At 41.4% G+C, this 103105-nt stretch overlaps 3 protein-coding genes across 8 annotated transcripts; all 3 read left to right on the forward strand.

The window, feature by feature from the left end:
• The first annotated feature begins 12978 nt into the window (after positions 1-12978).
• On the forward strand, positions 12979-16423 carry LOC139583625 (zinc finger CCHC domain-containing protein 10-like). Its single transcript, XM_071414909.1, has 4 exons — positions 12979-13452; positions 14676-14837; positions 15229-15273; positions 15491-16423. Exons 1-4 carry the CDS (start codon positions 13262-13264, stop codon positions 15708-15710), a joined length of 618 nt encoding a protein of 205 aa, XP_071271010.1. The 5' UTR covers positions 12979-13261; the 3' UTR covers positions 15711-16423.
• Positions 16424-18812: 2389 nt separating this feature from the next.
• Positions 18813-57812, forward strand: LOC139583651 (AF4/FMR2 family member 4-like). Of its 4 annotated transcripts, none has more exons than XM_071414956.1 (20): positions 18813-19089; positions 40221-40347; positions 42637-43383; positions 43555-43599; positions 43719-43805; positions 45479-45512; positions 45632-45698; positions 45903-46001; positions 46205-46358; positions 46534-47406; positions 50627-50712; positions 50809-51061; positions 51416-51513; positions 51803-51866; positions 52928-53064; positions 53470-53541; positions 53661-53754; positions 53897-53940; positions 54126-54337; positions 54616-57812. In XM_071414956.1, exons 2-20 carry the CDS (start codon positions 40225-40227, stop codon positions 54741-54743), a joined length of 3417 nt encoding a protein of 1138 aa, XP_071271057.1. In that variant the 5' UTR covers positions 18813-19089; positions 40221-40224; the 3' UTR covers positions 54744-57812. The 4 variants fall into 4 exon arrangements, with proteins under 4 accessions (XP_071271057.1, XP_071271066.1, XP_071271046.1 ...); XM_071414945.1 differs by lacking the exon at positions 18813-19089 and adding an exon at positions 25824-26024; XM_071414965.1 differs by lacking the exon at positions 40221-40347.
• A 1046-nt stretch (positions 57813-58858) lies between these two features.
• LOC139583633 (protein Shroom1-like) lies at positions 58859-96389 on the forward strand. Of its 3 annotated transcripts, none has more exons than XM_071414917.1 (8): positions 58859-59047; positions 83824-86621; positions 86797-86849; positions 90572-91195; positions 91340-91915; positions 92182-92287; positions 92581-92853; positions 93641-96389. In XM_071414917.1, exons 2-8 carry the CDS (start codon positions 83967-83969, stop codon positions 93971-93973), a joined length of 4620 nt encoding a protein of 1539 aa, XP_071271018.1. In that variant the 5' UTR covers positions 58859-59047; positions 83824-83966; the 3' UTR covers positions 93974-96389. The 3 variants fall into 3 exon arrangements, with proteins under 3 accessions (XP_071271018.1, XP_071271034.1, XP_071271026.1); XM_071414933.1 differs by having other exon boundaries at positions 91343-91915; XM_071414925.1 differs by lacking the exon at positions 58859-59047 and adding an exon at positions 80234-80474.
• Positions 96390-103105: the final 6716 nt, after the last annotated feature.

The following is a 103105-nucleotide window of genomic DNA, read 5'->3' on the forward strand; positions in this document are numbered from 1 at the left end:
AAGGCTTTTGCACTCTTGAAAGCAGATCTCTATGTGGCAGCAGCCTTAACAGCACCTGACTAAAAAAACAAGTTCCATCTGGATGTTTCTGAAAAAGAATCCATCCTTTTCCAGAACCAAGAGGGGGAGAGTAGAGTGTTGATGTATCACTCCTCCAAACTGGACCACATTGAAGTAGGACAAACCACATGCTCCAGGTATGTGGCTGCAGTGGCAAAAGCTATTGGAAAAAACAGCTCATCTGGTAATGTGCCATCCATTGGAAATCCACACCCACCATGGAGTTGCAGCATATCTGATGTGCAAAGAATTCACGTTCAGCACTGTTTAAAAAAAAAAATAAAAATAATAATAATAATAATAAAAAAAAAAAAATAACCTTTTGGTAATGGTAGACAGGTTTTCCAAATGGGTCGAGGCAATACCAACAGCACGTGAGGATGCCAGGTCAGTCATTAAGTGGCTGCAGACTGAACTCATACCAAGGTATGGAGTTCCAAGGCAAATCCGATCCGACAAACGGGTCCCATTTCAGTAACCAACACCTGAGACAGGTGGAGGAAAGATTGGGTATTGTGCACAAGTTTGGGTTAGTGTACAGGCCACAATCTCAAAAGCCTCGTGAAACGCGCCAATCAAATGTATGTGCAGGTTTGAAGTTGATTTGGGTTGAAGCCCTGCCCCTGGCATTGATGGCCATGAGAGCCTCGCCAGGTGCAGGCACCCAGCTCTCTCCTCATGGGATAATGACTGGTAGAGTCATGCTTGGTCCACCAAGGGAGGGAGGTCATATGCCCGCCCTTGATGTACAACAAATTGTAATGTCTGATAATTGACGGAACTTTCTGCAGCTCTCTCCAAACAGATTCACAAGGTCCAAGAAAGGGAGCTGACGAGAGATCCGGCACCACGGAAGGTAAAAATTGGTGACTGGGTGGGGTTAAAGTCCACAAGAGAAAGTGGCTAGAACCCAGGTGGACTGGACCGTACGAAGTGAGGGAGGTTACTTCACACTCAGTCCAGGTCAAAGGTAAATCAGGCGCACCTTGGCACCACCTCACACATTGCACTCCAGCCCCAATCCCTTCTAGAACACTGACAGAAGTCAGAGCTGATTTAAACAGCTTAAATTCGATTCCAAATGAAGACATTCCTGACTCAGGGGATGCGGCATCAAACTCCGCCTCCCCTGAAAAAGGAACCTCGCCCAGTTAGAGGGACATTTCTCCCTCCCTGGGCAAGGCTAGGGATATCTGGCCCCTTATTTGTGATATTCCTACTGATATTTGGGGTGTCCCTGGGCACTTTCACATGGTTAATAGAATAATTATAACCGGATCCCCATGGATGTATGTCACGGACACTCTAGTCTAACTAGGTAATAACAGATTAAAAAAATCAAAAAAATCAAAAATTATAAAACAACAGTTAAAATAAGAAACTAATATGGCTCAAATTGAGAAGGTTGAATAAGAGTGGGTGGAGAGCTGTGCAGAGAATGGACAGAAGATGGCAGTATTGCAGCACTCAACGGTCTCCCAGCCGACGGGGAGCCTGGTTGAGTGCTGGTGACATAATTTTGTTTTTGTAGTAAACATTTAGGTTAAGGGTTTCCGTGTTCCCAGAGATAAGATATCTTAAAGGAGTACACTTATATATATATATTAGGAGGATTATTTTCTGAGTTTTATTTAGACAAGGGATTTTTTAAGATAAAGGGTTCTTTTAGTATGTCTGGATATAGTATGAAAAACGAATGTAAGGAGGTGATGTAACCTCTTGACCTGTCTGCATTGCATTTTCATGTGGTTTGATCACCCACAGGGGAATGTAGTGAGGATAATGAAATCGTGGTCATTTGGAATACTAATTTTGAGGTAAATTGATTATAATAGAGTTTATAACTCTTGACCATAATTGCAATTAACCACAGAGGAGTCAGGTTTCTGTTTTTAAACATTGGCTATGACGGTTTTGAATGGGCTGTTATTCCTTTTGCTAATCTTACCTAAGTCATTATTAAGAGTAGGTAAGGTTGATACCTGGCCAGAGCCAGGTATCAAACGGGAGAGGGGTACATTGTGGTCTAGGATAGGATTGGGGCCTATTGGATAATAAACTAATTAAAAATTAAAAATTACAAGTTACTGGCTAACAAATGGGTATAGAAGTTAAATATATAATCAGATAGAACAAATGAGAAACTGTTTGTTAGCCAAGCCTGTATGTCCAGGATTCTATGCGTTGCAGGTGAATTAAAGGAGAAGGTGAATCATTCAACCTGGGGGCATATCGCACTTGGAGGGTGAGACACACTGACACTGCCGAATGATCACAGAGTTAAGGAGAAGAACCGTTGCTAATAGAGCTCGGGGATCAACTCCTTAACGAAGAATCCCTGACCCCGACCTCTCAACACTGTGTACGTTCATAGAAGTGAAAGTGTTGTTTGACCTCTGGCTGATGATGTGTTCTCTGGGAGAGGGTGGGGTTTTACAGGACTGCTTGTAGTCCTGAGCTGTCTGATTAGGATACGATGGGGATGTTACCATCACAGTGCTGCCAGAACCACCACCAGTTCCAACGGACCAGGGTTCAGCCGGCCTCCTCCACCACTTCAAGACCAAGTCCCACGCCATCACCTAAGCTCTCCAATCTGGTACAGATAATAAATATAAAAGACATATCAGATAGTGAACAATTGGGGACTGAAACTGGTTATGAGGAAAGGGAGAATATGTGGTTGGCCTACAAAACACTTAATAGAAAGGACTGTGTCGTATGTGGACATGCCAGACCTATTCTGGCTGCTCACCCATTTGCCCTAAGTAATGGGGAAGGTTGGATGTGTATATTGGAAAGTTTAAGCCAAATTCAACCTTGTGTAAAACTCTGAGTTTTGTGTTCCCAGAAGTCCCTCCCCAGAAGGTACCGTGGGGAGTTAAGGCATATGGAGGATATTACAGCTGTATCACTGGTACAAGTAGGGGTATAGACTATGGGAGGCTCCCTACTACTACCTGCATCACTAATGCCACTATTAACTAGAGGTGTTGCTGATGTATGGTGGATGTGTGGACCTCCCAGGCGGTTGACCCCATTTTGAAATTGTCGTTGCACATGTGTTTTGGCCAGTCTGATACCACCATTGCCTATTATTGAGGTTATAGCTAACCAACTTCTGGGAGCTGCACATGACACAGAGACTCGGTACCAACCCAGGAGACGGCAGAACCGTGACGCTCCTTGGTCCGAGGGTACAGATAACATGCACACCAACCTGTTGGGGTCCCAATAGGGGTCCCCCACGAATACCAGACATCAAACAGGAATGATGGCCTGTGGCATCTATTGCCCAGTTTGGCCCAGCTATTGTTGATGCTAAACAGAATGCCTGGATCAATTATATCTACTATAATCAACAATGATTTGTTAACTACACCCACACAGTACTTACGGGGATGGCTGAACGATTGGATGCTACCTCTCAAACCAGTAGACAAAATAGACTAGAACTGGACATGATTCTGGCCAACCAGGGAGGTGTATGTAAAATGATTGGAGAACAGTGTTGCACGTTTGATCCTAACAATACTAGTCCGGATGGGAGCATTTCAAAAGCTCTGAGTGGGTTGGCAAGGTTATCAGTGGAGATGAAGGGTCTTGCAGGTGTGGAGGAGAGTGGACTGTTCTCTGGCTGGGTGGTTGGTTTGGTAAGTACACTACAATGATGGTTACTGGATTTCTGACTCTAGTTGTTGTTTTTCTTATGCTCATGTGCTGTGCTGCCTGTATCATACCTTGTTTGAAGAAGTCTGTTACAGATGTGGCAAGGAGGCTGATACGGAATCAAGCTTTCGCAGGAGTGGGCCTGACAGAGGAGGACCCTTGGTTTGCTGTAGTGGAGGTTGTCGAATGAATAAAAAGTGATGTTTGTCCTCCCTGTTGTGAAGGTTTGAAGTTCCCGGGTGGCGACGAGCCCACCTGGTACAGGTTGTATAGAGGGATGGACCTGAGGGTTTAACATTTTCTCATTTTTTGGTTAATAATGTGGGATTTTGGACTCAACAAGGCTTTGAGGCGGTCCATGGACAATTGGCAGCTACATCCCTGATGGCATTTCAAAATAGAATCGCGGTTGATATGTTATTGGCAGAACGGGGGGGGGGGTCTGTGCCATGTTTGGGGAACAGTGTTGTACTTTCATTCCCAACAACACAGCTACGGATGGGAGTCTGACTGTAGCATTGGAGGGACTTCGTACCCTTAATGGTAAGATGAAACAGCATTCTGGAGTGGACACTTCTATGTGGGACTCATGGATGGATGCTTTTGGTAAATATAAGACGCTGGTTTCCTCTATCCTAGTATCTATTTCCGTTTTTGCAGGCATTCTTGTACTTTGTGGATGCTGTTGCATTCCATGTGCGCGGACGCTTGCTAGCCGTGTTATCACTGCCGCCATAGACCCTAATCAGGAAAGGGCCCAAATGTTCCCATTGCTTGATGATGGGGAAGCTGGACCTGTCTATCTATTTGAGGACTAAGAAACTTTTATGTCACGTCTCTTGTGAGACGTGAAGAGGGGGAATCAAAAATGTGTCTTCTGACAAATTTTATCCCATAGCTTTGTCCTTTTTACTTTTATGTCACGTCTCTTGTGAGACGTGAAGAGGGGGAATCAAAAATTTGTCTTCTGACAAATTTTATCCCATAGCTTTGTCCTTTTTACTTTTATGTCACGTCTCTTGTGAGACGTGAAGAGGGGGAATCAAAAATTTGTCTTCTGACAAATTTTAACTAGTTTATTCACGTCTATAAGACGTGAAGAGGGGGATTTGTAAGAAATTGTATTAGATACTGGTAACTTGTTTTAACCACTTCTCAGCACAAGCTATACTTGACACAACATGCACCCATCCCCACTACTTTGTCAGACCCACACACACACTCCCCTCCCCCATGAATAGGGCCCTGTGAAAACAAACGCACATGCAGGATGCCTTTGGATGAGACTAGGACAAAGAACTGTGTGAAAAGCCAATGGAATGTCGACATCAGGCCCGGACAGGACTACCCACGACCCAGATCGACCAATCGGAAGGCCAGACTACAAGATCAACCTACTTTGCTTGTTGCCTATATAATCTGTATGAACTGTTTAGAGGTCTCTCTTCCGACGATTCCATACGAGTCAGACAGAAGGAGCCGTGCTGCACGATTTACTAAGATATCTTTACATGTGAATAAACGGCCTTATTATATAATTATCCACCTCGTCCTATGTCTCCACTTGATCTCCTGTCTCCAGTAAACGTTTTACTAACACTACCTTCAAACTCAGTGCATCTTTGCTTGACATCATGGGAAAATCTAAAGAAATCAGCCAAGACCACAGAAAATAAATGTGTAGACCTCCACAAGTCTAGTTCATCCTTGGGAGACATTTCCAAACGCCTGAAGGTACAGCGTTCATCTGTACAAACAATAGTACAAAAGTATAAACATCATGGGACCACGCAGCTGTCATACCGCTCAGGAAGGAGACGCGTTCTGTCTCCTAGAGATGAACATACTTTGGTAAGAAAAGTGCAAATCAATCCCAGAACAACAGCAAAGGATCTTGTGAAGATGCTGGAGGAAACAGGTACACAAGTATCTATATCCACAGTAAAACGAGTCCTATATCGACATAACCTGAAAGGCTGCTCAACAAGGAAGAAGCCACTGCTCCAAAACCGCCATTAAAAAAATCCAGACTACGGTTTGCAACTGCACATGGGGACAAAGATCGTACTTTTTGGAGAAATGTCCTCTGGTCTGATGAAACAAAAATAGAACTGTTTGGCCATAATGACCATCGTTTTGTTTGGAGGAAAAAGGGGGAGGCTTGCAAGCCGAAGAACAACATCCCAACCGTGAAGCACAGGGGTGGTAGCATCATGTTGTGGGGGTGCTTTGCTGCAGGAGGGACTGGTGCACTTCACAAAATAGATGGCCTCATGAGGCAGGAAAATTATGTGGATATAATGAAGCAACATCTGAAGACATCAGTCAGGAAGTTAAAGCTTGGTTCCAAATGGGTCTTCCAAATGGACAATGACCCCAAGCATACTTCCAAAGTTGTGGCAAAATGGCTTAAGTACAACAAAGTCAAGGTATTGGAGTGGTTATCACAAAGCCCTGACCTCAATCCTATAGAAAACTTGTTGGCAGAACTGAAAAAGTGTGTACTCCATGTCCTTTCAGAACACCAACAATCTCCAATCTCTTAACACTTTAGCATTGACAACTTCCCCAACCAACTCTTTTATCACAGCCGTCAACCTTATCGGACTCATAGCCCCAACTCCCCCTCCCCCTTCCTCCCTAAACTTCAGAATCACTTTATCCTCCTCCTCACCTCCATGCTCCCCTTGCGACTTATCTTGCCCTCTCTACCTCCAAACAGCCTCTAGCGTTGGAAACTATTTGCTCTCCTCAAACTTCTTTTTCGGCCTCCATAGACATCTCGCTCGCCTTCAAACCCCTACTCCTTTTCTTTTCTCTTTCTTACTCGCCCCTTTATTTCTACCACTATGCTCCATACCTGCTTCACTTTCTTCTCCATAACTATCTCTCACCCAGTCACAGCACAGCCGAACCGCCGACACACCGAGTGAAGTTTGATTGTTTGTTTATCAACAACTGATCGCTAGCCACAGCTTTCAGCCTCTCCCTCACTTCTGTCCTTTTTCGCAGATTGTGGTTTATTTTTGTGTATATATTTATTTATACATCAGCTCCACTCAGACACACAAGCACTAAAAAACACTTTATATTGGATTTGTCTTGAGATGGCTATGCATATTCATGATTTGAGGCAAGTTGCATAGCATCACTCTCCAGTGAATACTGAAAGTTGACGTCAACAACCGCCATTGAATATTCAAAAAGAATTACAACAATAAGATGTATCCACCAATCTAAAGAAAGGATAGGAGGGAGCTAGACAGCCTGCGGTGCCGCTTTGTGGATGACTCCCATTGTTAGGGTGGAGAGACATGTACGTCTTGTTAGTATATCCATAATCTTTGTTATAGATGACGTCCCACACGCCATCTTGTCACTTTTCAAAGTGTGTTGCATTATTATATAAAAATTGTCTGACTTGCGTCTACATAAAGTTTGATCAAAGGTCATGGAGTTTTGACTGCAAGTTTCTGCAGTTGCTCTTCACCAACTTCATCCTGCAGCCATCACCTGCATTGTGGGAGGCTCTATTGTCAACCAATCATGGTGTTTTTGTTTGACCCACAAGAACGTGACCAAAGAAGTGCCTGAAACAGGAACCAACTTTGACGCAGTTCTACAATGGATATGTACAACGTAAAGTGATATGAGTCTCTCTCTCACCAATTGATTGTACAATATTGTACATATTTCAGTGTGTGATATGGGGGTTGGAGACATGTTTATTTCTACATAATAAAGACAAACTTATAAACAATGGCAACACTGCTATTTTGCACTGAGCCTTGTTGTTGGAAAACCCCACCAGTGTCCGGCTGTCGTAGAAGCACCTCCCCTAATTTCACTCCTCGACTTTTGTCTTGTCTGTTGTTTTCGCCTTACCACGCAAACGATCCCAATACCAAACCAATCAGGTGGTTGTTCGATGAAACGAATCTTCGGACGTCAATGATCACGTGCTTCTGATAAAGCGATACAGGCATCTGCACACTGCTTTGAAGTAAACTGCTGAGCGATTTCGACGAAAGCATCGGAGGTCAGTTATCAAACGTAACGTCACTAGAAAATAGGTGTTGTGGTAGGAGCCATTGACGTCACCAGACCGTGGCTTTCGCGAATGATTTTGTCTCAGCCACGAATGATTTTGTCTCTCAGCCCCGAGTCTTTTGCCCTGCTGAGATGATGCAAAACAAACTAGGCTAAACTGCATTGCACTGACTACTCCAATCATGAGCCCTGTTCTTCCTGGCCTTTTTAGTGCTGCCTAAAACCAGCATGTATGTGCACAGTGGCACTTTAGGAGACGGAGTCAAAGTGGTTTTCCAAAGTCATTTTTGATTCGTCCAAAGAAATTATATTTCGGCGCACACTGGCGACTATTCAATCTCTGAGGGATAGAGCGCTTTACCGTTTGATGAGTTCATGTGTACATTTCAGGTTAATATTACTCAGAGAGAATATATGAAGGTTTGCAAAGCAATTCCACTTCATTTACTTGGATTTATTAAGAACACTGTGTTATATTATGAGGTTATTCCCTCTTTTCCAAATGTACAAATTAATGACTTGAATCTTGAATAAAAAATTCAACAATAAGTGGATACGATTGGTGATTATAATTCTATATATTGCTATGGAAGTGACCAACCCATGCTATGGTCAAACACGACTACCTTTTACCTTAATTGTCCAGTTATCCCTAAAGTTAAAGAAACACATTTTAAAATATTTTCTTCCATCTACCCTGTTAATGATTTATTGCACAAAAGATTCAATTTTGACAAAATACCTTGTGTTTTTTCTTTTGTGCAATAAATCCAATTTTGACAAAATACCTTGTGTTTTTTCTTCCTCTGATTCAGAATCTATAGAGCATATATTTTTTTAATGCTGCCATTCTAGTAAACTATGGATTGAAATTCATGGATGGTTGTTTATAAAATCTCCAGAATTACCTATGTTTACCTCTGATGATGTTAAATGGCATCATGCTTATCGTTGTAATTCCAATCCTAACTATTTTATGAACATTATTATTCTCTTGGCCAGATATTATATTAACAAATGTAAATGGGGTGGAAAAAGTCTTCTTTTTTTTTCATTTAACTGTTTCAATTTTATAAATCCCTCAAACTTGTGACACTTAAATTGTCAGATTCGAGTAACTTACATTTCAACATGTTGACTCAAGAACTGCACTGACAGATGACGTTAAACTAACTAACGTTAGGGACGAACGTTACCCAGTTTAGCTAGGAGTGCTGTTAACATTAGCTACCTAGTACATATTATGAGCAGGCTTATGACAATAATTTATAAGCTATCTAGACACTGAACTCTGTTCTCCATCCACAAGTATCACTAACTAACCAATTACTGTCTAATCAAGTAACGTCACTGTCCAAATATGTTAGAGTAAGTTAATAGATTTTGTGTGTGTGTTTACAATACAATTATTTAGCATCTAGCTACATATATGGGTTGGCTGACAACATCACGAAAATGATGTGCGCGCTTCCATGGGGCAGAAGTCAGCCTGTTGTGATTCTGGATTGCCAGGTTGCTAGCAAGAATGATTAACTGCCATGTGAGGAATCTTAAATAGCTTTTTTCAGCATGTTTCATCGTTATTGATACCATGTCTTGTTTTGACTGATTTCATGTCAATGTAAATATGGCTCAAATGTGCTAGCTAACCAACAACTGTAATTATGTATTTGAGACAAGTGGTCATTGTGCAAATGTATTTGTTTGCAATAAACATAGGAGATGAAATATAGTTACATGTTGTCAACTATCTAAACCAACCTCATCTGTTTTGCCCCATGGTTGAACGCATGTAGATTTTGTTGCTAAAGCGACAGAGAGAACATGGGTATTGTTGTTAGTGAAGGGTAAAACAGTTTAGTGTTAATCAGGCGTAATATTGAGTGAACTGCTAATATCATTAAGTACAGGGCCTGTTTGGGGGTATCGTCGGACGGGGCCACAGTGTCTTCCGACCCCTCCTGTTTCAGCCTCCAGTATTTATGCTGCAGTAGTTTATGTGTTGGGGGGCTAGGGTCAGTCTGTTATATCTGGAGTATTTCTCCTGTCTTATCTGATGTCCTGTGTGAATTTAATTATGCTCTCTCTAATTATCTTTATCTAATCCCTCTTTCTTTCTTTCTCTCTTTCTTTCTTGCTTTCTCTCTCTCGGAGGACCTGAGCCCTAGGATCATGCCTCAGGACTACCTGGCCTGATGACTCCTTGCTGTCCCCAGTCCACCTGGCCGTGCTGCTGCTCCAGTTTCAACAGTTCTGCCTGCGGCTATGGAACCCTGACCTGTTCACCGGAAGTGCTACCTGTCCCAGACCTGCTGTTTTCAACTCTCTAGAGACAGCAGGAGTGGTAGAGATACTCTGAATGATCGGCTATGAAAAGCCAACTGACATTTACTCCTGTGGTGCTGACCTGTTGCACCCTCGACAACCACTGTGATTACTATTATTTGACCCTGCTGGTCATCTATGAACATTTGAACATCTTGGCCATGTTCTGTTATAATCTCCACCCGGCACAGCTAGAAGAGGACTGGCCACCCCTCATAGCCTGGTTCCTGTCTAGGTTTCTTCCTAGGTTCTGGCCTTTCTAGTTTTTCCTAGCCACCGTGCTTCTACACCTGCATTGCTTGCTGTTTGGGGTTTTAGGCTGGGTTTCTGTACAGCACTTTGTAACATCAGCTGATGTAAGAAGGGCTTAATAAATACATTTGATTTGATTTGATTAAGGAACAGAAATTATCCCAGATTTGACGTTTAGCTCAATTCAGGTAAACATTATTTGCCTGTTGCTCAAATCAAATTTTATTAGTCACATGTGCCGAATAAAGTGAATGCAATTTAAAAAATACAGATAATAATAAGAAATAAAAGTAACAAGTAATTAAAGAGCAGCTATAAAATAACAATAGCGAGACTATATACAGGGGGGTACCGGTTAGTTGAGGCAATATGTACATGTTGCGTGTGTGTGTACGCGCATATTGCTTCTGTGTGTTTTTGTCTGTTCAGAATACTCCATATTGCTACGGCACTGATACTATGCCATCTCTAGGAGATCCAGGAAAGCAGAACTTCAGACAGCAAAGAAGAGAGAGGAGCAGACAGGACAGAGAGAACACAGGCGAGGGGAGGCCCACACAAGACAAACATGTCATATTCCTCTCCAGCCAGAAGAAGTAGTTCTTGCTAAACATTACCTCTCAAAAAAAGAAAGATGCCACTTCTGACATGTCCTGTGTGTATAAACGGTTAGACCCTGATATGTTTCTGTCACTGTCCCTCCCCTAACCCGAACGACGCTGGCCCAATTGTGCGCCACCTAATGGGACTCCCGCCTAATGAGACTCCCGATCGTGGCTGGTTGTGATACAGCCTGTGATCGAACCAGGGTCTGTAGTGACGCCTCTAGCACTGCGATGCAGTGCCTTAGACCGCTGCGCCACTCGGGAGCCTTCAATCCTAGTACTGTGTAATATAACTCGCAAACATTGTTACTATTTAGTTGGAGAAAGGATTGTGTGCTGGTATGTACATGTGTAAAATTGTGAAGTGTTGTTACTACAGGGGGGTTGGAGGAGGTGTTTTTGTGTAATTAAATAGGTAGAATTATTGTCCTGTATCTAATTGACCTTGGAATCTGTTATTTATTACCACAAATATAATAAAATCATTATTTCCAAGTGCGTTTGGTGCCTGCGTTTGTACATATCTGCGAAAATGATCTTCCCCCTACAGTTATAATACAAGCCTACTGCTAATGTGAGTTTATGCAGTTCCAACATAATCCAAAAAACGGCAACCTAAAATCCCAATCCTGCTATATTGCAGGTAACTAGAACATTGTTTCATGCGAAACATTAATTTGTGGTCTAGGCTGCCACCCTTTGGATTGTTTTGGAACTGCACAGGGCACGCAGCATGACTAGCTCACATTAATTAGCAGTAATGTGATCAACATGAGGCTTATTTAAAATTGTCAATCAAATATTGAACATGGTTTATGAAAACATTGCAATCAAAGAATGATACAAATACTTTTTCCAACAAGTTTTCTTAATGGAAAATTACAATATAGTTATGCACTTGTAATTTGTACTTCATAATATATGTTTTATTAATATTATTAACACGTGCTTTGCTTTTCAACTAGCTAAAAGCTTTTTAAAATGTATATTTATTAATCTTATTTTTTATTTAATTATTTTTTTTACCCCTTTTTCTCCCCAATTTTGTAGTATCCAATTGGTAGTTACAGTCTTCCGTTTGTACCACCACACAATACAGCAACGCATAAATTGAAAATATTGAGCGCATGCGGTAGGTACACAGAACGCACCACAGCCTTTCAAAAAACAAAAGGTTAAATTGATAGACACCTTCATATCACAAGGCAGTTAACCCACTGTTCCTAAGCTGTCATTGAAAATAAGAACTTGTTCTTAACTGACTTGCCTAGTTAAATAAAAGGTCAAATATTTTTTTTTAAAACAACAAAATAATTTCACAAATGTAAAATTCACACTTACTGTACGGTGTTTTAACACAGTTGCAGCCACAGTATTTTTCAGTGACAAGACGTTTGTGGCGTCTATCTTCCATTTCCACACAGGTGTTTGGAGACATAGATAGCTAATTAGCACAGGTAGTCCACTCTGTCTTCAAGAAAACAAGAGCTGTAACAGGAAATATGCCCTGTGAAAGTAGAGGAATATGATACTTTTTTATGTGATATGAAAGTAGAGGGATTTAAAACCGTACCGCAATTGAGAATAAATTCACGTTTAGATGTAGTATTTGGCTGTTTTGGCTTCCAGTGCCAATTCACCCTTTGAACAGAACATTTAAGGTCCTTGGACTAACGAGTAAGGTTAGGCTCCTTTAGTCCAATATTGGGCTACATCCTCCTAGGCCGTTGGCCTGGTGTAAGATTAGATAGGGTCAAATAGTAGAATGGGGTGGTGGGTTTGTGATGACAGTAGGATTAGATGACAAGGTATATTTTTGTTTTGCTTTTCCCCTTTTTGTATCAAAAAGTATCATGATTTATACTCCAGTCCAGTTGGTGGCGGTAATGCAACGTTAATATTGGATGCCAACCACTGTTAAACCCCACTGAAGAAGATGAAGTAGCTCAGCCACTGATATAACAATGAGCCAGATTTTTTACCGGATGTATAAATCTGAAGCATCCGGTTGGCATTTCCACTCACCGACAAATATGGTGATAAAAGGAAGCCCAGTGGGAGAAGATGGAGCGAGATAGATTTTGGTCGACATTCTTCACATTTTCTCATTGATGAAACATTTGATCTCAATACAGTTTTCTTTCCCCAAAACTATAATCGTGTTACGAACAGAGTGGACTAAGTTTTGTAGACATTACCCTTTGCCAAAGTTGCGTTGTTTAGGAGCGCAAGGTCGAATTTAGTTATTGCACACGCGCACTTCACAGAATAGGCGTTCGCTACTGGAAATATGCAAATACATGCTAGAGCGGGCCAATAGGATCTCGCTAGCTCGTGCTTGCCTCTGCCCTTCAAACTTGCTTGTTCTGCCCACTATGATTAATTTGCTCCCATTGGAAACGACAGGCTGTGGTCTATCTTGGGTTAGTTATCTTTGGATAAATTGCAATATGGCGACGCCCATGCACAGAGTTATTGCTCGTCGGCAAGCGTAAGTTTGGTTATTGCTAACATGCTTAGGTCTTTTGGTATACTTACTTGATTCAGCGTATTTAGTGATCACCATGTTAAGACTGAGTTCCGAATAGCTAGCTAACAATACTGGCCTTACTTAACGCTATCTAGCTAACGTTACTTGGCTACAAAATGTTTCATTTGTTTGAGATTATGTAGGCAATAATGATGTACCAAGTTAACAAAATAGTTACATTTCATATAGTATACATTTATTTGTCTAACAAGCATGTATTTCCTCCTGTCTGCATGTTTTATAGCCCCTACATAAGTTAGCTGTTAGCTAGCTAACTTAACGTTACGACTGAAGTGCAACACCGTGTCTGGGGAACAGGCACAGTGCTTGAGTCAGTAACGACTAGTACCACATTGGTCTCAATATTTCTTAACAGGCCGTAGACACTCAGATCCAGTCAGGGAGGTTACTCTATTCCGAAAAAGTATCATGTGCACTTACCCCAATATGACCACGGTAACCATTTGCCCAAGAAACAGCTGGCATTATCCAGCATTGATAACTTCTACTTATGTCAATGTCTTTTCCCCCGTTCAATTTATTTATTTATTTAACCTTTTAACCAGGAAAAGCCCATTGAGACCCAGAGTCTCTTTTTCTAGGGAGACCTGGCCAAGAAGGCAGCAACAATCAATACATTTACAGAGTTAAATCAAACAACATGATCCAGCCTAAAAAAAAAACCATTTACACTCTGTAAGAGTCTCCCATCAATATTTTAAATGAATTCAGTGGCACTAACATTTCCTGCAATTCTATCCATTTTGCCATGGGGTTCTGTACTGTGTATTTAAATAATGTATTCTCAACATAGTTCTTTCTAATATTTCTACTACTGTGCATTGCATTTTAGTGACTCTGTTTATGCGCACCACATATTTATATACTGGATTCTTGACATAGCTCACTAACATATCTACTGTTGTACATATTCTTAGTATATCTTGTGTACATTCAACCGGCGTAAAACGTATAGATTGAATTTAGATTACTGTTACAGTGCTATTTAATTATTATTTTTTTTTTTATGGATTCGTTCTGACATTTCTTGTTTTCTTATTTAAATTGTTTGATTATTGTGTACTGTTTGACATTTTACTGCATTGTTAGGAGTGAGTAAAAAAGCAATTCGCTGCACCTGGTACAACATCTGCTAAACTGTACGAAATTTGATTTTCATACAGGGAGGCAAATAAACAACATGTTCGGTGTCAGAAATGTTTGGAGTTTGGACACTGGACATATGAGTGCATTGGTAAACGAAAATACCTTCACAGGCCATCAAGGACAACAGAAATGAAAAAGAAACTGAAAGAAAATGAAAATAAACAGGTCAATACCACAGGGTAAGTCAACCATAAAGTATTTATTTGTTTTGGATGAGTGCTGTATAGCGAAGTCAGCTTGACAGTGGATCACTTTTTTTTGTTCTGAAGATGTTTTAAACACTGGAAAGTCACCTGGGTTGTGTCCAATAGAGGGAGGTGTGGAGGATGATGATGATGATGATGTTGCTGGGGGGGGGGGGTACCATGTACTGTAATCCAACCTCATAATTGTCTAGCACTGCCATCAAGAGGTGTTACAGTAGAACTCGTCAATCGGAGGCCATATCCTCTGTAAAGTGATATTAATGTGTTGCCCAGTTCCTTTTCACTTTTATTTCCCCTGGTTGGTTTTGAATAATCTTTGGAATTTTCTCAGCCATGACATGTTACTATTTTCATCTGTATTCAGACCAGGAAAGGAGGACTCCAGTGAGAGAAAAATTAAGAAGAAACGGTAACTGTCACAGGTTACTTTTCAGCTCTAACCCCATAAAATGGCTCTAAAATTGATGTTTGCTGATATAACTTAAATGGGTAGCGCAAAGTACTTTTTATTATTATATGCAATAGAGATCTAGGCTGTGCCTGACATTGCCTGCACTATGCCTTCTGCAATGTACTCACTATTCTGCTTATGCAATGGTTTTGTATGTTGTGCTACTTGCTTTCAGGTCAAAGGATTCAAGTGGTGGTAGTAGCAGCAGTGATTCTGACAGCTCTTCCAGTGACTCATCGTCTGACAGTAGTGACTCCTCAAGCTCTTCGTCGGACGACAGTGATGACAGTTCTAGCTCCTCTTCCTCTAGCAGCTCAAGCAGCTCGGGTTCCGATTCATCTAAAGGCAGTGACTTGGATCAAGGTCCTCCCAAGAAGAAAAAGAAGAAGAAATGAGGAAGACTGAGCTGTATTGTGTTCCACCATGACATTAACCTGAGCTAAACTCTGACCCTGTAGCTGTTAAGGAGCTGTCTTAAAAAACGATATGGTGTAAAATGTCATCAACAAGCAGTGAGGCATTTTGTATTTAGCATTTGTCAGAATGTGTTCTCTCCCCTACATTAACCCCCCTGTAAAGTCAGTGGAAAGGTGTGGTCATATCTCAACTTGGTCTCATAACAAGTTAGGAAAATTGAGAAATGTATGTGCTTTTTACATGCTGTAGTTCCTCACTTTCTACTAACGTTTTTGAGTGACTCCATACATGTACAACTATGTGTCTACTGTTATAACTTTTGCTACTGAAAGATATGTAACAAATATTTTTTTGGGGGGGGCTGCTGCGGTCACATTTACCCATTTTAGTTTTTTTCATATTCTTTCCAGTACGATTCCAGAAACATTACCAGCCCAGTATAGCTTGGCTTTGGTTGTATTGTGACGCGTGTTATTGATTTGGTCATTCATAAGTTGTTATTGACTGTTGATAAACTGCCATTTTAAGGACATTTGTATGGTCTCTGTTTTGTTAGGCACAGCCCAAGTGTGATCATGCCAATGTATCCGCCTGCCCACCCGTAAATTGGTCATGCTTTAAACTTTTTTTTTTTTTAACCTAGTGTCACAGCATTGAATAATTTAAGAATAAAAAGTCAGTTGCAAGTGTATTTACCTGTTGGTGTTTTTCTTATTTTCTTTCTGTCCAGATGGAACAAAGTCAACCATTATAGCGCTACAGTACCTTGAAAGTGTAGCAAATTGTATGCATTGGTGTTAAGTGGGGTGGAACTACTGTGAGGCCTTCAAAGGTGTGCCTGGGCGTGGTGCTTGAGATAGAGAAGTGTTTTAGGGGTGTGCTTCCCGATGGAAGGGCCAGGTAGCGTATAGGGTAGAAAATGGATCTCTTGGCGTAACGGCTAAGGTGTTGGGTTGATACTCGATGGACCTGAGTTCAAGTCCCAGTTGAAGCTACCCCCCCCCCCCCCAAATTCGCTACAATACAGTGCATTCGGAAAGTATTCAGACCCTTTTACTCTCTCCACATTTTGTTACGTTACAGCCTTATTCTAAAATTGATGAAATAATTGTTTTTCCTCATCAATCTACACACAATAACCCAGAATTACAAAATTGAGCTCAGGTGCATCCTGTTTCCATTGATCATCCTTGAGCTGTTTCTACAACTTGATTGGAGTCCACCTGTGGTAAACTCAATTGATTGGACATGATTTGGAAAGGCACACACCTGTCTATATAAGGTCCCACAGTTGACAGTGCATGTCAGAGCAAATTCCAAGCCATGGGGTTGAAGCAATTCAAATCAAACTTTATTTGGAACATACGCCGAATACAACAAGTGTAGACCTTAACGTGAAATGCTTACTTACAAGCCCTTAACCAACAGTGCAGTTCAAGAAGAGTTAAGGAAATATTTACCAAATAACTAGAAGATGTTATGGAGCTTTTCGGTCCTAGACTTGTCCGTAGAGCTCCGAGACAGGATTGTGTCGAGGCACAGATCTGGGGAAGGGTGCCAAAGCAATTCTGCAGAATTAATGGTCCCAATGAAAACAGTACCTCAATTATTCTTAAATGGAAACATTTTGGAACCACCAAGACTGCTTAGAGTTGGCCGCCTGGCCAAACTGAGCAATTGGGGGACAAGGTCCTTGGTCAGGGAGGTGACCAAGAACCCGATGGTCACTCTGACAGAGATCCGCTGTGGCGATGGGAGAACCTTCCAGAAGGACAACCATCTCTGCAACACCACCAATCAGGCCTTTTTGGTAGAATGGCCAGACGGAAGCCACTCCACAGTAAAAAGCACATGACTGCCCGCTTGGAGTTTTCCCAAAGGCACCTAAAGGACTCAGACCATGCGAAACAAGATTGAACTCTTTGGCCTGAATGCAAAGCATCACGTCTGGAGGAAACCTGGCACCATCCTTATGGTGAAGCACGGTGGTGGCAGCATCATGCTGTGAGAATATTTTTCAGCGGCAGGGACTGGGAGACTAGTCAGGATCAAGGGAAAGATGAATGGAGCAATGTACAGAGAAATCCTTGATGAAAACCTGCTCAGGACCTCAGACTGGGGTGAAGGTTGACCTTACAACAGGACAACGACCCTAAGCACACAGCCAAGACAACTTAGGAGTGGCTTTGGGGAAAGTCCCTGAATGTCCTTGAGTGGCCCAGCCAGAGCCTGGACTTGAACCAGATAGAACATCTCTGGAGAGATGTTCCCCATCCAACCTGACAGAGCTTGAGAGGATCTGTAGAAAACAGGGAGAAACTCCCAAATACAGGTGTGCCAAGCTTGTAGCATCGTACTCAAGAAGACTCGAGGCTGTAATCGCTGTCAAAGGGAATTCAACAAAGTACTGAGTAAAGGGTCTGAATACCTAGGTAAATGTTTTATATATATTTCTAAAAACCTGTTTCTTTAATTTTTTTAAATTTTATTTGTCATTATGGGTTATTGTGTGTAGATTGATAATAAGGCTGTAACATAACAATGTGGAGAAAGTCAAGGGGTCTGAATACTTTCCGACTGCACTGTATATTGCAGCCTTAGCACAATACCTTGCAACCTTTTTCAAGGGGGTCGGACCTCAATAAAATGGTTACAGTGCTATAAGGTGTCGGTCGCAGGGACCTGGGCAAAACTACTTAATCTGTGTCCTGTGTTTGAGTCCTGATCGTGCCATCCCGGGCCCAGTTTTCCAAAGGTTATCTATCTGGATTTTGCCTATTGGAGAGGATTAAATGAATAGGAATAGAACCAGAGTCCCAAGTCAATTTATCAGCAGTGGGGGCCAAAAGGTCAGAAAAACAGGCTTCAACATAATGACGTTTATGACCTGGGTGAAATTATGAAATTCCTTGAATGCATTCAGAATAACTTCCTTTTAACATTTGTATTGCAAAACGTCTAATTACTGTATTTAAATACACAACAAAATATTACTTTCCAAGATACTGTTGGATTCATGATCGGAACCTTAAGAATACGCCGTGATCACGTGATCAAGTTTAGGGAACCGAAGTCATCACAGCTGCTTTCTTGCATGCATCCACTCATCTCTGCCTAGCTAGCCACCTTGCTAGCTTTGTTGTAAAAATGGATAGAGAAAATAATGACGAATAATTTTCTGCTGTCACAGCTATACTTGATAGAGAGGATGTAGTCTTTTCATGTTTATAGTATTTTAACTATTATTGTAACATTTTTGTCGGGTCCATTTTTTTTTTTAAACTGGAAAGTGGAAAAGACAAAGAGAAAGGGCTTTCCAATAGCTAGAATGGTTTGGGCCTAAAAAGAAGAGAAGAGGTAAGTGGATTAAACAAAATGTTAACTAACATCTTTATTGTTATGTAGCTACTAGTTAGCGGTTATGGTAACAATTCCTGTGCATTGTAATTTGGCTATTTATCGTGTGTATATTAAAGATAGATGGTCAGTAATATCGAGCAAGTGGTAGTTAGACTAGTTGGCAACGGAATAACTAGTTAACATTGTACGTTAGGCAATGCTAGCTAACTAGCTAGCTATCCATGGTGACACCACATTGAAAGTTTCCGTATCGTCGACAATTTGTCATTAAATTAACGTTAGTTGACAAAATTAAGTCGTTTGCCGACCTTGGCTTAGTGGAAAAGTTAGCTGATAGGTCAGTTAGCATGGAAGCTTGGGTGGCTAACTAGCTGGCTACCTGTATCATGAGTAGTCTCAGACATCAGCCAAAATCTCTGGTCATACTGAGCACTATCACAGGTGCTTATTTGGAAGTCGTAGAACATGTGATTTTTTTACAAAAAAACAAGTTTGACAGCAATGTATCCGAAATACATGGGTACTGTAGCAAGCTAGCTAGCGTCTTACATTTCTTGGGGGGACTGTTTACAACAGGGGGTTTCAAACTGGGTCCGCGGCCCCCTATGGGTCCATGGAGGTCCCTGAATTATATATTATTATTTTTTTTGGGGGGGGGGGGTGAAAAATGTATTTTAATAATTATTCTATACCTTCGTGGATACCATTTTTGTGTTGCAGTGTCCAGTTTGACGGAAGTTGTTGGTAGTTTCACGAGCGAATGCTAACTAGCGTTAGCACAATGACTGGAAGTCTTCGGGAACAGTTAGCATGCTAGCTGTTCCTGTTCATCCGACTGGGGAATTAGATAAAGGGTTTCATTGTCACACTAACTATCCCTTTTAATATGGAGGAAATTAGTCATTGGAGATTAAAAAAAAAAAAAAAGAAATCTGTAATAAATTCTTAGGCGGGCCATCTGTCTTATTTTATTTTAATTAACCCTTATTTAACTAGGCAAGTCAGTTAAGAACAAATTCTTATTTACAATGACGGCCTACCAAAAGGCCTCCTGCGGGGCTGGGATTAAAAATATAGGACAAAACACACATCACAACGAGAGACCTAAGACAACAATAGCATGGCAGCATGGAAGAACAATTTGTCAACTTAAACGACCAAAACCAGATGAAAAGCAAGCAGAAAAGATATTGAACTATATATATTTTTTAATAATACCATTTTTGAGAACTAACAATCAAATAAAAGCTAGTCATTCCGGGAGAATAGAAAATTCCGAAAACTGGGCGTTCAGGACACATGCCCATTTTTATGTTTGAGCAGAGGAATACAGTATTAGCCATGGAAAGGTACATAGAATTGCAGGACATTTTGAAACCCTCAATTCTCTCAGCTCCATGCTAAACTGTGACATTTCTGGAAATTAGCTTAAATTATACCACCAAGATGCCTTTCTAGCTACTAGACTGTTATAATCTACACTTCCTCTTCCAATGAACTGTGGGGTGGTCAAACTAATGAAACTGTCTACCAAATATATTTGTTTTAAAATGTTGATTACTTATTTGCCATTACCATTCACCTTTGTTGCTAAAATATGATGTGGGTCCCGGAGTCACCGGTTTGCCTGGGCAGGGTTCTCTGGGCAAGAAAAGTTTGAAACCCCTGGTTTGCAACATCTAGTGACGCCAATGCTTTGACTCGGTCGTTGTAACCTAGGCACAGAAAACCTAGCACTCATCATTAGCCTACTTATTTTGGCCTGTAAAAGAAGAACCGCAGCCAGAAGGAAAACTAAAATCTGAAATTGCCCAGGTTCAGAACCCTCTGCCTTAATTAACCTCTGGGTGTTGATACACACTAATTGTCTTTGAGGGTATTTTTCTCATTTTATATCAAACCAGACCAATGTATGCATCCCATGCATCCCATAGCATCCCATAGTAGTCAAGTGTTTATTTATTTATACTGAACAGATTTTACTGAGTTACATTTCATAGAAGGAAATCAGTCAATTTGAAATAAATAAATGAGGCCCTAATCTATGGGTTTCACATGACTGGGCAGGGGCCCATCCACTTGGGAACCAGGCCCAGACAATCAGAATGAGGTTTTTACCCACAAAAGGGCTTTATTACAGATATAAATACTCAGCAGAACATTTAATTCTCTGGCTTCAGCTCTGTTGGACAGTCCCGAAGTCAGCATGCCAGTTGCATTCTCTGTCAACTTGAGGCATCTATGGCACTGTGTTGTGTGACACAACTGCACATTTTAGAGTGGTATTTTATTGTCCCCAGCACAAGGTGCACCTGTGTAATGACCATCCTGTTTATTCAGCTTCTTGATATACCACACCTGTCAGGTGGGTAGATTATCTTGGCAAAGAAGAAATGCTCACTAACAGGGATGTAAACACATTTATGAGCAAAATAATATTTTTGTGCATATGGAAAAATTCTGGCATATTTTATTTCAGCTCATGGAACATTGGAACAACACTTTACATGTTTTTATTTTTATTCGGTATAGGTAGCCCTAGTAGTATTTTTTGATAGCGTTAAGTTGGTGCCCTTTACATGAGCACTACTGTAACAATAAGCATGTTAGAATTTCTTCAGTGTGAACACCATTGTCTTCCCTTATGTCCCATTTATAAAAAATATATATATATACAAATCAGAGCTAAATAGCTGTATTTTTCTCCATCCACAGTTGACTTGCTGGGTCTAGGACTCCATTTTAGGTTCTACAGTGAGGAAGGGGCAGCTCAAGTCTTGGTAGTTGCTACATAATTACCAATTTCTCTGAGGCATGGCCTCTGCTGGCAAGCATAATAAGTGCTACAGTACAGACATATGCTTCTGTGTGAAGTCTTCCCAACTTCCTGTTTAGGTTGCTCTATGGCTTCAGCTAGCCTAACTGTTTCCTCCAAGGCCAACTGCTCAAGGCCAACTGCTCAAGAATGTGGTTTTACAGCCGAGTTATGACAGGAATATTTAAGCTATTGTTTCATCTGGTGGTGATGCAAGGATTATGCAATCTTAGTACAGTTTTTGTTTTTACAAATGTTCAAGCAATGAATGTAGCTTAAATGTGGTTATTTGCGTCTTGCAAGACAATGCGGTGGACAATTTATTCATCCAAGATGGCAAAAACTAGTCTACCATAAATTTACCATAAAAACTAGTCTACCAAAAAAAAAAAAAAAAATGCTGTAAATGGTGGGTTTCAGATTGGAAATAAGCTATTGCAAACAAGGATTAATGAAACCCCCGTCTCTAAAGCAGTCCGACTAGACTAGTAGTTAAACACTTGTTTTTGAAAACTAGTTGTTCCTGCCAAAACCAGCACCTGGACGCACTGCTGTGCACACGGTTTATTTTTTGTCAGACTAGATCTCTGTAAGATTTCGCTAACACAATCTAGCCTGGTCAATAGGTTTTATACTGTATCAAATGTATTTATATAGCCCTTCTTACATCAGCTGATATCTCAAAGTGCTGTACAGAAACCCAGCCTAAAACCCCAAACAGCAAGCAATGCAGGTGTAGAAGCACGGTGGCTAGGAAAAACTCCCTAGAAAGGCCAGAACCTAGGAAGAAACCTAGAGAGGAACCAGGCTATGAGGGGTGGCCAGTCCTCTTCTGGCCGTGCCGGGTGGAGATTATAACAGAACATGGCCAAGATGTTCAAATGTTCATAGATGACCAGCAGGGTCGAATAATAATAATCACAGTAGTTGTCGAGGGTGCAGCAAGTCAGCACCTCAGGAGTAAATGTCAGTTGGCTTTTCATAGCCGATCATTCAGAGTATCTCTACCACTCCTGCTGTCTCTAGAGAGTTGAAAACAGCAGGTCTGGGACAGGTAGCACTTCCGGTGGACATGTCAGGGTTCCATAGCCGCAGGCAGAACAGTTGAAACTGGAGCAGCAGCACGGCCAGGTGGACTGGGGACAGCAAGGAGTCATCATGCCAGGTAGTCCTGAGGCATGGTCCTAGGGCTCAGGTCCTCCGAGAGAAACAAAGCGAGAATTAGAGAGAGAATACTTAAATTCACACAGGACACCGGATAAAACAGGAGAAGTACTCCAGATATAACAAACTGACCCTAGCCCCCCGACACAAACTACTGCAGCATAAATACTGGAGGCTGAGACAGGAGGGGTCAGGAGACACTGTGGCCCCATCCGATGATACCCCCGGACAGGGCCAAACAGGAAGGATATAACCCCACCCACTTTGCCAACGCACAGCCCCCACACCACTAGAGGGATATCTTCAACCACCAACTTACTGTAGTCATAGGAGGGTAGTTTAAGGCCCTTACATCGCCTATGGTAAGCCCTTGGTGAAACTAATAAGCCATCAGCTGCTTCCTCGGCTCTTGTGTCAAAGCAAAAATATATGCTGCGCACCAGCCCATGTTGCAGCATTTGTTCCTTTTTTGACTCTGGATACAATTATCTTGTATGACAGCATATCATGCAGGATATTTTATTGAACGCATAGCCTTCTACAACATGGGTCTCCAACCCTCTTCCTGGAGAGCTATCCTCTAGGTTTTCGCTTCAAACCCAGTTGTAACTAACCTGGTTCAGTTTTATCAACCAGTTAGTTATTAGAATCAGGTGTGCCAGATTAGGGTTGGAGTGAACCTACAGGACGGTAGCTCGCCAGGAACAAGGTTAGTAGGCCTACAACTTTGTTCTAATGTGACACTGTCCAATTGTTTTTATTTGGCAAAACAATAAATTTGATGTTTATAGGCTGACAGAGGAGTGAAAGTGTCTGTTTTAATGTTGTCTAAATACCATAGACGTACAGTACTAGGCTTGGTAAGCCTTATTTAGGTTTCTATTTGTAGTTCAAGTCCAATAGATATGCAAGTGTTCCAAATATAGCCTCTTCAACTGGTTGGTGAGTAAGTAGTCTGTCTGATGGGACAGGGAAACCGCCTACTGAATAATACAGGAATTTCCATGTTGTCTCTGGCTCGATAAGGCTTGTTTGAGATGTTGGTTCTTGTCATTTCACTAAACAATAAAACACAGGTTATGTAAAGACTCCTGCCTAGTTTGTTCATCCAATAACATGTTTGGTGTTAAGCCTGTAATTTTTTCAAAACCTATTTTAAAAGAGAAAATGGGTACATTAGCCCAACTTATCCTTGCCTTAGGCCTAATACTAAAACAAATTACTATTATGATTTAATTCTAGGAAGTTACAGCTAAATTGAGACTGCATTATACATATTTGACTGAACTAGGCTAGCCTTTATCATTATGTTAGTGAGAAGGAGCTTGACCATGTGACACATAGGCAAGGGGTTATTTGAAGGGTTAAAAAGTTAGCTAGCTTTTGTTCCCCTAACTGTTATTTGATATAGACTAGGCCTAATTTTAATCATTGAATGTAAAGGCCAATTGACTCCCCAAACTCCTGATGGTCCACCTTCATTTTCATATATTTAAAGCATCTGAAATAATATTTCCCAAGCTGTCTTAATGGATTTGCTCATGTCATAAATGTCCATTTAGGGCTAGTGTTTCCATATGGAGAGTGGCACACATCCTGCTGTTCACAGCTGTTGTCATCACTAACGTCACTAACAAAATGCAGTTCCAGGAATTTTATTTTTATGGGGCCTTGACTTGACGATGAGCAATGGAGTTGGCAAGAGCACAAACAGATCTGGGATCAGGCTAAAGTGGACTAGTTGTAGGCTATAGGCCTAAACTCATTGCATTCAATTAGCTTACTGCTCTATTGACAATTCTTTGAATCTTGTATGGTAGACTACTCATTCAGTGGTGTTCAATTCAGCTATTTAGTTAGGTTATGGTTTCTGACGCTACCATTCAAGTAGTTGGGCTATACCACTTCTGGGCAATAGGCTATGTCATCATATTGCTGATGAAAAATATCTGTCTGGGAAATGCCTTTAGTGACTTGAGTAGGGCTTCCCCTGTTTCCATCTCAAGTAGAAAACAGGCGCTGTCCCTTTAAAGAAATTGCTGCTAGTTTACCCAGTGCTCCAGGGCATAGTGGGGGAGGGAGGTTGTTGACGGGGAGACAGGCTCTGGTTGGCTCTGGCGTCCTCAGAGTGGCTCATGACATCACAAGGAGGAGAGGCTCAGTGGCATAAAATAACATCTCCTTTTATGGAACTAGGTGGACTATTCCATTTTCCGGAAGAGGTTGCTATTTTCTTTATTGTAGACACTTTCCTTATTTTTCTTCTCTAAAGTGTGAGACATCAAGTTTATTGTTCCACTATTTTAGGCCCAGGCCTGTTTTTCTCCTGCCTATTCATATTCCTTCTATTCATATTCCTTTTATTATCTTTTCACTGTACTGATCTTGTTTAGATTCATTTGTTTAGAGAAGGCTTTGTGATGTAAAGGGAACTTGCCCTAGCACAGTGATAGAATATAATGTATCTTGTTCACTTTGAAAATGATGTCCTAATTACCACTGTTCCAAAGATCCTTAAGCTCCTGTCAGTACTATTTTGCCTTGCGGCAGTACAACGGGTTTGTTCCAATTATAATATCTCAAACACCTCCAAGAGTGTATGACACATTGTGCACTCATGTGTGCAACCCCCCATCACACACACAAAGAGCCTCCTCTCAACTTCACCTATTGTCCCCTGCCTTTAGCACACCCGCTGTTCGGCAGAGTGGTATCTCCCGTGAACGAACAGTAACCTCCCCTCCCTGAGTCAAATGTATCTCTACTCCAAGGAAATACTGTAATGTCGATGCTGTAGATCAGGAAACCCAGTTTTGACAACGCCTGTCATCATTAAAGGAGTACTACCAGAGAGCAGGCCGGCTGAGTATGACAACACTTCTGAATCCCATGGAGTTTCACTGAATCCCCTTTCCAATGTTTAAGTGCTTTGGGCCATGGCCTCTCTGTCAGGGTAAGCAACACAACTACTTGGTTTCTCTTGTTGGTGTTCTGGCTACATTTCCTGTGAATAGCGTTAGCCTAACTGTTGTACTAGTCAGACCAAACAGTCACCAAACTTAATTGACAAATCGTGATAGGGTTATGATGGAAGTGTGGAAATGTATTTTTCTCAAAGAAGCAAGGTCCTACTTTCATGGTGTTCAGACACTTATATCTACCTCTTGAGTTTTTTTCTTAGTCTTTTCTTAGTCTATCTGTTTGTCATATAGAAGTGAGGTCAGGGAGCCTTAATTACCAGTTCAGTATGCCCCCCCCCCCCCAGTTAACATTTCAACTCCCTAGACTCAGACTTTGCACTCTTTAATAATAGAGAGCAATAGTAATGGTGGATTTTTGTAAGCACTAACTCCACCATGGCTCGTCGGCCAAAGCCTTTGGGGAAATTCATGTTTTTTGGGATAAACACCGAAAAGAATCTCCGTGGTAAAGACAGGCTTAGGAGATCTTATATGTTTTGTTCTGAGATGATCTTCATCAGCTCAAGTAATTTTTAAAACTTTGAAGCATTTATGTAATCAAAACAAGCACATAACCTTTATGAACTATGAAGCCTTTATGTTAACTGACTGTTATCTTATAGCAGAAAACGTATAAGATCTCCTAAGCCTGTGTTAACCTCAGACTTTATTTTTGGTGCTTATCCCAAAACCCCATTTCCTCCATAGGAATGGCTGAATGAACTTGAGGTAACTAATTTCCGTTTTTTAGGACTACAAGCTGGCGATCTCTATTTGCACAGTTAGGTACTAAGGTTGGTATGAAAACGCATTGCTTGACTGGTAGCCTTGCCCACAACTATTCTTTTCTCCAAATCTGTTTGGGAGTACAGTTTATCTTTGTACCAGTGCTAAAATGTGAGTAAAAGTGACCCTTTCAAGATATAACACAATTGGACAGGTATGGTGTTTTATATTTCATAGTTGGGTGATTCTCACGAAACTGGCGCTATACCAAAAAATGTATCTTGGATCACTTGCCATAATTCCTCATGGATCACTAAGATTAGGAACTGTTAAAAAACTGTACTAAGCTCTATTAGAGATTCAGTAACCAAATGCATCAAACTGTCGTTTGTTAATCACAAAATACCCCTTATTTTAGTATAAGTACTGTAATTATGTGAATGCATTTAAGTCAAACGTGGATTTATTGGAAAATTCCTCCCAAAAACTATCTTTTGGTATTTGTTTCACCAAATACCAAAATAGTTTTTAGGTGCAGTCTTCCATCCGATTTGGACCAAACTTTTTTCTAAAAATGAGTAAGGCATGAGGAATCCAAAGAAGTGGTCAAAAGCCACCCTAACCCCACGCCAATCCCACACCAATATCGAGTATATAGTATCAGTTCTCTACGTTCGACAAGTAGTATGGAGCTGCGGCTTTGAGTATTGTTTCTTTATCTTATGTAAGGTATTCTCTGTGAATTTTGTGACTTTTTTTCTCTCTCCCCAGTTCAGAGAAATTAGTAATTGTAGTTGTTGGGTTTTTGTCCCATCCTGATATTTACAAGTTCTGACCACTAGATGGCGCTATTCCTGCTATTATGATACTTTAAGAACCCCCCAATTGTTAACCAATATTTAATTTGGGTGAACTATCCCTTTAGCAATGTGGGGAGGATTCTTTATAAAATAATCCCCTAATAGCAGGAACAGCACCATCTAGTGGTCAGCACCTGGTAATATCAGAATGTAGGATGGGACATTAATCCAACAACTTCAATGACTAATTTCTCTGAAATGGTGGGGGGAAAATTATATGAGAATACATTACATAGGATGAAGAAACAGTACTCTGAGTCGCAGCTCCATGCTAATTGTCAAACATAGAACACTAATACTATATAGGGTAAGCAAACCCTTTAAGCCCACTTCCATCTTTTGATTCAAATGAAAAACTACACTGAACAAAAATATAAATGAAACATGCAACAATTTCAAAGATACAGTTCATGTAAGAAAATAAGTAAATTGTGATCTGGTGTGATCACCATTTGCCTCGTGACGCACTGCATATCTCCTTTGATTGTGGCCTGTGGAATTGTCCCACTCCTCTTCAATAGCGGTGCGAAGTTGCTGGATATTGGTGGGAACTGGAATACGATGTCGTACATGTCGATCCAGAGCTTCCCAAACATGCTCAATGTCTGGTGAGTATGCAGGCCATGGAAGAACTGGGACATTTTCAGCTTCCAAGAATTTTGTACAGATCCTTGCGACATGGAGCCGTGCATTATCATGCTGAAACATGAGGTAATGGCGGCAGTTGAATGGCACAATGGGACTCGTCACGGTATCTCTGTGCCTTCAAATTGCCATCGGAAAATGCAATTGTTCGTTGTCCATAGCTTATGCCTGCCCATACCATAACCCCACCGCCACCATGGGGCACTCTGTTCACAAAGTTCACATCAGCAAACCGCTCGCCCACACAACACCACAGACGCTGTCTGCTATCTGCTCGGGTTTCATCTGTGAAGAGCACACTTCTCCAGCGTGCCAGTCCATCAAAGGTGAGTTTTTGCCGATTGAAGTTGGTTACGATGACAAACTGTATCAAGACCCCGGTGAGGATGACGAGCATGCAGATGAGCTTCCCTGAGATGGTTTCTAACAGTTTGTGCAGAAATGTTGGTTGTGCAAACCCAAAGTTTCGTCAGTTGTCCGGGTCGCTGGTGTGACGATCCCGCAGGTGAAGAAGCCGGATGTGGAGGTCCTGGGTTAAACGTGGTCTGCGGTTGTGAGGCCGGTTGGACGTACTGCCAAATTCTCTAAAATGACGTTGGAGGCGGCTTATGTTAGAGATGAACATTCAATTATCGGGCAACAGCTCTGGTGGACATTCCTGCAGTCAGCATGCCCATTGCATGCTCCCTCAACTTGAGACATCTGTGGCATTGTGTTGTGTGACAAAACTGCACATTTTTGTGTCCATTTATTGTTCCCAGCACAAGGTGCAACTGTGTAACAATCATGCTGTTTAATCAGCTTCTTGATATGCCACACCTGTCAGGTGGATGGATTACCTTGGCAGAGGAGGAATGCTCATTAACAGGGATGTGAACAAATGTGTGCACAAAATGTAAGAGAAATAAGGTTTTTGTGCGCAAGGAAAATTGTTGATCTTTTTATTTCAGCTCATGAAACATGGGGCGTTGCATTTTATTTTTGTTCAGTATAGATATAGACTAAACTTTTTCTGTTAATCAGATTTTGTATTACGTTCTTGACAATTTTGTGTAAGTGCCCACTAATGGCCAATTTTCAAAGCTGCAAAACAAATTGGTGTTGAGGCTACCCTACACATTTTCCAGATATTTTTTTTGTACCTTTTCAGGTAAGTGATCAAACTTAATCTAAAATGAAGAGATGAATGTGCTGATATGTGCACATGATAGCATATTTCATGAGCTTTCATTACTATTTCTTGCCAATTGAAAATATGGAGTTTTCATGCCAGCAGTTATGCCTGCATGTCAGTCTCACAGTAACAACAACTTGGTGAACTATAACCAGATAATAGATTTCAGACATTCACAGATTACATTTTTGAATAGATTCTTATTTTACTGTTAAATTAACCTTGCATTGCTATACATGCCATTTTTGTAAATTTGAATGTCTCAGGTAGGCTTAAAGGGTACAGTGTCACAAAAGCACTCCCTCTACAGAATGTAAATGACAAAAAGCAATGTTGTTCAATATGATCCGTACTATCTTGTAGTCTATAGTGTATATTCATACCCTAAACCATTGGTTTCCAAATATTTTACAAGTAGACTTTTCTATTCTCTTTTTCACTTTAAATCCCTGTTCCAATTAAGCCCAGTATGCTCCTATTAAGCCCGGTTTGTGTTGAAACACATGGGGATAGTATGTTGAGATCCCTAATATTCAATGAACATGAGCATGAATGCTATTGTTCTTCAGATTTTAAGTTGATTAAAACACACAAACTACAGTTATGCATATTGTGCATCTAGCCATGGTGGCTTTACCAACATTAGGAACAGTTAGAAACCTCTGTATTCCAAGACGTTTGGAGTGGACAGGTAGTCGTTGATGCAGAGAGAGAAAAATAAGGTCCAGGATGGAAGACCTACAAGTGGTGGATAAAAATGGAAATCAATGAGGGACAAGAAGATGACAATTGGGTGACTACTCATGCACTTTTGTGTGGGGGCATTGTCATGTTGTCTTTCAATCATCCAGGTGATTCTGTTTGTTGGTCTACCACCTGTACATTTTTAATACACAGTGCAGGGGGAGATTTGAAACTGTCTTCAGATAGGCTTAAAGGAAGACTAGTTGAATTAACAAAAATAGCAGTGCAGCAAATGTGAATAATCTTTCAGATAATTCATTGAATCTCTGTGTGTTATGGTCTTTGTTGCATGGCTTCTTATCCCCAGAGGGCCGTTGTGTTCGAACCAAGCAATAACACACCTGATTCAACTAATCATGTCTTGATTGAAGTCTGATTTAGTTGAATCAGGTGTGTACTGGTCGGCAAGAACAAAAGCCTAAATCCACATTGATCTCTGGGCATATAATTGGACACCCCTTTGTTGTAATATAATTTTAAGAAATGTCAATTTTGAACATATTGGAAATTAAATTATAATTGATTATTTAAGAGGTGGGCTTATTTGGAACACCATGGGCTTAAAGGGTACACCCTGTACCCATTATGTCCAGTCCGGACTTTTATTTGATCAAATCTTTTTTTCTTATTAAAACACAGGTAAAGTCATTACTTCACATGAGATTAATCTATAATTTTATATACACTTTTCTTACAAAAATTAGGACAGTATGTGTTCGAAATGTTTAAACTTTGGTGGGCTTAATAGGTACACCCTACTCATTGTTAGGGTGGGATTGGCGTGGGAGGTTCAGTGGGTGGCTTTTAACCATTTCTTTGGATTCCTTGTGTCTAACTCATTGTTAGAAAAAAAGTCTGGTCCAAATCAGATGTTAGTTACTATACTTATTCAATATTATATGAATCCTCTAAATAAAAATGGCCAATGTGGGTGCACTCAATTATCTCAAATTATATTTAAACAAAATGAATGCTGCAGGAATGCTAATCTTAAGTGTTTTTCCGAGATGGTGGGTGTTGAATCCTCTTTCTTGTGTTTTTGAGGTGGAACGACCCAAAAGGGACGTTCTTATAAAAATATATTTTTCCCAAGGTCTTTACAGGTAGTATTGGGATGTGGATATGTGTGGTTCTAAAGTATTTAAGATATATTTATAAATTGAATGGGATCCAATGGGCAAATGGCATAACATGATTTGCCTATAAAGTATCTAAATGTGTAGGATATGGACCAAAAACTGTCTTGGGATATCAAACAGTATAGGTAAGTGCTAAAACATGTCAAAATGGGGATTATCCTTATTTTTAAGTGGTGGAAAACACAAACTCCAGATTGTGGATTTAAGTAAATGAAATGGGGTTTGTACACCCTGTATTTCTTGACAAACCCTACTTAATAAAATTAACAGATCTTTTTTTTTAAACATCTATGCAGTGGGTGTAAGCAGTGGTCCTAGTGAATAATTTGAGTCACCAGAGCAGCACACCCATTGACTATACGTTAGAATTATCTTATCATTACTGAAACGGACCTAACAATATGGTAATGATACGTGTGAATAGGTAATAAGGCCCGTAGCTCAATCTGTAGACTGCCATTATGAGTTAGCAAACAATTGACCACATCTACAAAGCCCATTCATGCCTCCGTGTTGGTAAATTAATGGTTCTCTGGGTTTTTCCTAATTTGAGCTTTTTAGTCATTATAGTAATGAGAAGGTCAAGTGTGGTAAAGGGGGTATTTTGAGAGAAAAATATCCTGATTCAGGCGGCATGTAAGTGATGAAATTAAATGAACTTGTGGTCATCTAAGGATTACTCCTCTAGATGATGCATCATGCATGGCTGAATAACTCTGTTTAAAAAAATTATTGGAGATGTTACAGGAACTTGAAAGTGTTACGTGATGAGAAACATGTCCACATGGTTTTTACGTAATAAATAATATAGTTTAATGTGAACTTCAACTAGTATTAGGATTAAGCGATGTCAATCTTTGTCTTATCGTGATTATGTACCCATAAAACATTGATTGACGATGCTATCGGGCGACGCTATTGGCCAATCATTTCTTTGTAAAAAAAATTTGTGGAAAAAGTAACAAACTCTGCTAAAACGGCACTTAGGCTATAGTGCGAAATCGAATGTAACTGGACGAATCATAACGAATGATAGTGTTAGTGTTGCAGGCAAATCTTTTCCAATATTCCTTTCTGGCCGAGGAGCTTCAGCATGGAGCAGGTTGGTGTCTATGTGGCTCGCTGTGATGGAGCAGTGACAGTTTTATGAGGAACGGGCTGTCTTACCGTAGTGACATGATGGGCTAGATAGAAGCAGTCTATCGTCTTCAGAACGGGATACTTTTTTTATTTTTTTTGCCTTATGTAATATAAAAATAAATAATATTGTTTGTTTTGTCTATCATTAAGCTGTGATTGAAAATAGCCTATACCTAGGCTTATGCTATAGACTTTAATTCTTGTTATTTTTGAAAGCCTCAACTTTAGAACAACACTTTCATAGGCTAGAATATTTGGGAAATAAGCTACTTTTCATTACTTTAACTAATCTTAAAGGTCCAATGCATCTGTTTCTCAATATCAAATCCTTTCTCGGTACCATACTGTACAGTACCATACTGTGATTTGTTTTCAATTAAAATTGTCGAAAAGATATTGACGCAAAGGGCAATATCTCAAGCAAGAATATTACTAGGCCTGTCGGAGTGGTCTAAGTGGGGAGGGGAAAACTAGCTGTTATTGGCAGAGAGGTTTGGAATGCTCTTTCTTATTGGTTTATTAACTAATTTACCTCACGGTGATGTCACCATGGAAGGCCAATACTCCATCCCATGAAAATGGGCCTACATTTCAGGCGGTATTTTCAAACCGCTCTTACACTTAAAGGGCGTTATCATTTTCACAATACTATTCCAACATCATAGTTTCATAGAGAAAATAATTGAAAACCAAAATGACCCTAAAAAGCTTTGGAAATCATTTAACGAACTAGGCTGTAGTAGTACTACCAAAAACAAACTAAACAGTATTGGACCGAACATCAAAGGGGAGATGGTATATGAAAAAGCAGAGGTTGCCAATGAATTAAACTATTTTTTTTTTTTACTTCTGTTGCCAGCAAGCTGGTTAGCAAGCTTCCCACCAGTTCTAGTTTGTATGGAAGCAACCAAGTCAAGAAGTATTATGTAGAGTTGGGGGTTCAGCCAAACTCTTTTTCTTTTGCAAAGGTAGCAACAGCCAAAATAGTTAGTATGCTGGCAGAGCTTAAATGCTCCAAAGCCACAGGCCTGGATAATATTCCTGCTAGTTTCTAATAGATTCTGCTGAGCAAATTGGCCCTTGTATTACGCATATTGTTAATCTCTCTCTTGAACAAGGCACCTTTCCCAGGGACATGAAACAAGCTAAAGTTATACCTCCGTATAAGAAGGGGATAAAGTCTGACCCTGAGAATTATAGGCTTGTATCTATCCTCTGTGTAACATCAAAGATCCTGGAGAGAATTGTACATGAACAAATGTATGAATATGTTAACAAACAGGGTCTAATGTATGATTTTCAGTCGGGTTTTAGAAAAACATACTCCACTGATTCATGTCTACTTTACTTGACTGACTTCATCGGGAAAGGGATTGATGAGGGAAATCTCTGTGGAATGGTACTGCTTGACCTACAGAAGGACTTTGATACAGTTAACCACTGTCTCATAATCTCCAAACTGGAGGCACTGGGGTTAAGCAGTATCCCTCTAGGCTGGGTAAAGTCCTATTTATCAGGAAGGGAGCAAGTAGTAGAGGTTAATGGTTCACTGTCTCAGGCAAAGCCAATGAGTTGTGGCGTTCCGCAGGGGAGCGTGCTTAGGCCTCTGCTGTGTTTATTGTATATTAATGATATGAAAGATGCTTGTTCTTGCCGTCTTTTTCTTTATGCGGATGACTCTACACTTCTGGTGTCTCACAAAAGTAAAACTATGTTGGAGAGCATACTTAGCACAGAGCTTACTAACATTAGCAAATGGCTTGGAGATAATAAGCTATCTCTGCACTTAGGAAAAACTGAAGCAATTATTTTGGGATCCAGACGTAAATTGTGTTGGTTGTCTGAAATCAGGGTCGAGTTAGGTGGTGAGGTGCTGACTACTAAAACCTCTGTTAGCTACTTGGGATGTATCCTTGATGGAAGCTTGGGAGGTGTGAGCATGGCCAATAAGGTGCTAGGGAAGGTTAATGCCAGGACTAAGTTTTTGGCTAGAAAGTCCAAGCTGTTTGATAAGCACTCTATGAAAGTGCTAGCTACTGCCCTCATTCAATGCCATTTTGACTATGCTAGTACTTCCTGGTTTGGGGGCTTATCTAAACTTATGAAGGGGAAGCTCCAGATAGCCCAGAATAAGTTGATCAGGGTAGTATTGAAGGTGAGTCCACGTACTCACATAGGCAGGAGCTGCTTTCAGGAACTAAACTGGCTGCCTGTTGAGGCTAGGGTGTCCCATATTAGACTAGGTTTGGTTTACAGGAGTATTTATGGTCCTGCGCCCAGATATTTAAGTGATTACTTTCCTCGTGTTAGGGATGCACACTATCATAGCACCAGATCAGGTGTTGCTGATGTGTGCTTATACAGGTTCAGGATTAATGCTGGGAAAGGTACTTTCTTGTATACTGGAGCCTCAGAATGGAATGAGTTGCCTCTGCCTATAAAAACAACATCCTCTCTGGACAGCTTTAAAAAATAAAGTAAAAATATGTTTGATGTCCTCTGTGCCCATATGAATAACCCCTATGATGTAACTGGAATGATGAGATAATTTTCTTCTTTTATGTTTTTGTTTTATTATTTCACTGCCATACTGTGTTCGATCTTGTATAGCCATCTTGTCTCAAGAAGACCACAATGGAAATAAGTCCCAGACTTTATTGTGTGTTATCCTCGATGATTTTATTCATATGCATGTATGGCTTTTAAGTTTTATGTGTGCTTGTTTTTTTTAAATGGGTGAATTAATAAACTAAACTAAATAGTGTGGAAATATATGTAAAACGGGAAAATCAGGTTGTTGACCGCACTGACAGCTTTTATGGTAGGTGTGAGGGGTGTTCTGGAATGGGGGCCGAGTGAAAAAGTTTGTCCCCCACTGGGCTAAACCATCATCTGCCCTAGATTTGTATGCTTTATGGACAAACTACAGCAACGTATTTTGTCTTATTCAAATAAGTGAGTTTTTATTTGAAGTATAATTGTATAAAATAACCCGAGAATATAATCTGGACGCATTTCGGTAATGAGAATATGGGGATGGAAATGTTAAATTATTTAAAATAAGACACTTTGGCATAATGTAGCAACAAAATGATACTGGATTGTTGCAGATGCACCATGGCTTTCTAACTAAATTTCTACTGCCGTGGTTAAAACTTGTTTCATGAGAATCACCCAGTTGTTTGGTATCATTGTCTTCAGCTTTAGTAATGTAGATCAGAGCCAGCTGGTAGGGCATATGGCTACAGTGCCTTGTTCACAGCATAGTCTCAGTTTCAATTTATGCATGGTTGAGTCAAAGTAATTGCTAGGCCTCATTCTAGTTTGACATATTTTGTTAAATTGGCTCGGTAGTGGTGCGTAGTCTACTGTTCACATTTGACTACCGGTATGTATGCACAGGTGCCATTGACACTCATAATAGAGTTGTTGATGCTCTTCCGATTTTCTCTAAAGGCGTCCGCATGCTTCCTATCTGAAACAGTTCGGAATAGTTTGCACATCTTATAACGATATATTGTGACCTGTTTTTTTTAAACATTTTTGTATTCAAGTTTTTGGGGGGCTGTTCGTGCGCACACCTTTTTCTTGAGGCAAGCCAAAGTTGGGAGCAGAATAATACGGCCCTTCGTCAGTGATTGGTCAATAGTAAGGATTATTCTATAAAGTCTTTGTTGTCATTAAACGAGACAACTTGTTTTCAAGCAATATTTTTCATTGAGAAATACTGCAACAAACATCTTAGATGGAAAATTGTGCGACTAAGATCTTCTCAGCAAAAATGTCAATTAATGACAGATTTCTTGAGTGATCTTAAATTAATTCTGACTATTTTGAGGAAGTATATACTTGTTACGGCATCTCAAAATGCTTTGTCCCCCCTCATTTTTCAAGCGTAGCTCTTTTAAGGGAGTATGCGAGCACACCCATTCGGTTCGCCTAGCCGCCAGTCGAACTGAAGTATGCTGACGCCTTAAGCCCCCACTTGCCTCATAATGCACAGCGATGATTAGAATTGATTAATGATTAATGGTGAGGGGAGCGTTTAGAGGGCCAGGACATAAACAAAGCCGAGTGATCAAAGGTATTGACTAAACAGCCCATTCACACATTTACTTAAGGCCCATCCCAAATGGAGTCATTTGCATCTACAAATTCAAATGACAGCCCTCCCTCACCATCAGTTTCTGAACTATTTTAGTTAGGTTTGCCTACTCCTTATGTGAAGGTCTTTGGTAGGATTTCTTGTTTTCCTACAATTTGCCAATCTCCTGTTTCTCACTATTCAGACCGTATGCTGAAAGGCCACGTGATGGGGTAGAATGTGTTAATAAGAGTGAGCGGTGTAAATGGAGTTGTAATGGTGGCTATATTAAAAATAAATAAAAAACAGTTAAATGACCGTATCATACCAGTTGTGACTGGCATTTCCTGTTCCTGGTTAATAGAAGGTAGAAAACCATCTGCTTTCAGTGATGACTCAACCCTGTAGCTTATAGTGTATTGAGCAGTCAGGGAATTGCCATATGCCCTATATAGCCTAGTCTAATCAGGAAACAGTTAAACAGCACACATGTGCTGTGCCCTGTGTTTTGAGGGAAGGTGGGGGGACAGGCCAGGTTAATCTTACTCTTTCAACACTCCTTAACTTGTTGTTATACCCTTAAAAGCGACAGAGAGGGGTAGGCCTGTATGTCAAAGTGCTGGCTTATTTTTGAGGAACTACCAACTAACCTTTCGCTTCATGGAGATCTCCATTAATAGAACCCACTTTTCAGGTGATGCCTGACCTCTTATGACATTGAGCACATTTCCCTCTTAGTACATATGCCTAGTTTTGTTTAAAAAATCATCTTGTTGACAGTTCACTGTGAACAGTAGTTAGACTTATTCTGAATCCCTGTTCACTCTACAACATGGATGCCAATCACTAGAGATGGAATACAAGGGCAATGGCTTTGTTTCTGAAGCCACAATAGTAGAACTCATGATTAGAAGGACACACGGTACCAGTCAAAAGTGTGGACACACCTAATCAATCCAGGGTTTTTCTTTTCTTTTTACTACATTGTAGAATAATAGTTAAGACATCAACTATGAAATAACACATATGGAATCATGTAGTAACCAAATAAGTTAAACATCTATATTTTATATTTAAGATTCTTCAAAGTAGCCACCCTTTGCCTTGATGACCGCTTTGCACACTCTTGGCATTCTCTCAACCAGCTTCATGAGGTAGTCACCTGGAATACATTTCAATGAACAGATGTGCCTTAAGTTAATTTGTGGAATTTCTTTCCTTCTTAATGCTTTTGAGCCAATCAGTTGTGTTGTGACAAGGTAGGGGTGGTATACAGAAGACAGCCCTATTTGGTAAAATACCATGTCCATATTATGGCAAGAACAACTCAAATAAGGAAAGACAATGACAGTCCATTATTTAAGACCTGAAGGTCAGTCAATACGGAAAATTTCAATAACCTTTAAAGTTTCTTCAAGTGCAGTTGCTAAAACCATCAAGCGCTATGATGAAAATGGCTTTCATGAGGACCACCACAGGAAAGGAAGACCCAGAGTTATCTCTGCTGCAGAGGATAAGTTAATTAGTTAAATGCACCTCAGATTGCAGCCCAAATAAATGCTTCACAGAGTTCAAGTAACAGACACATCTCAACATCAACTGTTCAGAGGAGACTGCGTGAATCAGGCCTTCATGGTCGAATTTCTGCAAAGAAACACCTACTAAAGGACACCCCTAAAGAAGAAGAGACTTGCTTAGGCCAAGAAACACGAGCAATAGACATTAGACCGGTGGAAATCTGTCCTTTGGTCTGATGAGTCCAAATTTGAGATTTTTGGTTTCAACCTCCCCGTGTCTTTGTGAGACGCAGAGTAGGTGAATGGATGATCTCAGCATGTGTGGTTCCCAACGTGAAGCATGAAGGTGACGGTGTGGTGGTGCTTTGCTGTTGACACTGATTTATTTAGAATTGAAGGCACACTTAACCAGCATGGCTGCCACAGCATTCTGCAGCGATACGCCATCCCATCTGGTTTGTGCTTTGTGGGCCTATCATTTGTTTTTCAAACAGGAAAATGATCCAAAACACACCTCCAGGCTGGCTAATGACTATTTAACCAAGGAGACTGATGGAGTGCTGCTTCAAATGACCTGGCCTCCACAATCACCTGACCTCAACCCAATTGAGATGGTTTAGGATGAGTTGGACCTTTTAGAATGAAGGAAAAGCAGCCAGCAAGTGCTCAGCATATGTGGGAACTACTTCAAGACTGTTGGAAAAGCATTCCTCATGAAGCTGGCTGAGAGGATGCCAAGAGTGTGTAAAGCTGTCAAGGCAAAGGGTGGCTACTACTAAAAATGATTTATCAAAATAGTTTAACCTGTTTTTCTGTAATCACTGTTCTGGCTTTCCAAGTTTTTCTATAAAAATAGATTTTTCGTTATAAATTTAACCAGAACCATGCTTAATGCGACAAACTGAGCATACATTTAACAGAATCAATGTTAGTTGATAATCCTGTTTTAGGAGTGTCTGCTTTGTAGGCAATTTGAGTAGTTGAGACATTAAAAGGCTATTGTTATAAAGATTAACTTATCTTTTACAATAAAATGTCTCATTGTGTTTCGGTGTCCATATGACCGATTCTGTTGGACCAAAACTCAAATGCTAATAGTGAGTTGGAACCGCTTGTCAGGGAAGAAGTGATCTCTCATCTTTGTGTGAGTGGCACGGGGAGGTGCGCGGGGGTGTGTAAACTGAGAGGAAGATGCGATGTGAGAGGTTTTGATGTGTTTCAATGGGCTTATTTTTGACCTAAGCTTGTCGCCTGCCTTCCCTCCTTTGGGACAATAACTCCCATCTGTTAGAGCTGAGACATGAGCATCTCATCATTATATACAGATCTCTGTTGTAAATGGGAAGGCGTACACAGCATAGGAGCATCAAAGGAGACAAGACCAAAAAGACAACACGAGAACAAGCAGACATGAACACTCATAAAAACGAAGAAAAAAAAGAGAAAAAAAACATTTTGTTACGTGATTCTTGGTATACAAGCATTTGGTATCTCGTGCAAAAACGTACATTTGAATTAATATAAATCATTCTATATATCGCCCAGCCCTACTTGCAGTGATTATTTAGAAGCAGTTAGTAGAAAATATGTTGATGGTCCTGTTGGCAGATTGCCTCCGGGCCACATAGCGCCTAAAAGCTTGTCACATGCCATCAGAAATATTAGCGACTATATTACAATAAATGACACACTGTATTCATGAGATGGAGAAAAAACAAACATGAAATTACGATTTGTGGTCCTGTTATTGGCTTGATAATTTTGAGGGTGGGATATGTACTGTAGAAAAGGGGGTAGTTAGAAGGCAGTGAATAGGCCTACCTATTACTAGATAGCCTAGCTGTTCATATGCTAATTTCATTTATTCCATTGATTTAACTGTGCTATCTCTGTCCCACAGTTTTTCCAACACATAGGCCTACAATCAGTAGCTTTTGATCACCCATTCATTATAACGCTTTAGACTTGCGGGGGGGGGGGGTGTAGATGTTCTTGTCCCTCCCCTTTTAAGCCATTGAAAAATGCCCTCTCCCTAAGTTGTTTTTATATATTTTTTTGTGTACTCTGCAGTATCACTTGGTGTTTTTTAATGTAGACCGAAGTATTTGGAAGCTGCTATTTTCTCTTCTCCACGCTTAGTGACTGTGTCTCTGTTGTTAGCAACATGAACCGTGAAGACCGGAATGTGCTCCGTATGAAAGAAAGAGAAAGGCGAAATCAAGAAATCCAGCAGGGAGGAGAGGCCTTTCCAGCTCACTCCCCTCTCTTTCCTGAACCTTATAAAGTTGTAAGTTTATTTTGTTATTCATTTTGTTTTGCTTCTGTCATTTAGTTACCTCTTAGAGTTTATACTTGCTTCTCCTATAAGTATTCCCATTAAGCTATGATTGATTTGCAGGATTCATTGATAACTATTTTTAAACCCAGAGAACTGCTTACGTGTTTTTATATCTGAACAGTGGCAGGGAGAGTTGGAGGTAAGTGCACTGTTTAGAGGAATTGCATTAGCTGCAGTTAATGTGGGCTCAGGTCTGTTGCTGGCTGCTCAGGAGGATTTTAGGGCCCGGGCCTCGCTAGCTGAGGTTTCATGTCCACCCTGTCCTTGCTGCAGATTCAGTCTCCTCTGTCCCTTTATCTTATCTGGTCCTTCCTTAGTCCTTCTCACAATGAGCCTGAGGTAAGTGCATAACCGCTAGTACTTTTGTCCCATCGAATTGCTATATCATTGTGGGCAGTAAACAGCCCACAGCTAAAGGGGACCTGCATTCATATGCAGTCTTGACAACTTTAGGATGCTTGTATGGCACTGTCCCCTATCATAGATAGCGGTTGAGTAATAGACCTAACCCTTATTGATGTTGATGCTTACCAGGCCTCTGTAGTCAACTAAACAACAGAAAGTAGTTGGTTTAGGGGTGCACATTTTCTATGAGCACTGATGTGGGCCAGAGCCAGATCTCCCATCCCACCAACTCGATTATAAGGATTTCAGCCCTTGGCTCAGTCTAATCTTTGCCACTAACCAGATATAAGCAGAGGTAAGTGGCTCCTCTCTTAGCTAGAGGACCAATCAACAGATGATTTTGAACGTGTCCAGACATGTAGCGAATGGTGAGGGGTGAGTTCTATATGGAAAGCCAAGTTGTCTCTTGCCCCCACAGAGTGAAAGGGAATCAGGGGGCTTTGATGAAGAATAGGACCCAGGGAAGTTGCCCTCCCACCACCAGCCATGGCAGCCATGTTGTGTTCCGCAGCTCTGAGAGCCCTGAGTCCACTGTGTGTTTTTAGAGAAGCCACCGCTTGTTTACTCATGCAGTTACAAAATGGGTCATGTAATGTAGAAATGTGAAACATCAACTGGATAACTAAAACTCAATCTTCTCATGTAGGCAGTAGAATGCCTCTTTGTGATTAGTTTCCAGAGAGTTATGTAACATCAGTCCTGACCAATAGTATTCATAGTCCAGTAACATTTGTTTACTATGTCTTCCTGTAAATTCCACGGCTGTTTATTTAAAAGAGCCACTAAACAAAGCTGCCACTGAACGTTTACAATTATAGCAGCGTGGTAACATTTGTACACGGGTTGCACAGATGCAGTTCATCTTTCCCCAGGCAGAAAAATGCTAATCTTAAATGGCTTTTGTAGTGATATGACTCCAATATTCACTTCAGATGTATTTTTGTCAAGGCCTATGGCTTTTCCATTTTTTTAGTATTGCTCTCCACTTTACTGTGTATTATATCATTTTGAGGTTTTCCCCTGATAACATTGTAAATGTAGTTTTTAAAACTGGTGCATGAATTGTGAAAGATGAGGTTAGGTGTTACCTTATTTGCTCTGTTTGCTACCGAGAGCCCTTCTATCAAAGTGTAGGCCTTGCATGGCGGCACACTTATGCATTGTCCACATACACACACAACACAACATATTGCAAGGCAAACCCAATTAATAGAGTGAATGGGCTCTGATGGATTTTCTCTGCTTTCCATCCAGACCAGCAAAGCTTTGTGTAGCACATATTCTACATTTCCTGCTACAGATAACAGATGGTTCCCCACCCCACACGGGTATCTGTCAGAATCGGTTTGGGGGCCCCCATGTGAAATTGGATAGGCTACACACACTGTGGTTTACCTCTTGTCATCTGTAGCAGGAGCCCCTCCGAGTGAATGATTTAACTTCTTTAGTGGAGCCACGGAAGGCCCTTATCACCCCATGCAGATGGCCTCCTTGGTCAGGAGGGGAGTTTTAAATAAGCCAATCGTCTCTCTTGTGTGATTAGTTGAGGGCCGCCCTCTCCTCAATATTGTTTCAACTTTAAGCTTCATATCAGAGGGCTAATAGTATAATTTTCCTAACAAAAATACATTGTCAATGTTTCTTTAATGTTATAAGAAACATTCAAGTCTCTTCTTTTTTATATTTCAGAAGTTTTCACCAGAATAAATGCAAAGTTTGGGTAGCATATTTAATTAATATATTAGACTAAAAGCAATTAATTCAAGTGCTTAACTGCTGTCCTGAAGGTGACCCTCTGTTTCTTTCTTTCTCACTCTCTCTTTGTCTGTGCAGTCCAGCAAAGAAGATAAACTGTCCAGTCGTATCCAGAGTATGCTTGGAAACTACGACGAGATGAAGGAACCTATCGGAGACACAATTCCAAAACTCGGTGGCAAACCCTCAGGCTCGTCGTCCTCCGAGGAGAAGTCTGGCCCGTCTCTGTTTGGGGACCAGCGTGGCGGTGGCAGTGGCCAGAACAGTAAATGGACTCCAGTAGGCCCAGCGGCCAGCACCTCGTCCTCCCAGTCCTCTAAGAGATCCAGCCTCCAGGGCAGCCACAGCGGTAGCAGGAGTAGCGGTAGCAGCGGCAGTAGCCAAAGACACGAGCGGGAACACAAGAAGTCCAGCAAGCATGGCTCAGAACACTCCAAGTCCCACACGTCTAGCCCAGCCAAGGGTTCCCTGAGCTCCAGTCACTCCCGGTCACTGGGTGCTGAGCACCACGGCAAGGAGCGCTACCGTTCCAAGTCCCCACGTGAGCGAGAGGCCAACTGGGACTCCCCGTCGCGTGTGCACACATCTTTCACCAGCGGCCCGCATTCCAGCCAGGCCTTCCCCCCTTCGCTCATGTCCAAGCCCAGCTCCATGCTACAGAAGCCTACAGCCTACGTGCGCCCCATGGATGGCCAGGAGACGGTGGAGCCCAAGACCTCGTCAGCGATGTACAGTGGCCAGTCCCACAGCAGCACCATGGGGGAGATGAAGTCCAACGGCAAGGCGTCGCTCTCCAAGCTCAAGATGCCCTCGCAGCCTGTTGAGGTAAAACCACAGAACTAGAATGAGTTCAACGGAATCTCAATTCTAGAGATTCTATAGAATAAAACTTAGTGACTTAGTCACTAACAAGATGAAATATGACACACTAACGTTTGTTGTTTATGAGCCTTTTTTAAATTCTTCTAACAATGGTACAATCGTTGATGTTTGTAGGGTCCCATGACTGGGGATGCAAATTGTGTTGATGAGATTTTAAAGGTAAGATTTTTTTTTTTTTTTCAGATGATATCATGTACTGTAAGCTGAGTAAGAAATGTATTTTTTCTTCCAGTCATTGAGGTCCTACTCAACTTCACTTTTTCCATTTTTCCCTCCAGGAAATGACTCAGTCCTGGCCCCCTCCGTTGACAGCCATTCACACCCCCTGCAAAACAGAGCCTTCAAAGTTTCCATTCCCCTCCAAGGTCAGACAGCAGAGCATGCCTTAGTGACGTACAGAGGCTGAGCATAGAAATGGTCATATTTTACTATCTCTTGCAAAGTAATCTATTCAGCCGGCACAATTTTTAGACGACTCATTGGTACAATAAGATACCATTTTTTTTCTTGAATGGATGTCTGAATAGCCTTTGTTAGCCCTACATAAACAGTACCAGTCAAAAGTTTGGACACACCTACTCATTCCAGGGTTTTTCTTTATTCTTATTATTTTCTACGTTGTAGAATAATAGTGAAGACATAACTATGAAATAACACATATGGAATCATGTAGTAACCAAAAAAGTGTTAAACAAATCAAAACATATTTATTCTTTAGTCACCCTTTGCCTTGATGAGCCAATCAGTTGTGTTGTGACAAGGTAGTGGTGGTATACAGAAGATAGCCCTATTTGGTAAAAGACCAAGTCCATATTATGGCAAGAACACCTCAAATAAGCAAAGAGAAACAACAGTCCATCATTATTTAAGACAGGATGGTCAGTCAATCTGGCATCTCAACATCAACTGTTCAGAGGAGACTGTGTGAATCAGGCCTTCATGGTCGAATTGCTGCAAAGAAACCACTACTAAAGGACACCAATAAGAAGAAGAGACTTGCTTGGGCCAAGACACATGAGCAATGGACATTAGACCGGTGGAAATATGTCCTTTGAATTTGAGATGTTTTGGTTCCAACCACTGTGTCTTTGTGAGACGCAGAGTAGGTAAAAGGATGATCTCTGCATGTGTGGTTCCCACTGTGAAGTATGGAGGAGGAGGTGTGGGGGTACTTTGCTGGTGACCCTGTCTATGACTTATTTAGAATTGAAGGCACACTTAACCAGCATGGCTGCCACAGCATTCTGCAGTGATATGCCATCCCATCTGGTTTGTGCATAGTGGGACTATCATTTGTTTTTCAAACAGGAAAATGGCCCAAAACACACCTCCAGGCTGGCTAAGGGCTATTTAACCAAGGAGAGTGATGGAGTGCTGCATCAGATGACCTGGCCTCCACAATCACCTGAATTCAACCCATTTGAGATGGTTTAGGACGAGTTAGACCTTTTAGAATGAAGGAAAAACAGCCAACAAGTGCTCAGCATATGTGGGAACTCCTTCAAGACTGTTGACAAAGCATTCCTCATGAAGCTGGTTGAGAGAATGCGAAGCGTGTTCAAAGCTGTCATCAAGGCAAACGGTGGCTACTTTGAAGAATTACTACTTTCTTGGTTACTACATGATTCCATATGTGTTACTTCATAGTTTTGATGTCTTCACTATTATTCTACAATGTAGAAAATAGTAAGAATAAGGAAAATCCCTGGAATGAGTAGGTGTGTCCAAACGTTTGACTGGTACTGTTTTGTAGGCCTAACAAATGCTATTCAGACATCCATTACAAAAAAAAAGTATCTTATTGTACCAATGACTAGTCAAAACATTTTGCCGGCTGAATAGATGACTTTGCAAGAGAGAGTGTGAAAAGTACAACAAAGCAATATGTATTTTCAGTGAAATATATAGAAAATGCCATATAGTTAAACACTACCATAATCAAAAATGTGCTGTTTTGTAATAATGAGCAGTGTGGTTGAACTTATAAGGGCATGTAATGTCTCTGTTTAAACAAAAAATATCTTGACCATGTTTTTAGGACACTCAGCACGCAAGTTTTCCTGGTGCACACAGTAAGTATTTCCCAGCACTTTACATTCAAGTCTCACACATTTTGAACCTCTGGATGCAGGTTGATTTCACCATTGTCATAATGGTAATGAGTTCTCTTCTCACCCTTCCTCACCTCCAGAGAGACCAACCAAGACGTCGAGCAGTCACCAGTCCAAGGCAGCGCCATGCGATGGAGATCAGGCCAAGTGAGTGTCCCTTCACCCTGTAAATCTCTTAAGAACATTATGGCTAGCTGCTTAATGATCGTGACACAGTTGACAGAGTATCCACAAACATTGAGGGACACAGGATAGGAGCCATATTGCTTAGTTCTCACTGTAGTTGTTTGTGTGGTAATGAAGCCATATGTGTTGTTAATGTGTAACTTCCACGGCCTTGTAATGTTCCAGTAATGTTTTGCTGGAAGATGACCTGAAGCTCAGCAGTGATGAGGACAGTGATGGAGAACAGGACTCGGCCAAAAACGCCTCCAGAAACGCATCAGCAAGGTAGTGGCCTTACTGGTCTCTCAGACTGCAATTCATTGGAGCTCAAGTTCTTGATACGATTTACCCCCCTCAGAACTGAAAATAAATACTATAAGAATAGCTAGCTATTTCCGTGTGTAACTACTAACTGAGGATGCCTTCACATGAACGGCCCTGGCCTACTGTCCACTAACTAACTGCGTATCCCTGTCTCTTTCCCACAGTAACAACAGTAATAACAGCGAGGGAGCGGTGCACTCGCGGGACGACTCCAGCAGTCACAGTGGCTCAGAGAGCAGTTCGGGGTCGGACAGCGAGAGCGAGAGCAGCTCCACGGATAGCGAGGCCAATGAGCCCCCTCGCCCAGCATCACCAGAGGTAGGCCTAGTTTTCCTTTTCACCTATTATCTTCTGGACCAGTTATTACATTATTGTATTATAACCAAGGGTTGTCACTTGTCAGTACTGTTTACCTTCTCGCACCTGACCTGATAAGGCATGCAGAATATGATGTAGTAGATCCCAGTCCCAATTTCTACACTTCTCCCCACAGCCTGAACCAGCCACAGCCAATAAATGGCAGTTGGACAACTGGTTTAAGAAAGCCAAGCAGTTTTCCCCGGCCTCCCCAGTGGACAGTAATGTATCCACCAAGTACAAGAAGGAGGGGCGGGACCAGAGCTCAGGTCGTGGCTACAGTGGGCAGGGCGGGTCTAAAGACTCAGGGGCACCCACACCTAGCAGGGACCTGAGGGCAGCACAGAAGGGCTCAGAGAGCGGCCGTGGCCGGCAGAAATCTCCCGCTCAGAGTGAGGGTGGCCCGGGCCAGCGCAGAACAGTGGGTAAAAAACAGCCGAAAAAGTCTGAGAAGCCACCGGTGGTGGAGGAGCCAAAGGGGGGGCTGAGGGTTGAGAGTGAACCCGCTCCTGAGATCCCTCCCCATCGGCCCAAGGCCGCCACCAAGGGCTCCCGCAAACCAAACATCAAGAAGGAGCCCAAGTCCTCACCCAGACCGGCTGTGGACAAGCGAAAGAGCAAGGCGCCCACCAAGACTTCCCAGAAGTCCCGGGAGTTTGTGGACACGGACTCTTCCTCCTCAGAATCGGAGGAGAACGACAGCATTCCCTCGTCGTCTCAGACCCCCAAGTACACAGAGAGCATCAGGACTCCAGTGTGTGTGTTCTCTCCTATGGAAGAGAAGGAACTGCTCTCTCCTCTCAGCGATCCGGATGACCGCTTTCCCATCAGGCAGCAGCAGGTGCTCATGGTGAAGATCGACCTGAGCTTGCTCTCCCGCATTCCTGGACGGCCCTACAAAGACCTGCTAGAGCCCAAAGTAGAGAGGGACTGCTCCCTGGACAGAGACAAGGACTTCCAGAAGCAGCCCTCTGAGAAGAGCTCCGGTAAGGGCAAGAGGAAACACAAGGTATGGCCTGCCACAGCACACTGCTATTCATGCCATGTTAGGACTTTACAATTCACATTGGTGAAAAAGATTGTTATGACAGGGTCTGTTACATTTTCAATCCAGCTGTTTTTATCTCAATATCAAATAATTTCTGGGTAACCATTAGGGTGTTTTCACATAGTCCTTTTTAACGAGGACCGATATCTGTACTTTTAAAGTGAACTCTGGGGTAAAAAAAATAGCAAAAGAACTCAGTTCTTTGTATTCACACTGCCCTTGCATTTGAATGAGGACTCAATGCTTTTGCCAGTTCACTATTTCACCTATTTTGTGGTCCGAGTATGGTTTACATTCACATTGCTATGTTTAGAAAGGAACCAAGATCTTTTTCCAACATTCACGCAATGCACTCCTGGGTTTTTACAAAGTGCAGGACAAGCCCTTCCATCAGAATGTGTTATCAGACAGCTAGATATACCTACTTGCATGTTGGGCACGGTGGTGGCATTGTCATGCTGAAACAGGAAAGGGCCTTCCCCAAACTGTTGTAACAAAGTTGGAAGCACAGAATTGTCTAGAATGTCATTATATGCATAGGGGCAGGTAGCGTTCTCCTGGCATCCGCCAAACCCAGATTCGTCCATCGGACTGGCAGATGGTGAAGCGTGATTCATCACTCCAGAGAACGCGTTTCTTCTGCTCCAAAGTCCAATGGCGGTGAGCTTTACGCCACTCCAGCCAACGCTTGGCATTGCACATGTGTTCGGCTGCTCGGCCATGGAAACCCATTTCATGAAGCTCCAGACGAACAGTTTTTGTGCTGACGTTGCCACCAGAGGCAGTTAGGAACTCTGTACTGAGTGTTGCAACCAAGGACAGACAATTTTTACGCGCTTCAGCAGTCGGCGGTCCCGTTCTGTGAGCTTGTGTGGCCTACCACTTTGCGGCTGAGCTGCTGTTGCTCCTAGACGTTTTCACTTCGCAATAACGCACTTACAGTTGACCTGGGCAGCCCTAGCAGGGCAGAAATTTGACCAACTAACTTGTTGGAAAGGGGGCATCCTATGACGATGCCACGTTGAAAGTCACTGAGCTCTTCAGTAAGGCCAATCTACTGCCAATTTTTGTCTATGGAGATTGCACGGCTGTGTGCTTGATTTTATACACCTGTTAGCCATGGGTGTATAGCCGGATCAACTAGCTTGAAGGGGTGTCCACATCATTTTGTGTGTGCATATATAGTGTAGATTGCATTTAGTAAAAGGGACATTTCACAATTTTTCTACTTCATAGTCATCTCCAGCACCACCCTAACTAACATCAACATATGTGAAAATGGAGCGTTTCTATGTTTTGTAGTAAAAAAAGAGAGGAAGATTCCAATCAGTGTGCATCATGTGATTTTAACCAATTATGAGTAGAAATTGCCTACTAATTGTCTATTAATTGGTTGATGATGTCATTGGAAACACTTATCTTCCTGTATATTTTTTACTACAAAACATACAAATGATGCTGGAGATGATGAATATGAGGTTGAATTATTTAATTGTTATCCTTTAAAGTGACCCTACCAAGTTCACATACAAATGTGAGTTATAGATTTGCCATTCTCGTTTGAAAGCAAGTCTAAATCGCAGTAGATCTTTTTCTATGTGCGGTATTTCTATGCTTCCCGTTATGTTTCGTTTTTGAGTCTTTTACTTTTGGTTTTCTACACCAACTTCGAACAGCTGAAAATCATTGGTAACAGAATAAATAGCAGACGAATAATGCAGATTAAATAATGCTTTAATTGAATGTAGGTTTGTGGTTAGTGCTATCCGGGCTCCTTCGGACGTCCATACCTGAAATCCTAACATGAACCCTTACCTAACCTTAACTCTTACCTCAACATTTACAAGGGTTAACTTCAATAGGATAAAGTCAGAGTTGGGATGTCCCAAGGATTCCGGATTGCAAGGACCTTGATTTTGTACCCTATGTTGTGATTCTCACCAAATGTTGTCGTCTCAAAGTATTCAAATCAGATAAACCGTTTATGAAGCTCTCTTAGCCTATAGATCACATATTGCAACAATAATCTGAACATTGTACCAGTACAAAACATATTTTTGCATTTCGGTGCATCCTTGAAAATCGCTAATCATTATCCAAAAAGGCCACGTTATTTTTCTCCATGAACCTGCACATCATCTTCTCTCTTTTGTGGCACAATGCCAGGGCTTATGGCAGGGGAAAAGGTGTTGCAGTAGTCAAGTGTGTGGTGCAGGAATAATGACAAGGGAACCTGGGGAGCTTTGTGTTCACATTTCCCTTAAAAAGGGAACCGGACTGCAGTCAAGCGAACCAAACACAGACCACCTCTCAAGATGGTCTCAGTTCGCTTCGGGGGCTCTTTTGGGGGGTCTGAGTTACTTTGGAGTGTTCACACTGCACAAAAAAATTAAGCGAACTGCACAGAGTTCACAAATTAGCTGAAAGGGACCAAGTATAAATACACCCTTAGGTACCTTACTGTGATTGTTTAATTTGACTATTTTAATTGAAAACAAAAACAGTTTCTTAGCAAAGACCAATTTCTCAAGCAATAATTTTACCAGGACTGTTTGGGAGTGGTCTGAGTGGGAAGAGGAAAACTGAAAATTAGCCTTATTGGCTGAGGTTTGGAACTCGATCTTATTCATCTAACTAACTTACCGCATGGTGATGTCACCATGTAAGGCAAAAACCAGTCAAAAAATGTATGGAAGTAATATATGGAAACTGTTTAGTGACACAAATAAGTGATTTAAAACATGTAATAAAAATGAGATCAGGATTTATTATCTCTGATATTGGATAGACACTTTGGAACAAACTTGTTGTGAATCTGTTATTCAATGTGTTTGTATGGGCTAATAGCAGTAATGCCAAATATAATTTTTATACTTATATATTTTTATACGTTATACAAGGGATCTTACAATTCCAAATCAAATGGCTAAATTATCCTTGGTATGACCTTCTCAAAACAACCCCCCCCTCCCCGGCTTAGACAGGGCTTAGAGTCTTTTGGGTTAAGCTTGAATGTCAATACATTTTGGCCATCTTCCTAATGTTTATGAGCTATAGAATAGAATGTGATATTTCATGTTCAGTTGATACCCAGTCACATACCAAGGACCCCATTCCTTACCTGCCTTTCAAATGCACCCACAATAAATCATCCTTTTCCCTCCCCTGTTATTCACTTTAGAATGATGACGAGAGCGCCAAGCCTGATAGCAAGAAGTCCAGACTTGAAGACAAATCCTCATCTCATCACAAGAACAGCAGCAAAGAGTGAGTGACTTTTTATTCAAACCATACCATCACATACTTAACTTCTGCAACCCAACATGAACATTGAATGCTAACATTGAAAACCACCCACACCAGGTCTAAGAGGGCAATGGAGGCCAAGGTGAAGGAAGAGCCGGTGCCCTCTCCCTCCATATCAGGGTCAGGAGGGCTGCAGAGAACACCCAAGGCAGAGCACCAGAGCCGCAAGCGGACGGTCAGCCAGTCTTCCACCTCCCTGTCCAGCGGAGCCAGCAGCGGCAAGGAGGGAGGCCACAGCACCAAGAGCAGCTCCACCTCCAAACACAGGAAGGGCGAGGACAAGCAGGGCAGGAGCAGCCGGGAGGGCAAGGTATGTGGGTGTGTCAGTCTAGTCTGCCTGTCCGTCTATGTGGGCTGCACACTGTCATGCTCTACTTATGACACCATTTTTATCCAAACTCGTGTGTACACACACACACACACACACACACACACACACACACACACACACACTACTAGGGTGCCCTTTACCAGCTGCACTGAGCATTATTCTGGCTCAAGTGTCACACAATGTCCACCGACTGCAAATACATTTGGGAAGGACACAAATATAACATTTGTAGCTCACCACTTTCACCACTGAATGATTTGTTATTCCCATCACATCGTCACATAAAATAGCCCACGTAGGAATAGGATTATAAACTTTGCTGTCTCTCCGCAGGAGAAATCCTCAAAGGGCTCTGATAACAAGCTTGCTGTGCCACGGCTCTCCTCGGACGGCTCAAAGTCCCTGAGATCAAAACTGCTGTTTGAGGACAGGTAAGAAGAGCCTCCTCTCCACTGTGGATAACCCACTGCCAGTCAGCATGTAGAGCTGCAAGGATAGGGTTGCCTGGGATATGGGGAATGGATGTGCCAGTGTAAAACAGAGATGACATACATTACCAGTTTAAAAGCTCAGTGGGAAGGGTCCGTCCACTTGCTATGGCGAAGAAACCTTGCGCATAGTTGTTTGGAGAGTATTGGGAACATTTGTATGTTATTTTTATAAGATTGGGCATACAAGAAATGAATGCAATAACTGACTGGTGAACCTGTTCTTTTTCAGGGTTCACTCTGCGGATCACTACTTACAACAGGCCAAGAAACTTAAACACAATGCAGATGCACTGGTAAGAAACGGTTGTGTTAGCTCTAATGTGAAACAGGAGCATGTAGGGGTGAAAATGCTCTTTGGTTGATGAAATGTAATTTCCTTATTTTACCAAGACAAATATGACTATTCACGTTCTGAATTGTTCAGTGGGTTCTTTCTCTAACTTAGCATTATATCCAAAAAAGTCAGATTTTGTAACCTAATACATCCGATAATAAGCACCGAGCTCTAACATAGCGGTGTGGGTTTCTTGTAACAACTTTTGAAGGTTTTACAATTTGTGGTCGTCATCTTCAACGTTGTTTCTGTTGGTCGCAAAAAGCAAAATTAGCATGACACGAGCTGAATTAAATGTGAAAGGCTTTGAAAATGTAAACATAACATAATTGACCCATTGGTCAAAAGATGCGTTTTTGTTTGGACACCCTAGAGCAGGGGCATTCAACTCTTACCCTACAAGGTCCGGAGCCTGCTGGTTTTTGTTCTACCTGATAAGTAATTGCACCCACCTGATGTCCCAGGTCCAAGTCAGTCCCTGATTTAGAGGGAAATAATGGAGGGGAAAAAAGCAGTGGAACTGGCTTTGAGATCCAGAGTTGAATATGAGGGCCTAGAGTATGACAACTGTTTTGTACGAAAAGCTATGGACTTTAGTCATTATTTTGGACACACTCTCTGGAATTGAACAGTTTAATGGTTTTACTGTTCAGTGCTTCTGCATCATCTTTTTGGGTCCTCTGGCTACTGAAAGTGGAGCAGCTAGATGAGCTATAATTGTCCACACTTGGTATCAATAATTCACCTGGGGATTATCATCAGATACACTTAGGTATCTCACTGTTCTTATTGGGAGACTGGATCCTGTCTAGCCCTATTCTAAAGTATCCAGGGAAACCATCAAATATTTGTATTAAAAATCTACATAATACTCATGACATTTTAAGTCTGCCATGTTTATTACAACATTGCTTTCACAACAAGCATTGGTCATGAAGCGTTCCCCTTGCTACTAACTGTCTACTGTCTACAGTTTGCATAAGAGACGGTTTTCCTAATGTGTGTTGCTGCTGTGTGCAGATGGACCGGTTTGAGAAGGCTGTGTACTACCTGGATGCTGTGGTGTCCTTTATTGAGTGCGGAAACGCACTGGAGAAGAGTGCTCAGGAGGCTAAGTCCCCCTTCCCCATGTATGCCGAGACCGTGGAGCTCATCAAGTAAGAACAAATGGCTGTATTTCTCGACAACTTATTTACGACATGTTTTAACATATTTTCAACATGATATCAGCTCTGCTTCTAGCTCCAAAGCAACTTTCCATTATTTTGTTTTACAAGCATTCCGCTACATCTGCAATAACATCTGCTAAATATGTGTATGTGACCAATAAAATGTGATATCAAATAGAAATTATCTTCATAGTAGCAATTACCTTTCATAAAGACACCACAGACCCAAAATTGCACAAATGGACAAATAATTAACTGAATTGACAGTATACCATAATATTATGAAACCTCTTAAGAGTGCTTGTGTGGCATTGCCAGACAGACCTACTGAGAACCAGTCATTAGTCTCTCACTCTCTTTCTCTCTCGGTCTCCGTCTGTGTGTATGTCTTAGGTACACTATGAAGTTAAAGAGCTACATGGCCCCAGACGCTACGTCAGCAGACAAACGGTTAGCCGTGTTGTGGTAGGTGTTCTGACTCATCACTCAATAGATTCCATTTAGAGCGTGTATGGACTTTAGTGTCATTGTGCCACTGCTCATTGAGTCACTCTGCTAAAGTTCATTCATCCCTCCCACTCCAGCCTGCGATGCCAGTCCCTCCTCTACCTGCGACTGTTCAAGCTGAGGAAGGAGAGTGCACTGAAATACTCTAAAACACTCACGGAGCACCTGAAGGTAATTTATTTTCCTTGGTACAAGTTCAGAGTTGTACCAGAAGAATCAGAACAATGACAGACATTCTTGTTACATTGCTTATGTTTATTTGTTTATAGCAAATTGCTCGTGTTTATTCTGCATTTCAATTGGCGTTTTTCAGAATTCTTTGAGTAACACCCAAGCGCCCTCTCCTGGAATGGGAAAGTAAGACATTTTCGTTGTTGTATGTCTTGAGACCAACAGTCTTCTTAAATGTATGTCACTTGTGAGGAAGTCAGAGTCATCAATTAATGGTCCAGACGTAATGCTGAATCATGGTGGAAAAATCTTGTTTTGAGCGGTTGTGATTCTCCTCTTACCATCCATCTGCATCTACCTTTGTCTTTCAGTAAAGCAGCTGGCATGCCCTCTCCAGTCTCTCCCAAGCTGTCCCCAGGTAGTACCGGTAGCTACTCGTCAGGCACATCCAGCGGCAGCTCCTCGGTCACCATTCCCCAACGCATCCACCAGATGGCTGCCAGCTACGTCCAGGTCACCTCCAACTTCCTCTATGCCACCGAGGTGTGGGACCAAGCAGAGCAGCTGGCCAAAGAGCAGAAAGGTACCTGACTCACTCCCTCTTATCAGCTTCATCAGCACAAGAAGAAACTAGACGGGGGGGTCTCCTATATAGAATGCATATGTCAGTATTAGCCCAACTTCCAAGGTATCAATATCCTATCAAGTGCTTGTTTTAAGACGTTAGATTCAAAAAATGGAATACTACTATTAGATTGAAACTAACTCTAAGTGTAGAGCTGGCAAGCCATTCCTAGGCAAGAGGTCTCTGACTTAAGTGTTTACCTTGCTTACCCTGGCTGTGACCTGTCTATTTTGCAGAGTTCTTCACGGAGCTGGACAAGGTGATGGGCCCTCTGATCTTCAACACCAGCAGCATGACTGAACTGGTGCGCTTCACACGGCAGGGCCTACACTGGTTGCGGCTGGACGCTAAGCTCATTCCCTGAAGGATGCTATAACCCCCCCATCCCCGCTGCCCCTCCATGCACACATGAACTATAACACTGTGTCCATTTTCTACACCAGCTTGCCAAAAACACTGAGCGATATTGAGCATCTTAGACCTACGACTATCCCACGGGGGAGGAGGATTAAGCTATCTGTACATACTAGCAAATCCACTATTAGTGGTCTTTGTCATATCTTTGGGTTGTGCAAAAGAAAGTCATTGTTCTATTTGGCACAACGCTTTTGCAGAATTATTTTAGATGAAATACACTTCTATAGGCTATAAGCACATTATTCACATTTGGCTTTTATTTATATATTGATTTTTTTTTTTACCAAAGTACTTCCTTCAAACCAAAGGTGCTTTAAAACTAAGGTTTGTCTCTTATCTTTTTTTGTGCCTTGTATCTGATCTACAGGAAACTAGAATATACCATGTGTTGAAATGCAGATCCAGCAAAGTTGTTGGGGATTTAAATGGTTTGATCAAATCAAATGTTTCAAATCAAATTTGGAGACATTTTAAGAGTTATTTCAGGCTTCCAAACGTGACTTTTTGGAATAGTACTGGACTCTAGCTGTGATCAGTGGGTTGAAGACAGTCTTGATGGTGTGTGAAGTGACCGAGAGCTTGGTTTGCCTGACAGATATCACTGACGCATGCACACATTACTCTTAACAGTTGCCATTTGAAGGGGAGGTAGCGCACAGATGACCACATTTGGCGTTCGCCTGTGATACACCATTCAATTGATTTTGTTTAAGTTACTTTCATCGTTCTGAAGAACCATTTCCTATTTGTCAATGAGTTCTTCCTATGAAATCTAACTTGACTGTAGTTGCAAGGTTTTTTTGTTGGATGAATTGCCCAGATAGATCATTCATTTCTAAACAAGGTGTTATTATTCTATTTGATTCCTTATAGGTTTGTACCGGAAAGGGTTGCTGTATTTTTCTAAGGCGCAGCAGGGTGTGGTTGGTATTGCAAATGTTATCCTTGAAACACAATGTAATTATTTGTATAGTTTCTTCAAAAATTGCCTGGCGAAAGCAGATACTTACTGCAAGGAAGGACATGAATGCACTTGCATTTTAAGACTACAATTCTTTTTATAGGTTATATAGCATACACATTGGTGGTGCTTATTAGCCATACATAGATCGAATTGTACGTACACGAGTGTTATTCCAGTCACAAAGTACATGGCCAATATATATTTTATTTATGTACCAAGAAGTTGCTCTGTTCAAAGTTGTTCACTTTCAGATTGTTAGGCTTGAAATGCAAAGTATTTGTATTGAATATGAAACAGTCATACTTAATTTAATGTTTAAAAGTGGTTCCTGGGTTCTCTACATAGCGTAATAGTAATTTGTGTATTACAAAATATAGAAATGTAATCTATGGTCTATATTTATGGTACAGGTTAGATTGAGCTACTATAGTGGTAAACTGCCCTAATATTTATGTTATTTTGTATTGTCATTAGTTTTGCAACAAGGCAACAGAAAAGTGAATTTGATGCATAAGTGGTATTGTATGATGAAGAGTTTTTTCCTATTAGCCCATGTATAATATACACATGCTGGAAACACTAGTACCTTTTTCTCATTGGCACCCTGGTCTTTAATTTTGGGAAACTGTTATTTCTTCTTGCACTCAGAGTAATGGAAGATGTTTTATCTATGCAGGATTTTTTAAGTAAAATCTTTGTAAATCATTTTTTTTTGGCTTTTAGTTTGAAATCAGGAATTTCCACTTTTTAATTGTTGGCCAAAACCTATTTTGTTTGACACAAATGTCCAATGCTTTTAGCTTATGCTTCATGCTTGTCCACTGATTTACTGGTATACATCTGTTTTTGTAACCAAACATGGATGGCTTAAGCCATTTTATACCTTAAGCTGGAGGCCACTTTTCGCAGATAGTTTTCTGGGTGTGTGTGTTCATGTAGCCATGTCTTCATACACTGGTAAACTTTTAAGTACAGCTGCAAGGCTTGTGTTCCATCCTATTCAGATGTACAAAAGATGATGATAATTTTTACATTTTTCACAAGGCTTTCACTCATATGTATTTGTTTTTCTGCCACTTTAGCTTGTCAACCATTTATTTTATTTTTTTTGGCTTTTACTGAATATTATTTTAAGTGTTTGGAAGATATTGTGTGGGTTGTTTGATACCATATTTCAATGTAAGTATAGTTAGTTATAACTTGAATAAATCCAGGGTAAAATGAAATGTTCTGACCTTCAATAGAAAGACTTAACACTTGCATGTCTCTATTTAAATACAAATATGTACAAATTGTATATAAAATATTTCTTTTAGGGTAAATTTCTACTACAGTTTAACATTTGTATTGAAATTAAGTTGTAAATACAATTTGAGATTATATGCACATTTTCTGAGCTTTTTTCTTCAAAAAATGTTAGATGACACTTGAGTCTCTGAACACTGTATATCAATATGTTTATTAATCATTTTTGTTACTGTATTGTATGCCTTGTCTCCTGCTTCACCAATGTCTGTCATTGTCATAAGCATTATCATCATTGATGTCTTTAGATCAAGTGCTAATATTTTCTTTTCTGTATTTGATATGGAGACATTTCAATCCATGCAATGTATATTGTTGATCAGATTGAATGGATGGATGTTGGTGTGAGATGTACAGTTGATCATAAGAAAACCGTCTCAGTTTCTACTTCACGTGAGAAAGCTCTAGCCCTTTTGAAATTGATCCGAGATGTCTTTTGAGATATGTCTGTATGTTAAGCAGTTGTAGAAGTTTATACAGTATGTTGTACTTATTTTTAACTGCCTCATCAGCATACAAAGTACAGTAGTTTTAATTGGGTTAGTTTTAAACTATTGATAACAGATGTATTATGGATGCAATATTAAGTAAAGGTACTCTTATGAGTTTGTTATTCAAACTTGGAATAACATGTAATTTAAAATCTCTTGTGAAGTATTACTTGTTACTAATGGGATTTATGAGTCTGTCCTGAATATAATTTGTATTTTGCTGTATTGAGAATAAAATATATATGGTTATGTTTAATTTACCTGTGGTTTCCAATACATTGTACCATTATGTCAATACACTTGGATGTAGATGTATTTAAGAATGTGATTTTGGTTGATTGTAGAAACCTCATTCATTGAACACAACACACAACACATTTTAAGACCGAGCCCTTAAATGGCTGCTGGCTTCTCTTAAGAAACCCCACATATCTGGAAATTCCCCCCATTTTAAGGCTAGTCATACTGGCCCTTGTACCTGTTGTTCCAAGGCCTGAATTGCCACCCTGTGGACATGAATTGTAATGTCACTACATTGACTGTGTTTACCTTGGAACCAGTCTTGGAAACATTTTAAAATGCCAAGTGGGGTTTTCTGATCTGCCTGACAAAGTCCCCTGGTCATCTGAGGGGAAGTATCCCAAAACCGATCAACAGTAAAAAGAGCTGTATTCTGGAGTGACCATGCATCTGCATGGTTACTTTCTCTGTAAGTGGTTTAACAACATTGTTGGGTCCTCTGCAATAGAGCGTGTGCTTAACGATGCTAGGCCGTGCATTACTGAAACAAAGTAGTTTGTATAGCTCTAGTATGCAAAGGCTCTTAAAAATGATTAGCTACTTTCAACCCACATTGCACTGCTTGGGGAACATTAACCCTTTTGTGCCAAGGGAATAGACATTGATGTTCAGATTATATGCACACTTATTTCTTAAGGGCTTCCCTATTAAATAAAGATAATATCTTACAATTAAAGACAAGAAGACTGTAGTTGGCCTTTTGTTATGGTGTGTAAGAAACGTAGTTGCTTATTGTACAAACATTCCACAGGCATTTCTTAACCTGTCCGGTGACCTTCAGCTTGTATAACCTAGTTCTATGGGTTGGAGATGAATAACATTTAAACTCCCCTTTATGTTTGAATAAATAATTTGAAATAAGATAGGAGTTCAAATACAAGTCATCCTTAATGACTTGCAATCAATTTCTAAGGGGAATATTTCATACAAGGGCTAGAATTCGGAAAGCCCCGCCCACTCATCTGCCCATTGGTTGGGCTGGAATGCTATGCAATTCTATTACCTTTCAGACTTTTCTTCCTGTGTGGCCAAGGTAGCCATACGGGAAGCGTATTAGCTGTGTTCTTTCTCAAAGACCATTTGTTTCATATTTTCAATCAGGTGAAAGTTTTTCATTTTGAGTAAAAAATAACATTCATCTCACCTGAGCAACGCAAGGATTCGCAGATACCTTCAACGTCGAGCACCCAGGTATGTTTATTATTATGAAGTTTAGCAGGTGTATCGGTATCGTACTCTCCACCAACCTGTTACAGTTTCGGTCCTCCTGGCCAGGAATAGTTTTGCCATTTAGGCTACTGACTATAAAACTGTAGGAGGGAGTGGGGTAAATTGAGCCAAAGGGTTAAATTCAGCCACCATTGTTTCTAGGAAACCATACGCAACATGAATCATTTGACCAAATATTTAAGAACAGGTCATCATTTCAAGGAGTCTGAAGGAAGAAACCACATGGAGAAAGTGGTAAACGAGTTAGGTTCAAAAAACAATTTTCACCAAGTCAAGTTAATGTATTGTGTTAGAGGTTTCGTGATGCTTACATCTAAACCTAAGTAGATCATTTTAAATGTGCAATATGCAGAAATCACTCTGCCGTTTCCTGGTTGCAAAAATTTGAATAGTTCGCCTAATTTCAGTTTGTGAGAAAACAAGCATAGTGTAGAGGATCATTGTACCATCTAAACCGCTGTGAAATATATTTTCAATAACCAATGATATTGTATTTTCAGCTGTTTGAAGCTGGTGTAGAAAACCGAAAGTATAAGGACCAAAAATTTAACTTAATTATGGAAAGCATAGAAATAGTGCACATAGAACATATCTACCACTTCTTAGACTTGCTTTCATTGAACATGACAGATCTGTAACTAACATTACTATGTGAATTTGGTATGGTTGCCCAAAAAAGTACATATTGCAGCTATTAGATTGTTCTATAAATCAGTTGGGGTCTCTAAGCTTCATTATGAGGTCCTAAACCTAGCATAAGTATATCCTTAGCGTCAAAATGTTTGCCTTGGGTAAGTTGAGCCAATGGCCATGGGGTAAGCCCATGGCAAGTTTAGCAAATTTAAGTGTTTTCTTCCCAGGAATAATTCAAGGCATTATCATTGGAATATGAGGTAACAACAGGTCTTGGCCTATGTTTCAATTATTTATTTTTAAGTACAAAGTGTTTGTTAGGTGTTAAGCCTGTGTTGAATTGTGCTTAAAAGACAAAAAAGAAATTGTGATTGTGTTGAATTGTGTTTGGGAAGTAAAGATAGACATGGGTTTAAAAAGCTAGTGGTAATATTTTATTCAGTACAGAAATGTGTAGGTCAACTTATCCTGTCCCATTGGCTCAACTTAACCCATAAGTTGTGCCAAGAGAATACTTTTTTGGGCCAAGCTATGTTTTCAAAAGTATAATATTTACATGAATTCTGACTATTTCCAGGGATACACAACATCCTGAAATATATGTAGATACATCATCTTTGTTAGAAACAATACAATATTTCCCTTGACGGAGTGATGCTTAATGTAAAGAGACCCTATCGTTTGATAATAATTATCAAAATTGCACTTTTATTGTATGCTTTATTTACTGAAAATATTTCCCAAACTGTATCTACATAAGTATAATGAAGCATTTTTGCTATTGTGATGTTTATTAAATAGTAAAATTACATAACTTCATAGTAATTGTAACCATCCAAGTACAACGTTTTGCTTTACACCTAGGCAGATGACTTAAAGTATTTCCAGATCTGCTAATGTGTCTGCTAATGGGACTGAGATTATAGCCTAATTGATCATGCTAAGGAAGTTGAGATCGATAATTGATTTCGCAAAGGAAGTTCTCAAGAGGCGTGTTTGTAAACCATCCGTAAGCAATATATTGATCTCCTTCACTATACCATTTAATAATTCTATGTATTATTAGTGTATAATACATGTATTGTATTTTCATGAGGCTATAACTAATATAATTTAACTATAGTGTAGACTAGTTCTGTAGACTAGTTCTGTAATGATGGGCCAGTCTATCAACATATCATGTCTCAAATTGAAGGAATGCTGTCACCTTAGATCTGGTTGAATAATGCAAGGAGAGCCTTTTAGACTAATGACTTTTGTATGTTTAATTTAAAGTGGGAACAAAAATGACACCCATTGTTCTGTGTTGTTTTGGGGGAAACCAGACACTGGGGGTTTGTCCTGTCGCTGAAACTAAATCACTCATGCGTGGTGAACACTGCCTCTCTGTGTCCTGTCCGGTCTGGCACGCTCAGCAGTGGTCAGGACACAACTCTGCACCTACAGGTCTGCCAGGGAATGCGTTTGCATACACACTTGCATGCAACACACACACTCATAGGCGAAACACATGCAGCATACTTCTCGTCCCCCACGCTATCTCTGGCACTTATTTTCTGTCGCATTCTCCCTCACCCTGACATTGTCCGTCTCACCACTACATACCTACATTATGCAGCAGCTCATCTTTCAAGTACAGTATTCTGTACTGTTGAGTAGGCCTATCATCTGAAAAGGCTGATCACCCTGAGTCAGTCAGTATTATGTCACAGTAGACTACATCTCCTGGAAGTACCTGAGAATTTCCAACTTGTTGTACTTCCCAGACTCAGTATGATGTGTTTTTGTATTAGGATTCATTAGGGATGTGCATCTTTCCTTTTCAAATTAAATAAAATTTTCTTTGTTACATGTGCCAAATACAACAGATTTGTGAAGTGCTTACAAGCCCTTAACCAACAATGCAGAGTTAAAAACCTAGTAAATAAGAAAAATGTGCTAAATAAACGAACGGAAAAATAGTAACACAATAAAATAACAATAACGACGCTACACTATATACAAGGGGTACCGGTACTGAGTCAATGTGCAGGGGTACGGGTTAGTCGAGGTAATTGAGGTAATATGTACATGTGGGTAGGGGTAAAGTGGCTATGCATAGATAATTAACAGAGTAGCAGCAGCAGCCTGTGAGGGAATGTGTGTGTGTGTGTGTCAGCTATCACTTGCAGCTGTACGCACTATCCTCTGTAGCGCCTTGTGGTCGAATGTTGAGCAATTGCCATACCAAGCGATGATGCAACCAGTCAGGGTGCTCTTGGTGGAGCAGTAGATGTTTTTGAGGACCTGATGTCCCATGCCAAATCTTTTCAGCCTCCTGAGGGGGAATAGGTGTTGTCGTGCCCTCTTCACAATTGTGTTGGTGTGTTTGGACCATAATATGCCCTTAGTGATGTGGACACCAAGGAACTTGGAAGCTCTCAACCCGCTCTCAAGACGATTCGATACGTACCTAGATTCATGGGCTCCCTATAACGTTTGTTGCATAAACACATTCATTTTCCATTCTAAATTCATATCTGCTCCTGATGGAGCTCATGAGCTGGGCCTCTCTGAGCTGGGTCTGTCTGAGCTGACTTCTCTCTCTGTGTGATTGTGTGTGTGAGTGATGTACATGTCAGTGATGTATGTAGGCACCTGAGCTGAGCCATAAGGGAAACTGGGCATCTACCACCACACTCTCAGCTAAGGGGCCAATGTTTGCTTTTTGTCTCCCCACCTTTGATCTGAATTCACCATCATAATGTTTGAGCTATTCTTGTATCAATATATATACATTTTAAATTAGCTATGACATGGCCAATGAATATATAGCACAACTTTGGATTTCACCCCATCTCAAAATCAAATGGTTTAGACCGTTTGTCAATTTTTTTACAGAGAACTTTTCTATCCTTGTTATGAAATTGTAAACTTTACCCTGTATATCTAAAAATTACCATCTACACTGATTGTTTAAAGCAAAACTACCAATACTATTGCTTATGGTGAACCTGAATATTCAAAATAAAATCGAATGTAGCCTAAGCCCCGATCAGCAGATAGGCTATAGCCAGATGTTTCGTTTCTCAGGCGGTAGCTTAAGCTACTTTATTCCGGTAAAACACCATTTTCAACAGCACATTTGATAACTATAACCTAGCGAATTACATTGGTTGTCACTCAACTAATAAAGCCTAATATTACGCAAGCCATTTTACAAACATTTGACTGCTGAAGGTGACATGCGGCCTAACTCTCATTGGTCAGCACGCAAAGCAGGGCACAGTGCGCAGTTTGAGTAGGCTACTGATATTGCCTGGGTTGTTCGGCATGCAAAATGACTTGTTGATCAAAGACTCAACATAGTTACATGCTTAGTTCAACACTGAAGGAGAAGACGCATCGGTTGTCACACAATATGACGTATTTTCTGAAAGTAGAAAGAAAGTATGCTATTATAAAACGTTTTAATCAATTTTATGGCTGATGCCTGCTACTTTTGGATCGGTTTGGGGTCCCACGGACCGATGCACTCACATCTTACAGGCTGACTACACCGCTTGCGTCGCGTGTGTGAGTGTTGCAAAATAAATTTAGAAATCTATGTTATTCAATTGTTGAACCCACACTGCTCACACGCGTCAACGAGCGTCTGCGTTGCCAAGGGCTAAAATAGATATCAGTTCTATTTCTGACGCAGATCTCGCTGCAAGTCCTGCTTCTCCCATCTCCTCATTGGTTATATCCACGTGGGTGACTGAAAGACGACTGAGGTCAGTGGCGGTAATGGACCTAATTTATGAAAGTTGCCAATCGCAATATAAAGTCAAGAGAAGAAAAAGCCTGGAAGGAAGAGTGATGACTAGAAACGATTCGGTTGACCGTTTTATGTGTGGATTAATTGGCGGAGTAGAGGACCGTGTGCATTTCAGGTAAAATAACAACTCAATGTTTATGTCCCAGGACAAATTAGCTAGCAACAGCAAGCTACCTAATAGGACAAATTAGCTAGCAAGTGCAAGCTAACTAGCTAAATTGCCATAAATGTTTAATGCTTTTCGACCTGTCCCCAAATTAATATAATTGGTTCAGAGTTTGTTTTGATATTTTAAACTGCGTGTCATGATCGCGTTTGCTGTGGAGGGACAAAATAAATGTTGGCGCACGATGGTGCACGCGCGCAGCCGGTTTGGGTTCCGTTTTAGAGCGTTTTCACATCTTAAAGCGTTTTTTGAGCTCTAATTCAATTCAGAGTTAGACTATTTGTTACATAGAGTTTTTTTCATATTGCCAAATGCCAAATGAACTAAAATTCATAACGAAAACCAAGTGTCCATGCAAGTCATTTGTTTATTGTCCAAAAATGCTCACATTAAATCAATTTATGATTTTCATGAAGCACCACTTGTGCAATTTTAGCATGTAAATCTTGGAGAGGCTAAAAAAATTAAGTGGGAAGCATGCCAGCAAAGACACTACACAACACTAACAATACATTAATTGCACTATAACGGTGACGAATGGTGCCCACAAACTGTTAGGGCCTACATAAAGCTGTCCTAACAGCAGCCCAAACATCTAACCACTGCTACATCTGGCTATCAGCGGAGCCTTGTCTGGCAGCGAAACAGTTCATTCAACCTCATTTACTGCCTTTAAAAAAAACATGGCTGACTTGCTTAAACAAATGGCGTTTCTAATGACAATTGAGATGTACAAACTATGGCATAAGGGGACGAGAAGCGGATAAGATTTCGATTAAGACATTAATGAGCGAGCTAGGACGGATGTAGTTAATATAACTATTTGTTTAGCACTTTTGAAATGTACAGCGACAGAATTCAGAACATTACAGTGTTCTACCTCTACACCAACTCAGAACCGTAGGATAAATAAAGGGGGCATATATCAGACAATGAAAGATCTTGCACTATTCAATGATTACATTTATCTAAAACAGGTTATAGGCGACATGTGCACCACCAAGTCAGAACAGTAGGTGAAATTAAGAGGGGTAAATAGACCAAATTATTAACGTGAGGCATATGGGCTACTAACATCTTACTACACAACATACACATATGTATATTGTAGCTAAGAAAGTAATACTATCTCCCTGGCATATTACATAATTTATGCGGCAGCATACATTACATTTTTGGACTCACCTTGTTGTGCAGGCGGTCCTTCGTGGGCAAATTTTGTCATCAAAGTCTGGCATCTGGATTGATGGTGCTTTCAAAACAACTTTCAAAACAAGCGTATTTTCCCAGTCAGAGATTGTTTATTCCTGAATTCCCAGTTAACTTGACTTCAGTGAGTTCAAGACTTCTCAGTTCCGAGTTAAGTTGTTTTGAGCGTTGCACAAATCATGCTTAGTTGACAGCATGGCCAATGTTGAATTTTTATCATTTTAAACTTGGAAAATAGCCCATTAATCTGAGATTTGGGACCACACAGGCACTCCACTGAATAGCAAGCTAGTGATTGCTTTGCAATGCTTCCAGTTAGCCACTGTCACTGATTCCTTCCAAACCATTCCTTGTGGAATTTGCAATTTCCAATGATTGTGTAATGTTTATGTCCAATGGCCGATGAGCACCAATATCTTTTATCTATAATTTATCTTAATTATTTCTCTTCATATGACAAGGATTAAAAAGGATTGGCCAATAGATTTTCAACTTTTCATGATGATGACTGCTAGTTAAGATTTTGCAAAATATGTTGACATGATCAGTTCAATCAAAGCTACTGCACATATAACGTGATTTGACATAATTTTATCTGTGGCCAATGACCTTAAGCCTTCATGGATGGGCACTTCTAATGTAACTCTATGGCAGCACCGAAGGCGCTTGAATTTTCTAGCTCTACCCTTAGACTTGTCGGTGACGTAGTGTCCCCATGAGTGACAGAACATTGAGCCAATCACGGCGCAACGCTCCATATTGTCTGCTGGCTTGCCCCACCACCACAGAAAGCACTGAGCTAGGCTGAAACACCTGCGTTTTGGTGCTGCCTTACTCAAGAAAACAAAAAAGAGACGATGTTTGTATGCAGCTTTATTAACTCATGTATATATTTTTTTTTAATTGTTTGCAAACTGATATGTGACATGTATTCATGCATAAATAACATGCAAAACAGGCAAGCCCACAAATGTTTTGATTTATTATTTTGTGTGTCCCAATCTTCATATTACTTTCGCTTTGGTCTTCCAACAACATGCTGGAGGAAATAGCTGCTCTAACTGCTTCGTGAATAGGCTATGTCCCCAATCCCCTAATCTGCATTGGATGCGCTCATAAATACGCTGCTACTCACAGAATGTTTCAGACATATCAAGTTATGATGTTGTGTGCATTTCATCAAATGCGTGACTCTTGGTTCTCTCCTGTGTTTGGTCCGGACTGCCTTCTTACCTGCAGCGAACCGCACCACTGTACAAATTGAATCGGGCCGAGACCACCCTTTTTAAGCAAACCACAGTGTGTTGTTTAGTGCGGATAGTGTTCACACCAGTCCAAGCGAACCGAACTAAGGGGGTAAACGCACCAGAGTTTGGAAAAACCGCACCAAACCAATTTGGTGTGAAAACCACCCTAAACCATTCTTCTGCTGCCAAATTCACTACACGATTTACAGCCAAACCAGTAAGTCATGGCAAATGCCACAACAAAAGTCACTAAACCAACATAATTAGATGCACAAACACTGAGCGTCGCCTGGAGTACTTTTCCACTGTTGAACAGGGACCAGCCTCCATGTCAAATAGATCAGCTATTGTTCTGGAGGCCATAACAGCAGAGGCACGATTCATTTCAGTGCAGCAAGAGTTCGTATTTCATCATCCGGCATCAGTTTACCTAAAACACCCATGGCTCTACTCAAATTGTATAACCTACTCTAACCCTTCCCATTGTCCCTCTGTGAAAGAGTTAATGAAGTCACCGACACACATCTGTCACCGCTATCCTCTCCTACTAACTCATGACAGGGTGCAGTGTGCAATCAGAATGACAGGAAAACAGAAAACAAACAGATACATTAACAGTGGGTATGTATGGACACTGTAATTTGGTTATCCAGGCTGTGGTGGGTGTGAGTTACAGTTCGAGAGAGCAAAGATCACCTTTTGGCAATAGACATCTGTCACCGCTATCCTCTCCTACTAACTCATGACAGGGTGCAGTGTGCAATCAGAATGACAGGAAAACAGAAAACAAACAGATACATTAACAGTGGGTATGTATGGACACTGTAATTTGGTTATCCAGGCTGTGGTGGGTGTGAGTTACAGTTCGAGAGAGCAAAGATCACCTTTTGGCAATAGAGAGGAATGTAGATGTCTGCTTGTCTGTTAATCCTGTCCCATGTATAATGGACCGGGGTCCAGGGCTTTGATGACACGGTTGACACAATATTGATGTACTCATGGTATCACCTGATTGACATAAGGAGGAAAACAAAAGATAAGACAGTTTCAATAGTCCATTGGCAGAATTGTTTATGACAGTTGTTAAGAGTCCTCCACTAGCACTATAGAATTGGAAGTGGGATTTCTACTAATTTACATTTGAGTCATTTAGCAGACGCTGTTATCAATACCTCATGTCTCATTCGCAGTCAGTCGATTTGTGATGAACTCCTTAAATGGTTTGGTGAATAAATGTATTTGTAACTGATATCCAGAGTGGTCTTGTGTGTGGAGGCTTGATATCCAGAATCCTCTCACTTTCATGACCCATCACTGCAGGAATATGACAGACCCTAACAGTAGCTCCTGCTGATTGGCTTTGACACGGTGCAGTATGGGGGATCCCTCCAGCGTGCCGTGTTGAGTGTATCTCCCTGAGAGAGATTGGGACTGACAGAGGCCCGCTGGGGGAGACCAGAATGTCTGACATTCCATACACACTTGGCTGTGTGCACTAAGGCTTACTCCTGGGAGACGGGAGAAAGTCTACCACCACCTACAGTTCTCAGGCAGCACCGTGCTGCTCAAAAGTGTCAGTGTCTCATTGAAGAACCCCCCCCCCCCATTTCTCTTCTCTCCTTTCCCCACCTTTAAGTTCCTCTTTGCAGTTGCAGTAGGGCCCAGGCCCTCATCCGGAGGAAAGCCATTGTATCTAGACCTGGCAATCAGTCAGTGGCTGTGAGTTATTTTCTGATCCCTTTTGTGAGAGAAATAAAAAGGGTTCTTAGGTATTTGTGGAATAGATCTAGATGGAGAAAACAAAGTCATCAGTGGTCAATACGAGACCTGGGGTGATGGACATGGGTCTATTTAGCATATGGTGTACCCAAAGGACCCTCCATGTGATCTGCATGGTCAAGCTTCTTGTGTCACGTGTGTCCACAGTGAAGGTCCGCATCTCATTTCACTGCAATGCAGCCCTCCTAGGACCTTGCTAATGGAGCCTGTAAAGCCTTCAACTGCCTCACTAACAGGTTCTACTCTTTGCCCACAACTAAACCAACTGAAATGGTCCGGACTTTGTTGATTACATTTTTTTAAACTTCAAAGCCCATGTCTCAGCCATTGTAATGTATTGAGAGGGCCGTGAGGTGGGAGCCAGTGTACTTCCCTACATGCTGGCAGTGGGGCCGCCAGGGGGAAGGTAAGTTTTCATAGGCTGTGATGAAAAGGCGTCCCTGAAGGCCTGTCACCAGGACTTTTGATAACTGAGGCTGAAATAATATGGTTGTCATATTAGCTCATAAAAGAGGCCTAATTCTCTCTTGCCCTATTTTTTTCTAAACTCATCACATTCTTCTCATCTGTTTTTCTCGCCTCTCTCTTGCGCTTTCTTTCCTTCATTCCAGGTTACAAAGTTCAGGCGGTGTTGCACTGTGGCAATGCTACAGGGCGAAGTTTAATCTCTGTGTGTTTTGTTTCCTAGCCTTCTCCCTCTAATTGGCTCCGCTCTGAATGAAGGAAATTGCTCTAATAGGTGGCCTTTGTGATCAGCCAAAATTAGCCACGCAAGGAGACTGCACACAACGGAGATTACAAATCACTTGACTCCTCAGAATGGTTATTACGTTTATGTATTTTTTAAAGCAGCCATTGTGTGGCTTGCAAGAGTTTAATTTAATCATGTGATGGTTTTACAATGGGAATCAATTGAGAATTTAGGACTACGGTTGGAGGTGGAAGTATAATTAAAGGAACAACGTTTACATTCTTTCAGGCCTCTGATTGCTTTATCGCTATGGAATAAGTCCTGTTGAAACAGCAGCCAACTGAGAGCATCAGAATCCCTGCTTATAGGCCTGGTCACAGCCCCGTGACGAGTCGCTGACATTAGCAGGAATTCTGCTTCTCATCAGGAAGCAGACTGACAATGTAAAAACAGCCTACCAATATGTTTAGCAGTAGGGTTCATTGAAGTCGACCCCATTTTTGTCATCCGTTAGTGATCTGTTATCAGAGGAGTTTCAGCCATAATTGGGTCGAGGGAAGTACTTTTGAACGACCCTCTTTTTTTTCTGGTTGCTGCCATGTTTTGCAATTCAAATCTGATGCAACGCTATGCAAATTATGCTGACCTGCCACTGTGAACAGGCCAGTGTGACATGTTTCCTTATTGTGCATTCATGTTCAAAAGCATTATTCATTCATACATTTAAAGGAGAGATTCCTTATCCTCTGGCCCAGTTAAGCAACATATCGGTAATGTCCCGTTTTATCGTGACTCTTTTTTCTGTTTTGACTGGACATTACTTCAGCAGCATGTATCCATGCATGTCCCTCTGTATTCTTTTCATTGACTTTGAACATGCTACCTAAGCATTGTCCCACACCACACACAGAGTACATGAGGTAACGTGTTTAGTTGCTCAGATAAGTAGGGAACGCAGTCAGCAGATGTCGATGATAATTCCAAAATTATTCATAGCCCTCTGTCGGGAACTATGGACTGTAAGAAAACACACTGTGTTGTACAGTATCATATTTGGAGATTTCTCTCGAATTCTGTAAGAAAAGCCATACATTTTGGTCAGGTGTGTTTTGATCGTTTGAGCCAATTTTGCCCCATTTTGTGACAACTAACTCAGCCTGAAAATCAGAATGGAACTGAGAGTAATTCACTTGTTTTATTTGGTGGTGCTCATAAAATTTATCAGGACTTCAGAATTAGGAGAGCCCACTCGAAATGTGATGTACTGTACTTGTATAGTATATTGTTCCAAACAATATCTTAAAACTGTACAAAATAAAAAAGGGTACTTTTAAGATGTTTTAATATGTTTTATGTTGAATAAATTAGGATTGTTTACATATTTGACATTTATATCTAAAAGCATAATTGAGAAATACTTAATCAAAGCTGGCATATTTATGACATTTTGGCCTTACCCAGGCCTCCTTTAAGACTCCATAATGTTTCGTCTGTAGGTGCTCCAAAGCAAAAAAAAATGTCATATGAAGCTTTATCAAAATTATATCAAAGTTCCAGAGTGGGGTCAATGCTATTTTTAAAGATATTGCCCAGAGAAATTGGCATATTAGGCAATGTAACCAATCACAGCTCTCCTTTTACATATGACAACACTTTTTGCTTTGTAGCACCTACAGATAACACAATATCAGGCCTGGGTAAGGCCAAAATGTCATAAATATGCCAAATGTAATTATTATAAATTATTTCTCAATTATGCTTTTAGATACAAATATATGTCAACAATCCTTCCTTCAAAGGACTATTCAATTTTGTGATAATCCCCCAAATCATGTTTTTTTTGTTGCCTGGGTTTCGTGAGGTAACACTCCATAGGGGCTATTGGGAATGGCACTATTTTGGATCCAATCTCAGATATTTTTTAAGCCTCTCGGTAATCTGATGACGTCAGTGGCAGTCATTCATTTGTCACTTCTTCCCTTGCATAGTTTTATTTGAGTGAATCTGGCCTTAGCCCTCAGGTCTGTCCGAACCTGTTCTCCTGTCTAAAAAGGCAGAGAGGGGAATGTTTGGAACCCAAGCCAGTATTTGTATTCCCATCTACCAGTGGAGATAAGATGCTAGATAGAGACGTTACGTAATACAACCTGTACCAGTAGAGCCTATTTGCTTTACCTGAGTCAACCTTATCAAGCACATTCCTTTCCTTCTGTACAGTAATTGCCACTGTGTCAGTGCTCCTGAGTAAAGTGTCCGTGATAAGGCTTGGGCGAGAGTGCCATGTTGGCATAAATGCAGTAATGCACATTACATTGCCAATCTAACAAAAAACACCATGCCTGACAACCACCATACTGGAGGTTTGAGTTTCCATTGTCCACTGGGATTCAGTGACTAAGGAGGACACAGTTGAGTGGAAATCCTCTAATCTCCCTTGAGGACCCCCATACACAATGTTGTACACAATGTAACCGTTGTTATTCCATCCTTCAAAAGTACATTCGTTTTTTTTCATGTTTTACATAACTTTCCGTTACCTCCTCCTGTGAGAGAGAAGGAGAGATTGTTATCCTGAGCCTAAGAATAGACAAACGGAGATAAGTGTGTGGTAAAATGGCTGTCTGAATACAGGTTATTGGAGGGAGCTAGGCATCTGACCGTGATCCTCCAGGCGCTACACCAAGGTGTGAACAGCCTGGTAATAAGAGCACTTAGTCTCCCACCTCTGATGACAAAAGAAAATGTCAAAGCCCAAACGTGGTGTAGGCCTGCTATTGTGAAACTAATTACGGCGAAAGTGCCAGTTTTGATAAGGCTACAGAGAGTGCTCCTACTTTACTTTTGGTATTTTATTTCTACATAACAAAGGGAGGACGGTTATAACAAAAAAGAAATTGGTCTTAAATCTTGGCTCACTTATCATTGCTTGCTGTCTGTCTAGAACTGGTGTGAAACGTAATACATGTAAAGAACAGAAAGGCCCTCACACTGTATGCTCCCAATTACCACCTTCATTGACAACGTTTCGATCCACGTTTCGATCTTCGTCAGATCAAACTGTTATTTTCCAGTATACTTAATTAGCCCATGCAGGACGTACATTTTGTGCGTGCGTATGACCACAAACTTAACTTCAAGTAATCATGAGAATTAGGCCTACCGATAAGGGCTTTTGTCAATCCCATGACTGTATGTGGTGTTAATATATACTGAAAAAAATATAAACGCAACATGTAAAGTGTTGCTCCCATGTTTCATGAGCTGGATTAAAAGATCCCCGAAATGTTCCATATGCACAAAAACCTTATTTCTCTCAAATGTTGTGCACAAATTTGTTTACATCCCTGTTCGTGAGCATTTCTCCTTTGCCAATGTAAGCCATCCACCTGACAGGTGTGGCATATCAAGAAGCTGATTAAACAGCATGATCATTACACAGGTGCACCTTGTGCTGGGGATAATAAAAGGCTACTCTAAAATGTGTTTTGTCACAGAACACAATGCCACAGATGTCTCAAGTTTTGAGGGAGCGTGCTGCAATTGGCATGCTGACCCATGACTGCGCCCCTGCCCAGTCATGTGAAATCCATAGATTAGGGCGTAATGAATTTATTTCTATTGACTGATGTCCTTAATGAACTGTAACTCCGTAAAATATTTGAAATTGTTGCATGTTGCGTTTAGAATTTTGTTCGGTATACATGCTTTCCCAGTCCTGCATTGGCGTTATTAATTTGCCCTCCTACTTTTGCTTCAACTCAAGACATTGCATATTACAACTGAAAAAACATTGTTCCTAATGGGCAATAAGAATACCGTTTCATGGGGAAAATATTGTACATTGTGAGCTAGTTACAGATAGCTCACCTAATGTGTGATAATATTATGAGTGCTGACGGGGGCCTCTGTCTTGTTTTTGTGTGTTGGCGTAACATATGTTCTGTCTAGGAGTAGCCTATTCACTGACTACCCAGAAAGACCCTGTAATAAATTATCTGGGAAGTCAGGCACACTGCGGCAGGCACAATGGCAGGGTCTGAGGCCATTAAGGGGACATTTGTGTCTCCATGGCCAGGCCAGACAGACTACACTGACTTATGTAACTGCTCAGAGACCACTATAGAGAGAGGACTCTCCTAGTTTCTGAATTGGACTGATTCTGCTGCCTGGTCTCAGATCTGTAGATGCTTTAGCCAATTCATATAGGATATGGCACAACACAAATGTTTATAGGAGGGGTTTGGGGAAGGACGGGACTGCTGTGAGGTGTTTCGAAAAAGACAAGCCAGAAGAGCAACTTTCCTAGACCTACATCAGCCTCCTTTCAGGAAGTGGGTCAATTGATTGCTGTTTGTCTTCCACATCCTGCCATACTTTCTCTCCTTTCACACATTCCATTGCCCGCTTCTTTCACTGCTGTATCACCATAGTTCTTGAATAAGGCAATGCTCAATGTTGATGCTGCCATTGTTTTATCCTTAGTGGAACTGTGAATGATCTGACCTTGTAGCCCAGGGTTTTCCGCGAGACACCATTCCCCCAAGATGGCCTAATTCTGTGTTGCTGTCTGACACGAGGTCTATGGGGCTAGCTGAAAATGGCTAGATTTCCACACACTAAATGTGGCCTTCCCCGCAGCTTCACATTGTTTGCCCTGAGTACAAGCAATACCTAGGTTTACCCCCTTGGTAGTGTCTTATTGCTATTTTTCTGCCTCAGGAGGCTCTTAATACAAAAGTAATTGTATTTTTCTGTGCCCGCTTGAAGGTTATAAGATGTCATAAGTAATAACCCTGCTCTTTTTTTCATCCATACGCTCTGGGAGAGGATGCTTTGCTGGTTAATGTTTGACCAGCTTCAGCTTTGGGAAGATTCAGAATGCTTAACTGTGGTATTTTTATGGAGCAGAATGTTTGAACTTGATCTCCGCGTGCTAAAAAGGTTAAATATCAACTGGTCCTGGTTACTCATACCAGTGTGTGCAGAAACCGTCCAACAATGTCAAGCTGATGTCCCCTTCATGCTCGGTGGACACATTGCAATATTCATCTGTGAATATGTGGTGCTTATTCGTCTGTTAGCCTGTCACTGTCACCCAGGGTCTGAGATGTTAAGTGGACTGCATCGTGCATTTCACACTGTATATTTAGTTTTGGAGAAAATATTTGCCTTCTGTACGTTTAAGGAACATTGCCTTCTGCCTTGTGATTCCATTACCAAAAACCACTTATCTTAAACATTTTCTCCTTCATGAGGGAGTTTAATGAAAGTTCACCGAAGTAACAAGTAAAGGTAGACCTTCCAATTAGTTAGTGGTTTTACTGATATAAATGTTTGTTTATAAATCATTAAGTGCTTAAAACTCTTAGTTCTGTTACCAAATCAATAACAGAATTACCAAAAAATCTGTAACAGGAATTACTGCAATTGAATTTGCTACAGTGGTACAAATAGGGCTGGCACAATTACCATGTAACCAAGGGTTTTGGATGAAGACCATCATGAAAGTAAAATGGAATGTAAAAAAACTACGTTTTTTTGGTGTGTGGAACGAACAGCTGACTGAAGACGGGACAGGGATTTTGTGAGTTTGAGTCCGTTTTGGCAGTAACATGGACTCTCAATGACGTGATGAAACTTTGTGAAACTTTGCAAGGTGCTCCTTGCTGAAAGGTCATGGCTAGAAGGGATAAGCAGATTTAGTTGTTGTTGCTTTTTAGCTAACCCTAACCCTTGTCTTAATCTTCATCTAATTCTCCTAACCTGCTACATTAATTCTCCTAACCTTCTGCGTAAATTCTCCTAACATGCTTCGAAAAGTCAGATCTGACAAAAACTGCTTGCCATATAGTCAAAACCTTGCTGAAACAAGCAAATGAGTCTTGGGTTGCCTAGGCAATGGCCTCCACAATGAATCAGCAGAACACAGGTTGCGGTCCAAACGCAAAGTAGTCAGCCCTCAACTCTTAAATGACGTTTTACATCTTAAATGTCACTTGTCCAAGAGAGGGAGAGTGAGGCGACGTCCTTGGTGGAAATCTTGGAAGTTGAGCCGAAAAACAACCAACCTAAAGCTAGTGATGTTCCTAGAAAGCTAATGTAGCTAGCCCTCCTGTCAAGTAACGTTAGCTAGCTACGGTTACCATTAGCTGGTTAACTAGTTTAGTAGTTTTGTCATTTATCCAATACATTTCAGAATAACCCCAATTAATATGTTTAGCTAGCTACGTTTTATAGGGTCATCACTATGAGTCTGAGCCACTTTGAGCATTATATTCCTATTAGCCACCGCTAAAATCAATGTCATCAATATACAGTACCAGTCAAATGTATGGACACACCTACTCATTCAAGAGTTTTTTACTATTTTCTACATTGTATAATAATGGCGAAGACATCAAACAATGAAATAACACACATGGATTCATGTAGTAACCAAAAAAGTGTTCAACAAATCAAAATATATTTTATATTTAAGATTCTTCAAAGTAGCCATCCTTTGCCTTGATGAAAGCTTTGCACACTCTTGGCATTCTCTTAACCAGCGTCATGAGGTAGTCACCTGGAATGCATTTCAATTAACGGGTGTGACTTGTTAATTTGTGGAATTTCTTTCCTTTTTAATGTGTTTCAACCAATCAGTTGTTTTGTGACAAGGTAGGGGTGGTATCTAGAAGATAGCCCTATTTGGTAAAAGACCAAGTCCATATTATGGCAAGAACAACTCAAATAAGCAAAGCGAAACGACAGTCCATGACTTTAAGACATGAAGGTCAGTCAATCCGGAACATTTCAAGAACTTTGAACTAGAGGTCGACCGATTAATCGGCATGGCCGATTAATTAGGTCTGATTTCAAGTTTTCATAACAATCGGTAATCTGTATTTTTGGATGCCGACCTCAGAAAAAAGATTGTAGACCTCCACAAGTCTGGTTCATCCTTGGGAGCAATTTCCAAACACATGAAGGTACCACGTTTATCTGTACAAACAATAGTACACAAGTATAAACACCATGGGACCACGCAGCCGTCATACCGCTCAGGAAGGAGACGTGTTCTGTCTCCTAGAGATGAACGTACTTTGGTGCGAAAAGTGCAAATCAATCCCAGAACAACAGCAAAGGACATTGTGAAGATGCTGGAGGAAACAGGTACAAAAGTATCTATATCCACAGTAACATTTATCCTATATCGACATAACCTGAAAGTCCACTCAGCAAGGAAGAAGCCAATGCTCCAAAACCGCCATGAAAAAACCAGACTACGGTTTGCAACTGTACATGGGGACAAAGATTGTACTTTTTGGAGAAATGTCCTCTGGTCTGATGAAACAAAAATAGAACTGTTTGGCCATAGTGACCATCGTCATGTTTGGAGGAAAAGGGGGGGGGGGGGGGCTTGAAAGCCAAAGAACACCATCCCAACCATGAAGCACGGGGGTGGCAGCATCATATTGTGGGGGTGCTTTGCTGCAGGGGGGACTGGTGCACTTCACAAAATAGATGGCATCATGAGGGAGAAAAATTATGTGGATATATTGAAGCAACATCTCAAGACATCAGTCAGGAAGTTAAAGCTTGGTCGCAAATGGGTCTTCCAAATGAACAATGACCCCAAGCATACTTCCAAAGTTGTGGCAAAATGGCTTTAAGGACAACAAAGTCAAGGTATTGGAGTGGCCATCACAAAGCCACTCCAAAAATGTGTAGGCAGAACTGAAAAAGTGTGTGCGAGCACGCCAGCACGCCGCCTTAGCCAGCACAGTCTGTTCAGATTTAATGATAGCTGCCATTACCATGTCTAGGTCGGGGGGGGGGGATCAGAGTCCGTGTCAGATGACCCCGAGGCTTCAGCAGAAGCCTGCTCCTTTGTGGCCCGCGGCCGTTGTTGTCTTGACATTTTACGATTTAAAAGGCCAACATTTTCCGAAATAAAAGCCAGATTAGTAAATTGGGTTCAACTCCAAATTAAATGTTACAAAATGAACACGGTGGGGTAGGTGTTGGTCAAGTATTAATAGTAAATTGCTCGCCCTGGATCGGAGCACAGAGAAAACGCGTCTTCACATGTTGCTGCTCAACCGTAAGTCCCCTTTTACCGTAATTCTGTCACCAAAATTTGCATCTGCACAGTTCTTCCAGTAAATGTGTTTTTGTTCAATTTTATATGTAAATTGTTCAACATAGTGCTTGTGCATAGTGTTGTATGATTTTGTTTGGCATACATTTTAAAACATAAAATCTGAGTCTCCGCGTAATTCCGTTACCATGGAATTGCCTCTATGCAATAACTCAACCTCTCCACCTTTTCAAAAAGGTCTTCCTCTTAATGTTTGTTTGATCAGTATCAACAGTGAAATTCTCTCTTACCCTGGGACCTTAAGAAAAGTCCTAGAACTGGGTTTTAACAGGATGGAAAAGTCTCTATCCATTTTTCTATCTTTCAGGATGGAAAAGTCACTATCCATTTTTCTATCTTTCTGTGTTTCTTGCCGTGTCATTAATTTTCTGTTTCCACCCAATTCTGAGGCCACAGTTGTTGGGCCCATCCTCGACCTAGGCCTATAAGCTTTCAAAACTTGTTACAGTAGCTTCAACTGACAGACACCTCAGGCTGTAGTCAGATGTTTTGTTTGTGTCAGTGGTTCAAAACTCTCTTTACTTGCTTACATGACTTGTGTAATCTGGTGCTCCAAGTGCCCCTCAGCTGGAGAGGGTATGTGCAAATTTAGAGCCCAGAAGCCTTCCAACCTCTGTTCTTTGGCTTGCAGCAGTAACCTGAGCTGAGTTGAAGCAGCCTACATAACCATATAGATGCTTGGATCCTCAGGGTCTCTCCAATTCCCTAGCATAGACCTATAGGACTTCCTTACATTTGAAAATCACCCTGTAATTCACACGATCTGGTCCCGTTAGGATGTCTTATCGGTCAGCAGCAGTTCATCCAGTCATCCTCAGGCTCCGGCGTCACTGGAGTCAATACTAGTGCACTTAGCCGTCTTCGATGACATCTGCCTGGTAGAGAGTGCATGCCGAGCCCCTGGTGGTCTGGTCTCGTGGCATTAAAATTGAGGTCACGCTGTAAAAATAAGTACCTATGAAAGCCTGAAATGCACTGGTGGAATTCCGCCCTGCTCGGCCTAGCAATCAAATCTTCTTACTGAGATCTTGAACCCTGACACCTCCCAACTAAGTATTTTAAAACAATGACTTTAAACTCTTGCTTTCTCTTTCTCGCTTTTCCATAATTGAATGCCTGTATATGATTGGGGGAAACGGGGATTAGTTGCCGGGTAGAAAATTGTTTGTTCCCATGTTAAGTAGGCTAAATCTGTTCTGAATGATGCGACATATGGTATAGCTGACATATCAGGCACATCAAGTCAATGTAGGGTCTTAAACGACTGCATCACTTAAACGTGCCCTTCACTTGTCCATTTTGTGTGGGTGTCAATAGTCAATACAATTAGTCATGTGCACAAATATACAAAAACAACATGTAGATGTTGGATTCAGCACTGTGGCTCAGTGGGGAGTGTCCAAGTGGTGTTAAGAATAGCCCTTCTCTCCTGTGTTGCTTGCCCATCTCTAAGCCTTTGTGACTCATTCAGTGGGCTGGCAGGTGGGAATGGCAGCAGGTCAAAGATTTGACAATAACAACAGAGCACATAACACCTCAGACCAGACGCTTCCAGCATGAACCAGACCATAACATAAAGCACAATGGCCAAGTGATCATCAGGGAAATACAGGTCTATACTGTATCTTACAGGAAAACACCACTACAGGTGAAACAGGCCTAGTAGTCAGGGGCAATTCCTGTCAGGGGCAATTCCATGGTAACAGAATTATTCTTTGACAAAAAAATGTTTTACTTTCAAATGTATGCCAAACATAAAGATTGTTTCCAAAGTGTAACATACCATACAAATCTATGCACTACCTTTAACAATTTGCACTGAACATTTTACACAAACTAATTTAGTGAAAGAACCGTGCAGATGCAAACTTTGGTAACGGAATTCCGGTAAAATCTCGCTCGGGTTTTTATGACGTTTTCCAAAAACTCTGTTAAATATCTGCGCCGAATTAAGATTCAAAGATTTCTAATGAAAGAATGGGGTGTCAACAATGACATGACTCCTTGAGTTTGAAAAATCTATTTTGGTTATTGAACCACAGTAAGTAGATCTGAATGTCATTCTCATGTTTCACAAGTTTGGACCTCACAGCGCACCACATCAGAGCACAGTAGAGTTCAATGCAGTAGAGTAAAGTACAGTCAAGTACAATACAGTACAATACAGTACAATATACTGTACTGTGTTATACTTTACCTTTCTTTATTGTACTGTATTGTAATGTATGAACTGTACTCACTGTACTGTATTTTACTGTACTCTACTGTGCCACTTGCTGTTCTGTACTATACAAACTTGTGGAACATATGTCTATGATATGTTCAGATCTGGTCCGGTCCGTCTGTGGACGTTAACATCAACATCAAGGCCAGCTGAACATAACAGTATGCCAGTGGAAGGAAAGACAGTAACAGGTGACCCAACTGTGGTTTGTGACTACTATGATTTCCCATTGTAGCCAACAGTAATTCTGTTACGGATGCTTTGGTAATTCCATTACCAAATTGGTAATGGATTTACACATTTTAATCACTTAATAATTCATAAAATGTGATATCAGTAAAATCACTATAACTAACTTTCATTATCCTCCCTCACGAGGGAGAGAAATTAGAAAATATCTTAAAGATATGTGTGTTTTTGGTAACAGAATTTGATGGCACAAGGCAATATTTCTTAAACTTACAGAAGGTAAACATTTTCTCCCTCCCAAAATATGTGTTGATATTAGTTGGCAGGGGTCTTTACATCCAACATTATTGTGTTTTGATGTATTTCTGATATATTTCAAAACTTTTTCTGGTAGAGGTTTTCCAAGACCCCTTTACCATCCATTTATTCAGAAATCAAAGCCTTACATTTTTTTTTAGATGGAAAATGGTTGAAAAATGTATCAATGCTTTCATTTCCCAAACATCTAGACTCTTAGCTTTCATTTGACACCCAATTTGACATGCTCCTATGAACTTCACTTTGGTGCTCATGGGTTCTTTTACATGGAAATGCCCTCAGGCACTATGCCTTAAGCCAATCAAACATAATGCCTTTGTTGTGAAATGTCATAACATCTCCATGACCTTAGTCTGTTTTTTTTTTTAAAGTCAACATAATGAGATTGGAGTAAAATGGAATGTCCTGCACTGAAACAAGTGAGACACAACTACCTTCTTGGCCCAAGGTTTTGGAAATGAAGACCAATGTTTGGGTAGTTGGGGCCTGCAGTAGAGGGGCGAGGAGGGAAAAGGTGGGGTCCCTGGCTTGTCCGTCTTTGTGAGTGTTTAGGGTTGAGAGCGGCACCCACCCCTGCTGCTTGGCTGCTCTCCATGTGCCGAGGACCCTGGGAATGAATGGTGCCCGGGCACTGTCTTTCTTTGAAGCCAGCCAGGAATGCGAGGCCCTTTTTTTTCCTTCTCTTTTTTTTTTACGGCACTAACTATCTGCGGTGCTCATTGTTCATCAGCTAGGCGGACGGACGTCACAGGCATGCAATAGCCGCCTCTCGTCTTGGTCTTGGGGGAGAAGGACTCACTGGAACTTTACATTTCCTCCTGGTAACTTGTTTCACCAATAGATTCACCAGTAGATTACTACTAAAGCTATCTGAATTGTATCTAAAAGTCAAGTGCTAACTTGGATATAGTTAGTTGTTTTTTTCTTTCTTCATTATTTCATGTGGAATCAAAACTGTGAGCTCTCATACCAACAACTTTGTCAAAGGATTTGGTAAGTTGCTGCTTACAAGTTTCCTTGTGGTACTCTTAAAAATGTATTCTACTTAGGCCTGTTGGTATGAGTTGATTTGACTTTAATAGTAGCCTATGTGATGGTTTATCCAGCCAACTAGTTCAGTTTTCTGGTGTAGTTTGCTGTAGTAATGGTGTGAGTGTATTTGTCTGGGATTTTCTCTCTCTGTTCTCTCTGTACATGTTGCCACTAACTGGCCTCCCCATCACTTCCAAATGAGCGCTCCCCTGTAGTTCCCCTGTTAGTGTGCTCTAGCTAGCAGTTCAATGATAGAAGCCTGGCAGCCGCTGCACATGGAGAATCAGGTGTACCTCTACAACACATGAAAACAAATCACTAACTAGACACTAACTTAACATCACTAACTAGACCTGGGACGTCAGTGTGCATGGTAGCTGGAGGTTTTCATATTTTCATCAGCTGCAAACCAGGGGACAAGGGGGAGATCTATAACAGTTGGTTGTTGAATGGTCACTGTAGTTTCTGGTACAATGTGGCTTGGAACAGAGCTACCTCAGCCATCTTAAATGGTTGGTGTTTGACCAATATGTTTGTGTATGTCTGTGTTGGCCCGTGAGAGAGTGAAACCTGTTCGGCATCGAGGACTGTGGAGCTCATTGGCTTGTCTTTGTGTTGGCTACACTGATCTGTGTGTATGCGTGACAGGTATGCACCTCCTGGAGGAAAATTAATCACCAGAGGCCTGCGTTCAGCTTTCTTCTTAAAATCTACTATCACCCACCATTACAGCTTCCTGTTGGTGGACTTTGTATCAGTATTTTGATGTTGGGTAAAACTGTATTGTAAACACCAATTTTGTCAGAAAGACAAGTTTAACTGTACTCTAAACCTAGATAAATCAGACTCCCTCTTCCATTACAAACAAGGTCAGCAGGAAATGATTAATTCAAGTCGTTATTGAAGATGACGATTCAAAGTTCTTTGGAACTCATTACTTCCGGCTACTACAAAATGGGGGGGGGGGGAAGCCCTTGGTTTTATCACTGAGATATTGAACCATGACATATAAACCACAATATTTACCTTTTAAAGCTTTTCTTTAACAAACACCCAACATATGATATAACGTTGGATTAAGATGGCGCCGGAAGAAATGGCAGCCGTTTTACGGGCGCCTAACCAATTGTGGTGTTTGGTGTTTAAAACCTTAGATTAGACCTAAATGAAACATACTATTTGCCAAGTCATTCAAACACGTTCAGAGTGTGTGCTTGGTTGGTTTCCTGATGAGTTAAGCCAACACACAGTGCTACATGCAGTGTTCCAGTGGTGGATAATCCCTAAAAAAAAGTTATCACATGACTAATCCTCAAATATGTCTACAAAATGTATATGGAATTCCGGGCATTTTTGGAGAGGTGCAACGTGCACCTCAAGGTTCTAATTAAGGGGTCTGGTTCCACAGGCACCTCTAACAGGTGTTCCATGCTGTATGTAGGCTTTCCATTAATCTTCATACATGTTGTTCCAAATGTTGTATTGGATACTTTTTACACATTTTACACAATTATATTTGAAATACATTTTGTTTTCCTGTGAAGAACATTTGCTTTAGGAAAAAATATGCAGTCAATATCTTTGCATTGCAAAAAAGCAGTAGAACTGTTCTTTTGTTAGCCTCTTGTGCTTAATTGCTGATATTTAAATTCCCAGCCCTCCATTTCCGTGATTAGCCAAGAAAAGGCCTATTCTCCTCTGAGGCTGAGCCCTCCTAACTCAGGCCTTAGTGCCATTAGAGACCTTAATAGTTGAAGTCATGGACAATTCTACAGTAACAGAATTGCGTTAAGACTCCGATTTTTCACTTAAATTGTATGCCGAATTAAGAGTCAAAGACGTCTGCAGTAAGAATGGGGTGTCAGCTATAACATGACACCTTGCGTTTGAATGTATACCGGACCAAAAAATAAACGCAACATGTAAAGTGGTCCCATGTTTCATAAGCTGAAATTAAAGATCCCAGAAATGTTCCATACGCACAAAAAGCTTATTTCTCTCAAGTTTTGTGCACTATGCCAGTGGAAGGGAGAAATGTAGCATGTGACCCAACTGTGGTTTGTAACTACTATGATTTCCCATTGTAGCCAATTAGGTTGCAGAAATTCTCTGACAGATTTTTCTGAAATTCTGTCACCGATTTGGTAACATCATTTAGAGTTTGAATCACTTAATAATTCCTAAACAAAATTGATATTAGTAAAAACACTAACTAATTGGTAGGTCTACCTTTACTTGTTACTTCTGTGAACTTTCATTATCCTCCCTCCTCATGAGGGAGATATCTTTAAGACATTTTCTAATTTATGTGGGTTTTTGGTAACAGTATTTCAAGTCAATGTTTCTTAAACTTACAGAATGCAGAAAAAAAATATCCTAAACTAAATATAAGTTGATATTAGTTGTCAGGGGTCTTTCTAAATTATTATTGTGTTTTCATGTATATCTTCTGTAATACCTTTTTTAAAGACTTTTTCTGATAAATGTTTTATAAGACAGATTTTATATCTGTCTGACAATAAATCAAAGCCTTTGCTTATTACATTTTTAGGATGGAAAACGATTCAAAAATGTATATATGCCTTAATTTATCAAACACATGGACTCATAACTTTCATTTGACACCCAATTTGATAACCAATGCTCCTATGAACTTCACATTTTGGTGCTCATGGGTCCTTTTACATGGAAATGCCCTCCTCCTGACAGTGGACCAGTGGGCACGTCTTTCTCGTGAGAAATTCCAGATCAATGGAGTGAACGGTGAAATCACATTTATATTATTACAGATAACCCCCCCCCCCCCCACCCCCAGTGCTACGGTGTACATTAGCACTTGGAATGGACACATTTTTGTCAGGCGTGGAACTTAGATTTCCACCTCTCACTAACAAGAGAGGTCATGCAGCATTGCAGATGTCAGAAATTCCAAAAATCGATTTAGCTGAGAAATAGTTGTTAGAATTCTCGGAGAATTTCTTAATTGTATTTAGCTGAAAGGTTCCGTGGCTGTACCTTTGATCTAGTAGGTCGGTGTTGAGTGTTGTTGTCCAAGTAGACATGCCATGATGACAATCTAACACAAACATAGTATTAATAGTCAACGCAGTCAGCTATACTCGCTGAGAAAGCAGCATGTGGTGCATGCTCTATTTCCTATAAGTTTTCATTGGCAGGAAAAAGCTACAGCTTATTTAGGTTGGATTTTTGACTCCCAGCTCTAGGAGGAGGAAATGGAGCATGATAAATGACATTTTATCTCTATTAAGATAACCAATGTGTTTATTTTTTCTTTTCTGTTTTTTTTTAGGGGTTATTGAAAAAGCAGACTACTGAAGAAGTGTAGAAAAGAAGGCAGAAAATGACCTGAATTCTCAGAAGTGAAAGATTAAGCTAAATGTGTCCGTATCACTCCCATTTCACCTGGGTCCACGCTTCAGTTTCCAATGCCAAATGGATTCCTATAATTTCCACTTTGAGAGAATGAGCAACCTGGACCTGCACCCTCTGAGCCTACCATTGAGTCGGCTCTCCCCAGCCAAGTCCACCAGCAGCATCGACCAGATCACCCACCATCACGGCAAGGGCGACTCGGCCTACAGCTCCTTCTCTGGGGGCTCCAGTGCCCCAGAATATCCGTCCCCCCTCCTTTCAGACGACCTCCAGCACCACAGCCTGCACTACACAGACCTGAAGTATGTGAAGGCCATCTACCACCCCAACGTCCTCGACTCTGACGCCAAGAGCATGGATCAGCTCTACCGCTCGGTGGAGGCCATCTCAAACCAGTACCGCCACAACGATGGCTGCCCGAGTGCTTCACAGTATTGTAATCAGAATCAGGAAACGCTACCGCCCCCACCTCTCCTGCCGCCTCCACCCCCCGCCCGCCTGGACAGCTTCATAGCCACCAGGAACTTGGAGAACTGCAGGGCACAGCACGGCCCCGAAGGCCAGCTGGCAGACAGGCCACCTCCACGGCCCCAGACAAATAATTCTGATGCTGCCTGTCTCAAGCCTGACCTAGTCTATGGCCGCCGGGCCTCACAGCCCTATCACAGGGACCCAGTCGACCCTGACCACACAGTTAATAACACTGAGCAACAAAAGTCAGCAAACATCTTAAGCGGATCACCCCCTCGCACGAGTGAGCCTGAGCACCCCAAACAGCAGTCCGGTAGCGGCAATGGCGGGCACTTGGAGGGTCAGCGCAAGAGGGCACACTTGGCCCACGGCTCCCTCATGCCGGAGCAGCAGCAGTCCACCAGTCCCTGGCATGTGGCACAGAACATGGTCAACAGCAGCATCCAGCACAAGGGCCAGTTCTACTTCGTTACAGGTGTTTGTAAGTCCAGTCTGAAGCATGGCTCTCTGTGTGTGCCAGAGGTGGGCAGTGAGAGCCCTGTGCCAGCGCCAGTGGAGACCCACAGGCTGGTGGAGATGGAGAGTTCACACAACACCATGGACAACATGTTCAGGAACACCCAACAGATGCACCACAGCACCCATGACACCGCAACAACCAACGACAGGGAGTTTTACACCATGAGTCAAGATGAGGAGAAACTGATTCAGAGTAGAATTTCATACAGCCCCTCTCACATTTCAAACCAGGGCTCGCGCAGTTTTGATGCCTTAGAGAAAAGTCACAAGGTACAGAGCAGAGTGATCGGCAGGCATCACAGCCCCAACCACCACATCTTCTACTGTGGCCCAGAGGAGAACTGTCCTCCATTATCAAACTTCCACAACCTGGTAGTCCCTCCTCCAATCAGCATGGAGCAGGCCAATCACCACAAGAGAGACAAACAGGTCAAGAGAGGGAGGAGGCAGCCATTAGGAGACGTTGCCAGCGAAAAGATCAACAAGGAAACCACCCCGCTTCTGTACCACCTCACTGGAGCCAACAGGGCGGCGCTGAGTTTGCACAAGCCCAAAAAGGACATTGAGGTCAGTGTGAAAGGTAAAGATGCAGGCCTGAACACAACCCCCATTAGCTGTAGTGATATGACACCACAGGGTGAAACATCCGAGGAAGAGAGAGTGGAGGCTACCTCCCACCCCTGCAACACCGGAACACTGGATGACTCCTTCAAGAAGTACTACAAGGAGAAACTGAAGGACGCCCAGTCTAAGGTGCTCAGGGAGACCTCCTTTAAGAGGAGGGACCTGCAGCTGTCCTGGCCCCACAGAGTGAGGCAGAGGCCTGAGCTCAGGCCCACAGTACTTCACACTGTCTCCTATTCACAGGACTCTGAGACCTCAACAGACACACTCACCCCCTCCCCAACACATTCTGAGGGGACAGATGAGGAGAACATAAAGGAAACGGTGAAGGAGGTTGAGAAAGTGAAAGAGAGCGTGGTGGTGAAGGACAGTGAAAAGGAAAACGGGAGACCAGCGAATGTTGCCCAGCCGCAGGTGGCTCGAATCAGGGGAAGGAAGCGCCTGACTCCAGAGCAGAAGAAGCTGTGCTACTCTGAGCCGGAGAATCTGAACCAGCTGGGTGACACACCCTCCCACCACGCAGCCTGCCGTTCCCTGGGCAACGAAAGTGAAGGAGGCCTGCTAGTGCTCTCAAGCGAGGAGGGGGAGCAGGGAGAACAGGGCCTGGTGGCAGCTAGGAGAAAGATGTTTGAAACCAGAGGCAGGGCCATGTCTGCCTCCAGCCTCTCCAAGACATCCCTGAAGCACCTCCAGCACAATGCCCTGGTCGCCTACATGGAGCGCAAAACGGGACACAAGGTGGCTGAGTCCCAGCAGCCCACCCCTCAAGCCTCTCAAGTCCCCAGCCAGAGGCACTCCACGGCTGGGAAGCCTTCTGACTGGGATCCCAGGCCTCAGTCTGGGAATAAGGAAGGCCCCAAGAAGAAGCTGCACAGGCCCCACTCAGCTGGCCGCATCCTGGACTCAACCTCCAGCTCGATAAGGTACTCACAGTTCAGCTCCAGCTCCACCCAGGCCCGAGGTTATTCCCAACAGGCCAGCTGGAGAGAGTCACCCAGCCCCTCTCAGGGGAAGTCTGCCTCTGTGGAAAGTCTTCTGGACCAGCCTGAACCACCTGAGTTCTTCAGAAATCGTTCCACCTCAACGCCCCACGCATTTCAGGTAAGCCTCATCATCATCATCATCATCAGAACACTAGCCTCACTCACCAGGCTTTAATGGTATTTGTAGAATTTCATAGAATTTCATGGAGGCCCATGTCACTTTTCTGAATGTACCACAATACATGTTCAAAGGGTGTTATTAATGTTGATTATTGGTATGTGTTTGGCTACAGGGTCACAACTACATGAATGATCCCTCACCAGTTAATATTATGGACACTTCCAGGTATGTTGCCCTCACTCGTTTATTGGGAAAGTGGGAGTATCTGTGCTTGTAATATTTACTGTAAACCATGTGTGTTGTGCACGGATGCTTGCTCAAACTTGATTTACTGCGGCACTGGAAGGGAAAACACACACAGAGCCTTCAGAAAGTATTCACACCCCTTGACTTTTTCCACATTTTGTTGTTACAGCCTGAATTGAAAATTGATTCAATTGAGATATTGTGTTTCACTGGCCTACGCACAATACCCCATAATGTCGAAGTGGAATTGTTTTTAGAAATGTTTACAAATGAATTAAAAATGAAAAGCTGAAATGTCTTGAGTCAATAAGTATTCAACCCCTTTGTTATGGCAAGCCTAAATACAATGTGGACACCCCTTTAAAATGAGTGGATTCAGCTTTTTCAGCCACACCCGCAATCTCCATAGACAAACATTGGCAGTAGAATGGCCCATACTGAAGAGCTCAGTGACTTTCAACGCGGCACTGTCATAGGATACCACCTTTCCAACAAGTCAGTTTGTCAAATTTCTGCCCTGCTAGAGCTGCCCCGGTCAACTGTAAGTGCTGTTATTGTGAAGTGGAAACGTCTAGGAGCAAGAACGGCTCAGCCGCGAAGTGTTAGGCCACAGAAGTTCACAGAACGGGAGCGCCAAGTGCTGTAGCGCATAAAAATCGTCTGTCCTCGGTTGCAACACTCACTACAGAGTTCCAAACTGCATCTGGAAGCAACGTCAGCAGAAAAACTGTTTGTCTGGAGCTCCATGAAATTGGTTTCCATGGCCGAGCAGCCGCACACAAGCCTAAGATCACCATGTGCAATGCCAGGCGCCAGTTGGAGTGGAGTAAAGCTCGCCGCCATTGGACTTTGGAGCAGTGGAAACACGCTCTCTAGATTGATGAATCATGCTTCACCAATCTGGGTTTGGCGGATTCCAGGAGAACGCTACCTGCCCGAATGCATAGTGCCAACTGTAAAGATTGGTGATGAGGAATATTGGTCTGGGGCTGTTTTTCGTGGTTCGGGCTGGGCCCCTTAGTTCCAGTGAAGGGAAATCTTAACGCTGCGGTATACAATGACATTCTAGACGATCTGTGCTTCCAACTTTGTGGCAACAGTTTGGTGGAAGGCCATTTCCTGTTTCAGCATGACAATGCCCCCGTGCTCAAAGTGAGGTCCATACAGAAATGGTTTGTCGAGCTCAGTGTGGAATAACTTTACTGGCCTGCACAGAGCCTTGACCTCATCCCCATCGAACACCTTTGGAATGAATTGGAACGCCGACTGCGAGCCAGGCCTAAATACCCAACATCAGTGCCCGACCTGACTAATGCTCTTGTGGCTGAATGGAAAGCTTTCCCAGAAGAGTGGAGGATGTTATAGCCGCAAAGGGAGGACCAACTCCATATTAATGCCCATGATTTTGGAATGTCCACAAACTTTTGGCCATGTAGTGTAAGTTCAAGTCATATAATAAGTTGCATGGATGACTACCTCATATCTGTACCCCACACATACAATTATCTGTAAGGTCCATCAGTTGAGCAGTGCATTTCATACACAAATTCAACCACAAAGACCAGGGAGGTTTTCCAATGCCTCGCAAAGAAGGGCACTTATTGGTAGATGGGTAAAAAACAGACATTGAATATCCATTTGAGCATGGTGAAGTTATTCATTACACTTTGGATGGTGTACCCAGCCACTACAAAGATGCAGGCGTTCTTCCTAACTCAGTTGCCGAGGATGCATCAACAACATTGTAGTTACTCCACAATACTAACCTAAGTGATAGAGTGAAAAGAAAGCCTGTACAGATTAAAACATATTCCAAAACATGCATCCTGTTTGCAATAAGGCACTAAAGTAGAACTGCAAAGAAATGAACTTTGTCCTAAATAGAAAGTGTTATGTTTTGGGCAAATCCAACACGTCACTAAGTACCACTCATATTTACCATTCATATTTTCAAGCGTGGTGGTGGCTGCATCATGTTATGGGTATGTTTGTCATTGGCAAGGACTAGGGTGTTTTTTAGCATAAAAAGAAACTGAATAGAGCTAACCACCTGGTTCAGTCTGCCTTCCAACAGACACTGGGAGACAAATTCACCTTTCAGCAGAACAATAACCTAAAACACAAGACCAAATATACACTGGATTTGCTTACAAAGACGGCATTGAATGTTCCTGAGTGGCCTAGTTAGTTTTGAAAATCTATGGCAAGATTTGAAAATGGCTGTCTAACAATGATCAACAATCAACTTAACAGAACTTGAAGAATTAAAAAAATAATATTGTGCAAATATTGTACAATCCAGGTGTGCAAAGGTCATAGATACTTACCCTGAAAGTTACACAGCTGTAAACTGCTGCCAAAGGTGATTCTAACATGTATTAACTCAGGGGTATAAATACTTACAGTGCCTTCGGGGAAAGTATTCAGACCCCTTGACTTTTTCCACATATTATTAAGTAACAGCCTTATTCTAAAATCTATTAAATAATTTTTTCCCCCTCATCAATATACACACAATACCCCATAATGACAAAGCAAAAACAGTTTTTTTGAAATCTTTGCAAATGTATTAAAAATAAAATAATACAAATAAATATCACATTTTACATACAGTACCAATCAAAAGTTTGGACACACCTACTCATTTCAGGGTTTTTCTTTATTTTTACTATTTTCTACATTGTAGAATAATAGTGAAGACATCACAACTATGAAATAACACATATGGAATCATGTAGTAACCAAAAAAGTGTTCAACAAATCAAAATATATTTTATATTCTTCAAAGTAGCCACCCTTTGCCTTGATGAAAGCTTTGCACAATTTTCTGTTGTTGTGCCATGACACAATCCTGTCTCGGAGCTCTACGGACAATTCCTTCGACCTTATGGCTTGGTTTTTGCTCTGACATGCGCTGTCAACTGTGGGACCTTATATAGACAGATGTGTGCCTTTCCAAATCATGTCCAATCAATTTAATTTACCACAGGTGGACTCCAATCAAGTTGTAGAAACATCTCAAGGATGATCAATGGAAACAGGATGCATCTGACCTTAATTTTGTGTCTTATAGCAAAGGGTCTGAATATTTATGTAAATAAGGTATTTCTGTTTTTTATTTTTAATACATTTGCAGAAGATTCTAATAACCTGTTTTTGCTTTTTCATTATGGGGTACTGTGTGTAGATTGCTGAGGATTTTTATTTAATCCATTTTAGAATATGGTTGTAACGTATCAAAATGTGGAAAAAGTCAAGTGGTCTGAATACTTTCCGAAGGCACTGTATGTAAATTAGATCTTTCAGTATTTAATTTAAAAAATAAATAAAAAATAAAAAAAATCTAAAAACATGTTTTCACTTTGTTATTATGGGGTATTGTGTGTAGATAGGTGAGGGAAAACTATTTTGAATTCAGGCTGTAACACAACATATTGTGGAATAAGTCAAGGGGTATGAATACTTTCTGAAGGCACTGTATACCATGCCAACATTCCATTCTGAGAAGTAAAAAGACATAACATCAAGATAGAAACATTAAACCTACATTACAACTATATTCAGGGAGTCTTTTTCGAAACTAGTGTTTTTTAATAAGCTATGATTAGGGTAAGATAAGAACATACAATATCTGAGAGGAATCTGGCACGTCAGTCTCCAAAGCATCTGAACATCATCACAATCTCTGTGTTATTTTTCAGTGCTCAGACTCAGAGGCCAGTAGATGAGGAGACGGTGGTAATGAGGAGAGGCCAGGCCATGTCGGTCCCTGAGGGTCAGCGGGTCCGGGTGGTGGCCCAGCGGGGGAAGTCCATGGAGGAGCTGGGTATGTCCCAGGTCAGCCACCCCCCGGTCCTCAATAAGAGCTCTGAGCAGCTGGACCAGCTCTGCAGTAGGCAGATGGGCCCAGGACCAGGCCAGGAGAAGAGGATCGTCTCATTCTTCAGTGAGGGCCAGGAGAAAGCCCAGAGGCAGACCAAGAGGAAGCACCTCTTCAAGCAGGAATCTGCACCACAGCTGGGCAGTGAGGAAGACAAAGAGGAGATGACTAAAAGCACCAGGGAGTCTAGTGAGTCTGTCTCCCCGGCATGGAGAGCCTCGTCTCGGATCAGGACTCGCTCAGATGGCTCCCCCAGATCATATGACTTTGGCCCCCTCGTTAAAGATGAGATCGAGACCACTGTGCTCTCCTGCGACGTCCCACTCCCACCGTCCCATAGCGGTCAGGAGTCTAGTGAGAGAGCAGTCAAGTCTATCTCAACTTCTCCCTCCATACCCATCAATCCCAGGGGCACTAGCGAGAGGGGCACTGGAGCTGGCTCCAGGTAGGTGACCATATAATGATAAAGTGACCCTCACTCCGCATTCGACATTCTCATCATTTAAATCAATGTTACTGTATAAATGGCTATTTATCACTGTTGATATTATTTGAATAATTCCATTTTCGAATGTCTTTCTCATTCCAGCAGAGTGAAGACCGCCCGTCCTTTACACCACTCTGTGGTGAGAGAGCAGTCAGTGGACGAGCCCAGTGTGAGTACCAAGTCCCCTCAGGAAGTCTCCCTGAGCTGTGGAGTCACCACAGACCCCACTCTGTGGACCATACCACCTGAACCAGGGAGAAAAGACAAGGGCGAGGACCCAGCACTTTCTGATAATCTGGCCGAGGGAGAAACTCCAAATCTAGCCCCTGCTCCGGCAGCTTTCGAGCCCCTTACAATTTCCTCCACCACACCAGTCCCTGACACTGACACTTCCCAGAGTGGGGAGGGCGAGCAACCAGAGGAAGAAAAGGAAACCGATGCGGTGGAGGGGGAGACCCCAGCAGGCGAGACAGAGAGCCCAGAAAAGACACCAACCACAAAGTGGGAGGAGCTGGTGGAGGAGGTGGTCACAGCGGACCAATCGCTGGCTCGGGTGCTGCACCCGTTGACCAATCGTAAGACGGCGCTGATGCTAATGGAGCATCTACTGCCGGAGGACACTCTGCTGATGGAGGAGCACTACAAGAAGAAGCAGGAGCAGAGTGACGCTGCAGACAGGTGACTATCTCATTATTAGACACATTATACTGTACCGGTTCAGGTGTCTGATGGCCAGACCCTCGATCAGCAGGCGCCATGTTACCTGCTGGTAGGTCAACGCGCCTAGATATCTGCTTCCGAATTGCAGTTAGATTGAGAGACACGTGTAAAAGACCATCTCATGGCTAAAGACCGATGATCATCTTTCCAAGGTCAATCTCATCCATATGCATCACTATCATCCGTATCATGCGTGTGTCTTTTTCCACTCTCTCCTCCTGAAGCTCTGAAACGGTGGATGACGCTGAAGCACCTCCCACATCTCCTGATGCTGATCAAATCCAACCCCAACCAGAGCCACTGAGCAAGGCGGATGTCATGGAAAAGAAGGTCATTATTGCTTTTCAGCTATGCATTATGTTTTTTTGGTTGTAATAGAAGTGGATTTACTTTATCTCTGCCAGTTGATGATGTCATCTCAATATCATCTGGATGCAGTTTAACTAAGTAGGTTTGGCATCACCTGATGATGAAGTCTGCCCTGATTATTGAGATGCCAGATAAACTGTCAGACTCTTATCTTATCTCCTGTTTGTTTTGAGCTGACCATAAAGAGCCCAAAAGCACAAGGTCATGTATAATGTTCTCTCTCAAACTCACCAATATCCCTCCCCTTCCTACAGAGGCTGCTGGTGGCGTGTATTGAGGAGCGCCTGCGGGCCCTGGAGGAGCCCTGTGGTGCCCTGCAGGTGGAGGTGCGTGAGAATGGGGTGCGGGGCGAGGCCGTGGAGGCCCTGGTTCGGGAGCGATGTACGCCCGTGGAGCTGGAGCGCTACGGCCTGTTCATCGGAGACCTGGAGCGCGTGGTCAGCCTGCTGCTGTGTCTGTCCTCTCGGCTGGCCCGCGTGCAGAACGCCCTGAGTACCGTGGACCAGCACACAGACGAAGAGGAGAAGGTGAGAGAGACTGAAACTGTAGTGATGCGATCATGCTTTCAACCACTCATAGGCCTGATGTTTACTTGGGATCAAACGTGCAACGTGCGAACATGCTGGTTGAAAAAAGCACCTTACCTGAGCAATTGTGAGAAATTAAGAGGGATTGTTGATGTTGTTTATTTGATTGATTGCCTTTGTTAGGTTTTGTAATGAACATGTTGACAGTGTTTCTCAGCTGGATATGTACTTTTCAGTCAATTCCTAATAAGATGTTATGATTAGACTGCAGCGTATATCACCTGATGTCATGTGATTCCCCTCTGATTATCTCCACAGTAGTTTCTTGTTAAATGTTCTAGTTTTGTGTGCTTCAAATTTGCTTAAGTGCCCATGCTAAATTCTGATGTTTTATTGTTTCCCTGGATCTTCATATTTGTATTCAATGGGCTCATAGTTTAAATATTTCTATAAATTTCACATTGACTGCTCTTTGTATTGAGCGTGTTTTAGTGGCTTGTGTTTTCAGCCTCTATCAGCAGTGCTGGTATTTACAATGAGTCACCGAAACTCCAAACCAGTTTCGATGCAAATTTAAATCTGTCCTGCCCTCTGTTGACAAAAAGAAACACTGCATCACTTTACTGTGAAACTGCAACATGAGCTTACTTGACTGGCAGTTTCTCCATAACAGCTGACCACAAAATGCCTTTCCATAAACACTACTAGTACACATTGGATAATGATGAAACGTAATTGATGAAACGTCGTAATTAATTTAATCCAACCTTTTTTAATCCCTTGGCAGGATTCTCTGGACAACCGTCACCGTCTGCTGTGCAAGCAGTGGGAGGACGCCAAAGACCTGAAGGACAACCTGGACAGACGGGAGAGGATGGTGTCTAACTTCCTGTCTCGCTGCCTGACGGCCGAGCACCTACAGGACTACCAGCACTTCGTCCAGACCAAGGCCTCGCTCCTCATCAGGATGAAGGACCTGGACGAGAGGCAGCGTCTGGGGGAAGAGCAGCTGGAGTCCCTGCTCAACACCCTCCCTACCTGGGGACTATCATCAGGCCCCCATCCTAGTCTCTCATCTCCCCCAGCTGTCCATCAACTCTCTGGGCTTATAGAGCCCTGAATCGCCTCTGCTTCATCCATCCTGGGCTGTCACCAGCCAGCAAAATTACATGGATGTCTGTAAAGAAAAAAGGAGTCCCTCAGACTCCATCTGTCCATATGTATGTATAAGGAATATCTGTGTGCCTTTAGAGGGGTGTAGAAGTTAGGACTACAGTGTGGAATGTTCAGTATATTATCACTATACTTTTATGTCCTTTTCACCTCCGCCTGTGACTTTGAAAAACAATATAAGCTTTAAGATTGTATTCTGGCCTGGAAGTAGTCTTGCTGATCAATCATACTGTACTGTATGTGTCTGTCTGAAGCCTGGTGAGTGAGGATAGCCTGATAAGGTTGCTAAAATACTGTATATCTCAGTCAAAGTAGGTGGTAGATTTAATCTCCTTATGTTTTTTGTTTTTTATGCATTTAAAATGAAGGCACTATAGATGAAAACCAAAAAGGTGAATGAAAAAAGCACTTTGATATGTAACTGCACATTTCTGTTTTCTTTTGAAAACACTAAGTTCAAAAGCTAAGCCTTACTCCATCCAATGTTGTTTATTCAACTAATTTATATAGGAAGTTTAGGAAGTTGGTGGCACCTTAATTTGGGAGAACAGGCTCGTGGTAATGGTTGGAGTGGTTTCCATGTGTTTGATGCCATTCCATTCGCGCCATTTCAGCCATTATTATGAGCCGTCTTCCCCTCAGCAGCCTCCACTGGTGGTATGTATGACATTCAACAATGCCAATTATGTACAATATAACCCACTGCAATTTAGGCTACAGATGTTATGTCTTATGGTTTCATGCTGACAAAGTTCCACCAAAGAGGTGAACCTCTTAAAAAAATATTAAGCATTTCCATTCCAGATGAAAAAAATTGAAACATCCTTTGTATCTGACAAACTACGCTTACTTGAAATGATTAAAAAAAATGTAATGTTCAAGAACTTAACTCTTTCCTTTACCTCCTTCCACTAGACGTTTTATTATGCTCTCTCACAGTACTCTGGAAGCAGTGAATCTATTCTCGCTCTAGTAATAGTTTTAATGGAATCCTTGTGGTGGCCTTCAATGTCAACATTCCCCAGGAAAAGCCTTCATGAGGCATGCCTATTTATTTGTTTTGACTTATGTGGAAATGCACAACCACAAATCTTAATTTTCGACCTTTTGTTTTGCATAATAATGTAAAAAAATAATGAATGCATAATAATGTTTGCTTTGTTCTTTGGTCCTTTTGTGATGCTGATTTCTGTTTTGCTATGATCAATATTGTTTGAATATTTGACCAAGTGAAACCACAGAGTTGTTATGATCCTGTGCTAAATGATGATCCAGCAGAGCTTACTTACATCACTGCTTCCCTCTGATTGATACTGTATGTGTTCATTGTGAGGGGATTAGGGTGAGAGAAACCTTTTCCTGTTTAATTAACAGTACCGTGTGTTTGCTTTGTGTTCTTTGGTCCTTGTTTGTTTTCCCAATCCTATTAATTCACAGATGAATATTTTATTATTGCTCTCATACATGTGCTCATGTACTGTATAACGTTCACCCATGTGTGGATCTTCTGTTTGAGGACTTCCTCAGGAGTTGACGGTTGCAGAACTGAATGGAAAAAAAATTCTATGTACTGTTCATCGGCAAAATTGATTATTTTATGAAATAATTAGAGAGAACACAAGCAATATACATTTCCACAAAATATTCTAATGTACACTGCTCAGCTCTCTCACTCTACACATTTCTCTGGAGATTTACGGCGATGTCCATTTCAGTTTGCTAAACAAATGTGTGTTTGTTTTGGCCTTTGTATAGAGGACAGCCACAAAGGTTAAGTGGGACTCTGCCTCAGAGCCTCATTGTTTATATGGCCTGAAGGAATTCCTGAGACATGCGAAAGATCTGTCCCTGGAAACCGAGGCAGCGTCCCACCAACAGAAAGGAGGACATTCTTGCTTTCAACAGACCCATGCTATTTCCTGTTATGTATATAAACATGTGTTATTGTTAGTAACTTATCACTTATTTTTACCCATTTGTCAAAAAGTGTTTTGTTAATAAATATCCCACAACAGGACTGATGTTTTGAAACAGGTATTGTTTGTTTAGTGGGGGTAGGGTGTTGCAATCCGGAAAGAGATCCAATTAGGAAGAATACTCACAATGAATGGCACGTTTATTGGTTTTCAATCAATCCCAGTCTTGGGATGACAGTATGGGCCTTTGTATTTCCTCTGGCTGTCTTCATTGTGTCTGACTCACAGTCACCTCCCTGTGTTGTGTTTTGTTTGCCTTGTGGAACGTTTTCTTAATTTGTTGCTTGAAATGTTCATGACATTTGTTATATTGTGAACAAATGAAACATTCTCCTTCCACCAAACCGTTTGCTATCTCTGAATAAAAATGGCCTGAGGTACATCTAACTAATTTTATGCTTCTTGAAACCTCTTCTGAAACAACAGATTCATAATGTTGACAGCTGTTAATGTCTTCACTAATATGGTATGTGTTATACGGAGAAGCTGATGAGCTCTAATCCAGTGGGATTGGATCGGCTTGTTGAAGGGAGGCATCTCCCCATGTCCTCTGGCCTCGTTAGCAGCTCTGATGGAATGCTGCCCAGTTTGTTTGTGAACAACAACAAACACCTATTATGAGGCATTGAATGTTTGAGAAAAAACAGGATTTTTTTTGCCACATCCCTCCAGAAACCAAGAGAGAGATGCCAGAATACAGCATTAACTAACTTCCAATAGCAAAGTACCTTTCGTCGGACTCCCAAGGTTACTAGAGAAGGTCAAGCTAAGCATATGCATACTTTAGCAAACAGGACATAAAACTAAATAGGATTTTACAATAAACTGATTGAGAGACATTTACAATATACAATGATAGCAAAACCTGTGTTATACAGATCTCATATGCAAGCTACTGTAGTGTGGGTAGTGGTCCAGTGAATATTCAGGCTACAGTAGTGTGGGACTGTGGGTAGTGATCCAAAAAGTGTTGTGTAATAAAAGACAGTAGACGAGTCATTCGTGTGACTGTGTCCTCGCCCCTGGCCCTGCTGCAGTGGGAACATTTGTTCCAGCCCTGGGGTGAGAATTGGCTTGACGCAGACATTTCACTGCGAAGGAGGTGACATCATGAGATGGGCAGAGACACAGCTTGAGTAAGCCTGTTCACTTCTCATCTCTTCAGTCTCAGGGGCCCAGGCTGACATTAGCACATGCTCAGTTAGCTGAATCACAATCTCATGCTGCCTATATGAAGCCACGAAACCAACAAACGGAGATATTTCACATGCTGATATTTGGGATGCCAGAGTTCAGTAGATGGTTTTATCTTCATGAAATATAGTTTTTTCCTAACACTGGGAAATGACATATTATTATTAGTAAAGTATGTATTGTACGAGAGCAATGACACAGATGAAAGACAAAAGGCATGTGATTTGAAAATCATGCTAGAGATTTCATAAGTATGTCTTTGCATTTTACCAACTCAACCCTTAAACAGTTTATCACTATTTACTCATCATAACACATTCATACTACAGGAATCCTGAACAGTTAGGCCACGTACTATTGTTCATTTTCACAATTATTCAGTACTACAGCCTCTTCCCACAAATGTATTTCTTAGAAAGAAAATCAATCGAAAATTACCTATAATGTACAGGGAAATACAGGGAAATTATTATATAAATGGAAATCGCCAACACTGAGAGTGAAGGCACTATAAATGTCCAGGCATGAAGCCATATTCATACCCTATTCTCCTCTTAATCACATGTTTAATACAGGAACACAATAATGTTTAAATGGATTCTTAATCTGTTGTTGAAATGGTCATGTACAGATTTAGTTTGACAAGGATCTGCTGAAATGGACGTTGAATCCCATTAGTATGTCATGCATTACTAATTCAATATGAAATAAAACATGTGACACACCATTAGATACACTAAGAATTCAATGTACACGACACAACAGAGAGTACCACATTTTACAAGTTACTTACTATACCTCCGACCCTGATAATATGTTTTCTTGAGGTTTGATTGCTAAAAAGGGAGAGGACTGGAATAATATGCTGGTTGCTCTTGTTGATTTATGAAACCTAAGTTCAACACAACTGAATAAAACCCTTATGTACATACTGTACCCCCCATATGTTCCTTCCTCTTATACCCCTATATTGTCATCTCTAAATCAGAGTAAAAACCCTCAAAAGCATACATGATTAAATAGATTTCATGCAAAATATAATAGCCTATTATTGCAGTTCATGTCAGACTCATGTCACTTAAATACATCGGAGGTGGCTCTGTGCTTGGTTGAACTTTCATCTCTCTCATCCCTCGGGTCGTCACCCAGCGAATAAAAAGTGGGTCTTTGCTTGTGCTTTTTCCTTTGAAGATGCGATTTATCGTATGCAAGCCTTTGGAGAGTTCTGGGAAGATATCTAGCTCCTCCCTTTCCAGTTGGATAACTTCCGGGTAGCTTTCCACAAGCTTCCCACAATAAGTTGGGTGAATTTTGGCCCCTTCCTCCTGACAGAGCCGATGTAACTGAGTCAGGTTTGTAGGCCTCCTTGCTCACACATGCTTTTTCAGTTCTGCCCACAAATTTTCTATAGGATTGAGGTCAGGGCTTTGTGATGGCCACTCCAATACCTTGACTTTGTTGTCCTTAAGCCATTTTGACACAACTATTGAAGTATGCTTGGGGTCATTGTCCATTTGGAAGACCCATTTGCAACCAAGCTTTAACTTCCTGACTGATGTCTTGAGATGTTGCTTCAATATATCCACATAATTTTTCTTCCTCATGAAGCCATCTATTTTGTGAAGTGCACCAGTCCCTCCTGCAGCAAAGCACCCTCACAACATGATGCTGCCACCCCCGTTCTTCACAGTTGGGATGGTGTTCTTCGGCTTGCAAGCCTCCCCCTTTTTCCTCCAAACATAAAGATGGTCATTATGGGCGAACAGTTCTATTTTTGTTTCATCAGACCAAAGGGCATTTCTCCAAAAAGTACGATATTTGTCCCCATGTGCAGTTGCAAACCGTAGTCTGGCTTTCTTATGGCGGTTATGGAGTAGTGGCTTCTTCCTTGCTGAGCGGCCTTTCAGGTTATGTCGTTATAGAACTTGTTTTACTGTGGATATAGATACTTTTGTACCTGTTTCCTCCAGCATTTTCACAAGGTCTTTTGCTGTTGTTCTGGGATTGATTTGCACTTTTCGCACCAAAGTACGTTCATCTCTAGGAGACAGAACGCGTCTCCTTCCTGAGTGGTGTGATGGCTGCGTGGTCCCATGGTGTTTATACTTGTGTACTATTGTTTGTACAAATGAACAGATGAAATCTTGGCAGATTTCTTTTGATTTTACCATGATGTCAAGCACTGAGGCACTGAGTTTGAAGGTAGGCCTTGAAATACATCCACAGGTACACCTCCAATTGACTCAAATGATGTCAATTAGCCTATCAGAAGCTTCTAAAGCCATGACATCATTTTCAGGAATTTTCCAAGGTGTTAAAAGGCACAGTCAACTTATTGTATGTAAACTTTTGACCCACTGGAATTGTGATACAGTGAGTTATAACTGTCTGTAAACAATTTTGGAAAAATTAATTGTGTCATGCACAAAGTAGATGTCCTAACCGACTTGCCAAAACTATAGTTTGTTAACAAGAAATTTGTGGAGTGGTTGAAAAATGAGTTTTAATGACTCCAACCTAAGTGTATGTAAACTTCTGACTTCAACTGTACCTACCTGCAGATTCCGGGGACACATGGAAATAATTTGAAAAATATGCTGACTTGTCTTGGGAGGTGGGCTCAGCTAGCCTGTAGTCGTCAGCACATTATACAAATGTTAGCCTACTCCAACATTATTCAACGGTTAGCCAACAAAAAGTTTTTTTTAAATAACGAAAACACTTGGGAGTATCTGACCATTCACATATATTTTTCACACATGCATAGAATGATGAGCATTGATACCTTTAAGTATAACAATATTTTAGGCAAAAGTGATGCAATGTTTCAAAAAGAGTAGAAATGCCAGGCAACACTGTTTCAATACCAAAGACAAGGGGTGTATTCATTACGCCGATTCTGTTGCAAAACATTTAATCTGTTGCAAAAGTAACCTTTTACCCCAAACGGAAAACGTTTTGAAATGAAAACGAGAGTTTTGGACAAATTCAGGTTGGTCCCTCCCATTGACGGTCCCTCCCCGCTTCGTTCTGTTTGTTCTGTTTGCTTCTGTTTGGGTCTTAAAGGCCCGGTGCAGTCAACAACGTGATTTTCCTGCGTTTCAAATATATTTCCACTCTTTGAGGTTTAAATAATACTGTGAAATTGTGAAGATGATGATAATGCCCTTTTAATGTAATAGCTGTTTTAAAAAGACCACCTGCAATACCAGCCTGTTTTGATGGGATGGAGTTTTGGCCTGCCTGGTGACATCACAAGTTAGCTAGCTAATAGACCAATAGGAAAGAGAGTTACAAATCTCTCTGCCAATAACATCTAGTTTTCAGTTTCCCCCTCCCACTCAGACCACTCCAAGACCAATAAGATATTTACAGTAGAAAATGTTTTGTCTTGGTAAGAGGGACATATCCATAGATTTTTGTTGTTGATGTATCTACCCTAAAGCTGGGCGATGTTGGTACAATGTCCACATGTAGCCTACACCTGAAGGGATATCCCTTTAAAAAGATTGCAGCTTTGAAACTGCAGTAAAAGTGCAATAACTGCAGTCGACTGTGGAATTTTGGATGCAGTAATTGCAGAATAACTGCAGTGTACTACACTGTAACTGCAATTATACTGTAGCTACACTGCAAAATTACTGCAGTTTAAAAAATTGTGTTATTTTGGATGCAGTATTCGCAGCATACTGCAGTTGTACTGCACTCTAACTGCAATTTTTAATCGTAAGGGATTAGTTCTGGGATTTGTCTCCCAGGAAAGATCTAACAGTGGACATAAGGAGAGATGAGACAAAACTAGACAATTATAGAATCATGTGTTGAAGGACAGCTGAGCTGACTGAAGACCACTTAGGCTTGTTGATATTGTTTCCACGGTAACATATATTGACGTGACGAAACGTTGAAAATAAGTTGCAAGCTACTTCGTTGCAAGGCGCTGTAAAACAAGTGTCTTATGAAACACTTTCCAGACACTGGGTCTTGCTATCTTGCCATAACTGACTTGACAGAGAAATATTAGCTAGATAGGATAGCCAAGAACTGAAGAACAAGGACATTGAAAATATAAATCTAGCTTGTTTTTTTATGCATCGGCAGAACAGAATGGCAGCGTCTCGTAAACTCATGGGTGGGGGAGTGTGTATCTTTGTTAATAGCTGGTGCGCAATCTCTAATATTAAGGAAGTCTCGAGGTTCTGCTTGCCTGAGTTAGAATACTTCATGATAAGCTGTAGACCATACTATTTACCAAGAGAGTTTTCATCTATATTTTCCATAGCTGTATATTTACCACCACAAACCGATGCTGGCACTAAGACCGCACTCAACGAGCTATATAGGGCCATAAGTCAACAAGAAAATGCTCATCCGGAGGCAGCATTCCTAGTGGCCGGGGATTTTAATGCAGGAAAACTGAAATCCGTTTGACCTCATTTCTACCAGCATGTCACCTGAGTGTGCAAAGCTGTCATCAAGGCAAATGCTGGCTACTTTGAAGAATCTCAAATATAAAATATATTTTGATTTATTAAAAACTTTTTGGGTTACTACATGATTCCATATGTGCTATTTCATAGTTTGATGTCTTCACTATTATTCTACAATGTAAAACATTTTAAAAATAAAGAAAAACCCTTGGATGAGTAGGTGTGTCCAAACCTTTGACTGGTACTGTATATGTACAGTACATAGCTACCTCAATGACCTTGTACCCTGCACATCGTCTTGGTACTGGTACTCCTTGTACAGTCGTGGCCAAATGTTTTGAGAATGACACCAATATTAATTTTCACAAAGTTTCCTGCTTCAGTGTCTTTAGATATTTTTGTCAGATGTTACTATGGAATACTGAAGTATAATTACAAGCATTTCATAAGTGTCAAAGGCTTTTATTGACAATTACATGAAGTTGCTGCAAAGAGTCAATATTTGCAGTGTTGACCCTTTTTTTTCAAGACCTCTGCAATCCGCCCTGGCATGCTGTCAATTAACTTCTGGGCCACATCCTGACTGATGGCAGCCCATTCCTGCATAATCAATGCTTGGAGTTTGTCAGAATTTGTGGGTTTTTGTTTGTCCACCCGCCTCTTGAGGATTGACCACAAGTTCTCAAAGGGATTAAGGTCTGAGGATTTTCCTGGCCATGGACCCAAAATATTGATGTTTTGTTCCCCGAGCCACTTGGTTATCACTTTTGCCTTATGGCAAGGTGCTCCATCATGCTGGAAAAGGCATTGTTCGTCACCAAACTGAATGATGAATGGTCTCAGGATGCTTTACTGTTGGCATGACACAGGACTGATGGTAGTGCTCACCTTGTTGTCTCTAAACAAGCTTTTTTCCGGATGCCCCAAACAATCGGAAAGGGGATTCATCAGAGAAAATGACTTTACCCCAGTCCTCAGCAGTCCAATCCCTGTACCTTTTGCAGAATATCAGTCTGTCCCTGATGTTTTTCCTGGAGAGAAGTGGCTTCTTTGCTGCCCTTCTTGACACCAGGCCATCCTCCAAAAGTCTTCGCCTCACTGTGCATGCAGATGCACTCACACCTGCCTGCTGCCATTCCTGAGCAAGCTCTGTACTGGTGGTGCCCCAACACCGCAGCTGAATCAACTTTAGGAGACGGTCCTGGCGCTTGCTGGACTTTCTTGGGCGCCCTGAACCCTTCCTCACAACAATTGAACCGCTCTCCTTGAAGTTCTTGATGATCCGATAAATGGTTGATTTAGGTGCAATCACACTGGCAGCAATATCCTTGCCTGTGAAGCCCTTTTTGTGCAAAGCAATGATGACGGCACGTGTTTCCTTGCAGGTAACCATGGTTGACAGAGGAAGAACAATGATTCCAAGCACCACCCTCCTTTTGAAGCTTCCAGTCTGTTATTCAAACTCAATCAGCATGACAG

Source organism: Salvelinus alpinus, chromosome 1 (genome assembly GCF_045679555.1).
Source record: "Salvelinus alpinus chromosome 1, SLU_Salpinus.1, whole genome shotgun sequence".
NCBI classification, from domain to species: Eukaryota; Metazoa; Chordata; class Actinopteri; order Salmoniformes; family Salmonidae; genus Salvelinus; species Salvelinus alpinus.

Excerpts from the sequence above, each read along its gene's own strand:
- LOC139583625 (XM_071414909.1), top strand. The coding sequence starts at position 13,262 with ATGCTAGAGCGGGCCAATAGGATCTCGCTAGCTCGTGCTTGCCTCTGC. Across the intron at positions 13,453-14,675 it reads GTTATTGCTCGTCGGCAAGC|GGAGGCAAATAAACAACATG; the intron begins GTAAGTTTGGTT and ends ATTTTCATACAG. Across the intron at positions 14,838-15,228 it reads AAACAGGTCAATACCACAGG|ACCAGGAAAGGAGGACTCCA; the intron begins GTAAGTCAACCA and ends ATCTGTATTCAG.
- LOC139583651 (XM_071414945.1), top strand. Across the intron at positions 43,384-43,554 it reads TGCCCTCGCAGCCTGTTGAG|GGTCCCATGACTGGGGATGC; the intron begins GTAAAACCACAG and ends TGATGTTTGTAG. Across the intron at positions 45,699-45,902 it reads TGCGATGGAGATCAGGCCAA|TAATGTTTTGCTGGAAGATG; the intron begins GTGAGTGTCCCT and ends GTAATGTTCCAG.
- LOC139583633 (XM_071414917.1), top strand. The coding sequence starts at position 83,967 with ATGGATTCCTATAATTTCCACTTTGAGAGAATGAGCAACCTGGACCTG. Across the intron at positions 86,850-90,571 it reads AATATTATGGACACTTCCAG|TGCTCAGACTCAGAGGCCAG; the intron begins GTATGTTGCCCT and ends GTTATTTTTCAG. Across the intron at positions 92,854-93,640 it reads ACACAGACGAAGAGGAGAAG|GATTCTCTGGACAACCGTCA; the intron begins GTGAGAGAGACT and ends ATCCCTTGGCAG.